The following is a 144,179-nucleotide window of genomic DNA, read 5'->3' as shown; positions in this document are numbered from 1 at the left end:
CTTTTCTTTTTTCTTGTCTTTTTAATGACTTTTTGCTTTCTCCCCGTATGATGACTTTGATGTCATCCCACAACTTGCCTGGTCTTTGGTCCTTAGTGTTAAATGCATCAAATCTATTCTTGAGATGATCTCTAAATTTAGGTGAGATATACTTAAGGTTGTGCTTTGGCTCTTGTGAACTTGTTTTAATTTTGAACTTGAACTTACAGATGAGCAATTGATGGTCTGTTCCATATTCAGCTCCTGGTCTTGTTCTGACTGACTATATTGAGCTTCTCCATCATCTCTTTCCACAGATGTAGTTGATTTGATTCCTGTGTCTTTCATCTGGTGAGGTCATCATATACAGTAACCATTTATGTTGTTGAAAAAAGGTATTTCCAATGAGTAGGTCATTGGTTTGGCAAAATTCTATCATGTGATATCCATTGTTGTTTCTATCACTGTCTTAGTTATCTAGTGCTGCTGTAACAGAAATACCACAAGTGGAGGGCTTCAACAAACAGAAATTTATTCTCTCACAGTCTAATAGGTTAGAAGTCCCAATTCGGGGTGTCAATTCTAGGGGTAGGATTTCTCTCTCTGTCAGCTCTGGAGGAAGGTCCTTGTTATCAATGTTCCCCTAGACTAGGAGCTTCTCTGCACAGGGTCCTCAGGTCCAAAGGATGTTCTATGCTCCCAGTGTTTTTTTTTTTTGGTGGTATGAGGTCCCCCTTTCTCTCTGCTTGCTTCTTTTATATCTCAAGAGATTGACTTGACACAATCTAATTTTGTAGACTGAGTTCTGCCTCATTAACACAACTGCCTCTAATCCTGCTTCATTAACGTCATAGAGGTAGGATTTACAACTCATAGAAAAATTACATCAGGTAGCAAAATGGTGGACAATCACACAATACTGGAAATTATGGCCTAGCCAAGTTGATACACATTTTGGGGGGACACCATTCAATCCATAACAATCACCTAGGCCGTATTTTCCAACTACAGATCCTTCTTCTTTGTTTCTAACTTTTGCCTTCCAATCACCAGTAATTATCAATGCATCTTGATTGCATGTTTGATCAATTTCAGACTGCAGAAGTTGGTAAAAATCTTTAATTTCTTCATCTTTGGCCTTAGTGGCTGGTGCATAAATTTGAATAATAATTGGATTAACTGGTCTTCCTTATAGGCCTGTGGATATTATCCTGTCACTGACAGTGTTGTACTTCAGTATTGACTATGTTTTTTTTTTTTTTTTAACATTTAATGCAACACCCTTCTGGTGCCATTTGTTATTCCCGGCATAGTAGACCATATGATTGTCCAATTCTAAATGGCTAACAGCAGTCCATTTCAGCTCATAAATGCCTAGGATATCAATTTTCAAGCGTTGCATTTCTTTCTTGACAACTTCCAATTTTCTACATTCATGCTTCGCACATTCCACGTTCCAATTATTAATAGATGTGTGCAGCTGTTTCTTCTTATTTTGAGTCATGCCACATCAGCAGATGAAGGCCCCGAAAGCTCAACTCCATCCACATCATTAAGGCCAACTCTACCTTGAGGAGGCAGCTCTTCCCGTCATATTCTGCGTGCCTTCCAACCTAAAGGGCTCATCTTTCAGCATATATCAGACAATGTTCTGCAGTTATTCATGAGGTTTTCACTGGCCAATTTTTTTTTTTTTTGAAAATAGACCTCCAGGTCCTTCTTCCTAGTTTGGAAGCTCCACTGAAATCTGTCCACCAAGGGAGACCCTGCTGGTATTTGAAATACTGGTGGCATAGCTTCCAGAATCACAGCAACACGCAATCCACCGCTGCACAATAAACTGACAGACGATTGGTGGTTTTTACTGTTAGGCACCATAAAACTGTCCCAGTCTTTACCCATTACCCAATTCCAAAACTGCTTCCACATTTTAGGTATCTGTTAGAGCAGCAGCCCAATCTTCCTGTAGAAAATTCTATCTTAGGTATCTAGTGCTCCTATAACAGAAATTCCACAAGTGGACAACTTTAACAAACAGAAATTTATTTTCTCACAGTTTAGGAGGCTGGAAGTCTGAATCCAGAGTGCCAGCTCTAGAGGTAGGCTTTCTCTCTCTGTCGACTCTGGGATTCCTTCCTTGTCTCTTCAGCTTCTGCTTCCTGGTTCCTTGGAGACCTCCATGTGTCTTGGCAGATATCTTACCCCATCTCTGCTCTTTTGCTCACTTGTTTAATTTCTTTTTATATCTCAAGACAGATTGACTCAAGACACACCTTACACTAATCCTGTCTCATTAACATAACAAGACAACCCATCCCCAAATGGTATTATAACCAAAACTGCTGCAAGATATTACCAAATGTCTCCTTGGGAGAAAAACTGTCCTGGATAACCACTGTTCTAGACTGTAAACTCATGAAGACAATGACAAAGTTTTGTCTTTAAATTCCTGCCACCTAGCACAAACTTTGCTCGATAATGGGCATTCATTCATTTGACCATTCACTCATTCATTCATTCATTCACTCACTTATCCATTCATTCATTTATTTAGTCCTTCAACAGATATGTATTCACTCAGTGTGGTATGTCAGGTGCTGTGGTAAGACCTGGCATTCAATGATGTGTGAGAAGGACAAAGTCCCTGCTTTCATAGAGTTCTGGTTGAGTGGGAAATGCAGATAGTAATCAAACAGATCAAAGTACAATTGTCACTGCAGCCAGTGCTCTAGCAAAGGCTGGGCAGACTTCCCTGAGGAAATCATGCTTCAGCCAAATTCTGAAGGACAAAGAGGAGTTCATGAGGCAGGATGTCAGGGTAAGAGAGGCAGCTTTAAGGAAGGTACTTATTTCCAGTACCCAACTTCAGAAACTCTCATTCAGAAGGTTTGAGGCAGGCCCAGAAAGGTATATTTCCTAAAAGCCTGCTTGAGCAACACTGCCATAGACTGCACCACCCTTACAGGAAGGAGGAGGAATGGCCACTGAATGGCTTAACCCATTGAGAAGGTGGCACAGGTGCTGAAGGCTGTAAACGTATCATCTGTGAAGATCAGGTGAAGAAAATGCAGTTGAGGAGAAGTCTGATGTGCTTTCCAACTTCAAAACTCTTCTTCCTAAACTGAAGGCCCAACGTTTTCTGAATCAGTTTGAGTTTTCCTCTTTTGAAGCCAATCCCCATTACATGACCATTTCTAACTCTCATCTCCTCCAGCTCAGGTCAGGGTTGCTGATGCTGGCTTCCAGTTTCTTTAAAACTCAACAAACCGTTCAGCCTCCCATTGGATGTTGGCAAAGTTTGTTTATCCTTATATCCGTTTTGCTACTTATCAGTGACTGTGTGAGGCCCTGGATCCCCTAAAACAGAGCCAGTTACTTCAGAGCCCTCGAGGTTGTAGAATTCGTTGGGAAAGTTTATCCCAGAGCAGGTGTTCCAGAGTTGTATTTAGTTACTTAGGAATGAGTGACTAAAAAGCAGGTTTGTGTTAAATGTTTTAATTTTTGTTTTTCCCTTGTGTGATTCCAACTTCAAATCCATCAGGATTGAATCCATAAGTGGTATGATGTTAGCAGAGATCAGAAAAGCTTCCCAGCATCCCCCAGTTAGGTCAGGGCCTATGTAACTGCTGTTGTTGTTAGATGCCATTGAGTTGGCCCCTGCTCATGGCGACTCACGCTCAATGGGATTGGACTGTTGTGATCCATAGGGTTGCATTGGCTAATTTTCTGAAGTAGATCACCAGACCCTTCTTCCTAGTCTGTCTTAGTCTGGAAGCTAAGCTGAAACCTGTTCAGCATCGTAACAATGTGCAAGACTCCACTAACAGACAGGTGGTGGCTGTGAATGAGGTACATTGGCCGGGAATCGAACCTAAGTCTCCCATGTGGAAGGTGAGAATTCTACCACTGAACCACCAATGTCCCCAGAACACGAGACCCAAATCAATAAACACCTGTTCAGCTGTCATTAGTGCACAAAGTTGCTATGCCTCATTCATAAATTATTTAATCATTTTTTTACTCTTATACATACCAGACTTAAATAAGTGCTAGCCAACCATAAGTTCCAGAGGCCCTAACTCTGAACTCGAGGGCTCCATGAAGTGCAGGAACCGGTGAGTCTGTTTTGTGGCATTGTGATAATCAGGGCCCTAGGAAAGGCTTTGATTGTGTGATGAAACTGGTGTCAAGAAGAAAATGTCAAAATACTCAAAACAGGCTGAAGTGAAAAAATGTGGTCTCCTAGGCCATCAGAAGTTTATTTGCTCCTCATGGAGGTGGTCTCACACCGTCAGATGGTAGTGGGAACAAAGCCACGTGAAAGCCATCAGGCAGCTACACGGGAAGTTCGAAAAACAGCCTCGTGAGTGAACAGGTAAGGAAGGGGCTGCCTGCCTCGAGGCCTGATTTTCCCCTGACAGAAATGATTCCAGAGTTTTTTACTTCTGTTAATGCCTAGTATAACGTACTGAGTAAGAGCAGGCCGGTTTAGATTCATTAACACATGTGGACCCAAGAGAGTATATAAAGAAATCTCCTTTCTAGCATTGTCGACATTGGTTCCTCAAATGGCCAACATTCCCTGCAGTTACTTCAGGGGTTTCATAAAACTGAAGCAGAGACTGAGGGGAAGGCAGTGGGGTCAGGGCCCTGGATCCTAGCTCTAGCTTCAACCAGGACTGTTACATTTTTATCTGTTACTTATATTGTTGTTGTTGCTGTGGTTGAGGGCCATCAGGTAGATTCTGACTCATGGCATCCCCATGTGTTACAGAGTAGAACTGCTCCATAAGGTTTTCTTGGTTGGAATTTTTATACAGGAGCCAGAGGTTAAGTGCTTGGCTGCTAACCAAAAGGCTGGCAGTTCGAACCCACCTGGCAATCTACTTCTGTAAAGATTAAAGCCTAGAAAACTCGATGGGGCAGTTTTACTCTGTCACATGGACTCACTATGAGTTGCAAATCAACTCAACAGCACCCAACGACAATAACAACAATCTTTATAAGAAGCAGGTCACCAGGCCTTTTCTTTTGTAATGCGCTGGGTAGGTTCAAACTGCCAACTTTTTGCTTACGAGCTGAGTACAAACCTACAAACCATTTTCACCACCCAGAGACCTTGTTATTTATATTAGGGTGCTGAACAAAGACCATTTGAAAAAAGCGTTTTACTGTTTTAAAAAGTTATTCACACCCCACAGCCATCATGAAGCACAACTGTACAGAAAAGCTGAGATTTGCCCGAGGCCACATAATTAGTTAGTGGCAAGTAGAACAGAATCTTGCCCTTCTACGGTTTGTAGATTTTGAAATCTCAGTCTAAAATTCAGATTTCAAAACTCTCTGGTGAATCTTTCACATGCTTCTTTGCAATATTGTATAAATTCATGTCGTGAGTCGACTGGAAAAAATTCAGTAAAATTTCACGTTGTTTTAATTCATTCTCAGCCAACAAATCCTTATAATTGCCAAGCTACTTGTGCTTATTTTCTTAAGCACAAAACCTTTGGGCACAGACCAAAATTAAATTCCTCAATTTTGAGTTCCCCAGAGCATTTTTATGTAATTTATTCCAGGGATGGAAACAAGACTTAATTTGCATACCGGTATGGATCCACTGTTAGTTACTGACTGAGAAGGATTCTGAGGCCACCACTAGCCACAGAGATAATGCAGACAGTGATTAGTAATGTCTGCCATGGATGTGGAAGGGGAGAGTGTTGCATGATTGCCTCATATTTGTTATCCTTGGCCTCTTCTAAGAACTATGCTTTGGCTCACAAATTATCTGGAATTTCCCAATCAGACTGTGAGTTTTCCGGTTTAGGCACTATGACTGAGATTCCAAGAAAATTGCTCTGTATATTGTTGTTGTTGTTGGGTGCCCTCAAGTCAATTTCTACTCACAACACCCCTATAGGACAGAGTAGAACTGCCTCATAGAGTTTTCTTGGCTGTAACTTTTATGGGATCAGATTGCCAGGTCTTTTCTCCTGCAGAGCCTCTGGTGGGTTTGAACTACCAACCTTTTGGTTAGCAGCCGAGTGCTTAACCATTGCCCCACCAGGGGCTCCTTTATATAAATGCATTGTTGTTTTTAGGTGCTGTTGAGTCAGTTTTGACTTATAGCAACCCTATGTACAACAGAATGAAACAATGCCCAGACCAGCGCCATCCGCACAATTGTTCTATACTCAAGCCCATTGTTGCAGCCACTGTGTCAAACCATTTCCTTAAGGGTCTTCCTCTTTTTTGCTAGTCCTCTATTTTACCTAGCATGATGTCCTTCTCCAGGAATTGATCCCTCCTGATAACATATCCAAAGTACATGAGATGTAGTCTTGCTATCCTGGCTTCTAAGGAGTATTCTGGCTATACTTCTTCCAAGACAGCTTTGTTCGTTCTTTGGCAGTCAATGAATACTCAATATTCATTGCCAACACCACAACTCAAAGGTGACAATTATTTTGTCTTCCTTGTTCATCATCTAGCTTCCGCATGCTTATGAGGAAATTGAAAACACCATTGCTGAAGTCAGGCACCTCTTAGTCTTCAAGGTGACATTTTCGCTTTTGAGCACTTTAGAGAGGTCTTTTGCAGCAGATTTGCCCAATGCAACGGGTCTTTTGACTTCTTGATTGCTGTTTCCATGTGTATTAATTGTAGATCCAAGCAAAATGAAATCCTTGCAACTTCAATCTTTTCCCCATTTATCCTGATCATGGTATCATTTATATTATATAAATTACATAAATGTAAATATTATATAAATGTAAGTGCTAATAAATATTTAGTAAGTGTGATGCAGTTGAGCTGAGTTGAACTGAATCAAATCAAGTTGAACCAAATTCAATCAAATGGTCTAGCTCCAAAGGAACACAAAGTAAACAATCTTGGCAGAGAATTCACATCTATTTAGGGGCCAAAAATGTTTTCAGCATTACTTTAAAATACAAACATACTCTAGATGTCATTTGAGAATGCTGCCCAAAAGCTTAATTCAAATTGGCACATTGTTTCCAATAAATTTTTGTCAAAACATAGGGCCTTGGAGCAAAATAAAATACATTAAATTAAATGTATTTTGTCATTTTGCTGTCCTTGGCCACTGAGTTACCAGGAGCCATGGAAAATGGCAAAGTAGATAATGGGAAAATAGACTTCTCAAAAAATTCATGTAAGGGTGATTAGAAACAGGAGTGAATTAGATCACAGGAAGGAATCAAATCCAGAGAGATTCGCCGGCATAAGGAGGATGGGGAGCTATCTTTCCATGATGTTATTTTTGAGTAAACTCTGCCTTCTTATAGAGCTTTTCCCTCAGCTTCGGCCAACAGTTTGCAGCTTGCAGCACAAGTCTGAGACTGCCGTGGCAGAAAGCAGACTGTGAGAAGAGAAGGGGCCCTGGAACAGATCTTCAGTCTAGTGGAAAAGGGTCCATCAGCAAAAGGGCACAGAGGAGAGGCCGAGAGGTGGCAGGGAAGCCAAGAGAAGGCAAGGATGCAGGGTCCTCCTCCTTCCCTCAGCAGTGGAAGGTCTGGGGTCTCTCCCTGGTCAATCCATTTTTTCAGGCCCTCCCTGTGCCCTCTCCCACCTGGTTGTGTTGAGGCTGAGCCTTGCCTGATTATTTTTGCTTATAGATGCATTGCATTTGCTACGTTTTTCTGCAGCATGCATTTCAAGTACAGAAAGTCCCTAGGAGGAAATCTTAGGTATACATAAAACCAGTTGCCAACAAGTCAACTCTGACTTGTGGCGACCCCACGCTTGTCAGAGTAAAACTGCGCTCCTTAGGGTGTTTAATGGCTGAGCTTTTCATAAGTAGATTGCCAAGCCTTTCTTCTGAGATGTCTCTGGCTGAACCACCCAGGCTCCTATTTATATATAAAAAATAGTGGACATAAATCTCAGTCCACTATTTGAAAAATATTCTTTACTTTGATTTTAAGCCCCATCCCCCACTCCACTGGGTGGCAAAAACTAAATGTCAGTTCATTTAACCCTCCTCTCCCCCTCCTTCTCTGGGATAGTGGCTGAGTTCTATGGGGTATATACTGTACCAAGGCATTGTGTGTGATGCTGTCTGTCCAAGCAGGCGTCTGGTGAGATCTCTGTCTTCCCACCAGACTGTGGTTATTTGTCCATACAGATCCCTGTCTGCCAGCCCATGTCTGACCCAGGGCCTCAGTGGTCACTTCTATACCTTGCCGTGGGGCACAGGGATGATTCTGCTGCCAGTGCTTGGAGACCACCATGCTTCTCTACCTGCCTGGACCTACCAGGCCCTCCCTGGGGTCTAGTCACTTGCCCAGGGCTCTGCCAGGCTCACCACCTAAATCTCTCTTTCAGATTCTTCAAATCTGCCCCAGCTTTTGCTGCCTTGCCGGGAGGCAGGTGCAGGACATCGTTATCCAGGGGTCGTTGTTGTTGTTAGCTGTTGTTGAGGTGGCCCCCAACTCATGGTGACTCGTGCACAATGGAACGAAGTGCTGCACAGTCCTGCACTGTCCCCATAATTGGTTGTGGATTGGGCCTTTGTGATCCATAGGGTTTTCATTGCCTGATTTTTAGAACCAGATCACCAGGCCTCTTTCCTAATCCATGTTAGTCTGGAAGTTTCGTGAAACCTGTTCAGCATCAGAGCAGCACACAAGCCTCCAATGATAGAGGGGTAGTCATTGCACGTGAGGTGCACTGGCCAGGAACCGGACCCGGGTCTCCTGCATTGAAAGGCAAGAATTCTACCACTGAACCACTGGAGAACAGGGAGCCATACTCCTCTCAAAACCCCTGCAGGCCCACATTTTGTTGATGCGAAACCCTCTTATTCCCTTCAATAGAAACTCTTGAAACAAAACCAGGAAGAGAATTATAGCCTCTCTGATTCACAGTTTATCATCAGAACTTAGAGCTGTGTCGGGCACATAGTTGGCACTCCATAAACATTTGCGGAATGGATTAGCACCTGAATAAATGAATGGACATCTACTTCTCAGTCCACCATATCTCTCTCCTGAGAGCATGAGCAAAGAAGAAGAGGCCACAACAATAGAGGGAAGAGAAAAGAAGGAGGAAAGTCTTGGAGGAGTGGAGGACTTAATACTCAATACTTTGACCTGAGTTTGTAAGGAATTCAAAGACAAACCTCTGCAATTTACGATCTACACTTTTCTAATAAATTAGGCCTTGCCTAGAAAACAGATTTAGCATTTGTTGGATTTGGAGTTATCCTCCATGTATCTACTGTGAAATATTGTGAGAAATATAGGAGAAAATGTTCAGTCTTTACTCCTAACCAGCTGTGTGAGCACTTTGGACCTCAGTTTCCTTATTTGTGAAATAGGACAGTTGCATTTTCCACTTGTTCATTCAACAAATATGGGTTGGGCTGGGCACAGGAAGACTGCCCAGAACAACAGACTCTGCCCTCCCAGAGCTTGGAACCTGGTGGGGGCATCAGACATTAAGCCAACATCTAGTTGGTAGAAACAACATCGGAAATTGTATGATAGAATTTTGAAATAAATACAACTTCTTCATTGCAAATACCTTTTTTCAACAACATAAATGTCAACTATGTAAGCGGACTTGGCCAGACGGGATCAAATCCACTACATCTATGGAAACAGATGATGGAGAAGCTCAATACCATTGGTCAAAACAAGGCCAGGGGCTGACTGTGGAACTAACCATCAGTTGCTTATATGCAAGTTCAAGTTGAAGCTGAAGAAAATTACAGAAAATCTACAGAGTCAAAATTTGAGCTTAAGTATATCCCACCTGAATTTAGAGACCATCTCAGGAAAAGATTTGACACATTGAAAACTGATGACTGAAAACCAGACAAGTTGTGCAAGGACATCACACATGAAGAAAGGAAAATGTCATTAAAAAGACAGGGAAGAAAAAAGAGACCAAAACGGATGCCAGAAGAGACTCTGAAACTTGCTCTTGAACATAGAGTAGCTAAAGTGAATGGAAGAGATGAGGAAGTAAAAGAACTGAACAGAAAATTTCAAGGGGTGGCTCAAGAAGACAAAGTATTATAATGACATATGCAAAGACCTGGAGTTAGAATACCAAAATGGAAGAACATGCTCAGCATTTTTCAAGCTGAAAGAACTGAAGAAAAAATTAAAGACTTGACTTGTAACATAGAAGGATTCTATTGAGAAAATATTGAACAATGCAGGAAACATCAAAAGAAGATGAAAGGAATATGTACGTAACTGTACCAAAAGAATTCAACAATTTCAGGAGGTAGCATATATTAAAGGAAGAAATCCAAGCTGCACTGAAGGGAATGATGAAAAACAAGGTTCCAGGAATTGACAAAATACCAACTGAGATATTTCAACAAACAAAAGCAGTGCTGGAGGTGCTCACTTGCCTATGTCAAGAAATTTGGAAGACAACTTCCTACCAGTTAGACTGGAAGAGATCCATATTTGTGCCCGTTCCAAAGAAAAGTGATCCAACAGAATATGGAAATTATCAAACAGTATCATTAATCTCACACAAGTAAAATTTTGCTAAAGATCATTTAAAATTGGTTACAGCAGTACAACAGGGAACTGCCAGAATTTCAAGCTGGATTCAGAAGAGAACTTGAATGGGGGAAATCGTTGCTGATGTCAGATGGATCTTGGCTGAAAGCAGAGAATACCAGAAAGATGTTTACCTATGTTTTATTGACTATGCAAAGGCATGAGACTGTGTGGATCATAATAAATTATGGATAACATTGTGAAGAATGCGAACTCCAGAACACTTAATTGCGCTCATGAGGAACTTGTACATAGACCAAGAGGAAATCTTTCAAACAGAAGAAGGGATACTGTGTGGTTTAAAGTCAGGAAATGTGTGTATCAGGGTTGTACCTTTTCACTGTATTTATTCAATCTGTTTGCTGAGCAAATAATCCGAGAACCTAGACTATATGAAGAAGAATGCAGCATCAGGATTGAAGGAAGACCCATTAATAACCTGCAGTATGCAGATGACACAACCTTGCTTGCTAAAAGTGAAGAGGGCTTGAAACACTTACTGAAAAAGATAAAAGACCACAGCCTTCAGTATAGATTGCACCTCAACATAAAGGAAAAAAAAAAAAAGAAATCCTCACAACTGGACCAGTAAGAATAAAAAAAGACATCAGGATAAATAGAAAAAATATTGAAGTTGTCAGGGATTTCATTTTACTTGGATCTACAATCAACCCCCAGGCAAGCAGCAGTCAAGAAATCAAAGAATGTATTACATTGGGCAAATCTGCTGCAAAAGACCTCTTTAAAGTGTTAAAAAGTAAAGATGTCACTTCAAGGACTAAAGCGAGCCTGACCCAAGCCATGGTATTTTCAATCACCTCATGTGCATTCGAAAGCTGGACAATGAATAAGGAAGACTAAAGAAAAATTGATGCCTTGAATTACGGTGTTAGTGAAGAATACTGAATATACCATGGACTGCCAGAAGAATGAATAAATCTGTCTTGGAAGAAGTACAGCCAGAATGCTCCTCAGAAGCAAAGATGGTGAGGCTTTGTTACAATTATTTTGGACATGTTATCAGGAGGGACCTGGAGAAGGACATCATGCTTGGTAAAGTAGAGGGTTAGCAAAAGAGAGGAAGACCCTCAATGAGATGGACTGACATAGTGGCTACAATGATGGGCTCAAGCATAACAACAATTGTGAGGATGGTACAGGAGCGGGCAGTGCTTTGTTCTTTTGTATAGAGGGTTGCTGTTAGTGGGAATCGACTTGAAGGCACCTAATAACTACAACAACATTTCAGGGAAGAGCTCAGCACACTGTGGACACTTTCTACAAAAAGCACACAAGCCATTCTCATCTACTAACAGATCCAAGTCAACTTTTACAGCTATACACACAACTCAGAGGGAATGAAAGCATCTCAGCGACCAGGACCCCTTTGCAACTCCTAGCAAGTGGCATGATACCAGTTTAGCACCAACATTCTTCTCCACCCCTGTAAACAGCAAGATGAGGGGCTTGGTGGCAGGACAGAACAGTTTCAGGAGCCATTTACTAGCTCTGAGATACTACAGGAGTTCTCAGCCTCTGCTGCCCTCTGCCTCCTCCATGCTTCACACTGGTGTTATCAGTCTCCTCTTCTGAAAATTACCATACCAAATCATTTGCCATCAAGTCGATTTTGACTCATGGAAACCCTATGTGCGGCAGATTAGAACTGTGTTCCATAGGGTTTTCAAGGCTGTGACTCTTCAGAAGTAGATAGCCAGGCCTTTTGTCTGAAGCACCTCTGGGTGGGTTTGAATGGCCAACCTTTCAGTTAGCAGCCAACTGCTTTAACCATTTGCATCAACCAGGGACACCTTAGAGGATTAAAAAAAAAAAATGAGACATTAAATCATCAGGGGATTAAATAAGGAGTGTATGTGGCAGAATCTGTTGCAAAATAGCTGTTAGATGTCTTCCCAAGAATCCCAGAACACTTACAAATGTGCCCACGTGCACCACATGGACAGAGCTGTGTGCAACATCAGTAATGGAGAAACACAGTTTTCCCCGCAATATTTTAACCTCTTTTCCCTCTTTCCTTGCCTTTTCCATCTTCTGCCTCCCAGGTCTGTAAGAAGATTCTCCATGCTTTGTTATATCTGAATTTTCTCCTCACTCCAAAAGATAAAAGGAACTTTAGAGTTGATGAGGTGTAAGATCTTTCTTGCAACACTGCATTGGGGAGGGCCATGTGTTCTACTTTGAGTGAAGCTGATGGGGGCCCTGGCATCTGGTCGCCAGAGAGGAGAAGGAGCAGTCATGGCTCTGGGACATTTCAAATATAAAGACCCTAATATAAAACAGAGACTGAGTTCTTAAAATCACCCCTTTTTCTTTAATAGGGCTTTCCACATTTCTCTCTGACAATTCAGCCTGGTCCTGCACCATCCACATAATTAGCTGTGGATCACACGGTTGTGATCCACAGGATTTACATTGGCTGATTCCTCGGAAGCAGATCGTTAGACCTTTGTTCCTAGTTAGTCTTAGCCTGGAAGCTCCACTGAAACTGTTCAGCATCATAGCAACACGCAAGCCTCCACTGACAGACAGGTAGTGGCTGTGCATGGGGTATATTGGCTGGGAATCAAACCTGGGTCTCCGGCATGGAAGGTGAGAATTCTACTTCTGAACCATCACTGCCCCATTCAGTATATATCATTGTTAGGTGCTGTTGAATCGGTTCTGACTCATAGTGACCCTATGTGCAACAGAAAGAAACACTGCCCGGTCCTGCACCATCTTCACGGTCGTTTCTATATTTCAACCCACTGTTGCAGCCACTGTGTCAATCCATCTCATTGAGGGTCTTCCTCTTTTTTGATGACCCATCACTCTACCAAGCATGATGTCCTTCTCCACGGACTGGTCCCCCCGATAACATGTCCAAAGTATGTGAGAAGAAGTTTTGCCATCCTCGCTTCTAAGGAGCATTTTGACTGTACTTCTTCCAAGACAGATTTTCTCCTTCTTCTGGCTGTGTATATATCAGCATATCTCAGTGCCTAGAAAATCATCAAAGTGCTCAGGCTCTGCTCCCTGCTGTGTTTACAAAGCTGCAAAGCAGGATACACGCAGTGCTTACTCAGGGAGCTTTTCCTCCAAAAGACATGGCACAGCCGGATTTTATGTTTTCAGTAGAACAGGCATGTATAGCTCTTCATAATTCCTAATTGTATTTTTATAAATTTATTCATGGAAATAAATAAAATTTCCATACTTTCAAACTTTATTTCCATAAATAGTTCAGAAATGTAATCAATCATTTCATGATGGTTGGAAAATTCAGATAGTTTTCTTTAAGGTTGTATCAGCAATATTTGATAAAACTTTGGAAAAGGTCTTCAAGGGCTTTGATTTTTTTGGGGAGGGGAGCACGGGGGGAAATGGATCCCGAGACGTTTGTTTTGCACCAGTTACCACAGAAGAAACTTCCTAAGTTCAGGCTTAATTCCTCAAAATACTGTGGGTAGTACCTGGGGGCTGTGGCCCCCAGTTGATAGCCAGAGAAGACAAACTTTTAAGAATCTTTCATAAGCAAAAGGCTGCCCATATTGGCCCAAATCAGAATCTACTGAAAATTACTGAGGTTTTCAGGGTTTCCAATGGAATTAACATTGTTAGCATTTCCCAGTTGCAAAACTGTGACTTTCCGCTTTTTTATTTTTTTGCAAGGAAAAGGGTCTTCTTGGCTCAGGCTGAATAGACTTTTAGTCTATTATCTATAACTGGACCATCAACATAAGGATCCAGTTTCTGTTAATAAGTGGACAGCATTCAAATTTGATGAGAAGGGGCTGCACAACACATTTGGGGTTTTAATCAGGCTCAAAGCAAAGGCACAATAGCTCCGTGCGATTGATGAGCTCCCAATGAGGCAGGGCCCCATCTGCTCCCACATGGTGAAGCGGCACAACCAACCTGAGCCTGTGGCTGGCCATCAGAGACAAAAATTGTTACAATATATTGAATATTTACCCCCCCAATTTTTTTTTTTTTAAGGCCAGTTACAAGCACTTTAAGCAGATTACCTCTTGTAGTCCTGGTGATGGTCCTATGAGCTAATTACCCTTTCTACTGAGGCCTGCAGTTCAAATCCACCAGCTGCTCCTTGGAAACCTTATGCGGCAGTTCTACTCGGTCCTATAGGTTCACTATGAGCCGGAATCTACTCCAGAGCAAAGGTTGGTAGTGTGTAAGTTTGGGAAAGTTACTTAACCTCTGTCTGTCTCAGATTTTATGAACTGGGGATAAAAACAGAGCCTATTTCATGAGATAGGGCACGCAAGGGCCTGGAACAGAGTTTAAGATTCACTCATTGAACTATGTGCTCGTCATGGTTCTGGGCCCCTGGGACACTTCAGTGAGCAAAACTGTCACAGACCCTTCCCTCAACAGTACCTGTTCCAGTGGGCAGAGACCCTGCCCTCATCGAGTGCCCATTTCAGTGCGCAGAGACTGACAATTAGCAGAAAACACAGTAAGTAAATAAATGGCATAGTGTGTTACAAGGTGGTAAGTGCTATAGGAAAAAACAAAAAACAAGTAAATTTCCATCAACAAACGAGTGGATAAACAAAATGTGATATATTCAGACAACGACTATTACTCAACCATAAAGAGAAATGAAATCCTGATACATGCTATGACATGAATGAACCTTTAAAAGATGATGCTGAGTGAAATAAGTCAGACACAAAAGGACAAATATTGTATGATCTCATTTGTATGAAATACCTAGAGAGCAAAGTTTATTAGTGGTAAATAGGGGTAGTGGGGAGAGAGGAACAGGAAATCATTGTTTAGGAAGCACTGGGTTTCTGTTTTTGGTGATGGAATATTTGGCAATGGAGATTGATGACGGTTGCATATGATTAATGTAACTAATGTCATTAAATCTTGAATTGGCAAATGTTGTATTATACAGTCATCCCTCAGTTTTGTAGGGGGTTCGTTTTAGGACCTCTGGATATCAAAATCCAAGATGCTCAAGACCGTTATATAGAATAGCATAGTTTTTTGTTTTTTTTTAAACAACGCAGGAATGAGCAGTGCTCAGTTTTGAAGTGGAATGGTGATGGTTAGGCTAGGTTAGGGCGGAAGCCGGAGGCACTGGGTCAAAGCAAGCACTTTTTAAGGACAGTTGCATCTGGCCTTCCTGGAAGGGCTGCCCTCCAATCCAGGGGTCCTTCAAGCAGTTGATCCTGGGTGACTTTGAATACCCAGAAGTACATGTTGCAGAGAGTGCTAGGTCCTGGCCTGCCAACTTTGTTCTTTCCATCCAGACAGAGATCTCTTCTGCAAACACGCTCCACCAGATCCTAGGTCACGTGACCTAATTCTTAGCATCCTCACTTGTCCAAATTATGTTGGGGTGCGGCTGCTTCCATCCCCCTGGGGGCTTCTTCCTTCACAGCCACATACCGGACTCTGTCTTGCCTTGTGCTGCCCTCCGCCCTCCGTGTTGCCCCCAGGCCCTGAGCTCTTTCTTCCCCCATCCCCCAATATTTTTGACCAGCAGTTGTTTGAATCCAGAGTTGCAGATAGGGAGGGCAGACTGCATCTATCTTGACAACAGTAGAAAAAGAAAGAAAGAAAGCATGGAATAGGTTACAGGATATACAGAGTACCAGGGAGGGGGCTGGGGTGGAGATTGCAATTTTAAACGTGATGGTTGGAGTAGGCCTCACGGAGAAGGAACGTTGGAGTAAGGACTAGAAGGAAGTGAGGCAATTAGCCCACAGATATCTGGGAGAAGACTGTTCCAGAAAAAGGGAGAGGCCAGTGCAAGGTAGAACTGACTTAATACCTGCATAAAACCCACTCTGGAGTCCCTGGGTGGTGCAAGTGGTTAACATGCTTGACTGCTGACTGAAAGGTTGGAGGTTTGGGTCCAGCCAGAGGCGGCTTCGAAGACAGTCCTGGTGATGACTTCCTAAAAACCAGCCACTGAAGCCTATGAAACAGAGTTCTGCTCTGACATATGTGGAGTCACCGTGAGCTGGAATCGACTTGATGGCAACTTTAACTTTAAGACCTACCCTGGGCTCCATTCTTTAGAAGGACCCATCTCTCTCTCTCTCACACACACACTCATGATAAATTTATCAAAACAACATGTGGGCGCCCCATCACTTGGAATCTCATGCTCAGAGCTGGTACAGTGCTGCCTAGGACCCTAAACATCTGTTCTTATGACCGACACTGGGCCCCAGGTAGGCACTACTCCATATCTCTTACTCGACGTTTTTGACCTAAAAGGTGACTGTTCAAGGGCCTAAAGGTGTGTAGGCTGTGCCAACAGCAAAGGCAAACAGTGCCTTGGAACAGCAGAGGCACTTAGGTAAAAGACAAATTAATTAACAAATTATCAAGTCCTCAGTATGAATGCCATAGATTCTTGCATAATGAGTTTTTTTTTTTTTTTTTTCCCCAGTGGTGCCATATTCTAATTCTTCATATACTAATTCTTGGTCTGGAAGAACTTAGAAATTAGTATAGTGTTTGCAACAGTAGCACATGGAGGCTGAAGAATGTTTTTCAATTTTAAATAATTCACCCAACTCTTAAATTTGCGTGTAAGTAGGTCTAAACAAAACTGGCTTGAAGTGCTGTACCACTTTTTACATTGTCAGCTAAATGGGCTTTGAATGTTAGAATTGAAAAGTAGTTGAATTTTTATTAATTTTATTTAATATTGTTTAATTAAAATTCCAAAACATGAAGTCTAAAACTTTTGACTTTATATAAATAGTATTTATTTTAAGTTGTGATACTTTTTAATCATATTTCTTATTTTTATCTTATAATTTTAATAGATAATGCTGAATAATTAAAAGAAAAATAACTCTTGGGTGATGGTAAAATCTTAGTTCGGCTTTCGAAGCCCTAGCTGCACTGCTTTGGTTCTGTCCTGCGCATGTGCAGTTTGGAGGTGAGTTCTGGACTTCTGTTGGTTCAGACAGAAATAGGGAATCTCCTTCTCCAGCATTTGCTTGTCTAGGGTTTCTCACATATTCTCCAGGCCGTGAGGCCTGCACAGCATAGTATAATTCCATTTTTTAAGGAAATATTTGGAATTGAAACCACACACTGCTAAATAACTCGTGGATCAAAGAGAATATCAAAAGGAAATTTTAAAAATGTTATAAATTAAATTAAAATTCAACTTATCAAAATTTGTGAGATGTGACTAAAGCAGTGTTTAGAGGAAAATTTATCAAATTAAAATGTTCCTACTAAAAGGAAAAATGTCTCAAGTAAGTGATTTAAGCTTTCACCTTAAGATATTGGAACAAGAGGAATGAATTAAACCTGAAGCAAAAAGAAATAATAAAGAGCAGAAATCAATGAAATGTATAGCATAAAAAGAATACAGAAAATGAGAGCAAAATCTGGTGCTTTGAAAAAATCAATCAAATTAATAAGCATCTAGCTGGACTCACCAAGAGAAAAAGAGAGAAGGCAAAAATTACCCATGTCAAAAATGAATGAAGAGAGGGCGGAGCCAAGATGGCGGACTAGGCAGACGCTACCTCGGATCCCTCTTACAACAAAGACACGGAAAAACAAGTGAATCGATCACATACATAACAATCTACGAACCCTGAACAACAAACACAGATTTAGAGACGGAGAACGAACTAATACGGGGAAGCAACGATTGTTTCCAGAGCCTGGAGCCAGCGTACCAGTCAGGTACAGCACAAGCACAGAGAGCGGCTCCACCCCCCTGAACTAACCCCGGGAGGGGGACCAGCTGGTTCCACGGGCGGCGTGAGATGCAGCCGGTAGGAGAAGTCCCCGGGAGGCAGTGACTGGTCTTGGAGCAGAAAGAGCAGCGTCCGAGCCGGGGAACCGTCCCGCAGGGATTTGGACTGGACGCAGGCGGCTTCATTAACATCTGAATAGCCTGAGCCAGAGGGCGAACTCTGATAGGGATCTGACTGCATTTTTTTTTACCGGATTTTCTGGAAAAACTAGTTTCCCAGTGATGGCTCGGAGACAACAATCCATATCAAACCACTTAAAGAAGCAGACCATGACAGCTTCTCCAACCCCCCAAACAAAAGAATCAAAATCTTTCCCAAATGAAGATACAATCCTGGAATTATCAGATACAGAATATAAAAAACTAATTTACAGAATGCTTAATGATATCACAAATGAAATTAGGATAACTGCAGAAAAAGCCAAGGAACACACTGATAAAACTGTTGAAGAACTCAAAAAGATTATTCAAGAACATAGTGGAAAAATTAATAAGTTGCAAGAATCCATACAGAGACAACATGTAGAAATCCAAAAGATTAACAATAAAATAACAGAATTAGACAACGCACTAGGAAGTCAGAGGAGCAGACTCGAGCAATTAGAATGCAGACTGGGACATCTGGAGGACCAGGGAATCGACACCAACATAGCTGGAAAAAAATCAGATAAAGAATTAAAAAAAATGAAGAAACCCTAAGAATTATGTGGGACTCTATCAAGAAGGATAACCTGCGGGTGATTGGAGTCCCAGAACAGGGAGGGGGGACAGAAAACACAGAGAAAATAGTTGAAGAACTCCTGACACAAAACTTCCCTGACGTTATGAAAGACGAAAGGATATCTATCCAAGATGCTCATCGAACCCCATTTAAGATTGATCCAAAAAGAAAAACACCAAGACATATTATCATCAAACTCACCAAAACCAAAGATAAACAGAAAATTTTAAAAGCAGCCAGGGAGAAAAGAAAGGTTTCCTTCAAGGGAGAATCAGTAAGAATATGTTCTGACTACTCAGCAGAAACCATGCAGGCAAGAAGGGAATGGGACGACATATACAGAACACTGAAGGAGAAAAACTGCCAGCCAAGGATCATATATCCAGCAAAACTCTCTCTGAAATATGAAGGCGAAATTAAGATATTTACAGACAAACACAAGTTTAGAGAATTTGCAAAAATCAAACCAAAGCTACAAGAAATACTAAAGGATATTGTTTGGTCAGAGAACCAATAATATCAGATATCAGCACAACACAAGGTCACAAAACAGAACGTCCTGATATCAACTCAAATAGGGAAATCACAAAAATAAACAAATTAAGATTAATTAAAAAAAAATACACATAACAGGGGATCATGGAAGTCAATAGGTAAAAGATCACAATAATCAAAAAGAGGGACTAAATACAGGAGGCACTGAACTGCCATATGGAGAGTGATACAAGGCGATATAGAACAATACAAGTTAGGTTTTTACTTAGAAAAATAGGGGTAAATAATAAGGTAACCACAAAAAGGTATAACAACTCTATAACTCAAGATAAAAACCAAGAAAAACGTAACGACTCAACTAACATAAAGTCAAGCACTATGAAAATGAGGATCTCACAATTTACTAAGAAAAACGCCTCAGCACAAAAAAGTAAGTGGAAAAATGAAATTGTCAACAACACACATAAAAAGGCATCAAAATGACAGCACTAAAAACTGATTTATCTATAATTACCCTGAATGTAAATGGACTAAATGCACCAATAAAGAGACAGAGAGTCACAGACTGGATAAAGAAACACGATCCATCTATATGCTGCCTACAAGAGACACACCTTAGACTTAGAGACACAAACAAACTAAAACTCAAAGGATGGAAAAAAGTATATCAAGCAAACAATAAGCGAAAAAGAAGAGGAGTAGCAATATTAATTTCTGACAAAATAGACTTTAGACTTAAATCCACCACGAAGGATAAAGAAGGACACTATATAATGATAAAAGGGACAATTGATCAGGAAGACATAACCATATTAAATATTTATGCACCCAATGACAGGGCTGCAAGATACATAAATCAAATTTTAACAGAATTGAAAAGCGAGATAGATACCTCCACAATTCTAGTAGGAGACTTCAACACACCACTTTCGGAGAAGGACAGGACATCCAGTAAGAAGCTCAACAGAGACACGGAAGATCTAAATACAACAATCAACCAACTTGACCTCATTGACTTCTACAGAACTCTCCACCCAACTGCTGCAAAATATACTTTTTTTTCTAGCGCACATGGAACATTCTCTAGAATAGACCACATATTAGGTCATAAAACAAACCTTTGCAGAGTCCAAAACATCGAAATATTACAAAGCATCTTCTCAGACCACAAGGCAATAAAACTAGAGATCAATAACAGAAAAACTGGGGAAAAGAAATCAAATACTTGGAAAATGAACAACACCCTTCTGAAAAAAGACTGGGTTATAGAAGACATTAAGGAGGGAATAAGGAAATTCATAGAAAGCAACGAGAATGAAAATACTTCCTATCAAAACCTCTGGGACACAGCAAAAGCAGTGCTCAGAGGCCAGTTTATATCAATAAATGCACACATACAAAAAGAAGAAAGAGCCAAAAGCAGAGAACTGTCCCTACAACTTGAACAAATAGAAAGTGAGCAACAAAAGAATCCATCAGGCACCAGAAGAAAACAAATAATAAAAATTAGAGCTGAACTAAATGAATTAGAGAACAGAAAAACAATTGAAAGAATTAACAAAGCCAAAAGCTGGTTCTTTGAAAAAATTAACAAAATTGATAAACCATTGGCTAGACTGACTAAAGAAATACAGGAAAGGAAACAAATAACCCGAATAAGAAATGAGAAGGACCACATCACAACAGAACCAAATGAAATTAAAAGAATCATTTCAGATTATTATGAAAAATTGTACTCTAACAAATTTGAAAACCTAGAAGAAATGGATGAATTCCTGGAAAAACACTACCTACCTAAACTAACACATTCAGAAGTAGAGCAACTAAATAGACCCATAACAAAAAAAGAGATTGAAACGGAAATAAAAAAACTCCCAACAAAAAAAAGCCCTGGCCCGGACGGCTTCACTGCAGAGTTCTACCAAACTTTCAGAGAAGAGTTAACACCACTACTACTAAAGGTATTCCAAAGCATAGAAAATGACGGAATACTACCCAACTCATTCTATGAAGCCACCATCTCCCTGATACCAAACCCAGGTAAAGACATTACAAAAAAAGAAAATTACAGACCTATATCCCTCATGAACATAGATGCAAAAATCCTCAACAAAATTCTAGCCAATAGAATCCAACAACACATCAAAAAAATAATTCACCCTGATCAAGTGGGATTTATACCAGGTATGCAAGGCTGGTTTAATATCAGAAAAACCATTAATGTAATCCATCATATAAATAAAACAAAAGACAAAAACCACATGATCTTATCAATTGATGCAGAAAAGGCATTTGACAAAGTCTAACACCCATTTATGATAAAAACTCTTACCAAAATAGGAATTGAAGGAAAATTCCTCAACATAATAAAGGGCATCTATGCAAAGCCAACAGCCAATATCACTCTAAATGGAGAGAACCTGAAAGCATTTCCCTTGAGAACGGGAACCAGACAAGGATGCCCTTTATCACCGCTCTTATTCAACATCGTGTTGGAAGTCTTAGCCAGGGCAATTAGGCTAGACAAAGAAATAAAAGGTATCTGGATTGGCAAGGAAGAAGTAAAGTTCTCACTATTTGCAGATGACATGATTATATACACAGAAAACCCTAAGGAATCCTCCAGAAAACTACTGAAACTAATAGAAGAGTTTGGCAGAGTCTCAGGTTATAAAATAAACATACAAAAATCACTTGGATTCCTCTACATCAACAAAAAGAACACCGAAGAGGAAATAACCAAATCAATACCATTCACAGTAGCCCCCAAGAAGATAAGATACTTAGGAATAAATCTTACCAAGGAGGTAAAAGACCTATACAAAGAAAACTACAAAGCTCTACTACAAGAAATTCAAAAGGACATACTTAAGTGGAAAAACATACCCTGCTCATGGATAGGAAGACTTAACATAGTAAAAATGTCTATTCTACCAAAAGCCATCTACACATTTAACGCACTTCCGATCCAAATTCCAATGTCATATTTTAAGGGGATAGAGAAACAAATCACCAATTTCATATGGAAGGGAAAGAAGCCCCGGATAAGCAAAGCACTACTGAAAAAGAAGAAGAAAGTGGGAGGCCTCACCTTACCTGACTTCAGAACCTACTATACAGCCACAGTAGTCAAAACAGCCTGGTATTGGTACAACAACAGACACATAGACCAATGGAACAGAATTGAGAACCCAGACATAGATCCATTCACGTATGAGCAGCTGATATTTGACAAAGGACCAGTGTCAATTAACTGGGGAAAAGATAGCCTTTTTAACAAATGGTGCTGGCATAACTGGATATCCCTTTGCAAAAAAATGAAACAGGACCCATACCTCACACCATGCACAAAAACTAACTCCAAGTGGATCAAAGACCTAAACATAAAGACTAAAAGGATAAAGATCCTGGAAGAAAAAATTGGGACAACCCTAGGAGCCCTAATACAATGTATAAACAGAATACAAAACATTACCAAAAATGATGAAGAGAAACCCGATAACTGGGAGCTCCTAAAAATCAAACACCTTTGCTCATCTAAAAACTTCACCAAAAGAGTAAAAAGACCACCTACAGACTGGGGAAGAATATTCAGCTATGACATCTCCGACCAGCGCCTGATCTCTAAAATCTACATGATTCTGTCAAAACTCAACCACAAAAAGACAAACAACCCAATCAAGAAGTGGGCAAAGGATATGAACACACATTTCACTAAAGAAGATATTCAGGCAGCCAACAGATACATGAGAAAATGCTCTCGATCATTAGCCATTAGAGAAATGCAAATTAAAACTACGATGAGATTCCATCTCACACCAGCAAGGCTGGCATTAATCCAAAAAACACAAAATAATAAATGTTGGAGAGGGTGCGGAGAGATTGGAACTCTCATACACTGCTGGTGGGAATGTAAAATGGTACAACCACTTTGGAAATCTATCTGGCGTTATCTTAAACAGTTAGAAATAGAACTACCATACAACCCAGAAATCCCACTCCTAGGAATATACCCTAGAGATACAAGAGCCTTCATAAAAACAGATACATGCACACCCATGTTTATTGCAGCTCTGTTTACAATAGCAAAAAGTTGGAAGCAACCAAGGTGTCCATCAACGGATGAATGGGTAAATAAATTGTGGTATATTCACACAATGGAACACTACGCATCGATAAAGAACAGTGACGAATCTGTGAAACATTTCATAACATGGAGGAACCTGGAAGGCATTATGCTGAGTGAAATGAGTCAGAGGCAAAAGGACAAATATTGTATAAGACCACTGTTATAAGATCTTGAGAAATAGTAAACCTGAGAAGAACACATACTTTTGTGGTTACGAGGCGGGGAGGGAGGGAGGGTGGGAGAGGGTTTTTTATTGATTAATCAGTAGATAAGAACTGCTTTAGGTGAAGGGAAAGGCAACACTCAATACATGGAAGGTCAGCTCAATTGGACTGGACCAAAAGCAAAGAAGTTTCTGGGATAAAATGAATGCTTCAAAGGTCAGCGGAGCAAGTGCGGGGGTCTGGGGAACATGGTTTGAGGGGACTTCTAAGTCAATTGGCAAAATAATTCTATTATGAAATCATTCTGCATCCCACTTTGAAATGTGGCGTCTGGGGTCTTAAATGCTAACAAGCGGCCATCTAAGATGCAGCAATTGGTCTCAACCCACCTGGAGCAAAGGAAAATGAAGAACACCATGGCCACACGACAACTAAGAGCCCAAGAGACAGAAAGGGCCACATGAACCAGAGACCTACATCATCCTGAGACCAGAAGAACTAGTTGGTGCCCGGCCACAATCGATGACTGCCCTGACAGGGAGCACAGCAGAGGACCCCTGAGGGAGCAGGAGATCAGTGGGATGCAGACCCCAAATTCTCATAAAAAGGCCAAACTTAATGGTCTGACTGAGACTGGAGGAATCCCTGCAGCCATGCTCCCCAGACCTTCAGTTGACATAGGACAGGAACCATCCCCAAAGACAACTCATCAGAAATGAAAGGGACTGGTCAGCAGGTGGGAGAGAGACGCTGATGAAGAGTGAGCTAATTATATCAGGTGGACACTTGAGATTGTGTTGGCAACTCTTGTCTGGAGGGGGGATGGGAGGATAGAGAGAGAGGGAAGCCGGCAAAATTGTCAAGAAAGGAGAGACTGAAAGGGCGGACTCAAGAGGGGGAGAGCAAGTGGGAGTAGGGAGTTAGATGTATGTAAACTTACATGTGACAGACTGATTGGATTTGTAAACGTTCACTTGAAGCTTAATAAAAGTTATTAAAAAATAAATAAATAAATAATGAAAAAAAATGAATGAAGAGACATCGCTACAGACAATACAGGTATTTAAAATGATAACAAGGGAATATTAAGAAAACTTTTATGCTATAAATTCAACATCTTAGATGAAATGAACTGATTTTTTGTTTTTAAAACACAAACTACCAAAGCTTATGTAAGAAGAAATAGATTGAATAGCCCAATAGCTATAAAAGACATTGAATATGTAAAGACATCTCAGCAAAGAAAACTCTAGATCTAAACGACTTCACTGGGGAATTCTACCAAACATTTAAAGAAAAAGAAAGTAACAATTCTACACAAATTCTTCAAGAAAATAGAAGAAAAGGCAATGCTTTCCAACTCATTTTATAAGGTTAGAATTACTATGATACCAAAAGAAAACTAGAGTCCATTATTCCTCGTGAATGTATATGCAAGAATGCTCAACAAAATATTAGCAAATTAAAGTAAGCAGTGTGTTAAAATATAACAGTACACCATGGCAAATGAGGTTTATTCTGGGAAAGCAAGACTGGTTCTATATTTGAAAATCTAATGATATAATTCACCCTATCAATAAAAAAAAAAAAATTTTTTATCAATAGAAAAACTACATAACTACATAACTACATAACTATCTCAATATATTCAGAAAAAAGTGACAAAATTCAATATCAACTAGTAATAAAAACTTTCAGGAAATTAAGAATAGAAGGGAGCATCATTAAGCTGATAAAGGGCACCTACCAAAAAAAAAAATCTTATAGCTAACATTATACTTAGCAGTAAGAAACTGAATTGTTTTCCCCTGAGATTAAGAACTAAGCAAAAACATCTGTTTTTACCATTCCTCTCAATATCATACTCCAGGTCCAAGCCATTAGTGATAGGCAAGAAAAAGAAATAAGATGCATATTTTAAAAAATGCACATATATAAGGAAGGAAGAAATAGAGCTGTCTCTACTCACAGATGACAGGATCATCTAGGTAGAAAGTCCCAAGATGTCACCAAAACATTTCCTAAAACTAATAAATGAGTTTAGCAAGGTTGAGGGCCCAAGGTCAACATACAAAACTAATAGTAATTCTATATACTAGCAAAAAAAAATTGAATATGAAAAAATTGAAAAAGAGCCATTTACAGTAGCACCAAAAAAGGCATGAACTATTTAGACACAATGCCAACAAAATGCATGCAGAATTTGTATCCCAGAAACTATAAACATTAATGAAAGAACAAAGAGCAAAACAAATGGAAAGATGTGCCATATTCATGGGCTGAAACACTAAATATTGTTAAGATATGAATTCTTTCCAAATTTATCTGTAGTTTCAATGCATTGTCAGTCAATATCCCAGCAGGGATTTTTTTGAAGAAATTAACAGACTGATTCTAAAATTTATATAGAAAGGCAAACTTTTATAGTTAGGTGCCATCGAGCAGGTTCTGACTCATAGTGACCCTATGTACAACAGAATGAAACACTGCCCGGTAAAGCACCATGCTCACAATCGTTACCCTTAAGCCCATTGTTGCAGCCACTGAGTCAGTCCATCTCATTGAGGGTCATCCTCTTTTTCACTGACCTTCTACTTTACCAAACATGATGTCCTTCTCCAGGTACTGATCCCTTCTGACAACATGTCCAAAGTATGTGAGACGAAGTCTCGCCATCCTTGCTTCCAAAGAGCATTCTGGTTGTACTTCCTCCAAGACAGATTTGTTCCTTCCTTTGCCAGTCCATGGTATATTCAATATTCTCTCCAACACCATAATTCAAAGGAGTCAATTCTTCATCAGTCTTCCTTATTCATTGCCCAGTTTCACATGCATAAGAGGTGACTGAAGACACCATGGCTTGGGTGAGGCACACCTCAGTCCTTAAAGTGACATCTTTGCTTTTCAATGCTTTAAAGAGGTCTTTTGCAGCAGATTTGCTAAATGCAACTCATCTTTTGATTTCTCAGCTACTGCTTCCAGGGACGTTGATTGTGGATCCAAATAAAAGAAAATCCTTGACGACTTCAATCCTTTCTCCATTTATCATGATGTTGGTTATTGGTCCAGTTGTGAGGATTTTTGTTTTCTTTATGGTGAGGTGTAATCCATACTGAAGGCTGTGGTCTTTGATCTTCATCAGTAAGTGCTTCAAGTCCTTTTCACTTTCAGCAAGCAAGGTTGTGTCATCTGCATAACGCAGGTTGTTAATGAGTCTTCCTCCCATCCTGATGCCCCGTTCATCTTCATAGAGTCCAGCTTCTCGGGTTGTTTGCTCAGCATACAGATTGAATAGATATGGTAAAAGGATACAATCCTGACGTGCACTTTTCCTGACTTTAAACCACACAGTATCCGCTTGTTATGTTTGCACAACTGCCTCTTGATCTATGTACAGGCACCTCATGAGCACAATTAAGCATTCCAGAATTCCCATTCTTCAAAACGTTATCTAAAATTTGTTATGATCCACACCGTTGAATGCCTTTGCATAGTTGATAAACCACAGGTACTCATCTTTCTGGTATTCTTTGCTTTCAGCCAGGATCCTTCTGACATCAGCAATGATATCCCTGGTTCCACAACGTCTTCTGAATCCGGCTTGAATTTCTGGCAGTTCCCTGTCAATATACTGCTGCAGCAGCTTTTGAATGATCTTCAGCAAAATTTTACTTGTGTGTGATGTTTAATGATATTGTTCAATAATTTCCACATTCGGTAGGATCACCTTTCTTGGGAATAGGCATAAATGTAGATCTCTTCCAGTCGGTTGACCAGGTAGCTGTCTTCCAAATTTCTTGGCATAGATGAGTGAGTACTTCCAGCACTATATCCGTTTGTTGAAACATCTCAATTGGTATTCTGTCAATTCCTGGAGCCTTGTTTTGCACCAATGCCTTCAGTGCAGCTTGGACTTCTTCCTTCAGTACCATCAATTCTTGATCATATGCCACCTCCTGAAATGGTTGAATGTTGACCAATTCTTTTTGGTGTAGTGCCTCTGTGTATTCCTTCTATCTTCTTTTGGTGCTTCCTGTACCATTTAATATTTTCTCTGTAGACCCCTTAAATATTGTCTTTTGTCATAACAGAAATGAAAAATCAGAACCACAATGACATACCACTTCACATCTATTAGAATGACTTTAAAAAAATAGACAGACCCAGGTGCTAGCAAAGATGCAGAGCAACTGAAACTCTCATATATTACTGATGGGAAGCAATATGGTACAGCCACTGTGGAAAACAATTTGGTAGTTTCTGACAAAGTTAACGTACATATACTTACCATAGGACTCAGCAATTCCACTCGGGTATTTCAACTGATTGGTTGATCATATCACGGAAAGTGATTACATTGTATTATGGAAGAGCACCTAGTCCAGTGTCTCCCTAACCACTGAGAACCATAGCCTAGCCAAGCTGACACATACCATCAGCCATCACAACTTGGATCAACATCAATCCCCATAAAAGCAGCAGTCAAGAAATCGAATGATACACTGCTTTGGGCAAATTTGCTGCAAAAGACCTCTTAGAAAGAAAAGATGTCGTTTTGATGACTGTAGTACCCTGACTCAAATAGTGATCTTTTCAATCACTTCATATGCATGCAAATGCTGGACAATGAAAAAGGAAGATGGAAGGAGAATTGACACATTTGAATTGTGATGTTGGTGAAGAATTTTGAATATACCATGGACTGCCAGAAGAAGGAACAAATATGTCTCGGAGGAAGTAAGGCTAGAATGCTCCTTAGAAGTGAGGATGGTGAGACTTTGTCTTGCTTACTTTGGACACCTCATCAGGAAAGACTAGTCATTAGAAAAGGACATCATGTTTGGTAAAATAGATGGTCAGCGAAAATGAGGGAAAACCCTCCAAGAGGTGGATTGACATAATATGAGGCAACAATGGACTCAAATATAATAATAATCATGAAGATGGTGTAGGACCAAGTTCTGTTCTACAAAAAATCACCTAAAGTCAGAGCCGACTCATCAAGAACTAATAACAGCATATACAACAACATGTATGAATCTCAAATGCATCATGCTTAGTCAGAATGAAGGCAGACTCAGAAGGCTACATAGTATATGATTCTTTTGACATGACATTCTGCACAAAGCAAAATTATAGGCAGAAAACAGACGAGGAATCAACAGGCCTGGGAATGGGGGAAGAGGAATTTTGGGAGTGGCAGAGCTCTTCTCTATTTTAATTATAGTGGTGGTTGCATGACTATGCATTTGTCAAAACTCACAGACATGTTCACTAAAAAGAGTGCACATACATGTTTAAAAAGTGAATCAAAACAAAGAATGAATCTGCATTTAGAAGAGTTCCTGGCACTTGGTAAACCCTTATCAAAATTAGCTGCTGTTATATATATATATATATGTATATATATATATATACACATATATATATACATATATATATACATATACATATATACATATATATGAATAATATTTACTTCTGTTCGAACTGTGAGCCTGAATAGAGGCTATTTTCCAACTTGGTGGTTACAAATCAATTCAGAAACATTCTGACCACAGATAAGGCCCTGAATTTATACCAAGTAAACCTTCTGGACTGGTCTACTAGTTTTGTACCTCTCTGACCACCATTTGTTTCTCATTAGCTAGAGCATTCCCAATGGATAAACAGCATTTTCCAACTCAGCATCAAAACAGAAAGGAGCTGTGGTCACCAAATAAATATTTCCTATACAACATGGAAACCCAGAAATGTTACAAATGGAATTTAGAGAGTCTCACAGCAGCTGTGCTTCGCATGCAGCTAGAACAAATAGAGATGACAGCACACAGAGAAACAAAAATTATCCAACACTTAGGTATAATTTTCCCAATCTTAAAAAAAGTTCCAACTTTTCTAGTATTGGTTAAGTGTTAACTCTGAACTCTGAGATGGGCATGAACTGTGTATTTAGATTCACTCAGAGTAGCTGGTATTCAATATTTGTTGAATCAAAGAAAGGATGAATAAATGGCAAAAACGGGAAGCCGGACATTGCTTCTAAAATCGTAGCCTGCTGAGGACACAAGTGTTGTTGCCACCACCCTATCCACATCTCTCCTAACTCTGAAACTGGAGCCCACCAAGACCCAAGAGCGTGTGAGCACGTAGAGCATGTAGGGCAGCCGTCCCCACTTCCTGTGAGTTCCTCATCACACACATTCACCCTGAATGGACCTGGGGCTTCAGTGGAGGAGGACTAACTTCCACATAGAACATTCAAGACCCGTCTTTGAATTCTCCCACTGAATTACCCTAGTTTGTCATCCAGAGGCAAATCCATATGTTTCTAAACTGCCCAGGTGGAGGTGGCAGGGTGGGCTCTTTGGGGTCTGGTGAGGGTGGGTGGACTCTATGCTATGCTTCTATGGGACCAGGTCGGGTGGCTGTGGAAAGAATGTGCATCGCTCCCACCAAGATGCAGAAGAGGGGCTGCAAAGCTTCCCTGGAATCTGGTGGCAGGAACTGACTGCAGAAGGCGGTTGGGAGGTAGTAACCACAGGGTCAGCCTAGGCAGGAGAGGAATGGTGTGGATGTCTTTCCCCTGAACTCGATTAAGCTCCCTGAGGGCAACAAACACACCTTCTCTCCTTTGATCCTCACCAGCAGCTGGCACAGTGCTGAGTACACTGTAAAAACCTAACAAAAACTTAATGAATTGAATTAAGTAAGAATTTAGTTCTGAGGGAAGCCAAATTTGTCAGCTTATATGAAAAATATTGAATGCCTGTTGGGTGGAAAACATTAATGTAATTAAAAACTATAATTTATCTTCTTTTCTGATCACATATCGTGGGATCTTGAGAGTATCAGTTGTCATTGAGTGGGGTCTGGCTCATGGCGATCCCGTGTGTGTCAGAGCAGAACTGTGCGCCATAGGGGTTTTCTTTCAATGGCTGATTTTTCAAAAGTAGGTCACCAGTCCTTTCTTCCAAGGTGAATCTGGGTGGACTCAAACCTCCAATCTTTGTTAGCAGCAGGCTTGTTAACATTTTGCACCACCCAGGGACTCTTAGTTCTTGTAAGGAATCAAAAATAAGAGAGGTTTACAATGAATAAGCAGCATGGTGCAAGATGGTAGATATATTTGAACTTGACTGCTGGCCCTATTCAGTGGAGAGTAGCTGCAGAGGGTTCACTGTCCACAGTGATGCTGTAGTCAAATGTAGATTTCTTTATTGACTAGTGATGTCTGTCACAGGCCAAGGAAAGAAGAGTGTGGCCCACTTCTCATATTTGCCATCCCTGCTAGTGGGAAGAGCAGGAGCCCAAAGTCATAGTTCCCAATCTACAACCAGTTATGTAACCTTGGCAGATGATTTCAGCTCTCTGAGTCTCAGTTTCCTTAACTAAAATGACTGGCTAAATGACCTTTAAAGTCTTTAGAGTCTAAATTATCTCTAGGAGGAGCAGGGAGTTGGAGGGTCATTTCTTTTTACATAAGCTTGCTAAAATTTATCCTGAACTCATATGTGCTAGTGATATTATGTGTTCCCTCCAGAGCTGCCTCAGGCCACATGGTCCCTTAGCTGAGGATACCACTGCTCTGAAAGTGGATGTCTCTATCCATCACCCCTGGTGGTGCTAGTTTGTCATACTGTGATGGCTTGCATGTTGCTATGATGCTGGAAGCTATGCCACCATTATTTCAAATACCAGCAGGTTCACCCGTGGTGGACTGGCTTCAGTGGAGCTTCCAGACTAAGACATAGTAGGCAGAAAGGCCTGGTGACCTACTTCTGGAAATCAGCCGTTGAAAACCTTGTGGATCACAAGAGAACATTGTCTGACTTGCTTGCTTTGGACACTTCACCAGGAAGGGTTAATTACTAGAGGAGGTCACTGTGTTTGGTGAAATAAAGGTTCAGAAGGGCAAGGGAGACCCTCTGTAAGATGGATTGTCACAATAGCTGCAATGATGGACTCAAACATGAAAAAGATCATGAAGATGGGGCAGAACTAGGCGGCTTTTCTTTATGTTGTACATAAGGTTGCCATTAGTTGGAGCTGACACCATGCAACTAACAACAACTTAATATGGAATTGTTTTCAGATACTTTACTATCTTAAATGCCACTTTCTTGCCATCTCTCTGACAATGGCGATCCTAAAATGTGACTTCCAGAATTTATACAGTGCTGGAAATTTGATGTGGTTACTGTAGACAAATTTGAGCTACCGCAATATTTTTACACAAATAATGCATATGTTATATGTTTTTTTGCCAACTGTGCAACCCCCCTCACGCATTATCTTCCTAGGTGTGCTATGTGCATTATGTGTGTGGCCACGTTATTTGCATGGGTATGTTATTTGCAAAAAAATACGGTACTTAACCCAATTTGGACATAATGTTGGTAATAATATTACCTAAGTTTAGATTCAGTTTTTTGTTTGTGTTTTTGCTTTGGTGGCTGTTTCATCTGAGGACTGTATTAATTTTCATCTGAAGCTGCAAACATTTATTTTTAATAAAAGTTCAGAATTCTGTGATGAAAGACAGTGTAAAGATTACAAGCTGGATTCAAAAGCCATTGCATGACTGGTTGTTTATATTTCCATGAAGTGAGCACAAAATCCTTTGGAGGGAACCATGCCCTGTAGCATATGAAGTGAGCATAAAATCCTTCAGAGGGAAACATGTCCCTTAGTACCTGAAAAGTGTGAGTCATACGGAGAGACTGGCTGCACTTCTATGCAGAGCCCTAATCACCATTTCTTCCAAAGGCAGCCACTTTCCCAAAACAGGCCCGTAGGGCAGACCAAACGGCTCTTCACATGTACACGCTAACAAATTCTTTATATCCGAGGAATGTTTTCAGGAAACATGCTATCTGCTGGTGTTCTCCCGCAAAGGGCATCAGTCTGGCATCTTTCTGGCTCTCCAATAGCAGCCTAGGGGATGCTGACAATAAACAGAAATTTCGGGGTGGCGGGGAGGGGTTGGGGGGAGGAAATAAAAGAAGCAAGTTACTACTTATTGAGAAATCTTTGGCTTGGCATGGTGAGGCACATTTGAATGTTAACCAGTGTGTGAAATATAAGGTTTTTTTTAAAAGACATTCTTTTTAATAATCCCCTTTCATGTACCAAACTAAACCCGTTGCTGTTGAGTCAATTCTGATTCTTAGTGACCCTATAGGACTCAACGGTGATTTTTTTTTTTAATAGGACAGAGTAGAACTGCCCCATAGGGTTTCCAAGGAGTGGCTGATGGATTCGAAACTGCCAACCATTCAGTTAGTGGCCAAACGCTCAACCGCCATGCCACCAGGGCCCCATTTTCATGTACAAGAACCTCAAAAGCTAATTGAAAGATCCTACCCCATTTTGCCCCTACGTGTCTGTCAGTTTGTCATATTGTGGGGGCTTGTGTGTTCCTGTGATGCTGGAAGCTATGCCACCAGTATTCAGATACCAGCAGGGCCACCCATGGAGGACAGGTTTCAGCTGAGCTTCCAGACTAAGACAGGCTAGGAAGAAAGACCCGGCACTCTACTTCTGAAAAGCATTAGCCAGTGAAAACCTTATGAATAGCAGTGGAACATTGTCTGATATAGTGCTGGAAGATGAGCCTCCCAGGCTGGAAGGCACTCAAGAGATGACTGGGGAAGAGCTGCCTCCTCAAAGTAGAGTCAACCTTAATGACATGGATGGAGTAAAGCTTTTGGGACCTTCATTTGCTGATGCGGCATGACTCAAAATGAGAGGAAACAGCTGCAAACAAACATCCATTAATAATAGGAACCTGGAATGTACGAAGTATGAATCAAGGAAAATTGGAAATCGTCAAAAATGAAATGGAACACATAAACATCAATATCCTAGGCATTAGTGAGCTGAAATGGACTGGTATTGGCCATTTTGAATCAGGCAATCATATAGTCTACTATGCTGGGAATGACAACTCGAAGAGGAATGGTGTTGCATTCATTGTCAAAAAGAACATTTCAAGATCTATCCTGCAGTACAACGCTGTCAGTGATAGGATAATATCCATATGCCTACAAGGAAGACCAGTTAATATGACTATTATTCAAATTTACGCACCAACCACTAGGGCCAAAGATGAAGAAAAAGAAGATTTTTATCAGCTGCTGCAGTCTGAAATTGATCAAACATGCAATCAAGATGCATTGATAATTACTGGTGATTGGAATGCAAAAGTTGGAAACAAAGAAGAAGGATCTGTAGTTGGAAAATATGGCCTTGGTGATAGAAACAATGCCGGAGATAGAATGATAGAATTTTGCAAGACCAATGACTTCTTCATTGCAAATACCTTCTTTCACCAACATAAACGACGACTATACACATGGACCTCGCCAGATGGAACACACAGAAATCAAATTGACTACATCTGTGGAAAGAGACCATGGAAAAGCTCAATATCATCAGTCAGAACAAGGCCGGGGCCGACTGTGGAAAAGACCACAAATTGCTCACATGCAAGTTCAAGCTGACACTGAAGAAAATCAGAGCAAGTCCATGAGAGCCAAAATATGACCTTGAGTATATCCCACCTGAATTTAGAGACCATCTCAAGAATAGATTTGATGCATTGAACACTAGTGACCGCAGACCAGACAAGTTGTGGAATGACATCAAGGACATCATCCTTGAAGAAAGCAAGAGGTCACTGAAAAGACAGGAAAGAAAGAAAAGACCAAGATGGATGTCAGAGGAGACTCCGAAACTCACTCTTGAGTGTCGAGCAGCTAAAGCAAAAGGAAGGATTGATGAAGTAAAAGAACTGAACAGAAGATTTCAAAGGGCCTCTTGAGAAGACAAAGTAAAGTATTATAATGACATGTGCAAAAAGCTAGGGGTGGAAAACCAAAAGGGAAGAACACACTCGGCATTTCTCAAGCTGAAAAAACTGAAGAAAAAATTCAAGCCTTGAGCTGCAATAGTGAAGGATTCCATGGGGAAAATATTAAACGACACAGGAAGCATCAAAAGAAGATAGAAAAAATACACAGAGTCATTATACCAAAAAGAATTAGTCGATATTCAACCATTTCTAGAGGTGGCATATGATCAGGAACTGATGGTACTGAAGGAAGAAGTCCAAGCTGTTCTGAAGGCACTGGTGAAAAACAAGGCTCCAGGAATTGATGGAATATCATTTGAGCTGTTTCAACAAACAGATGCAGCACTGGAGGTGCTCACTCGTCTATGCCAGGAAATATGGAAGACAGCTTCCTGGCCAACTGACTGGAAGAGATCCATATTTATGCCTATTCCCAAGAAAGGTGATCCAACCAAATGTGGAAATTATAGAACAATATCATTAACATCACATGCAAGCAAAATTTTGCTGAAGATCATTCAAAAACGGCTGCAGCAGTATATCGATAGGGAACTGTCAGAAATTCAGGCTGGTTTCAGAAGAGGATGTGGAACCAGGAATATCATTGCTGATGTCAGATGGATCCCGGCCGAAAGCAGAGAATACCAGAAGGATGTTTACCTGTGTTTTATTGACTATGCAAAGGCATTTGACTGTGTGGATCATAACAAACTATGGATAACACTGTGAAGAATGGGAATTCCAGAACACTTAATTGTGCTCAGGAGGAGCCTTTACATAGATCAAGAGGCAGTTGTTCGGACAGAATGAAGGGATACTGATTGGTTTAAATTCAGGAAAGGTGTGTGTCAGGTTTGTATTCTTTCACCATACCTATTCAATCTGTATGCTGAACAAATAATCCAAGAAGCTGGACTATATGAAGAAGAATGGGGCATCAGGATTGGAGGAAGACTCATTAACAACCTGCATTATGCAGATGACACAACCTTGTTTGCTAAAAGTGAAGAGGACTTGAAGCACTTACTAATGAAGATCAAAGATCACAGCCTTCAGTATGGATTACACCTCAATATAAAGAAAACAAAAATCCTCGCAAGTGGACCAATGAGCAACATCATGATAAACGGAGAAAAGATTGAAGTTGTCAAGGATTTCATTCTACTTGGATCCGCAATCAACAGCCATGGAAGCAGCAGTCAAGAAATCAAAAGATGCATTGCACTGGGCAAATCTGCTACAAAGGACCTCTTCAAAGTGTTGAAGAGCAAAGATGTCACCCTGAAGACTAAGGTGCGCCTGACCCAAGCCGTGGTATTTTCAATCACATCATATGCGTGTGAAAGCTGGACAACGAATAAGGAAGACCGAAGAATTGACGCCTTTGAATTATGGTGTTGGAGAAGAATACTGAATACACCATGGACTGCCAAAAGAACGAACAAATCTGTCTTGGAAGAAGTGCCGCCAGAATGCCACTTAGAGGCAAAGATGGCGAGGCTGCATCTTACATACTTTGGACATGTCGTCAGGAGGGATCAGTCCCTGGAGAAAGACTTCATGCTTGGCAGAGTACAGGGTCAGCGGAAAATAGGAAGACCCTCAACGAGGTGGGTTGACACAGTGACTGCAACAATGAGCTCAAGCATAACAATGATTGTAAGGATGGCACAAGACCAGGCAGTGTTTCGTTCTGTTGTGCATAGGGTCACTATGAGTCGGAATCGAATCAATGGCACCTAACAACAACAACAACCCTATTTTGCAAACTAAAGTGTGAGTAACACATGAGCTGGGTAACTAATCTGTCCCCTTAAGGAATTCTGGTACTTTCCCAGGCTGTCAGAATGCTTTCATTTTCTTCACTGTGGTCTCTTGTACAAGTGGGATTGTGGAATGTGAAGAAAATGTGAAACGTAACAGCACCATCACAAAAACACTGCAGTTACTTGTTTCCTGGTAAGCTTTACCTACAAACTGACTGGATACATCAGCTTTTGCCTCAGTGGAGGCTACAGAGGCCCCAAATGGGCAGTGCTGCTTCTGAAAATACTTTCCTTTTTTTTTTTTTTTTAAGTTTTATTGTGCTTTAAGTGAAAGTTTATAAATCAAATCAGTCTCTCACAAAAAAACTTACATACGCCTTGCTACATACTCCCAATTGCTCTCCCCCTAATGAGACAGCCCATTCCCTCCCTCCTCTCTCTCTTTTCATGTTCATTTCTCCAGCTTCTAACCCCCTCTAACCTCTCATCTCCTCTCCAGGCAGGAGATGCCAACATAGTCTCATGTGTTCACCTGATCCAAGAAGCTCACTCCTTGCCAGCATCCCTCTCCAACCCATTGTCCAGTCCAATCCCTGTCTGAAGAGTTGGCTTTGGGAACAGGTCCTGTCCCGGGCCAATAGAAGGTCTGGGGGCCATGGCCACCAGGGTCCATCCAGCCTCAGTAAGACCATTAAGTCTGGTCTTTTTATGAGAATTTGGGGTCTACATCCCACTGCTCTCCTGCTCCCTCAGGGGTTCTCTGTTGTGTTCCCTATCAGGGAAGTCATCAGATGTAGCCAGGCACCATCTAGTTCTGGTCTCAGGATGATGTAGTCACTGGTTCATGTGGCCCTTTCTGTCTCTTGGGCTCGTAATCACCTTGTGTTCTTAGTATTCCTCATTCTCCTTTGATCCAAGTGGGTTGAGACCAATTGATGCATCTTAGATGGCCACTTGCTAGTGTTTAAGACCATGGACGCCACTCTCCCAAGTGGGATGCAGAATGTTTTCTTAATAGATTTTATCATGCCAATTGATTTAGATGTCCTCTAAAACCATGGTCCCCAAACTGCTGCCCCTGCTACACTGGCCTTCAAAGCATTCAGTTTATTCAGAAAACTTCTCTGTTTTTGGTTTAGTCCAGTTGTTCTGACCTCCCATGTATTGTGTGTTATCTTTCTAGTCACCTGAAGTAGTTCTTATCTACTAATTAGTAAATACCCCTCTTCCACCCCCTCCCTCCCCCCCCATAACCGTCAGAGAATATTTTCTTCTCTGTTTAAACTATTTCTCGAGTTCTTATAATAGCGGTCTTATACAATACTTCTCCTTTTGCAACCAATTTCACTCAGCATAATGCCTTCCAGATTCCTCCATGTTATGAAATGTTTCAGATTCATCACTGTTCTTTATCAATGTGTAGTATTTCACTGTATGAATATACCATAATTTATTTATCCATTCATCCATTGATGGGCACCTTGGTTGCTTCCATCTTTTTGCTATTGTAAACAGTACTGCAGTAAACATGGGTGTGCATATATCTGTTCGTGTAAAGGTTCTTATTTCTCTAGGATATATTCCAAGGAGTGGGACTGCTGGATCCTATGGCAGTTCTATTTCTAGCTTTTTAAGGAAGCGCCAAATCAATTTCCAAAGTGGTTGTACCATTTTACATTCCCACCAGCAGTGTATAAGTGTTCCAATCTCTCCACAGGTTCTCCAACATTTATTATTTTGTGTCTTTTGGATTAATGCCAGCCTTGTTGGGGTGAGACAAAATCTCATTGTAGTTGTGATTTGCGTTTCCCTAATGGCTAATGATCATAAGCATTTCCTCATGTATCTATTAGCTACCTGAATGTCTTCTTTAGTAAAGTGCCTGTTCATATCTTTTGCCCATTTTTTAATTGGGTTATTTGTCTTTTTGTAGTTGAGTTTTTGAAGTATCATATAGATTTTAGAGGTCAGGCACTGATCAGAAATGTCATAGCTAAAAACTTTTTCCCAGTCTGTAGGTAATCTTTTTACTCTTTTGGTGAAGTCTTTGGATGAGCATAGGTGTTTGATTTTAGGAGCTCCCAGTGAAAATATTTTCCTTCAGCAGCCTGGGCTGCATTCTGCCATAAATCGCTTATGTAGTGGTGCAGCTCTCAAGCTGAAAAAAGAAAAGGAGTTGCCTCTAGCTCGTTTCCACCAGGCTTCTCTTACAGTGAAAACTTTATGAAAGAAGACAAAACCTTTCATTCCACAGAGCAGCCTTAGGGAAATGAATAAGCAAAGCTCACAGAAAGTACTTCATGTTTTAAAAATAATTAAAGTGTCTTTAAATAAACCCTCTCACGTTGCAGTACAGAGAGGTGAGATGCTTGTATTTCAAGGAGTAAATACTAAGATAGGAAGGAAAACAAAAAGATTTTTTTAAAAACTGGATTTTTAGTTAATAAGGAAACCTAAAATCTTAATATAGAAACATAGTTGTGAGGTGTGGAATCCTCTTGCGTTAAACATTTTGGCCTTTGGTCCTGGTTCCTGAGAGCTGCACCACATCTGAGGCCAATGAGTAGGGTCTAACCAGACCACAAGAGACCAGCTGGGGGCCCAACACTGACTAAGGCTCGGGAGACATGACGTCATTGATTATATCCATGTGCGGAAGCCAATAAAGGCTCAGAGTGTGAACATCTGCTTTCAGGAGGGCAAGCATATCCCCTGTGGACATGAAACCTTTGTTAAAAGAACCCTCCTGGACCTTGCCCTATGTGTTTATATCCTTTTTTCTGCTAGATTAGACATAGTCCTTTCTCTGGAATTTGTGAGTTGTTCCACCGGATTATCAGATCTAAGAAACAGAGAAGGGGCTGGTGTCCAGTGATTTGGCCCCAGGTGAATGGGGATGAGAGAGAGGAGTCAGTGCCTGCTAACCTGGCTCCAGGTGAATGGCAGTGGGAGAGAAAAGGCTGTGTGGAGCAGCTGGGGTCTGGACTGACCAGAGAAGGGAGGCTGAAATTTCCACAGGACACAGTTGGTGTGTGGAGCAAGATTTATTATCCACCATACTTTTTGTGTCAGAGATGGAAGATCTCACCCTCCCTGGACTGATTTGATACAACTAGTGACAAAGGTGGGACCTGTTTGAGTGGCCCTGACTTTGCACAATTTGTGCCGTGAGCAGGGTTAGCTGGAGAGAATCCTGACTGCTCAATAGTGGATATATGCCCCTAGAAGGATAGTGCATTTTTCACGTGAGTGTGAAAGGATTGTCTCCTTAAGTAGGAAGCACTCACTTTGCAGTGATGGCTGGTACAGGTCAGGTACCAAACATTGCTAATATCTTGGTATGCCAGTAACTCTCATAGCCCAGTAGCACTCACAGGAGGAACACACAGCTTTCCGCTTCGGTTATATTAAGTACAGTATATATTCCCTGGACCCTTCTAAAAGATGCTAATAAACAGCACCTTTGTTCCAAAAACTTTCACACACATTCATCTAGTGAACAAGTACAAACGTAGCAATTTTAATTAATATTCTTGCAGACAAGTATGTATATGTATATGCATATATACATATATATCAAAATTAAGAATTTACAAATAAGATTTGATATACTTAGTCTAGCAGTGAGTAAGTCCATAGGATAAATCTTAAGTGGGATATGGTTGCTTTGGTGGTGTTTTTAGTAACTCAGTTCTACTGCAAATGAAGACGTCTGAAGCATACACTCAGCTAGCTTTGGAGGAATCCAAGGAAACAGCACAGCATGCTCATGCTGTTGCTTGGAGATACAGAAATGTCTGAGTTTTGCACCTAAAAAGTTTGAAAATTGCTGTGAAGCAGCGGCATCCCCGGTAGCTGCTGGTGTCTGTTGTCTCCGGGGATGTGCTATCATAAACAAAAAATGTAGAGAAGCAATGTAAGCATGGCAGTTGAATCCTGTTTGTAGTCCAGGCATGAAGTGAGACAGAGCTCCAGACGGGAGATAAGCAGAATGCCCAGTATCATCATCTGCTCTTCTGGACACCTGAGACGGTAGAGCTGGGACATTGTCTTTATCTTCCTCTCTAGACCACGTGCTCACAGGCCCTAGTGCAAGTTCGTCCATGAGGCCGGTCAGGGTAACTCAGCATGACTGTCCTGTGGCTACCACTTTCCTGGGATGGAGACCCCACACTCGTACCAGCCCACATAGTAGTAGGGGGTTCCGAAACCAATACGACCAAATCTGACTGGTTCCTGGCGATACTGGCGATAGTAGCCTGGAAGGTAAAAGGAAAGAGATGGAAGAAAATTAATCAAAAGCACCTGAACCAACAGGGAGACAGCCTCATCCTTCAACCTCCTTTCAGACAGAAAACCTCTAATAAGTTGTTCTTATGACAACTGTTACTGCCAGATAGACATAAGCATTTTTGTGTAATGATCCATCAGCCTATTAGATTCTTTTCAGGAATGATTTGGGGGATAATCTGGCCCCCATGCGTTTGACATAGGTAGGAAAGTGTTCGTTGGTGCACTCTCTCCAGAAAAGATAATTTGATGCAATTGCTACTGCGCACTCAGGGCCCTGGTGTCACAGTGGTTAAGCACTCAGCTGCTAACCAAAAGCTTGGTGGTTTGAACCCAGCAGCTGCTCTGTGGGAGAAGGATGTGGCAGTCTGCTTCTGTAAAGATTACAGCCTTGGAAACCCTATGGGGCAGTTCTATTCCACCCTATAGGGTTGCTAGGAGTAGAAATCAACTCAACAGCAATGGGTTTGGTTTGATACTGAACACTCACTGTGGGGCAGGCTCTGAGCTGGGATGACAACAGTAAGCAGGCTCTGAGATGGGATGACAACCTGGTCCTCACAGAACGTAGGACCTCCCAACCCTTCACACTTGCCTAGAATGCAATCCTCTAATGTTTAATTCTTAGAATCTGTGATAGACTTCTAGATCTTTCAGGCAAATCTCTCAAAGTAAAGAAGTGCTGCAACATTTCCAGCCATTTCTTGGTCGAAGTAGGATTCCTCAACTTCTTCAAAAAAGTTTTGGCAACAACAACCGCTCTCACTTCTTTGGCCCTGACTACACTTGCCAGATAAAGGGGTATTCTGGAACCCTGGTGGCACAGTAGTTAAGATTTTGGCTGCTAACCAAAAGGTCAGCATTTCAAATCCATCTGCTGCTCCTTGGAAACCCTGTGGGGCAGTTCTACTCTGTCTTACAAGGTCACTATGAGTCGGAATCAATTCGACGGCAACAGGTTTGGTTTTTTTGGTTTGGCATTCTACCAGTGTGTGCGCTTGGTTAACCAGCACCTCTGTTCAGAGCGAAAACAATGGCAGTTACAGACACACAGTGAAACACAGATAATAGCAACACTGGGGTATTGCAAGATCCTGGAAAAACTTAGAAATTTTGTATGTTTATTTTACCGTTCATGTATTTTAATTCTTTGAAATTGGTCATGTGTGTCCCAGCCTATGGTATTTTTTCCCAAACTAAAAAATTTGGCAGATCAGAGCACCTCCTGTCCTGAAAATACCAGATCAGCAAGAGCTAAGTGCCTAATGAAAAAGTGCCGGACTTCATCCAGCTGCTCTGTTTATTCATCCAGTTGCTTGGGTGAGTTGGTAACATATTACAAGTTGTTAACCTTTGAGGTTAGTGTATTTGTCCTTGCCTTATCATTCCAAAATCAAATAGTTGCTACACCATCTCTTGAAGTATCTTATGGTCAGTGTGCATGTTTATCTTTACCTTCTCTGGACTTTGACTCATGACATCTTCTACCTGGAAGGCCTTCCAATCTTTGTGTGTCCAGCCAGTCTTTAAGACTCAGTCCAGACTGTACCTCTTCTGAAAACCTTCCTCAACAGCCTCAAGTGGCCTCCTCCTTTGAATTTACATAGTGGCTATAAGCTGCACAATTAACTAACAATATGGCAGCTATATGACATAACTCGTCATTATCTGTACTTTAAGCCATTCACTCTTATTTTTCACATATTGATTTTTTATTCCCAGCCACAGAGTATGTTCCTGAGAGCAGGGATGAGATCTTTTGCTTCTTGGTAACCGTCTCTCCAAGGCCCACCCTAAGTCCAGTGCATAGCAGGAATATTCTGTTGGTTCGTTTTTTTAGATTTAGGATCCAAAATGCCACCAACATCCATCTTCAAATGGTAAATGGAAGGCAGAGCTACAGTGAATTTCCTCCTCACATTTAGCCCTCTTCTCCTACTCCCAGTGGAATATATTGGGCATCTGTTCACATTACCTGGAATGGGAGGTAGGGCTTCTACGTAGGACTGAGGCCCTGTTCTTCCATCAAGGTGTGAATCCACAAACTGGCAATGGTCTTCACCTCTTCCCCAGCTGTCCCCGATGCCGTAGAATGTATCTGCACAAAGGAACATAAAGGGCCAGTAAATAGCCAAAGAATGGCATACGGTTTAGGAGTTTGCATGCACTTTGGAGACCATTTGGACTGGGCACATTACCTAAACTCTGTGTGCCACACTTACAGAAAATGAAAAATGGTGACAATGGCACCAAGTTCATAAATGTCGCATGGATTCAGTGAGATCCTGTATGTTAAATACTTAACAAGTGTTCAATAAACGGACATTACCACAGACAGTGTCAGCCTTTTTTATTCCTTAGTTTTTTAGTAAAAAAAGAATTGGGTAAATCATAGTCAGAGATACATTATGAAATGATTGTGAAAGATATTATGAAACGGTCTATAAAAATGGAAGAACCTATTTTCATACACAACTAGAAGAAGAGGGGTGTGTCTGTGGGACAGGACGCTGTCCGTGGTGCTGAACCACCCCTACCCAGTAGGTCAAAGTTGCTTCTCCCAACTCTGGGATGTTGGAGATGGCTGTGCAATCTCTCCTAGGAATACCGATTCAGGAGAGGAAAATGGTGGTAGTGGGAGAAACGTGAAAGGGCAGAGAGAGACAAATAGAGAGCAGATGTTGGGGGACGCATAAATGCTAAGAAACTGGCAGTATAGGGCTGGGAAAGAATGCTCGAACTAGCAAGAAAATATATATAAATAAATAAAACTCACCAGTGACAAAATATAGAATACCTATGGAAAAGTTTAATAACTGTATGTACTAAAAAATTAAAAGTTTGTTAAGTTTTGAACTTAAAAAAAAAATTTGCGCAGATGGGTGGATCAAACGCCAGCTGGGTAGAAACGGCATGGTTAAAGTGTTAGTCATTCAAAGTGCTCGTGTTATTTTTTGTTTTAATTGCCTAGCACATTGAAAACAATACAATTCTTATTCTGAGGCAGAATATATCTCACCATCTACATCTTTTTCTGTAAAGTTGTGCTGGTGGTGGGGGTGGGAGGGGAAATTTAGCCTCAATATTTTCAGCTTATATTATGATTTAATTAATGGCAAAGAAAATAGTCTTTACTTAGCAGTTCTTTGGACTTTATGGCTAAAAAGTAGTGGATTTTTAAGAAATATATTTGGATGCCCATGTAAAAACTAGTATGTCTGAAGTGGAGACAACTGAGCTGGTTTGTATTTGAGCCAGTTAGGCATAGTAGGTCCAGGTCTCGAATAGTAGGTCCAGGTCTCGAATACGTTCTGATGCACCTCCTTAGTCAAATAAGCACCTTTACGAAATGAAAATTTTCCATACCTTCCCAAAGACCTACCTTTGAGGTTGTCACTGAGGTAGATCTTATACCTCAGGGAGTTACAGAGAACGACGCCCACAAACTTCTTGTACCACGTCCGCTTCACGTATTGCCGGCCGTGGCAGTCTGTGTAGCCAGGGTCGTGTTTGAAAGTAAACGGAATCCAGATGGGCTCACCACCTTGACAACACAAAACACAGCGTCTAAGTCCTGGTGCTTTGCAGTGTTTAATCCTACACAGAGTGTCAGGAAATTTAGCTTATTCATTGACCTTTGCCTCCTTGCAGGGCTTTTCTGAGCAAAGAATGCCCGATGTGTTCCCAACTCTTGAATTAGCACCTTCATCCTCTTTCCCTTTTTTTCTTAGTACTAAAGTGTAATTGGGGAGTTCCTTTCACCTGAACATGTTTAAGGTATTGACATTTCAATAAGGAATTCTTCGTGTTCACAAAAAGCCCTTAAACCTCAAGGGAAATAAGGGGTAATGGCGGATGTGACATTATGGCGCACATCCTCTTGTCTCTCAGCATAGGCTCCTGAACCTAAGCCACAGGGCTTTATCAGTTTGTTTGAAAACAAAGTAAAATATGTTGTACACAATGCATTTTGCTATCTTTTGGGCAAATGAAGACCTTAAAGGGACTATATAAACAAATGTATCTACTTTGAAACTATTGGCTACCCTATAACGGTTTTTCATAGATATTGACCGCTATGGCCCTACCAAAAAACTCCCAGCTCATTCTCTTCCCTAGATCAAGAAGCAACCAAACCACAGAAGTTGTCAGAAAATTCTAAAAATGAAAAAAAAAAAAGGTCCAGCATTTATATTTGTGGGTAATTGTAGCAATCTCATATTCAGTATTGAACTTGATTACGAGAATGTCAAGATTACCATGGAGAGAAACTTACCTGGCGGCCTCACCACAAGCAGAGGATTGTCTGCAGAATAAAAAGGAGATCACTGGTATCACTATCACATTTCACAAACACGCCAAGGCTCAAATGTTTATTGTACAGCAAATTGTTAAGCAAATTGGAATAGATTTGTAAAAATAACATTTATTTGATATGATCCAAAGGTTTTCCTTAGTTTTTATTTTCCAAGCATTGCCTCTTGAGAAATTTTCTTTTCTAGTCATACGGCCTTGCTGTTTATACAGATACTGTAGGTCCCTGAAAATAATAAGATTTTAACATCGGGTAGTACAAAATAATTCAACAGATTCACTATTTTAAAAAACGTCTATCTTTGGTGAGAGATTTTCTTGGTGGAAAATAGAAGAAAGCTGTCTTATCCAAACTTTGCATTTCAGCCCCCAGAAAAATACGTTTTTATCACTTCCTACTCTCTCAGGTAGATTTCAGACCTGAACTTATTGGTATATCTAAGTTTGAATGATCTGGTTTTCTACAGACCTTTTATCATGTTAATTCTGATAGCTGCCAAAGGCCCACTTTATTTTTGAAAACTGCAGCCATAAACAGAGATATTCCTCACTTTAGCAAAGTAACCACTGGTGACGGTTGTCCCTTGCTCTTTCTCAGTTACTAGTGAGAAACACGCTTCTTAAATGTAATAGGTAAAAGCACCCTTGAGGTCTTCTGCCTACAGTTTCAGTATAATATTTTCACAAAAGATTTTATTTTTCCCACATATTTGGATTCAGATTTGGAATCATTACACTTAACACCTCCCTATGGCAAATCTTCCAGGCTTAGGCTATATTTGCGGAATAATCGAATGAAGTGGAAAATAGAGCCGTGTTTGTTACAGAGTTGGCTCAGCTGGGCTCTCAAAGTGAGTCTGGCTCAGAGCCACAGGTTAGTCTGAACCTTCCAGATGGTTTGCTGTACAAAAAAGTCACTAACCCAAGAGTAGTCACAGTGGGTCAGCTGTCTCAGACCATGGACCCTAGGAACATATTATAGAAGGACCTAATGTGCAGCTATCACTCATCTGTCCCTGGAAGCTTGGGTGTTGCTGTGATCCTGAACAGGTTTCAGTGGAGCTTCCAGACTAAGACAGACTAGGAAAAAAGGCCTGATCAATCTACTTCTGAAAATCAGCCAGTGAAAACCTATGGATTACGATGGTTCGATCCCCAGCTGATCATGGAGATGGTGCAGAACCGTGCAGGTTTCCTTTTGCTGTGCCTGGGGTCACCCTGAGTTGGGGGCCGACTCAATGGCTGCTAACAACAAGATTTCTGTACACCAGCATCCACAAATGCAGGGAGTCCTCTAAGGAAAAACTACATTTTTTCCTTTCACTGGAGTTTAACGTTTCCCCAACCTGGGCAGCTCCAATGAAGACGACTTTTAATTTTATTATCCAAGTTTTAACACAGGAGAAAGGAAACGATGTGTATTTTGTAAAGAGAGATACAACTGGACCTGATTAAATAGAAAAGTAAGGCTTTTACTTCTTTAGTTTTTACTCTATGGTAGTCATTGTTCTCGATTATTCATTTCGTTTCTAAGAAAGCAAACAAGAGCGTGAACTCATCCATACCTGATTCCGTAACAAATGAGACTGAAGGGCTGACAGGCCCATAGCCATGAGGATTTTGGGCTTGGACTTTAAAATAATACCTGAAACCAGAAGAAAACATTTTCTGAAAGAGAGATTTTTTTTTTTTAATTTTCACGTAATGAGATAGATTCCAAAACTATTCAGCAAATACTTTGTCACAGGGTTTGAGTGTGTATATATATATATATATATATATATATATATATATATATATATATAGGGTTTTTATATATATATATATATATGGTTTTTATATATATTTACAATGCAATGCGATGCGTCTTTTGATTTGCATTGGGCAAATCTGCTGCAAAGGACCTCTTCAAAGTGTCGAAGAGCAAAGATGTCACCCTGAAGACTAAGATGCGCCTGACCCAAGCCATGGTATTTTCAATCACATCATATGCATGTAAAAGCTGGACAATGAATAAGGAAGACCGAAGAAGAATTGATGCTTTTGAATTGTGGTGTTGGCGAAGAATATTGAATATACCATGGACTGCCAAAAGAATAAACAAATCTGTCTTGGAAGAAGTGCGACCAGAATGCCCCTTAGAGGCAACGATGGCAAAACTGCGTCTTACATACTTTGGACATGTTGTCAGGAGGGATCAGTCCCTGGAGAAGGACATCATGCTTGGCAGAGTACAGGGTCAGCGGAAAAGAGGAAGACCCTCAACGAGGTGGATTGATACAGTGGCTGCAACAATGAGCTCAAGCATAACAACGATTGTAAGGATCGCACAGGACCGGGCAGTGTTTCGTTCTGTTGTGCATAGGGTCGCTATGAGTCGGAACCAACTCGACGGCACCTAACAACAACAACAATATATTTACATACATATATATGATTTATAAATGCATATATCACTGGTGTTTTTTCATATTTTTTTCTGAACTTTTTTGTTTTGGGATAACTTCTCAAAATAATACAATTAACGTAATAGCATGGATACGTGGCTCATGGGAACAGAGGGTGCGTATTTGGCAAGTAGATCGCGCAGCAAGCCTGCATTACGTACAGCATAAGAGTTGTTACTGCCCAGGTGGCTCTTTCTAGTTTCATCTCTGATGAGATGCTCACTCTGACCCCACCCTTGTGAGCCTTGGGTTCTCTCTTGAGCTCCACAGCCCATGGGGAGAACGTGGAGCAGCAAAACTCTACAAAGTACAATTCAAATCTTAACCCAATTCTTATCACTCCAGCCCATGGAAGACAGCAGGATATCTGACCCAGTTATGATGCAACTCTGTTGTTGGCAGAGAGAGGGAGAGCAAGCCCAGGGCGACCTTCTCACAGTAGAACTAACATGACAAAGATGTCCTGGGGACATGACAAGTATAACATTAGCCCTGGAGCCAGGACTGGGTGGCCTTAAAAGTGGCTGAGTTAACACAGTCCAGCTTCTGTGCTCAAAGGGAAATGAGGCAAGTCCAGGAAAAGGAAGTGGAGAAGGCCTGGAAAAGGAGGCTTTGCTGAGGATTAGACTTTGGCTTGGAACAGAGAATGTGTGAGACAGCTCTCCAGAGGCAGACTGATGGCCAAGGAGGCGGGGAGTCTCAAAGCACTCTACTTCTCACTCTTATGAGCTAACGACAAAAAGTGGATAGAAAAAGACTGGAGACCAACACCACAGTTGTGACCCACTATGTCTATTCTTACTTCTGTGTTTCCTTCACCTCTGGGATCCCAGATACTATATGTGCTCTCTTAGCTACTTAAAACCCAACCCACTGCCCTCAAGTGGATTTTGGTGCATAGTGGCCCCACAGGGTTTCCAAGGCTGTAAATCTCTATGGAAGCAGACTGCCACATCATTCTCTCATGAGCTGCTGGTGGTTTTGAACTGCCAATCTTTTGGTTAGCAGTCAAGAGCTTCAACCACTGCGCCACTAGGGCTCCTTCTTAGCTACTTGCAGGTGGAAAAACCCAAAAACAAATCCAATGCCACTGAGTTCACTCTGACTCATGGCAACCCCATGTGTTATAGAGTAGAGCTGCCCCATGGGGTTTTCTTGACTGTAATTTTTATGGAAGCAGACCACCAGGCCTTTCTTCCATGGCATTTATGGGGTAAAAATCCCTGTGCTTGGTGGCCCTCTGCCATTTTACAGAGCTCATCAAGAGCCTTTTCCTATGGCTTGTGGCCAGCAAGAATGTTGTAATTCCAGTGTTATGCTCGGTTGGCTGTATTTGTGGTTAATAACATATTGTAGGAAATGCTAGTGAAATTCCTGGTAAGTTTGGAAAGTTAAGTGATTGAAATACTTTATTTGATCAAGTCTGGCGTACAGATTAGATATGCTAATTAAAATGTCCTGAATTTTTAAAAGGTGAATTATTTATAATCAGAGATCAAAGGCATAGATGCCTGTTGGGGCAACTCTCCTGGTGCCAGGCCTCTGAGCATCACCAAAGGGGTCTCTGGCCTCCCCGTATAGAGATGTTTTACTTTGGGTTTCATTAAACAGAAACAAACAAAAAAAAAGCTTATTTGGTAAAATTAGTCTTGTTTTAAGCCTTTCAGGGAAGTCACTCACATCTCATTTAGGAGAATTTTTAAAAAATTATTTTTTTAGAAAATGATATGCATAATTGAGAACATCTGAGTTTCCAAATCTCAATTCACTCAGCAGTTTCTGTTCTCCCAATTATGCAGACTTCTATTCCGTGGTTGTGGAGTTATTTAAGGCGAAACTCTACAGCCAGTTCAAGCACTGGAGTTGGCCTATGTCAACAACACTGGTCAACCTCTACAGAGAATTTTTTTTTTTCCTTAACGAAAAAAGGAATCAAAACACAAGGAATGACACTTGTATTCAGAGGCTCCATGTGGCATTTCTGCTGAATAGTTTCCTTAGCCAGAGTTGGAGTCATTCTGATACCACTTCCCCAAGCTCCCAGAAGGAACCCTCACCATGTAATTAAGGAGATGGCAAAAATTGACCAAGGGGCTGAGACGATTCCGATTTCTGTATCGGTTTTGTTTTACCACTGAAACCTTAGTACCCTCCACATTGACCTTCCCTGTCTACACAATGACTCTGGTCCACCATAGAGACCCACATGCCCCAAGCCCAAAGACAGATTTCTATCTGAATTCCACCTAAAGTGTCAATGCAAATTTAAATTTGCTGAGCTCATAAGCAAAGTGGCGTTAGGAAAAAAAAGTAAAATTGCCATTTACAAAAACCACATTAAACTGTTTCTACGGACTAAAATGTACATGTTGTACTCTGAAGTCTTTGCCTCACGTAGACACAATTCATGCCTCGCCCTCTCAGACAAGCTGCTGGCACCTTCTTTTGAATAGTCTCAATTGTAACAAATCTTTGTACTCTGAGTATGGATTTGAAATTCGCAGACTCCAGAAATGATTTGGGAAATGCCTGTTTAAAGTAAAAACCGGGCTTCGATTATAAAAAACCAAGCCTGAGTTTTACACTCTGGCTCCTCTTTAGGGTCAACTGACTCCTTGTGTCCCCTACACTGACTATGAAGTCAGTTTCCTAAGTCCTGAGGACTGTGTTGAACAGTGGGAAGGGTGGCCTCGGTGAAGTAAGTACACAGATGGCCAAAAAGAGTCCATCGCAGTCCGCGTTAGGATAACGCAGGAGTAAAAGAGGCCCTCACCTCTTTAAAGTGTTCAAAAGCAAAGATGTCACTTTGAGGACTGAAGTGTGCCTGACCCAAGCCATGATCTTTTCAGTCACCTCATATGCATGTCAAAGATGAACAATGAATACAGAAGACAAAAGAAGAATTGATGCCTTTGAATTATGGTGTTGGTGAAGGATACTGAATATATCATGGACTGCCAGAAGAACGAATAAGTCTGTTTTGGAAGAAGTACAGCCAGAGTGCTCCTTGGAAGCGAGGAGGGAGAGACTTTGTCTCGTGTACTTTGGTCATGTTATCAGGAGGAACCAGTTCCTGAAGGATGTCTTGCTTGGAAAAGCAGAGGATAAGCAAAAAAGAGGAAGGCCCTCAAGGACATGGACCAACACAGTGGCTGCAACAATTGGCTCAAGCATAGCAATGACTGTAAGGATGGCACAGGACCAGGCAACGTTTTGTTCTGTTGTACATAGGGTCAGTATGAGTTGGAACTGACTAAATGGCACCTAAGAACAGCAACCAGCCAGCCACTGCCCAGTGTAGGAAGACACGCCTGTAACCTTTATTAAGGTGTAAGATGCATCTTTCTTGAATGGTATGAAAATCTACATCATGGAGTTTGAGTCTCTCTATTAATTAGAATGTTTAGCAATTGTTATTCCATTAATGCCACAGAGGAAAGTGACACTGCCTAATGCCACTACCTGGGTGACTAAAAATGTGTTCCCTTTCAACACGTTGAAGATTTCTTTCCCCAAGGGTACGTAGTGTTTGGTTTCTGGAAAACATAGAACAAAATATAAACAAAATGACCTAACCATTACAATACCAAAACCAAACCAAATCCACTGTCGTCAAGTTGATTCCGACTCATGGCGACACTGTAGGAGAGTGCAGAATGCCCTGTAGGGTTTCCAAGGCTGTAAATCTTTATGGATGCAGACTTCTTTCTCCCAACCAAAGTGCAGCCAAGCACTTTAACCACTGCACCACCAGGGATCCTCAAGCATTACAACACATATAGTAATTTTCTCCTAGGAAAAAACACTTGACATATGGTAAGCATTCTTTGACATTCTGTGAAAACTAAACAGAACTCAAAAGAAGTCCTAAATACATTTTGAGCAATCTTCTCATTTTCAATCTAAGGTCAATCTGTGGCCATGCAAACAACGTCTCGTTTTTGGTTTCTAAATGACTGACACCTCATACCTTGTATTTGGCTTCAGGTTCTCAATGGGCAAATGAGTTACCGATGAAGCTTGAGCAGACCACTTGTTCCTGATGAAGTCTTCATAGGATGCACTGTAGACCAAGTAACCTGCAAATGGAAGTAAAGAACCCAATGGGCATCAAGGAGCCAAATCCCAGAAGAAGTATAACCCAGGGAAGAATGGCGGGGATGAGGCAGCGCCAGGGACATAGCTCCATGGGAGAGGCTCAGGAAGAGGACCTATGACCAAGCCTTAAGAAATTCCAACTCGAATGCTGAGGTCAAAGAGGGTGAGCCTGCAACAGAGATTGAAAGATTACGAGAAGTGGATCATACAAGTCAAGAAGGAGGAAACCATCAATAAGATCAAATGCATCTAAGAGGTAAACTAGGTAAATGATTTAGCAACATGTAGTCATTGTTACCGTATCAAGAGCCATTTTAGTGATACAAGAAGAGTGTAAGCTAGATCAGGGGACACACAGCCAACAAATGGGCAAGCTGGGAACAGAAGCCAGGCAGATGTGGCTCTGAAGCCCTTTCCACACAGCTCCCTTGAGGAGATTCATTCTTTTTGTTTTTCAACAGATATTTAGTGAGAACCTGTGACATGTGCTATCTCCATAAGATTCCCTCCCACCTTTGATGACAGTGAAGCCATAATGCTGGGTAGTAACATTGTATATAACAATGACACACACACATAGTGCTGTGTCCAGGCTCATAAGTGTGCCATATAAATCCCACCTTTGGGGGGATTGTCACAGCTCATACCCTTTGACCTCAAGGTTCTATCAGGTAATCCCTGTTTCTCTGATTGTGGTGCACAGGTTTTTCTGCTTATCCTTGTATCCGGGTTTTGAGGGCTCTGAGGGTTTTTTTTTTTTTTTTCCCTTCAATTTTTTTACTGTCTTACCCTTCACCAAAGTTACCACTTATCTATTGTGTATTTAGTATTTTTCCATCCTACCCCTCCCCTCCCTTGTAACCTTCAAAGATTTTTTCTTTCTCTGTGTAAACCTTTTCATGAGTCTTTATAGTAGTGGTCTTGTATAATATTTGTCCTTTTGTGATTGACTTATTTCACTCATCATAATGCCTTCCAGATTCATCCATGTGGTGAGATGCTTCACAGATTCATCATTGCTCTTTATCGTTGTGTAGTACTCCATTGTGTGTATGTACCCTTAGTTTATCCGTTTATCTGTTGTTGATGGACACCTAGGTTGTTTTCATCCTTCTGGTATCGTGAACAATGCTGCAATGAACATGGATGTGCATATGTCTATTCATGTGATGGCTCTTATTGCTCTAGGATATATTCGTAGGAGTGGGATTGCTGGATCATATGGTATTTCTATTTACAGCTCTCTAAGGAAGTACCATATCATTTCCCAAAACGGTTGTACCATTTTGTATTCCCACCAGCAGTGCGTAAGAGTTCCAGTCTCCCCACAGCCTCTCCAACATTTGTTATTTTCTGCTTTTTTGATTCGTGCTAATGATGTTGGGGGAGGACTCCAAAGTTTTGACAATGTACTCAGCACAGAGTAACTCTTTGACTTCTCTGTTGTTCTTATCAAAATGAAAAGCAACCGCCTGCAGGCATATTTGCTCTCCAGGAATTCCATATTGTCTGGATTCCACCTTGTTATACATTGACTTGACTGCTTGGGAAAGAAAGAACAACAAATGAAAATTAGGACAGCACTGGACATCTCCCATAGCCACCAGAATCCAAGCGCCCTGCTGGTGGATCCAGATAATGAGAACTTCTGTTTAGGTTCAGGGTGCACCACCCGTCAGTAGAGGTTTGTGTGTTGCTACAGTGCTGAACAGATTTCCATGGAGCTTCTAGACTAAGACAGACTAAGAAAAAAGGCCTGGTGATCTACTTCCGAAAACCAGCCAATGAAAGCCCTATGAATCACAACAGTCCAATCCTGTTGTGCGTGGGATCATCATGAGCTGGAGGTCGAGGATGGCAGCTAACAACAACACATATGTCCATTTGGCTTCTTCTCAGCAGAGAAGAGAGTCAGGGTTGCTGCACTCACTCACTATCTTCTCCTATCATCTTTTGAGGTCTGCTTGGTGTTTTCCACACTGTAGCTGACATGCGCTGGAATGTTCCACAGTAATCAGCTTGACAGGAGCTGGCAGAATTTTAGATGGGAGTGCCCAAATCCCTATAAATACCTCATCTATGATATTTATGCAAGTGGTGTCAGCACTCATGATTAATGCGCTGGGGTTTGGCTTCAGGTTAGGGTATAGGGTATATGATGGATATGATGACACCGAGGTCTCTGGGAGTGCTGGAAGCCTCGGAACGCCTGACTGATTGCAAAGTTTACAAGAGCACCAGTGTTCCAGAAGCACGACCTCTACAGGATGATACAGGGATTGTGTCTGAATTAAGTTCCAGAGACACTGATTAGGAGTCACGTTCTCTGATGATTCTGTTCTCACTGCACAGACAATTGAGGCTCCTCGGTGCAGCCAGCGGGGAGGAGGGGTCCTCTGCTTAGCCAGTGTTTTCTGAAAGCCCCAGGGATCACAGTGCAGTGGTGTATTTATGTTAAGTAGTATCTATTATGCAGGAGATCAAAAGCCTATTATGTTAATAATTAAGGCTTTCAATTATTTTTTCTGTGTGCTTATTTGCTGGCTTGCTTTGAAAACCTATCATTTATAAAAAGCATATTCAATTAATAGTTTGTTTTTTTGTTTTTTTTTTTTTTTTTTTTTGGCTGATTGATTTGTTTGCTTTCTATTCGGAACATACTAGACTTCAGAGAAATGGGCCCATGCAGCACATACTCTGCAGTGACCAGCACTTTTTATTTCCACCAAAGACTCAAATTTAGCCCTTTAACCTCAATCTGCAGAATACCTACGGGTATCCTTTCCTTTGTGTCTAATCCTGCCTTGTAGGCAGCTCTGCAAACTCCGTAAGAGAGGTTGCTCTTTGGATGTTCTTCGAATTTTTTCTCATTTGAAGAGATAATATTCGGGACATAAAATAAAAGCACCAGAAATCCTGAATTATATTAATCACACTAGAATAAGAGTGACAGATAACACGTCAAGCCCTGTCCTTATACACCCACCATAACTGCCCTCAGTCCCAAGACACACACAGTCATACACATGCCCCTTCCTCTTATACAATAAACAGGAAGGGACTAGTCAAAGAAAATATCAAATCTCTTTCTGCAAGATCCCATTTCAACACATTTATCCTCAAATATAGGAGACCCTGGGTGGTGCAAACGGTCAAGCACTCAGTTACTAGCTGAAGGGTTGGCAGTTCGAACCCATGCAGAGGCTCCTCAGGAGACAGGCCTGGTGATCTGCTTCTGAAAGGTCATAGCCTTGAAAACCCTATGGAGCAGTTCTACTTTGCACACAGGGGGTTGCCGTGAGTTGGAAATGGCTTAACAGCAAGTAACAACAACATCCTCAAGTATATCCTTGGCAGAGCTGGATGAACTCATGAACATCTCATAGGCCAAGACCTAGCTCATACACTCATTAGCTCAAGATCCTTGGGCATTTTCCTATCATGTTCAATTCCCATATACAGAATTCAGAAGCACCCCAATTGGTTTTGGAACCAGTAGGCACGGGAAAAGAGGAAGAGGCTGAGTCCCAATTCTGGGACTCAGTAGAAGCCCTTTCATCACTCCTGCCACAGGATCTGATCTTACATGTGGCTACTTATACTCTCTGATAATTTGCAAGATTATAAAATGTTAGAGATGTAGCAATCTTTTACACGTAAGGAAAGACAAAGTAGCTAGCTCAAAGTCACATAAACCAGTCAGGGCTAGGATTCAGCTCTTCTGATTTCCATCCAGTGCTCTTTTTACCACCCCACAAAGCTTCTTTTGTTGCCTATATTTCATCCAGTTGAAAGAAGACATCTGCATTTATCCATTCAATCCATCAATCCAACTACTCAACCATCCATCCACACTCATCCATCAATCCATCCATCCATTCACTCACCCATCCGCACATTCACCCAACCATTCATCCATCCATGTATCCTGCGTCCATCCAGTCATCCACTCATCTATCCCTTCACTCATCCATCCATCCTCCTATTCATCTATCCACTCACTTATCCATTCACTCATCCATAAACCTATTCATCCATCTACTCAGGCATCCATTCATTCATCCATCAATCCATCCATCCATTACTGTCTGTATTTCTCACCTACAGATCAATGGGAACTCAGAGCATCTGCCTAGAACACACCTGTCACCACATCTCCTGGGGCGGCTTTGTCCCAGTCCACGATGACAAATGAGTGGCAGCCTTCCACAGCAACCACGGTGATGTTGCGGGGAGTATGCTGAGGGGGTAGATCACTCTTCTTCAGTTCATTTGGAATGATTTCATCCAGGCTGTCCACTTGGAAGTGATCTAGGGCATCGGTCAGGGAGCATGGAGCTGACGAGTCCTTATTTAGGTACGTCACATAAGGAGCTGGAAAAAAACAGTGACACCCAATCAGATTGCTGAAGGCTTTCTCTGGAGGCAGGAACATAATATCTGCTCCATGAAGTCATACCTGCCATTCAGTCTCTCCCTGATAGACACAGGTTCCAGCACCACTGGCCCAGACCCGAATTTCAAAAGCACCTCCCCAGCTCTCCTTAATGATTTACCTTTCAATCTCGTGGCTTCAGAAGATCCTGCTGCCCCATCGGCACCAATGATCACGTCCTCAAAGTGATCATGAAAGATCCCCCAAACTATAATTCAATGTAACATAGCTTACAGTGTCTTGCCACCCTATTCCCAAACATTTGAAAAAGGGTGAGTCAGACCCAGAGGACACTTAACTAGAGTTCTCTCCACCCAGTTCATTCCTAGATGGTCTTGGAGCCAGAAAAAGACATACACCAATCAAAATGTGCAGCCTGTAGCTGACCACCCCTCGGCCCTGGATGGCCTCTCCTGAGGGTTCACAACTTCCCACAACCACCTGGTGTATCTGTGCACAAAACCAGATCTGAATAACCTTCTATAAGAGCGCTATGCAGTACAATAATAGCTGCTTACATTCATAGACAAGGTCAGGCTTTTTCTACACCCATTACTTCAGTCTGTACAAGAGCCCTGTCAGTAAGGCAGGAGGACATGGATTGTCAGCCTCATGTTCCACCAAGACTGCTGATGCTGAGAGGGTACCCACAAAGCAAGGGTCAGGCAGGAGACTCTTTAACTGCTGTCCACAGTTCTTTTTAGTCTACCTTTTTCTTTAAGAAGTAAGAAATGCCAGGAGATCGAGGTTGGGGCATGACACATGCAAGACTCTCAAGTAACAATTTCTGGTAATTTCTAAACATTCCATTTCATCTTTTGGCACTGGGTTCTCATTCCCAGTGGCTGAACTGAATGCAATTTTTAGCTCCTCTCTGTTCCAATAATTGGTATAAAATTAGGCCTTTCAGGCTTGCCCATGGATCTCATCAGGGAGCTTTGGGGAGCAGCCCTATTATGCTTTATAAAGCTATAAAACATATGAAAATAGCCAGACAATAGTCAGCCTTTCAGGCCATAGACGCGTTCTTTGGAAAGGCTAATAATAGCACTGAAAGCGGTTCACTTTCTGCCATGGAACAGTAGAGAGGAAAGTCAGAGTCTTTGGTAAACTCAGCCAGGCTGCTGCCTTGTGTGGAACAGCATTAAAATGGGCCTCGGGAATGCTACCTCTAGTTAATATTCTTGTTCTTCAAGTACGTGTGGTTTAGCTCTCCATGACCACATCTTGGCTGGCAAGAGTTGTTCTCTGCTCATGGCAGGACATTTGTTTTGGAAAGAGAAATGCATGATTCTAGTTTAAGCTGATTCTTGTCTCCATTTCATCATCTATAAATCCAGCTGCCTCATTAGTGAAGTTCATTAAGGGCATGGGAAAGGGAGGCCCACCAAGGGGATAAAACGCATTTTAGTGAAACCCAATTTCCTACTTGAAATTGTTTTAGTAACTGAGAGAGAAGAGCAAAATAATCTCTGGATCCTGAGTCCTTGAGGAGAATGAAAATTGTAGGACATAACTGAAGGAAAACAGCTCTGGCTTTGGGATATTATAATAATCACTCATGGCGACCCTATAGGACAGGGTAGAACTGCCCCATAGGGTTTCCAAGGCTGTAATCTTTATGGAAGCAGACTGCCACATCTTTCTCCTGTGGGGCAACTGGTGGGTTTAAACAGCTGACCTTTTGGTTAGCAGCTGAGTGCTTAACCACTGTGCCACCAGGGCTCCTTATCTATTCAGTCAACTGCAAATCTTCTAGGATAAAGTTAACAAACAACATGTGGACAATGCCAGTGGTAAGTCTTGTTTAAGAACAGCTGACTACATTAAGAATGCTCATCTTCCCTGGTCTAGATGACTTTTTAAAAATGTTCCTTGCTTAGTCTAAACAAGGCAAACTTTTCTAAACTCTACTCTGTCAAAGATATCAAAAGTCCTCCTGCATTCCCTCCTCTTTGACTGTGGAAGAAGGCAAATTAACCTGCATCTAAACAGCATTGGCTCACAGAGCCACCCCATGGAAACTTCACTCTGGGAAAACTTGCTCTCAAAACTCTAGGCCAAGAAATTAGTTATGCTCTTCTTTTTCAAAGCACCAAAGAGCAAACCTTAACAACCCATGTTTCTCTTATTAAGGACGCTATAGTTACCAACAAATCGTTTCTTTCCAGCCAGATCAAATTCTTCCTCAGGGAAAGAGCTGATTGACCCTTCTGGTGAAATGACACTCGGTGTGGCCACAGTCGTTGAGGGCTTGGTGGTGGCTGTTGGCCTCACAGTCTCAAATTCATAATCTGAAAATTATATGAAAGTTTTATTATTGGGCACCTCTAGAAAAGCAGCACAATTTTCAATCAAAAGACACCTTTGTAAGATTCAATTCTAGATTTGAAGAATAAAAGTAAAATAAATGCCATGCCTTCACACAATTTGTTTCTAATAAAATATTTTTCCTCATTTCAGGTCCCTCAGAAGAGCAGCTGCAAATGAGACAGAGGAAGTGAAAAAAGAAACTCATAGGACCAGAAAAATTAGGCACTGGGATCAGAGCTGGAGGTTTTAGCATTCACCCAGCCTAAAGCACTCATGTCAATAATCCAAGGCCGTCTACCTGAAAAAAATCTTTTCTTTTAGAATCATAAAAGATTCGCCTCAGAAAAGAGCCTTGAATATTTGTTCTTGCCCTGTCTTCTGTGTGTGGCCTTTGTTCAGGGAGAGGCTGGGTTAATCCTGGTGAGACAGTGAATCTTTTAACATCTAAGAAAGAGATCTTTGCTCCCCTTTCAAGAGCTCAAAGATAATTTTAAAAGTGCTTAGTATTTTCAAGAAACGGGGATGGCGAGACTTCAACTTGCTTACTTTGTACTCGTCATTGGGAAAGACCAGTCACTAAAAAAGGACATCATGTTTGATCAGCAAGACAGGGGAAACTCTCCATGAGATGGGCTGACACAGTGATCACAACAATGGGCTCAAATATACATACGTGATCTAAAGAAAAACAGCTGTTTGATATGCATCGATCATGAAGATGGTGCAGGACTGGGCAATGTTTCATTCTGTTAAACATAAGGTCTCCATGAGTCCAAGCTGACTCAATGACAGCTAACATCAAGAAACCTCCTTTTGACCCTGACGGAGCAGGAGAAAAGTGTGAAACAGAACTCGAATTCCTGTAAAAAGACCAGACTTAATGGTCTGACTGAGACTGGAGGAACCCCCAAAGCCATGGCCCCCAGATGCTGTTAACCCAGAACTAAAACCATTCCCGAAGCCCACTCTTCAGACAAAGATTAGACTGGACTATAAAACATAAAATAATGCTTGTGAAGAGTGTGCTTATTAGTTCAAGCAGATACATGAGACCAATGGGCGGCTCCCGTCCAGAGGCGGTATGAGAAGGCAGGAAGGGATAGGAGCTGGTTGGATGGACATAGGAAACCCGGGGTGGAAAGGGGGAGTGTGCTGTCGCATTGTAAGGATTGCAGGTAGTGTCACATAACAATATGTGTATAAAATTTTGTATGAGAAATTAACTTGAGCTGGAAACTTTCACCTAAAGTACAATTACAAAAAAAAGAAAAAGAAACCTTCTTTTGCTTTCTGACTCCTGCTGTTTGGGGATTAAACCCTTGAGATTAAACCACCAGCTCAAACTTTGCTATGACTGCAGCAAGTGTGGCATTATCTGTACCTTTGTAATTTAAGACAACGGAGGAGTAGACAACAGCAGGCAAGGTAAATCCCACAAGCGAGAACAGCGAAGTCCCAAGGATCAGAGGCCAGCACTGGGCTGGAGACAAGATTCGTACGTGGACTTCTTCCACTGCAGAGTCAACTTATAAAACACAGAAACTGAAAAAATGAGCGGATTGGAAGCACAGTAACGGCACACCCGTTGCTGTAGAATTCACTCCGGCTCGCAGCAACCCCATTCTTGTCGGAGTACAGCTGCACTCCACAGGGTTTTCAATGGCTGATTTTTCGGAAGTTGGTCACCAGGCCCTTCTGCTGAGGCATCTCTGGGTGGACTCAAACCTCAGATCTTTTGGTTAGCAGCTAAGGGAGTTAACTGTTGGCACCACCCAGGGACATACGATACCACTTATTGAATGACTGGTCCAGAGACTGTTTAAGACATTTTATGTTCTTAATCTTATAAATTGACTCTTACTTGAAAAGACGTTGTGTAAGAAACCAATACATCTCCAGCATCATCCTTTTTATGTAATTAGAGAAGGGGAGAAACGGAATGAGTGAGAAAGAGAAGAGACACAGAAGCAGCTGAGGAATTGGTTAAACAAAGAATTTTCACAGAGAGAGGTAGCAGGGTCAGCTCAGAGGGTCAAGGCCCCAGAATTCTCTGAGAGGAGGGCTTAGGAGGGAGAAAACGGGGACACAAGGAGGAAGGCTGGTTTGGAAGCTGCATTTGCATATCAAACAGCTGTTTTTCTTTAGATCACAAATGTATTTGCAGTAACTCCAAAGAGTAGGGGGACAGCCACCCTTCCCCTTGCCTCAGCCCGCCCTTAGCCAGACCTGGGGTTTGGAAGGAAACAGCAATCAAGACCACCCATTGCATAATTGAAATAAGATCCTCTGATCAGCAAAGAAATTGTTCAAAGTGGTGTTTAAAAATCAGTACCTTCATCATAGACAACGTAGGCTTCCTCTGTGGGTATCACCGTGTCACTCTCCAGTCCAGAGAACTCATCTGTGGAAGGAAGAGAGAAGGCAGGATCACCAACTGCTTCTGTTTCCCCTCAGTATCTCAGAATCACTCGCTCAGGGCCTAACAACCCATTCATCATAATCATCCATGGGAACAAGTCACCAAGGCCAGGGTCTCTTCAGCCTTTTCAGAGGAAGATAATGACAACTAGGATTCTCTCTCCTTTGTGCCCAGAAAAGTGCTATCAATATGCTCTCCTGGAGTCACAGGGGAGCTGGTCTGACCTCCCTCCCACCACCTCACTCCTCACACCTCACCTGCCCTTGTGCCCTCTGGACCCCAAGAGGGGTCCCCAGGGTCCTCACTTCACAAGCCTGAAAGCAGAGCCAGAGGGGAGGACAAGAGGGAGATGGAGGCAGGCGCTCACTACAGTGACAGCAATCCCTTCACCTGGGAATGCCTCTGTTTATTCCACCTTCATTCTCTGATCTGCCTCAATCTTGCAGCTGTAGAGAGTATTCTAGAACCAGCATGATCCCTGCCTCTCCTACATTCTAACTCTGCTGAAGCACACCAGTTGGGAGTGCCTTGTACTTCGATTCTCTCCCCTAACCTCCCATCCTCTCTCAGCAACTCGGGATAAATCTGTACTCTTTGATTTAATTTTCATATGAAGTTTGGAAATAATATTCCAATAATTATACATTTCTCTTTACAGATAGATTGGGCTTTACTGACAGAACCACTAAATTTATTACCATTACAGAATTACACTTTAAAAGCAATTTACAGAATTTTAGGTGTGATACCTTGCCATTCTCCAGGAAACCTTCATGATAATAACTATTACTAAAAGTTCTGTGGTGCCTGAACTGATATTATGAGCTTGGGTAACACGCGGTCAAGGAAGGTGAATGATTTAAACCAAAAAAGGCATATTTGCCTCAATTATATGGGAAGTTTAAGCAGACATCTTTGTAAGAAGGTGTGATGAAATCAATGACGTTATTTTTCTACTTGGGGGAGAAAGCTGAAGCTGTAAAATGGAGAATATCACTGTGTAGTTGAAAAACTCTTGAGGCAAAGATTTTCTGACTCAAAAATTTCAGGGAAATCCCTTCTCTCCTGACCTGAGGCCTATAGCAATCATAGAGAACTCTAAACTCAATGTACCCTTAAAGGGAGAAGTAACTAAGATTTATTGAATGCCTTCTGTACATCAGAACTTTTATGTATACGTTGTTAGAGTTAACCCTCACAACAGGCCTGTGAGAGATGTCAGGTTACACATATACCAACTTTTCAGCAAGAACACCAAGGCTCAGAGAAGATTCACAGTGTGCCTAGAGGCACAGAGCTGGGAAATGACAAAGCTAAACGGAATTTAAACTTCAAATCCTCTGGCTCCTAAGACTGTGTACTGTAGCTTTCATAAAGCTGCTTCCCCTTTCTACAAGTTGAATTAACCCATCGAATGATTTGTAATACTTCGGGAGTTCTATTAAAATCATCAGTCCAGTGTAATGAAGGGAAAATTGAAGCAGAAAGTGTATAAACTCTCTCCAATAAAAAAATTATAGGCACCCATTCTGAAATTTTTTACCATTAGGAAACTATCACTCCCCAGAAACACCCCAATATAGTAATCCTTCCAGCCTTTTAAAGCCTAGTTTGAATAACATCATGCAAGTTACAGTGCCAAAACACCAGCAAGGACACAGTCAACCTCATGCTGCCTGTCTGCCCCTCTGCATTTTACAGTGGGAAGCCCCACCCCCATTCACAGGCCTTGTGAGACATCCCAGCACCTGCTGCACCCATGAGGTGCTGACCTGGGTGTTCTGATGGGGACAAGGAATGTTAACAAGAGAAGTTGTAAATTATCCACCCTTTAGGGGCGAGCAGAGTCATTGCATGTAAAACTATTAAACACAATTTTTCCTTAGGTCATTCCAGTGTAAATATGCCTGGAGTGAAGAGGAATTACTTCTGGGCTGGGTCAATCAGACGTTTTCAGATTCATATTACCTAAAGTTTGGGGTTATCTTGCCATTGTTTCCTGGGCTATTATTTTCTTTTCCCTGTCAATTAACTTTAGGAATATAGTCTTGTTTTCCCTCTTTATTTGTCCAGATTCATTTCACTGGGTCTGTTATTTTTAGCAGAGTCCTAGGTCATGTAAATGGTTAACATGCTCAGCTGCTAACCCAAAGGTTGGAGGTGCAAGGCCACCCAGAGGCACCTTGAAAGAAAGACCTGGTGATCTACTTCCGAAAAATCAGCCACTGAAAACCCTATGGAGCACAGTTCTACTCTGACACACGGGGGGTCACCATGAGTCACAGTAACCTTGACAGGAATTGGTTTTATTATTTTTAGCCAGGTCAAAAGTGAATAAATTGTACTGTTTTTGTATCCCAGACTGCATATGAAGGTGGAAGGTATATTTGTCTCCTTTGCGGATTTTTGGTGTTGAGTGCAATTTCTTGAGGTGCTGAAATATTCTGGGCATGCAGTAGGCCACAGGAATGATGCCTTTTATCTGCAAACTGGGTTCGTGTCTCGAGATGGATGGAGCTAACTCATCTGGCATAAATAAGCATCCTACTGAATGATCCAGTGCTCTTTTTCTAATGTCAAATGAAGTCAGGTGTAATTTTTCTAGAATAGTGCCATCTTGAATCCAAGCAGAAGTGACTTCCAGAAGTAACAGAATGTATTTACGAACAAGTTTTTTGAGGTGACCAAGAGAATTAGCCACACCTGAATGCCATTCTCAACCATTTGGAATGATGCAAAACTTCAACCTCTTCACATAAGAGTAGCTCCCAGCCATTAGCCATGGTGGTGTGGTTTGTTTCCAGTAGTTTTAGACAGAGAAGATAAGTGATAACCATTTAAAAATCCAGAATATTTGCAAATTGCATGGCTGGTCCAGATTAACTGAATTTTCAATAATCCCCTTTGTACTTTCTGTCTCAAGAAAATGCTGTGGCAGACTGAGCTTTTTTCAGTAACAACTGATGTTTTTCTGAAACATGCAACGAGGTCATGTTACAAATCCTTGAAGATGTTCAGCTGGCTTATAACATTTCCAAATACACGTAATATCGTCAGATCTGCTGTAGATAAGGAACCTGAAAAACAAGGATCACTGGCTTTTACCAACTTCTAAATTAGAAAATGTAGACTACCTATAGCTTAAGGTATTGTTAAGATATCTAATAATGCATACATAATTAAGTACCAAGAGAAAACAGAAATGAAGTAGAAGGCATTGTCTCAAATGCAAAGAGTTTACTGTCTAATGGGAAAGTCAGATCAAGCAAAAATATATATATATATGCACATACATATGAATATATATATGGATATATACCTTTTTTAAAAATATATATAGAGAGAGAGAGAGAGAGCCCTGGTGGTGCAGTGGTTAAAAGCTTGGCTGCTAACCAAAAGGTTGGCAGTTTGAATCCACCAGCAATGGGTTTGGTGTATATATATATATACGGCTTCTCTCTGTGTGTGTACATATATATACATACACATACACACATACATATATACACACACACATAGAGAGGGAAGACAGAGATGGGGGAGGGAGAGATCCAGAACAGCACAGAGACAGAGGGAAAAAGAAAGAGTTGTAAATGCGACAACACATCAAAAACAAGCATATAAATAAGCATTCATGTCTACGGCAATAAACATACAAGTATGCCATCCACAACAAATGAAATACTGGTTGAATTACTGTAATGACTGAATGACTCAAGATTATTCCTAGGGCATGATTTTAAAGCAGTGTTTTAAAGGAAAAGAGGAGCATGATTTGACCAGGGGAGCCAAAACTTCGAGATTTGAAATATAATTTTAAAAAATGGAGGGCTATGCACCCTGCCCATCTCCTGCCAGAAAGACCACTTGCACACCCCTCTGCTGAACACCCATCCCTTCCCAGCTAAAGAGAGCGCCTTCACACCCTGGCCACTTGCCCCACCCCTTCCCCACCAGAGAGAGCCCATGCGTGACCCCTGGTCTCCCGCCCTGCCCCACCACCACTGAAGAAAGTGCCTGCATGACTCCTGGCCTCCCATCCCACCTTACCCTCAACCAGAGAGAACATCTATATGATCCCCAGTCTCCCACTAAACCCCCACTAGGGAAAGTACATGCTTGAGCCCCAGTCATCTGCTCTACCCCTCCCCCAGCAAAGGGAGTGCCTGTGCACCCCCTGACCGACTGCACTGCCCCTCTCCCGATGAGGAGAACACCTGCATGTCCCCTGGCTGAGCACCCCACCTACCCCAATGGAGGGAGTGCCTCAGTGCTCCCTGGATATCTGCCTTGCTCTTTGCCCATCCCCCACCCACCTAGTGAGTGGCTATGAGCATTCCTGTACTGCCAGATAGCACCTGCCCAGTATGCCCTCAGCCTTCACACATGTACAGTGAACAGCGACAAGGGCTCGCCCAACACACCATTGCCCTGTCCAACCGGGAACAGGAAGTGCACACCCCCATGCCACCAAATGAGTGATCACCAAAGCACACCCAATCTGCCCACATTACAAACCAAAAACAAATCATAAATAAATAAAACAACACCTTAATGCCTTGGAGACAGCAGACAATATCAAATAATATAAAGAAACAAGAAAAAATGACTCAACAAAATTACAAAAATAAAGGGGTAGAAAACCTTCCGGAGGAAGAGATATTAATGGAACTGCCTGATAAGGAATTCAAAAGGCTTATATATAGGATCATCAGAGGGATCAAGAAAAACACAGACAAAACCCTAAAGAATGTTTTCCTGAATGGAAAACAATATAAGAACAAAAAAGACAAATTAAACAGATGACTAGAAATCATACAAAAACAGCAGCTAGAAATCCAGAAAATTAAGAATAAAATATCAGAAAGAGTTAACTCAATGGAAGGACACAGAGACAGAATTGAAACAAAGGAAAAAAGAATTATTGAAATAGAGGACAAATCCCTTGATAACAATTTGTTTGAGGAACAATCAGAAAAAAAGAATGACGAAAACCTAAGAGTTATGTGGGACACAATAAAGAGAAATAATTTAGAGGTGCTGGGAATCCAGAACATGAGAAGACAAAAAAAAAAAAAAAAAGCACAGAGGAGAGAATTTTTGAAGATTTTCTGGGGAAAAAAAAAAAATTCCCAATATCATGAAAGATGAGAAGATTTCCATCTAAGAAGCTCAACAAACCCCATACAGGATAGACTCCAGATGTCACCAAGACATATCATAATCAAACTTTCCAAGCCCAAAGACAAAGATAAAATTCTGAGAGCAGCTTGGGAAAAATGAAATATCACCTACAAAGAGACTCAATAACACCAAGCTCTGTTTTCTCAGCAGAGGCCATGCAGGCGTGAAGGCAATGGGATGACATATATAAAACCCTGAAAGAAAAGAATCACCAACCAAGAATTATATACCCAGCAAAAGTGTCTCTCAAATATGATGGTGAAATCAGGACATTCCCAGATAAAGAGAAATTGAGGGAATTTGTAAAAACCAGACTATCCTTACAATTAATATTAAAGGGAGTCCTTTGGATACAGAACCAATGACAGTAGACAACAACTGAGATTAAGACACATAACAGTATCATCCAGATGTCAACCCAGATAAAGAGTTCTCACAAGTAAAGTAAAGCTACAGAACCAAAAACAGGGAACCAGACATATCAATCAGAAATTGACAACTTCAAAACAAAAAGGGGGAATAAATGGTGTAGTTACAGAACTTCCATGTGGAGAGAAAGTCAAGATGGTATCTAAAAATAACAGACTGTTTTAAACATAGGATGAAAAAGTAAACCTCACAGTAATGACAAAGAAAATTAACAAACCTAAAACCGTGGTGGCATAAGAGCTATGGCTGCTAACCAAAAGGTCAGCAGTTCAAATCCACCAAGCACTCCTTGGAAACTCTATGGGGCAGTTTTACTCCGTTCTATAGTGTTGCTATGGGTCAGAATCAACTCAATGGCAACAGGTTTTTTGTTTTGTTTTACCCAGCAAAATGAAAAAGACTCATTAAACACAAAATTGACAAAAATGAAGTAAATGAAAAGACAATCCATGAAAAAAAGAAAGTACAGAAAATTAAGCAAGACAAAGAAACTGTCAGCAACACACACACACACACACACACACACACAAAGCATAACAAGACGACAGCAGTAAATTCATATCTATCAATAATCTCACTGAATATAAATAGGTTAAACACACCAGTCAAGAGACACATAGTGGCAGAATGGATTAAGAAATATGACCCATCAATATGCTGCCTAGAAGATACATACCTTACACACAAAGACATTAAAAGGTTAAAAATCAAAGAATGGAAAAAATGCAAACAGCAACCAAAAGAGAGCAGGAGTGGCAATGTTAATCTCTGATAACATAGACTTTAAATCAAATTCCATCATAAGAGAGAAGGAAGGACATTATATAATGATTAAGAGATCAATCCACTAAGAGGACATAACCATGATAAATATCTATGCACCAAACGACAGAGCTCCAAAATACATTTAAAAAACGCCAACGAAAATGAAAAGAGAAATATGCTATTCTAAAATAACAGTAGGAGACTTTAACACACCACTTTCAACGATGGACAGAGCAACTAGAGAAACTCAACAAAGATACAGAAGATTTAAATAACACAATGATCCAACTTGACCTCATAGACATATACAGAGCACTCTACCCAAGAGCAGCACAGGACACATTCTCCTCAGTGCACATGGATTGTTCTCTAAAATAGACCATATCCTAGGTCACAAAGCAAACCTGAATAAATTTAAAAATGTGAAAATAATACAAAGCATCTTCTTAGATCACAATGCTATAAAATTAGAAATCAATAACAGGAAGAACAAGGAAAAAAAAGTCAAATACTAGGAAAGTGAACAACACCATGCTTTAAAACTACTGGGTATTAGGAAAAATTAAGAATGAAATTAAAAAACCCCTAGAATCAAATGAGGATGAAAATACAACATACCAAAACCTTCGGGACACAGCAAAAGCCATGCTCAGGGGCCAATTTTTATAGCAATAAATGCACACATCAAAAAGAAGGCCCAAAATCAATACCTTAAACCCACAACTTGAACAAATAGAAAAAGAGCAGCAAAAGAAGCTCAAAGAGAGTGGCAGAATGGATTAAAAAACATGACCCATCAGTACACTGCCTAGAAAAGACACAACTTAGACACAAAGACATAAAGAGCTTAAAAATGAAAGGACAGAAAAAATTTATCAAGCAAACACTAACCAAGAAAAAGGAAATGATAAAGATGAGAGCAGAAATAAATGAAAGATAAAAACAATTGAAACAACCAACAAGACTAGAAGCTGGTTCTTTGAAAGGATCAATAAAATAAATCAACAAACCACTGGCCAAATGGACAAAAGAAAGATAGAAGAAGCAATAACCCAAATAAGAAACGAGATGGACGATATCACAACAGAATCAACTGAAATGAAAAGGACCATAACAGAATACTCTGAAAAATTATACTCCAACAAATTTGAAAACCTAGAGAAAGTGGACAATTTCCTAGAAACACACTACCTACCTAAACTAACACAAACTGAGGTAGAAAATCTGTTCTATGGATCTTGGCTGAAAGCAGAGTGTATCAGAAAGATGCTTACCTGTGTTTTATTGATGATGCAAGGGCATTCAATTGTGTGGATCATAATAAATTATGGATAACATTGCGAAGAATGGGAATTCCAGAACACTTAATCACGCTCATGAGGAGCCTGTACATAGACCAAGAGGCAGATGTTTGAACTAAAAAGGGGATGCTGAGTGGGTTAAAGTCAGGAAAGGTGTGCTTCAGGGTTGTATCCTTTTACCATTCTTATTCCATCTGTATGCTGAGCAAATAATTCAAGAAGCTGGACTATATGAAGAAGAACAGGGCATCAGGATTGGAGGAAGGCTCATTAACAACTTGCAATATGTAGATGACACAACCTTGTTTGCTGAAAGCGAAGACTTTTGAAGCACTAACTGATGAAGATCAAAGACCACAGCCTTCAGTATGGATTACATCCCAACATAAAGAAAACAAAAATCCATACAAATGGACCAGTAAGTACCATCAAGATAAATGGAGAAAATATTGAAGTTGTCAAGGATTTCATTTTACTTGGATCCATAATCAACACCCATGGAAGCGGCAGTCAGGAAATCAAAAGACCCATTGCACTGGGCAAATCTACTGCAAAAGGCCTCTTTAAAGTGTTGAAAAGCAAAGATGTCAGTTTAAGGACTAAGGTGTGCCTGACTCAAGCCATGGTGTTTTAAATCACCTGATATGCATGGGAAAGCTGGACAATGAACAAGGAATACCTAAGAAGAATTGATGCCTTTGAGTTGTGGTGCTGGCGAAGAATACTGAACATACCACAGACTGCCAGATGAACAAACAAATCTGTCTTGGAAGAAGTAATGCCAGAATGCTCCTTAGGAAGCAACGGTGGCGAGACTTCGTCTCACATACTTTAGACATTAAATCAGGAGGGACTAGTCCCTGCAGAAGGACACACGGAGAAGGAGAGTCAGCAAAAAAGAGGAAGATGATCAAGGAAATGGATTGACACAGTGACTGTAACAATGGGCTCAAGCATAACAATGATTGTGAGGATGGAACAGGACCAGGCAGTATTTCGTTGTTTTGTACACAGAGTCTCTATGGGTTGGAATCAACTCAAGGGCAACTAACAACGACAACAACAGGGACATAAAAGACCTATACAAAGAAATCTACAAAACCCTACTGCGAGAAACTAGAAGAGACCTACATAAATGGAAAAACATACCATGCTCAAGGATAGGAAAACTTAACATTGTAAGGATGTCAATGCTACCTAAAACAATCTATAGATACAATGCAATCCCAATGCAAATTCCAACAACATTCTTTAACAAGATGGCAAAAGTAATCACCCACTTTATATGGAAAAGAACAAGTCCCTGAATAAGTGAAACATTACTGAAAAAGAAGAACAAAGTAGGAGGCCTCACACTACCAGATCTCAGAACAAACTATATAGCTACGGTAGCCAAAACAGCCTGTTACTGGTACAAAAACAGACACATAGACCAATGGAACAAAATTGAGAATCCAGAAATAAATCCATCCACCTGATCTTCAACAAACAGTCGAAGTCCATTAAATTGAGAATAGTTAGTTTCTTCAAATGGTGCTGGCAAAACTGGATAACCATTTGCAGAAAATGAAACAGGATCCACACCTCACTCCATACACAAAAACTAACTCAAATGGATCAAAGACCTAAATGTAAAACCTAAAATTATAAAGTTCATGAAAGAAAACACAGGGACAATGCTAGGGGCCCTAATTTACAGCATAAATAGAATATCAAGCATAACTAAAAATGCACAAGCTCCAGAAAGTAAACTGGTTAACTGGGACCTCTTGAAAATTAAATACTTATGCTCATCGAAATACTTTTCCATGAGAGTAGAAGAACCTGCAGACTGGGAAAAAAATCTTTGGCAATGACATATCTGACAAAGGTTTAATCCCTAAAATATACAGAAAACTTCAACAACTCAACAATAAAAAGACAAGCAACCCAATCACGAAATGGACAAAGGATATTACAGACACTTCATCAAGGAAGACGTGCCGGGGGCCGACAAATACATGAAAAGATGCTTGCCATAATTAGCTATTACCAAAACCAACCAAACCCATTGCCATCGAGTCAATTCCAACCCAGAGTGAATCAATGGGTCACTATGATTAAACCATGATTAGATACCATCTCACCCCTGCAAGAATGGACTGATGAAAAATTCAGAAAACAATAAATGCTGGGGAGGTTGTGTGGAGACTGGAATGTTCATACACCGCTGGTGGGAATGTAAAATGGTACAACCACTATGGAAAATGACTCAGCGCTTCCTTAAAAACCTAGAAATAGAAATGCCATACGATCCCTCTATCCCACTCCGAGGAACATATCCTAGAGAAATAAGAGCCGTCACATGAATAGGCATGTGTACACCCTAAGTATCCATCAACAGATGGATGGATAAACAGACTGTGGTACATACACATAATAAAGAACACAAAATATCTCACATAGATGCACAAAACATCTCACAACATGGATGAAACTGGAGGGCATTATGCCGAGTAAAATAAGTAAATCACAAAAGGGAAGATATTATATAAGACCACTATTATAAAAACTCAAGAAAAGGTTTACACACAGAAAGAAACAATCTTTCATGGTTACCAGAGAGGGGCGGGGTTGGGAGGGAAAATCACTGACTAGATTGTAGACAAGTGTTAACTTTGGTGAAGGGAAAGACAATGCACAATATAGGAGAAGTTGGCACAACCTGACCAAGGCAAAGGAAGGCATTTAGAGGAACACAAAACCCATTAGACAAAACCTGTTGCCGTCAAGTCGATTCTGACTCACAGGGACTCTATAGGTCAGAGTAGAACTGCCCTATAGCATTTCCAAGGAGTGGCTGGTGGATTAGAAGTGGCGACCTTTTTGGTTAGCAGCTGTAGCTCGCCATAGCTTTTAACCACTGCGCCACCAGGGCTCCAGAGGAACACAAGGTGGAGAAGGGGCAACCACTGTAAATACTATAGCATATACAACCCTACAACAACAGTAAAAGTAAATAATAACTTATAAGCAGACACATAGGCAGATACATATGCTAAATAGGGAAAGGAGGGCATATAGGAGTATACCCATGTACACATATAACCAAGAAAACCCAAAACCCATTGCCTTCAAGTCGATTCTGACTCATAGTGCCCTACAGGACACAGCAGAACTGTCCCAAGGGTTTCCAGGGAGTGCCTGGTGGATTCGAACTACCGACCTTTTGGTTAGCAGCCAAGCTATTAGCCACTGCACCACCAGGGCTTCATATATAGGTTAGGCTGTGGGTATCTTTACATATATATTTCTGAGTATAGTGTGTACATTCATATATATAATAGAGTACAAAGGAGGCACAGTCATATAAGCTTCCTAGACACATTCAAACACCTTGAGGGACTGAGTTACTGGGGTTGAGGGCTGAGAACCATAGTCTCGGGGGACATCTAGGTCAACAGGCATAACACAATTAATAAAGAAAACGTTCTACATCCAACTTTGGTGAGTAGTGTCTGGGGTCTTAAAAGCTTGCAAGTGGCCATCTAAGATACATCTATTGGTCCCATCCTGTCCAGAGCAAAGCAGAATTAAAAAAAAAAAAACCAAAGACATAAGGAAAATATTAGTTCAAAGGGCTTATGGACCACATGAACCACAGCCTCCACCAGCCTGAGCCCAGAAGAACTAGATGGTGCCCATTTATCACCATCAACAGCTCTGACAGGGGTCACAATAGAGGGTCTGAGACAGAGGGGGAGAAAAACATAAGACAAAGTTCAAATCCATAAAAAGGACCAGGCTTACTGGTCTCACAGAGTCTGGAGAAACCCCTGAGACTATGGCCCCCTGACACCCTTCTCACTCAGAACTGAAGGCACTCCCCAAAGTTTACCTTTCACCCAAAGACTAGACAGGCCTATAAAACAAACATAACACACAGGAAGAATGTGCTGCTTACATCAATCAAGTATACTAGGCCAAATGGGTAACACCTGCCCAAAAGTAAAGATGAGAAGGCAGGAAGGGACAGGAAAAGTAGACAAATGCCGCAGGCACCATTTCAGCTCAGTAATGAAGTCACTCCTGAAGTTCACCTTTCAGCCAAAGATTGAACAGGCCCATAAAATAAAACGAGACTAAAGGGGCACACTAGCCCTGGGGAAAGGACTAGAAGGCAGGTGGAAACAGGAAAGCTGGTACTGTGGAACCCAAGGCTGAGAAGGGAGAGTGTTGACATGTCGTGGGGCTGTTAACCAATGTCATAAAATAATATGTGTACTAACTGTTTAATGAGAAACTAGTTTGTTCTGTAAACCTTCATCTAAAGTACAATAATAAAACAAAAAAAAAAACTAGACACAGGGAACCCAGGGTGGAAAGGGGGAAAGTGCTGACACATTGCTGGAATGGCAACCAATGTCTCGGAACAATTCGTGTATAAATTTTTGAATGATAAACTAATTTGCTCTCTAGACTTTCACCTAACGCTCAATATAAAAAAAAAAAAGGCAAGACACCAGTCTTTTGAACCAGGGTTTCAAACAAGTTCATTCGGTTTGAACCCTTGCTGAGAATTCGCATTTGTAACAAGTTCCCAGGCGATGCTAAAAAACAAAAAACTGGAGGGCTATAAACACCATTTTAGGATTTTGCACATTGTGTAATAGAAGTGGTGGACAGGGTAGGGTGAGGAGAGGGGGGCTTGGCAGGGCAGGTACTGACTCATTGATCACTATTCCAGGTTCTAAAGCACAATCACTACACAGTAAACATCTCAGGCTTCTGAGCTGAAAAGTGCCACATCCAAAAGCTGCTGAGCAAAGGCTGAGTGTGTATATGTGCAGCCCAACATGTTTTATTATAAATTATGTACCAAACTATACTTAAAGCAAAAGAGAGCAAGCACAGGAGAAACGCACACCTGAGAGCGACAGAAGAGGAGAGACTCGCGGTTCAGGGTGGGCCTGCCGGATTGTGAGTGAGGAGACCAGGGGCGTCCCCTCTGCAGGGCTCAGAGCAGCTCTTACTGCAAGCATCTCTGCTCTGAGTACCATCATGCAGTCTGCACATGGAGGCCACAAAAAGACTTCACAAGGTCCCTGCATGGCGCAAACAGTTTGCACACATCTTCTAACGTATGTATCGCTTTTAAAGATGATCCATTTGGCTTTCTAACAAAAGGGTAACTGTTTTCAATCTCCTGTCATTTCAGATAGATTGTAAGCACCTTCAGGGGCAGCACCGTGTCACCCACTTTTCTGTATCTCCTGCAGGACCCAGTTTATGTGCGGTAAGTGATCAATGATCATCTGCTGATTTTATTTTACAAGATTTGAATGAAGCTGGAAAAACAAAAATGAGAGATACTCCACCCTCTTTAAATTACCACATGGGTTTTCTCAAAATGAAACCACTGTCCCAATGAAAACATTAATCAGTATTTATCAAATGAATATATTCAGTTCTAAATAAGGGTTTATCTGGACACAAAAATTGACCACGCTCACTTTCACTTTCAGAACTCATTAAAAAAAAAAAAAACACTTGTTGCAGTCGAATAGATTCCATCTCAAAGCAACCCTATAGGGACAGGGTAGAACTGCCCCATAGGGTTTCCAAGGAGCAGCTGGTGGATTTGAACTGCTAACCTTTTGGTTAGCAGCCGAACTCTTAACCACTGCACCACCAGGGCTCCATAAAGAGAAGTATAAAAGGTAACTATGTCAATATCATTAATCATCATGGAAATGCAAATCAAAACCACAACGAGATACCACTTCACACCCAGGATGGTTATAATCAAAAAGATGGAAAATAACTGCTGGTGAGAATGTGGAGAAATTGGAACTTTCGTGCATTGCTGGTAGAAATAAATGTAAATGGCACAGGTGATGTGGTAAACAGTTTGTTGTTTCCTCAAAAAGTTAACCAGAGAGGTTCCACGAGAGCCAGGAATTCCATTCCTAGGAATATACCCAAGAGAACTGAAGACCCATGTCCACACAAAACCTGTACACACATGTTCAGCTGATGAACGGATAAACCAAATGTGGTCTATCCATGCAGGGGAGTGTTATTTGGCCACAAAAAAGGAATAAAGTCCTGATATATGCTACAACGCGGACAAACCTTGAGAACATCACATAAAGTGAAAGAAGCCAGTCACAAAAGGCCACCTACTGTGTGATTCCATTTATAGGAAATGACCAGAACAGGCAAATTCATAGAGACAGAGAGTGATTAGCAGTTTCCAGGGGGTGGGGAAAGGGGGGAAAGAGGAATAACTGTTAAGGGATATGGAGTTTCTTTTGGGGGCAATGAGAATGTTCTGGAGATTTTCACATCTCTGTGAATATAATAAAAAACCACTCAATTGTACACTTTAAGAGGGTGAACTTTATGGTATGTGAATTATATCTCAATAAAGCTGTTATAAAAAATAAAAATAGCTCTGATTAGAATTAATAGAGTGAAGAAAATGTTTTTAAAAGTTAGTGAAGCAGCAGAAACTTTTAAAAAGTAAGATAGGCCACACAGAAGGATTTTTTACATACTGAACTATAGTACATTATAATACCATATGAGGATACATTTCCCTGCCAAATGTTATTCAACCCCCAAGGCTCTGTATTGATTTGTACTTATTTTCAAATTACAGACAAATTATAATAAATACCTAAATATTTCTTTGGCTTAGACTAGGGAATCAGAAAAATGGACAAGTAAAAAATACACACACAGAGAGAGAGAGAGAGAGAGATACACCCGTTGCTGTCAAGTCAGTTCCGACTCATAGCACCCCTACAGGATAGAGTAGAACTGCCCCATAGAGTTTCCAAGGAGCACCTGGTGGATTCGAACTGCAGACCTTTTGGTTAGTAGCCGTAGCATCTACCCACTATGTCATCAGGGTTTCCGAGAGAGATATATACATATGTATACCATGATTTGCTAAAAACAGAAGAAACAAAAAGAAAAATACTAATTTCCATGCCAAATAAAGTCCAAAAATACAAATGAAAACAACATGCTACAAGGCCTATCTAAAAGCAGACAAAATAAAATGGAAAACAATAATAATAGCAATAAAACCAAATCCAAAATAGTTACTCTTCTGTTTACAACCAATTATTAAGTAATTATCTGTTTTCATTATACTTCAGTTTCTAAAAACATAAATTAATGTATGCAGAAGTAAGAGGTCAAGGAAAGTAACACAATATTTTAACATCAGCAACTCAAAGGCAAATTCGCATTTGTACTCACCGGGTAAATCGATCGTGTGAGAATTTTCCTCGCAATGGTCGTCTTCCTCAGTGTGCGTGATCCTTGTTCTTTGGTGTGAATTTTTAGATATGTCAAGTTTTCCTGTTTATTTGGAATTTTTCCATGGAAAGATTAACTTCAAATAAAACTCTCATTTTAGATACAACATTCAAGTTCAAATTGATTGGGCTTATCACAGTGAACAATGCTGTGTAAAGATTCAAGGATGCAAATAACTCCTGAAATGAAGGGTCTTCACTCTGTCTGAGCTTAAAAAAGACAAGTCTCACATTCTACTGCACGTCAGCCTGGAGGAAAGAAGATGAATTTGTCTCCTCCAGGCAGTTTCCACTGGGGACTGGGCAGAAAAGAAGATAACTCCGCTCCACCAGGACCCGGGGAATGTGATCTAGCTTCCATAGGACGAGTGTGCACGTAGCTCTCGTAGGAAGACAGATGTCTCAGGCAGTAGGCTAGCCCTGCTTTGGTGTCCCAAAGCAGGAAACGTTGCACTCTTACCCAGTGTACAGCCCACGCTCCCAAGAGAAGCCCTGCCATGTGGAGGTTCACATTTTCCTGAGGAGGAGCTGTGGAACACCACCTTTCCTTGTCTACGTTGGTCAGAAATGCCTTCACCTGCCAAGTGTTCTTGGGAAACATGATTTTTCTTGGAGACTCACAATGATGCTATTCAACGATTTGAGCAGTCCAACAGTAAAATCGTCAGTCACAGAATCTTATTTAATATAACAACTACTAATCTACCAATATTCCATGGAACACACTTCAGGAAATGCTAGTTCAAACTAACAATGTACCGTGTTTCAGCTCAGTATTTGACCTGGACTGTGACAAGGGCTGCCGGATATAACACAGGACATACAGTGAAATTTGAATTTTAGATAAACAACAAATGCTTTTTTAGTGTAAGTATATCCCATGCGATATCTTTATTTGCTCAATCTGGCGATCCTGGTCGTAGCCCACGATTGTCAAAGATAAACCTTTGGGGTTGTAAGTGCTCCCGTTGTCATTTTGCTGGCCCAGTCCTTATTCCTTACATGCAGCCTTTGAAATCCTGCTCTGGAATGCAGAATGCTGGGTAAATGGGGTACCATTACAATGAAGACGGCTTACCTTCTTCAGGGTAGCACTCAGGGATCCCATTGGAGCCCATTATCCAGTTGCCATTTTCGTCAAGCTGTTCCACAGTGCCAGGGGGACAGGTGGGGACTGGGGTGGTGGGCTCAGGGGTGGTGGTGGTGGTCTGTGTGGTGGTCCGGATTGTTGTCCTTGGGCGTGTGGTGGTGGTCATCCGGCGGGTGGTAGTGGTTGTCCGCCGGGTGGTGGTCGTCGTGGGTCGTGGGGTTGTAGTAGTAGGCAGAGGGGTGGTAGTAGTGGTGGGCCGCACAGTTGTGGAGGGGGCACGGGTGGTTGTTTTGACAACCTCCAGGCCCACTAGGGGCTTCCCTCCAAGGCTTAAAATGGGCTTCTCTGGGGCACTGGCCACAGGTTTGCCATGCCGCCCCTGCCCAAAGAGGGGGAGGCCATCAGGGCTCACCACAGGGGTCCCTTCCAGATCTGGGGAAAAAAAAAAAAAAAAAACCTATGCAACACAGGAGATAATTCAGGAAATGAAAAACAAGTGGGAAGTGTCTTCTCAAAGCATATGTGTTAGCATGTTTTAATCAGTCAAAGGCAAAGAAATAATCAAAAGGATATCAGCTGAGATAGCAATATCCACTGCTTCCAGAAACTTCTGGGTTTATTATATTGTCCATTACTCTATATTACCTTATATAAGTATATGAATATTTCATCTGCATGCCCCATTACCCCAAGAAAACTCACAGTCTCCCGTTGTTGTTGTGTGCCCTCTAACCTATTCTGACTCCTAGTGACCCTTATAGGACAGAGCAGAACCGCCCCATAGGGTATCCTAGGCTGTAATCTTTATGGGAGCGGATCACCAGGTCTTTTCTCCCACGATGTGTTTGAACTGCCAGTCTTTCAGCTAGTAGTGAAGCGCTTAACCATTGCACCACCCAGGGACTTCCAGTCTCAGTTAGGGAATGTAATTCTTTCCTGTTCCCTCCTCCAACACCTAAGGAGGAAAAACGTTACTTCAGAGCAGGGATGGGAAACTTTTTCCGTAAAGGGCCTGAGAGTAAATATTTTAGGACCAGATGATCTCCGTTATAACTATTCAACCTACATCTATAGTGCTTAAGAAGCTATTAACAATAAATACGTCAACAAGGGTTTCTATGTCTCAGTAGAACTTTATTTTTGTATACTAAAATTTGAATTCCATAAAATTTTCAGGTGTCACAAAATACTATTTTTTTTTCCAATTTTTCCCCCAATCATTTAAAAATGTAAAAACTATCCTTAGCTCATGGGCCATACAAAGACGGCAGGCCAGATTTGGTCTGTAGCCTTTAGTTTGCTGACCCCTGCCCTAGGCTGCTTGATTTCAAGAACATAAGAGAAAGTCACATGTTTTACAGAGTGCAATCTGTAGGAAGAATATACCTAAAGTCATATCAGGGCAAACACTAAGTTCTGCCTCTCTTGAGGCACTCCTCTCCATAGGGCTAAAAGTTATGGGACAAAGGCAACCGTTAAGAGAGGAAGAAGAGGAAAAGGAGGAAGAGGAGGGGAAACAAGAAGAAGGGAGAGAAGGAGAAGGAAGTGGGGTGAAAGGAGGAGGAGGGGGAGAAGGAGAAGAAGGAGGAAGAGGGAGGGAATTCTTATTCTACAGCTAATTCAATACATTTTTGTTACTTGAAAACCGTTCTAACTTACCCACAATGGTCCGTCCATCTCCTCCTAGTTTAACCCGAAGAGGATTCCCCTGTGAGTCTTGGAGGTACCTTCCTTCTGCATTTAGCACTAACCCACGATCAAGGTCCACGACCTAGATCCACGGCAGAGATTAAAGAACATATTGGGCATCATTAATCCACCTACCTACACATGTGCGTGACGCTTCCACAGAAGGAAACCGTCGTGTGAGTAGTAACACTTGTGTTACTGCCCTTCATAATGTTTAAAAATAATAAAGTACAAAATAATCATATTTCGTATTATAATTTCTTAACCCATACAACATGGAGATTGTTTTAAGTTCTCAGATATATGAAGGATGTTCAAAATATTTTTTTTGACCATTTTGTGCATTGTGTCTTATGCTGAAATTAGGAAATGGCCTATCAGCTGGGGGAACAGTTTAAATAAATATGGTACATTCACACAATAGACACGCAGACAAAAAAAGGGGTGCGGAAATCCCACAGAGTGGCATGTACTGACATGCTGAAGAGAAAACTTAGATTATAAGAATGATATTTTTCAAAAATAAAATCTATCCATTTTGTACATAAACTTAAAACTGCAGAGAAAGAACAGTCCAGGAGGATATACCCCAAACCACTGACAGCGGTTACCTCTGAGAAGTGGTTTGGGGTCAGGGATGCTTATTTTCTTTTTTATATGTTTCTGAATTGCTTTAACTTCTTGCCATGAACATGTACAATCGCTATTATATTAAAAACATGAAATGTTTCCACTTTGCTGTGAATGTTAAAATTCAAAGTGGCTGTAACATAAACAATTTAATTTTTAATTAAATGGAGCCCTGATGGTACACTGATTAAAGACCTAAAGCTGCTAACCAAAAGGTCTGTGGTTCGAATCCACCAGCTGCTCCTTGGAAGTCCTATGGAGCAGTTCTAGTCTGTCCTATAGGGTTGCTATGAGTCAGAATCGACTCAGCGGCAACGGGTTTTAATATAGTAAATATAGTACGCATGCAAAAATTTCATACTCTTTGGAATTATAAGCTTGAAGAGACCTATTATTATTTCTGGTATCTGAGGAACCCCTTCAAGCAGGCCACTTTGCTAAGTGCTAGGTTCGTGATTAAAATAAAATTTATTTATATAAACTCCGCTTTTGAAATCCACTCTCATACTGAATCAATTCAAAATTATTTACTGTGACATTTTGCTTTAGTATGTATTCTTCCTATTATAAATTTCTGATCCTTTGAAAAGTACATTAAAGGACTTCATGAAGTTTTCAGATTACCTGTGCTACAGGGTCGCTGTGAGTCAGAGCCCACTTGATGTCACACAACAACAATACCTGAAAATTTCGTGAAAATCTTTACTATCCTAAACCATACTCACATAAATGAGACATTTTGACTGGAAATTCTACCATTAATCATTTTTTGGCTCTTTGAAAAAAATATTTTAAATCCATGAAAGTTGTAAAGCTACGTGTTTTGCTCGTTACCCTCAACCCAACAAAAATCTCAAAACATTTATCTTAACCTCAGGTAAAGTTGTTTAGTTTAAACACAAAGTACTAATACATGTTTTTTATTTTAGTCCAACAACAGCTGTTGGAAGATTCAAAAGGTGATCGGATCAAAATTGCCTATTAGATTCAGGGTTGGTTGGTTTTCATCCTGCTTCCTTTCACAGGGGATTTGAGCCAATTTACAGAAAATATTTCAGATTAAAATTTAATCAAACAATAACCAAAAAATAAAAACAAAACAAAGCTATCAGCACCAGGAAGATATAAGGTCTCTCGTGAGGCCTTTTATCAGGTTCTCCGTAATTGCTCTGGTTGGCCCACAAATTTGTTTGAACCTCCTAGCAGATAAGGTAAAGAGGAATCAGGCCCAGGCCTTCTCTCATTAGCTCTTAGAAGAAAACACACTAGTTACACAAGAGAACCAAATAATTTTCTGGGGACCGAAAGAAATGAAATACAAGGATCTTCACATAGGAGTGGTTAAGACTAGAGGGGGAAAAAAAAGAAGAAGAAAGACCACTTTATTCATTGTTACACAGTGTCCACCATTTTTCTCTTTCCAACAGCATCAAGCCAATGGTATGCATAAAGAAGTTTACCCTACCCACTTTGTTCCTTGAGGGCCATTGATAATTCTTTGTCCACTTAGTTTTCCATTGCTACCAGGAAGAACGTTCCCATCTATGCTTGGTCTGCCATTATAACCTACGCAGAACAAAAAAATAATAGAGCCTGGTGAATTCAGCATTCCTGGGGAGTCGGCTTCCTACCAAAATATAAGCAGTGACACATCATTTCAAATGGACACGTTAAAGAGAGTTTTAAACCAACAGTTCACATATATTACGTAACGACAGTCTTAAATTGAGACTTCTACATGGCAAGCATGAATGGCTTTTAAAAGTACAGTAAAGTCATAGCTTCCTGATAATACTGAGGCAATGAGATTGATCCGTGTAAGTAAATTTTCCAGGTAAGTTTTAAGACCCTAGTAGCTGCAGCTTTATTTTAGCCAGTTGAAAGTTGGAGGGAGGGAGGGTTGGAAGGATGGAGAAAACCCCCTCTAAAATGTCCTGGATGCTTTTCTGCTCTTCTTAGCAGATGACAGTAAACACAACAATTATTTCTAGCTGTCTGAGGTCACAACCATCAATCATCCTGTGTAAATGAACAGTGGATATCAAAGCTCACTGACCTCTGTGTGGCTGCTTGAGAAGTGTTTGCTAAGAGGAACGGTTTGCCCTTGACTACTAACCTGAAGGTTGGCAGTTTGTACCCACCCAGCAGTGCCTCCGAAGAAAGGCCCAGTGATCATCTATAAAGATTACACCCAAGAAAACCCTACGGAGCAGCTCTACTTTGTAACACATGAGGTCACCGTGAGTCGGGGTCGATCTGACAGCAAAGGGTTTCGTTTGGTTTGGTTAGCAAGTAAACAGGTCCAGTCCACTATCCTTTCAGCTGTTCTGATTCTGTCTCCTTCACTTGCCTTTCTCTTCACCTCCTGCCATTTCTGATCAGCTACAGTTGGTGGTCTCAGCTGGGAGGTCTCTAAGGTCCAGCCTTGCCCACTGGATAGGGTGCTTCAGCTTTCTGACAACTATTTGCAGGTCAGAGACTTATTTCTCTCACTCATTCTTTTATTCATTAAATATTTACCAAGCTCCTACCAAATACAAGGGACTGTGAGTTTTACATCTGTTATTAAGGTCTTAGTTTTCCCTGAGTGTTGCATACAGTTAACATTCTCAGTTAACTGAAATGTTGGAGGTTCGAGTCTACTCAAGTGCCTTGGAAGAAAGGCCTGGCAATCTACTTCCAAAAAATCAGTCATTGAAAACCCTACAGAGCTCGATTCTACTCTGACACACATGGGTTTGCCGTGACTCTGAATCAACTCCATGGCAGCTGGTTAGGTTTGCTTAAATATGTTAATGGAGAACCAACCTCCACATGAGGCATTGGTCTATACATCTGTAAAAATGTACACTGGGATAAAATAATACACCGCACAGATCAACACATGCTAATACTTTCATTTGGGAATGTGTTACTAAGCATCAGTACATGCAAGGAGAGTGCAAGGTGCCACTTAACTAAATGCAGATCTAAGATAAGTACCTTAGCCCCTGCTCTGGGGTCCACATAGACACCAGTTCATAGCTGCCTACTTTCTGTCTGTTCTCTGTTACAGAAATGTAAGTGAGGCACAGGTCTGCTTGTCACTCCTCCTTGTGACTCATCTTTCACATGTATTTTTCTGGTTTTAATCAGCATTCACTGATTGCAATGTCTAAGCAATTCATGCCCAAGACGGTAGTCTGTCCCAGAGTTTGCTCAGCTGAGGGTTTTCATGCAGAATCAGCAAGAACAGGACGGAGCCTCAAGATCTAATCAATGACTGTAAAAAAAAATTCCTTAAATACAGGCTGGCTGGCTCCTGAACAACTAACTAAAATGACAGAGACACAGAAATCTGTGAACTAAAAATAGCCTGAGATACAAAAACCTGAGTTTGGCATAGTGGCTGTGACACATTTTCAGAGATTAAGAACACATGTTAAGGAGCTCTGGTAGTACATCAGTTAAGCGCTCAGCCGCTAACCGAAAGGTCAGCAGTTTGAACCCACCAGCCACTCGGGCAGGAGAAAGACCTGGCAATCTGTTCTAGAGATTACAGCCTAGGAAACCCTAGGGGGCAGTTCTGCTCTGTCATACGGGGTCACTATGAGTTGGAATCGACTGGATGGCACCTGACAACGCCACAAGAACATCTGTTAAGGAATTCAGTGAGGCAGTGTGGGACTGTGCAATGATCAGGGCTGTGGATTTAGACGTTGGGGACTGGAATTGCAGCTCAGCTCCTGCAGAGCTGTCTGACTTCCGGCAAGCCACTCAAATCTCTGCACCCTCGCTTCCTCATCTGAAAACCAGGAAAAACGGTGCAAACCCTACGAGATGGGTAAGCGGATGAAATAACGTTACATTTGTAAAACTCAACGCAGTGCTTGGATCCTCAATCAAATCAAATCCTCTCAGTAACTGTTAAGAACACTACTGAACACGTTACAAAAAGGAAAGTAAAAAAAGAGCCAAGTAAGCATTTGCGAACCCCAGTGACCTTGTCTGTAGGTGGGTCTGGCCGGCGGGCGCTGCAGAGGGTTCCGGAACCTGGCCTGCATCATGCGCTGGCGCAGGGACAGCATGGGGGTGGTCTCGGTGTAGGTGGGCGGCGCGCGCGTGGGGGGCGGTGGGCGCGCAGTGGTGCCGGGCCCGGGCCCAGGGGTGGCCGGGCTGCGCGGGGCGGACGTGGGCGGCGCGGGGGAGGCTCGGGCCGGGAGCGGCCGCCTGCGGGGAGCCTCCTTCTCTGGCCGAGGGCCCGCCCGGGCCGGGGGGAGCGCGAGCGCAGGCCCCCGCTTGTCCTCGGCGAGGTTGCCCTCCGCGTGTTTGGCGCCCGTGAAGACCGAGGAGGAGGGCCACTTGGGAACTGGGGCCCGAGGGGCGTCGTCCTTTCCTCCTTTGGGAAGGCCAGCATCCTCCTCCTCCTCCGCGGAGACCGACTGCGGAGACTTGGGCGGCAGAGGCCTTTTGGGCAGAGGCTGGAGTTTCCCCGGCGCGGCCTGGACGGCGCCGTTCTTCTCCCCCGCCTGCGGCCCCGCGCGGCCGGGGACCCGGGTGCGGGGCGCGGGGCGGGCGCCGCCGGGCCTCAGGACCCAGCCTGGGCCTCGGGGGGCCGCGTGTCGGCCGCGGGCTTTCTCGTCGGTGAGGCCGGCCCCAGCCTCCACCTGGCGGTGCTTGGAGAGGGCCGCGGCGGCCTCCGGGGCCTGGGCCGAGCGCGTGGGAAGCCGCACGTCCTGGGCCGCTGCTTCCAAGCTGTCCTCTGGGTTGTCGTCGTGCCTCCTATCGGTGTCCTCGTCCTGACCCTGCAGGGAGGCCGAGAAAGAGGGCTGGGGGGCCCGTGGGTGTTGAGGTGCTGGAGACGCGGCCTGGGACCCTCCAGACTGAGGATGCTCTTGACTGGGTCTGGAGAATGCGTGCCCTGGGTCCTTGTCCTGGTGTCCCCGAGGCTGGTGCTGGGACACAGGGCGGTGTGGCCAAGGATGCTTCTCTGAGGCGGCAGCTCTGGCGCCCAGACCTTGGCCAGGGGCTGTCCTTCTCGGAACACTGGACCCAGGGTGGGGCTGTGACCGCGCAGGTGACAGTCTCGCCGGGGAGGGCTGGCGCCCTGGGGACACTGGCTGTGTTTGGGAAGCATCGCCCTCCTTGTCTGAGCTCTTTTGGACATCCTGTGCCTTGGAGAGCGGTGCCGCGGACTTGCCCTGCGAAGGCACTTCTGCCGACTCTGATGGAGAAGTCACCGCGGATTTGAGGTTTCCTGAGAGGGGGTCCTTTCTTTGCACACTGGGCGCTCTCTGAAGGACCCTTCTGAGGTGGTCCATCCCCCGGGAGGCAGGCTGCCTGGAGGAGGAGGGTACAAGGTCATTGATAACGGTGGCAGGAAGCGGCTGTTCGTCCTCCGCGTTCCTCTCCTCGTCATCTCCATGGATACCTGTGCCAAGCCTGTGACTGGAGGTTGGGTGAGAGTTAACCCTGGATGGCACTCGGGAGGACACAGTGGACTGGGGGACCCCAGATGGCTGGAGCCGCAACCCTCGGCCATTGCCAAACCTGCTTGGATATCGACCGTTGGCACCAAACGGCCTGTTTCTAAAAAAACTGAGATGTCCAGAGACAGGCCGACTGGCTGGCAGCCGGGCCCGAAGTGTGGGGGCAGCGGCCTCTGTCTGCCTGCCTCTGTATTCTGCGTCATTGTCACTGTCGCCATTGCCATCAGAGACCTGTGTCCTCCAGGGGAGACGGGAAGAGGCTGGGGAAGACACAGTAAACCGTGATGGTGTATTGGAGTGGGTGGCCCCCATGAGGTGGCCGTTTTTCAGCCCCCTGGAGAGTGGAGAGCCAGCATGTGGTTCAGATGGCAGCAACCTAGATGAGGCCCTGGATAGAGAAAGTCTTGAGGATAGGCCTGGAATGTCCAGATTTTCCTCCAGGCCCTCAGAATGGGGCGTCCTCTGCTCAGGGTGCACTTGGCTTCTCTCCCGCACAGTGCTGGAAGCTGACTGCTGGCTGCTTGGCATGGCTGGCCTAGAATGTGCTGGCGTTCTAGAAGGCAGTTTCTTAGAGGACTTGGGTTGGGGGACATGGGCAGCACGCTCTTCCTTGTCATCTTCTTCATCAATGGAGTCGTTGTCGGCGCTATTGGCAGGCAAGCTTGCAGAGGGTCCTGTGGAAGGACGCCTTGAGCTGCCCTGTCTCAGGTGCCCTGTTTCAGCATCGGTGTAGGTGTGGTGTGCAGATGAGGTGGATGTTGAGGGAGAGGCCTCCGGAGCAGGGTGAGAGGACCATGAGGAGCCATGCTTGTCTATGGCTTCCTTTCGGGGCAACATTGGCATCTGGGCTCGAACTGGAGTCCTCCCAGGAATTAGAGCAGCAGGCAAAGACCTACTCGGAGGTGATGGCCTCAGGGTTTGCTTTCGTTCTTGGGTCTCAGAGGACAACGTGTGTGAGTCTATGCGGGACTCCAGCTCCTCCTCGGTGACTTCAGTTGACTGGAGGTCCAAATCTTCAGTCTTTTTACTGTGGAGCTGGGGCCTTCTGAGTGCCCCACCATTAGCCAATATTTTGTTCTTCAAGTCAAGAAGATGGTTCTTGGCATTTCTACTGTGGGGAGAAACAGGCAACTGAATATGTCTTGAGGAAGCTGGGACTCTTGGAGAAGAGGACGAAGGCTCGGGTTTTGCAGGTTTCAAATCATCCGCCACATCTGCTTTCAGCTCAATATTTGAGTCACCGGTACTGGCTGTAATAGATTTGAAAGAATTTACCATCAGAGAAGAAATTCAGGAGCTATACAACACAAAGCAAGTACAGCCGTGCATCGCTTAACGTCCACGATATGTTCTGTGCAATAGGACATTATGTGAATTGGACGCTGAGTGAACACGAGATTGGATGCTGCTGCCTACGGGTCAAAGCATGCACTGTTGTCTGTTAAACCTTTTATTTGTAAGTAGGGAAAGTTCACATTAAAATAAGGATAGAAAGTGCAGTACAGTACCTACATAAGCTAGTAACATAGGCATTTATTATGACTGTCAGGACATATGTATTATAGGTTATACATGTACTTACTCCACCATTGTATACCTGGTAGCGCAGCTGCTTTGTATACAAGAGACCTGAGATACATGTACTGCATGCAGGAAGCCGTTTCATCTGCTGCATCCAGTTACATCTGCTACGTCTCGTTCTCTGATTGGGATTTCTGAACTCTATTATGACCTTATGGGACCACAGACATGTATGCAGTCGGACGTTGCCCAAACAGACATTATGCGACACATGACTGTATTTCTGATGGCAGCGTGAGAAAAGGTGAAAATTGCTCTTTGTAAATGATAGCTTTTAACCCCTTAGAACACTGGACACTTATTTTCCCAATTATCACGATTTCTTTGAAAGTTATATTTTGTTCTGGAGTCTTATTTTGCTCTAAGTAATACATATATTCGTAGAAAATAAGTGGAAATTGAATCTCTATAAATTGAATTAAGTTCAGGTAACAACTCTGAAGGAATTCTGAAATGAGTACTTTGAAATAATTTATGATTTTGTAAATGCACAATTTGAGGTAGGTTTTTCTTAATATAATTAATTGTCGGTAGATTACAAATGAATTGTAGCCATTCTTAACAAGGTAGGCAAGAAGTACGCATAAGCCTGGTACACAGTGTGAGTGATCTGTGCTCTGTTGAGGATGCACTCCCTCTGCCTTTCAAGTGATTGGGTGATTTCAAATTCATAATTTCTGAGACATTACAAAGAGTTCTCTATCCCCTAATATGTCCTGACTTGCTTCCTGCCTCTTAATTAAAATTCCTTTACTAATGAACAGATTTGTAATTCCACCATAAGACTTAAAAAGCCTCCTTGGATAGGCAAAACATTAAACCCACAACATACCCTACCCACAGTTTACTCTTTCTTGAGAGCAGATTGACTGAGGGAAGGGGACTGGAGGGTGTAAGGTGAGGGGAATTTACATAGCGATGGGGGATTCAGATGGAGCAAGCTTCATGTATTTCTCAGTTTTTTTCAGGACACAGCTGTTTAATATTGCAGTAGACGGTGGGTCCACACAGCACACAACAGGGGGAAGAGCTGGTGATCATTCGTGGTAAATGTGAAGAAACAGAAAGGAAAACATAATCCAAAAAGAAACCTCCCCCCTCCCCGCCCTTTTGGATCTCTGTCGACATCTTGGATTTTGAAACTGACCAGATAAACTAGATAACTGAGAATTCTTCTAGGCAAAGCTGCAATCCAAAATACTGGAATGCAAACTAAAAATTGTAAATGCTGTTTAGACGTTGAAGAGAGCATATTAAGCATGGTAACAATTTAAAATGTCACATTACACTTCTAAAAATGGTCCTTCCCTGTTGCAATGAACTCCAAATTGAACAGTGGTATGAGATTGTACATATAGCGTTGCTATGAGTCGGAACTGACTCGATGGCACCTAACAACAACAACCACCATATGAGATTGCTATTAGTGATCAATAACACTTTTAGTTTTGTGGGAGACTAATTTATAATTTTAAAAATCCATGTACAAATATTTTTTAAATCCGTATCAAAACTTAGTCCTAAAAATCATTGATGGAGCAGGTCTAAACCGAAGACCGTGATTCAAAGAAACAGAAAACAAATAGCAAAATGAGAAGGAGAGAAGAGAAACACAAGATGCTTACTTGTTGGCATAGTGACAACGAAGGCTTTGGACTGAGGACCCTGTCCTCTCCTGTTTGAGGCCCGGATTTTGAAAAGATACCGTACCCCAGGCTGCAGACCATCCACTATGGCAGAAGTAGTCTCTCCAGGGTAGGTGAGGGACTTTGCTCCAAATGGTTTGAGAGCCGGGGCGTATGAAAGAATGTATTCTGAAATGATTTGGCAGACGGTTGGAAGGAGGAAACTGAAAACAGTCCTGTGTCCAGCAGACAGACTGTATGGGCAGGATGAATTAGAACGTGCATTACTACAATTAATACACCAGCCATGCACGCCAGGTCAGCAGCTGGAGCAAAAAGACAGCAGAAGGCGAACCAACATTCATTCAGGCTCCTAGACTGGCCCTGCTAGTCTAGTTAATTAGCTATTAGCTGACATCTTATACTTCAAGAAAATAAAACATATGGAATCCAGGAGGCCAGTCTTCATACAATTGACCAAAAATATTTACACTGTGTTTTGTTCAATTTAGGCCCCCTCCCACCCACCCACCCCCCCACCCCCCCACCCCACGCCCCACTCCACCACCATTGTAAACACAATTTGCTAATTTTCTGTGGTGGAAACAATACATCCTGAATAGAAGAAACCAAAGAAAAAGAAGTTGACAACTGCTAGGAGTTCCTCCTGAATAGCTGCTGACATATTCAATGGTTTCATTTTTTTAAGCTAGGGTTATTTTTGTTAGAATATTTAGCTATACAAATTCCATGTTCGGAATATAACTTCACTTTTTTTTTTTTTTTAGGAATTATGAAAATTCTTACTCAGTATATGTTGATAGGTATATATTCGCAGCATTTAAAACTGTGAGGAAAAGTTGCTAAGTAATAGATTTATGTGATGTCTAGTGCTTCCATCTTTAACTGGCTGCGTCTATAAGCGTAAGAAGGCCTTGAGGTTTGAAAGCCATGGGTACTTCAGTCTAAGGAACTAAAATGTTTCTGTGCTTACATGGAAATACTGCAACACAAGAAAGTCATATTTTAAAGCATAATCTTCACTTTTCACCTAAAACTCTTAATGCCTATTCTCCTTTCAGTGAACTCAAGATTTATCAAACTTATCAGATCCAAATACTTTGAACTATAGAAACTTCAAGCAATTTGTCATGTTTCCTAGGACAGGATGGAAGATATTTTCCTTTTTCCCAAACGTCTAACCTTGAGAAAATACGTTAATTTAAAAACTTTCAACCAAAAATGCTTTTCCAGCATCAGTCTGGAGAAGCGCAGCATTCTTTTCTCATTGAAAATGAACAAACCAGTCATTTGTGGTGGACAAAAGTATTAAGAGTATCCACCCTCTACAAAATTTTGCAATTCAGATTCTTTTTATAGATTCAATTGATCTGGAAAAAAACTTGACTATGTTCTATATTTCCCATACCAGAAAACGCTCCAGTGCAATTATGAATTTTGAATCTCACAATTATATCTTTGTGAGAGCTTCCTAAGTAGGCAGCAGATACGTGACTTCTTTTGGCCATAAAAACGCAGTAGCGCCTAATATCTCTAGCAGTACTTAATGGACTACTAGGGCACATCTTGAACCAAAGAGTTCTAAATACTGACTAAGATGTGGGAAAGGGAAAGAATATAAATAAGTGGTATGTAATAAAGTCACTAGAGAAGCAATAATGGACTTTTTTTTAACTAAAAAAAAAAAAAAAAAAAGCCAGCCAAAAAAATGTCTTTATTCAATCCCAGATGCTTTGTCAGCACCACAATATGGAGGGAGTCAATGTTTCAATTGTTGTAAAAAGGATGATTAAAAAGGACGAACTAAATCTTTAATCTCTTCATTTGTTTCTGATTTATTCTGGTGGGGAAAAAGAGCAAAATAATAGAATATTCTTAAAAAACTATTAAATGGTAAAATATTGTTTCAAAACACCATCCCACCTCCACCTTGCCTAACTTCGACTGCTCCATGAAAAGACATCCACAGGTCAGAAAAGATAACTTATGACTTGAGAATACTAATTAAAATACAACTGTTTTTAATGTAAAAAGCACTCAAGAACATTTCAGGGTCTGTTTGGAGGCATTTTCAAGGGCTATATTGGGATTGTTTCCCTGGCGTTGTCTTCACAAAGGCATCCTAAGGGTAGGAAGAAATGGAGATTTTATGAAGGTCAAACACAAAAAAGAACCACTTAAGCTTTTTAAATTAAGAAATTATCAAAGGAGGTTAGTGATAATTTTCTGTATTTTGCAAAGTTTACACAAACTTTTTCAAGGTTTCTGGATGTATTGGACTTACAGCTGTCTTTTAAAAACAAGTAACAATAAAATGTATTCCTTTCTTGAATAAAATCTGCATTTCTTCTTACCCTTAGGATACCTTTGTGTAGGCAATGCCAGGGAAACAATCCCAGTATAGCCCTTGAAAGTACCTCCAAACAGACACTGAAATGTTCTTGAATGCTTTTACATGAAAAACAGTTGTACTTTTATCGAATATTCTCAACAGACTATATTTTTAAACTTAACTACCTGTGAATATTCTGTTTTTTGTTTAATCTACAGTATTTTTTGTTTATTTGTTTTCAGGTGTGTTTTCCTCAACCACCACCCCTCCCCCCCCCCCGGAAAAGGGAAAGGCTGACAAATAGAGCATAAATCCATTTTCTAGCAACTATTACTTGAATTTTTCAAACCCATAAAGATATATATGGTCTCATTGAAAATATTGATGGTCCCATTTAGGGACCATAGGAATTGGGTTTCTGCCAATTCCTATTGTCTGTGATCTTACTGGAACAATGAAAAGACACATGGCATGAAAACAAAGGTGTGATTTGGATGGGCAAAGGCTATGATGTCACATCCATGAAATTAGAAACATTCTTCTCGATGGCAGCACCAAAAAGCCTGCCTGTAGAGAACATGAAAAGAATAGCAGTGGTCATTTTGACTACCTGGACATTACTACATTGAAACCACTGCATGAAATATCCTTTCCCTAGGATTGGCACCTCATATACATATGTTGTATCCTTATGTCTTTTTCTGTCACTGGATCTGTGATTAGAAGCACAGGTTTATTAGAGTAAATTTGTGCATCTCTATTTTTTTTTTTAATTTGGAGTATGTCACTTCCAGGTGGTTGCGTATTATACTTCAAGTAATGAGATTCCTACCTTTCACTTTCCCCTCCGTCTCGGGAAGTAGATCCCAAGATGCAGTGACGGCTGTTGCTTTGCCATTGACTGGCCAGACATTTAAATTTTCAGGAGCTGTGGTAGGAGCTACAACAGGACAAGGAATCAAACAACATTTAAAAATGCCCTAATGGATATTCTAAAAGTGGCATATGTCTCCTGAGCATGCAATTTTTTACTGAAGAACTGCTGTGCTAATTTTTATTATACGTGAGAGAAAATTCTAAACTTGCTCTTGAATAATACAGTGACTTACATCACTTGTACCCACTCAGATGTGAGTTTAGACATATCCAGGGAAATGCTTTCAGGGATTCAGAATTTCTCTCACTGCTGAATATTGAAAAATTACAAAGATGATTAAAATCCAGTTCCAACTCCATTTTAATAAAGCTTTTAAAGATAGCATTGAAAAGAAAATAATTGTCATCTTGGATACAGAGCAAAATTTCCCCCGAGAACTAAACAGAATCTCAGCCTTAGGGAAAAATGGTCTCTTCTACTCTCAAGAGACATGCATTACCCAGGGGGCATCCATGCATACGTGGTGATTTATGTATACTGCACACTAGGATTTAATGTGTTCCACATGTCAGAAGAATACCATGCTAATGAAAAGTCCACGTAGGATACTGCATGCACCCAAGGAAACAGCTCCTTAACTTCTTTGTGTTTATACATAGAAACACTACCAATATGTGGCTAAAAAGAATACCCAGGATGGCCTTTGACACTACTGGCTTCTTAAATGGTCTCTACTTCTTATTTTAGGGAGAATTCCCAGATTGAAAATTCAAAAGCCATTTTAAATACAGACCAGATTCTGGTGTTCTTTGGAAGACAGACGTGCTCCACTTGCCATCTCTTTCACCCTGTGAAATACGGACTGCAAATTCATACATGGTGTCTGGAATCAGGTTCTCAACCAGCACACGTCTGTTGGAGGTCTGCTTGTAATCCCACCTTGCTGACTCCCCCTTTTCTCGGTAGCGCACTGCGTACTGTCTATAAGAAAATGCAATCCAACGTTGCGCCCAGTTAGTCAAATTCTCTGGAACTGAGTACTGGATTCCTTGCTATTTTTCCTTCTGCACAAGTGATGACTTTTGCAGATAAGTAAGGGAATCAAAGAGGAGAAAAATCTAAACTATTGGCTCAAATAATCTACTTAATTTCCGGGCTGACGTGTCTAAAACAGGTCAGGAAAGATGGAGTTTAGTATCTTTTCAAGACTAAAAAGTCTTATTACTCAAAAGATGAACTAGCAATCACACAGGGACAAGAGGAGAACCGGTTACATGCGGCATGTGCCTCACCAAGGGTATAGCTGTGTGAGTTTGTGTGTGTGTGTTTGTGTCTATATGTGCTGTAGAAATGGGTGGTGTTAAAGACTGGAGTCAAGGTATTTTGGCTATTCAGAAAAGAGAGACAAAAAAGACTCGTCTTGTGCACAATCAATCTGATCCAAGCATATTTTCAATAGGTTCAGTTGGAAAGGGAACATGTGGTTTTGAGCAGACTTATTACCATGAAAAGGAACAAAATACGTAGCAAATAGAGCAGGATAGGACAGCTCATGAAAGGAACTCTAGTGTGTGATTAACAGAGAGACAGAGAGAGACGGCGTTACCAAACATGGTAATACCCCACAGTCCCACACAGCACCAGTATCCCCAACACACCAAGAGTCACAGCGCTATTTACTGGATTCCTTTTCCAAGAAATTTCCTTTGTGGCCTCTTTGTAGTAGAAAGGATTTGATGAATTCAAAAATGTGCTATTCGTTATGATATTTAATAAGGAGAAGAGTTTAGTGGAAGACATGGCACACCAATTAACACAGCAGTTCTGCTAAGAAAACTCAAGCCTTCTTCAAGATGTTGGAAATCAGAGTTCAATGGTAATCAGGGGCACTTCGTGTTCAGGGAAGGCTATGTGGCTAAGAAGATAATCACTATGAATCTTTTGAGGTCTTTCAAAAGAAGCAAAAAATAAAACAAAACAAAACCACATGCCATTAAGTTGATTCTGACTCATAGAAACCCTATAGGATGGAGTAGAACTGCCCCATAGGGTTGCCAAGTCTATAAATCTTTACAGAAGCAGACTGCCACATCTTTCTCCTGTGGAGCAGCTTGTGGGTTTGAACTGCTGACCTTTCAGTTAGCAGCCAAGCATTTAACCACTGCGCCACCAGGGCTCCACAAAAGAAGCAGATGTCTTTTTTTTTTTTTTTTTTACTAGCAGACAGTTGAGGAAACTACATATCTGATAGGAATAGCATTATATATATTTCTCAGCATTATGTTCTATTCATTTTAAAGTGTTTTTCTTTGCTTGTTGCAGATAGGTTCAAAAGTTAACAAACAATGACCGGGCGACCAAATTTCTGGCTTTCCCTTGGCTATATAAATTATTCAGTCACTCTCAAGTAAAATGTTGGTGGCTATTTGACTCTACTACTAACTGTGGTGTTCACCAGTGGCCAAACTTGTTTTAATCTTATGATTGTTTTTTCTTCTGTTGCTATTGCAAACAAATATTAAGACCAGAATAGTATAATGTCGTGGCTTAAGAGAAGAGAAGGTGTACTTTGTTACGTACAAAAGAGCAGGACATGAACCAATCTAGCGTTTGATGAATGTTTAATGAGGAACTGCTATGAGCAAGGAGTCCCTGGGTGGTGCAAGTGGTTGGAGGTTTGAGTCTACCCAGAGGCACCTCAGAAGAAAGCCTGGCAGTCTACTTTCGAAAAATCAGTCTTTGAAAACCCTGGGGAGCACATTTCTACTCTGACACACATGGGGTTGCAGGAGTCTGAGTCCACACCAGGGTAACTGGTTTACCTGGCACTATGAGCAAGGCATTAGACAGATGCCCACCATTCTACATAATGATCCTTCCTACAGAGAGTATAGCCCCTGGACGCCCTTTTAGCTCAGTACTGACGTCACTCCTGAGGTTCACCCTTCAGCCAAAGTTTAGACAGGCCCATAAAACAAACAATAATACATGTAGCTCAACCACTTATATGAGACTAAATGGCATACCAAACCAGAGGCAAGGACGAGAAGGCAGGAGGGGACAGGAAAGCTGGGCAAATGGAAATGGGAAACCCAAGGTCAAGAAAGGGAGAGTGTTGACATATCAAGGGGCTGGTAACCAATGTCACAAACAATATGTGTATTAATTGTTTAATGAGAAACTAATTTGCTCTGTATACCTTCATTTAAGGCACAACTTAAAAAAAAAAAAAAAAAAACCTTCCTGCAGTGAGTCTTTTAGGATGAGATTCCTCCCAAAAACATTCCCACATCCTCCAGGCATGAACAGAATGTTCATGAGATAAAGCAAAACACAAACAAGCTTAAAGAAATAAATAGAATCTATTAAATTTCCAGACAAAATAAAATTCAGGGCAAGTGTGAATTGAGCCCTGTTGTATATTATGGAGCCCTGGTGGCACAGGGGTTAAGAGCTATGGCTGCTACCCAAAAGGTCACCAGTTCAAATCTACCAGCCACTCCTTGAAAACTCTATGGTGCAGTTCTACTCTGTTCTATGGGGTCACTATGAGTCAAAATCAACCTGATGGCAACAGGTAATGGGTGTGTATTACGTTCAAGACTCTGGAAGCATCAGTTTGTGGGAAATGTGTGAACACAGGATTAACTAGATTGCTGTAGAATATTCAACCATTCAGTTCAAAAATAGTCCAGTCCACTTAAACCAGAGACTACACCAGTCTGAGACCAGAGGAACTAGATGGTGCCCAGCCACAACTAATGACTCCCCTGACAGGGAACACAACAGAGAACCCCTGAGGGAGCAGGAGAGCAGTGGGATGCAGACTCCAAATTCTCATAAAAAGACCAGACTTAATGGTCAGAATGGGACTAGAAAGACCCCAGAGGCCATGTCCCCAGACCTTCTGTAAGCCCAAAACAGGAACCATTCCCAGAGCCAACTCTTCAGATAGGGATTGGACTGGATTATAGGATGGAGAATGATACTGGTGAGGAATGAGCTTCTTGGATCAAGTGGACAAATGAGACTGTGTTGGCATCTCCTGTCTGGAGGGGAGATGGGAGGGCAGAGGGGGCCAGAAGCTGCCTGAATGGACAGGAGGAGAGAAAGTGGAGGGAAGGAGTATGCTGTTTCATAAGGGGGAGAGCAATTAGGAGTGTATAGCAAGGTATACATAAATTTCTTTATGAGAGACTGACTTGATTTGTAGACTTTCACTTAAAGCCCAATAAAAATTAATTTAAAAAAAAACAGTTCAGCATTCATATACATCAGAAAATAAAATCAGTTAATTCAGTGGATCCTTGTTATTCACAGATTCCGTATCTGCTAATTCACCTGTTGTTGATAGTTGCTGTCAAGTCGACTCTGACTCGTGGTGACCTTTTGTACAACAGAATGAAATGTTGCCCAGTCCTTCGCCATCTTCACAATTGTTAGTATGTTTGAATCCTACCCCCTACAATTTACTTGTAACCCCAAAGTCAGTATGAGGCACTGTCACAGTCATTTGGGGATATGGAGTATGGAGAGGAATCCTACAATGCACAAAGCTGGTTTGGTATCGATGAATTCAGTGTCCCCAGGGACTTGACAGAACGTAAATACTGTGACTAGCAAGAATGGACTATGTGGGTCCCCTCAGGGCCAGAGAAATCACATCTCTCTGACATAAAATAAAGGCAAAGAAGTAAAAGAAAGTACCTTGATGCAACAACCTTCTTCTGTTTTTCCAAGGCAGGGTCCACCCAGGCTACGAGCACAGACTGGGATGACATCACACGGACGCTGATGTCCTTGGGCACATCCAGCTCATCCGCTTCTGAAATGACAAGGGAGCACAGAGAAAGCTGCCTCTTAGGAAAGACTTCATCCTGAGCGCCTGTGGCCTTCAGAGTCTACTCTCCGCCCTTGCAATTCTTACATTGCTCGTGCTTGAGGTAGATAAAATGGAACGAAGAGAAAGCTTAGCAATGATTTGGCTGGTCAGGGTAAAAAGGCCAAACTTTCTACTTTTTTAAAACCCAGCCTAAGAAATGGGCAGTTCAATTTAAAAACTGCCCAACCCAATCAGCCATAAAGAACACTACAAAAGAGGGTGTTTCCTTGGTCAAGGATATTACAGGTAACTCACTGTTTTCTCAACACATGTGGGAACCTTCTGGGAACTGATAAGATCTTTGGGGGAAGCTGACGTTTAGGGGGAGAAAGACTCAATGCAGAGCATGTCTTTGGTGATTATGGCATGAAGTGACAGTTCTGGTTTAACTCATGCTGAAAAAATCGTATCAGGACCAATGTCCTCACATTTTAGAATTTGACACTAAAAGACAGATTAAGAGCTATATTCAGATATGAAATCATTTTAATTGGACAGCTTCTTAAGAGGTTTATCTTTGTCATCTATGGTGTACATCACAGTCACAACACTTGCTACGTGTGTGCAACCTCTAGCATAAATTAAGACTCACAAAATGTCTTCAGTCTTGCTTTTTGGTGTCTTAGGTTTGTTGGTTTGTTTTGTTTTTTCATTTCATCTTTCAGGAAACATGTTTCAAAAGAACATGGATTTTGCTACATGTAGAGGAGGTGAGACTATTTCACCTGTTAGAAAGGTGATATGGGGACTTTTTCTACAGCAGCAATTAAAGTGACACTTGATACATGTGGAACATCTGTCTTGCCATATAGAAAACTGTAATAAATTTCATTTTACATTGTGAATTCATGGAAATACAGTAATTACGTTGCAGGTTACCTCTTTAAATTAAGGCACATGAGCCGGAAAAGGTATAATACATTGTTAATATGTGAGTAATATGAAAAAAAAAAATCTGTGAACGGGTGTGGGAAAAATTATTCCTTAATAAAAAACCTGTTGAATTAAACCCGTTGACATCGAGTTGTTTCTGACTCATAGCGACCATATAGGACAGAGTAGAACCACTCCATAGGGTTTCCAAGGAGCGCCTGGTAGATTCAAACTACTAACCTTTTGGTTAGTAGCCATAGCTCTTCACCACTACGTCACCAGGGTTTCCATTCTTTAATAAGTGACCATTAATCAGGCTATCAGTAAACCCTATTATGTCTTTCCCCACTCAATGCCACTGTATAGAATTTTAACTGAGATAACGTTCAATTACGTATCTTGTGTGCTGTTCCCTTCATGCCTGTTCCTCTGCCTCTCACTGTTCACAGGGTATCACCAAGGGCAATTTACGTGCAATCGGATCATGCCTGTAGGTGGGATAAATGAGTGGCTGCTCCTATCATGGCAAACCTACAGCCCAGTGACACCACTGGAAACATACAGTGAAATATCTTTCCAGGGGGGAGATTCATCACAAGAGCACTCCATCCTCTGAGTTAAAAGAAACACACTTGGACTCAACATATGATCAGGTTTCCCCTGCTGTGTTCTTGACAGGAAAGGAAATTCATATCCTTCGTCACACAGCCAGCAAGCATCCTATGAACACTGCATTCGTACTAGACCATGGTTTGGCCAAACACATTCTTAGCAACATACCTGCAATTTTCCGCGTTGTCAAGGCTGCCCTGTAGACTGGCTGGCTCCGGCCCTGGGAGTTCACAGACTGCAGGGAGACCACGTACACCGACTCAGAGGCTGTGTACAGACCAGAGAGAAAAAGGGACCAAAGAGAATGAGAGTCAGCACCTTGGTTTTTTAAGGAGCACATATCATTTGATTGTCTGAGTGTCCCTCTTCTCTTCCCTACTTTCCGTTCTATCTTGCTGGGCAACTTCCCACTTCTTAGTGTCCCTGAGTGATGCAAATGGTTAATGTGCTCAGCTGCTAACTGAAAGGTTGACAGTTTGAGTCCACCCAGAGGCACCTTGGAAGAAAGTCCTGGCAATCTACTTGCAAAAAATCAGCCATTGAAAATCCTATGGGGCACAGTTCTACTCCGACACACATGGAGTCACCATGAGTCAAAGTTGACTCCATGGCAAGTAGTTTTTATGTTACAAGTAAGGATATAAAGCCAGAAAAATTGGGTGCCTTGTCCCAGGCCACACCCCTAAGAAGCACTCTGTAATCTTCCCTGAATCCAGAATTGCTAATGCCTGACTCCAGGTTCCATTAACCATCCTTCTTATAGCAGCGTTCATCAATTAAAGAATCAAAATGAGGCAACCTGATACATTTCAAGTGCAGATAGTTGTATCATCAGGTAATACCATAGATGGGTCAATGAACAGAGGTGACACCAACATCCTAAATAAAATTTTTAATGCCGGGATTCTTCCTTCACACCTTGGTGAACTTTCAGATGACAGCAGGAAAATATGCCTTTTGTTTTTACAAAAATCATATCGAGTTAAAAATTAAAACAGGCCTGTGCTCAAAAACCTCACAGAGAGATACCTACTTGCGTAAAGTGAACCGAGAGATTTCAAGGAAAGGGGTAATATGTGACAACCTGCTCTGATACAACCAGGCCAGGGAAGCTCAAGCCATGACATGTGCAAATTATTTAGTCTTAGTCTACCAGAGACTTTTGAAATGCATTTTTTATCAAAGGGAGGAATCGCTTTTGTCACACTTGGATTCACAGAATAACCAACTGAGCTAACAGAAGAGTAACTTCAGATCGAGTTGTGCCTTGGTGCTATTGACGATGGAAGCATGCCAAGAACAAACACAAAGATCTGCCATTCAACTTCGAAACCTTACAGCAAGCGTACAGAACTAAATGTGAGAAGCTGTGCCCCATCATTTATCAAGCACCATGAAGAAATGAAAATTTCCCACAAGTGAAATTTCTATGTATCTGTAAAGTGTTTATTTAAGCTCTTACTTTTTTTTTTTGGATGCCCAGATTCTTGATTTCCTGAGCTCTCAAAATTAAGTTATGGGAGTTATATGAAGAACATGGCATCAGGATTGGAGGAAAACTCAATAACAACCTACGTTATGCACATGACACAACCTTGCTTGCTAAAAGTGAAGAGGACTTGAAGCACTTACTGATGAAAAACAAAGACTACACCCTTCAGTATGGATTACAGCTCAGTGTAAAGAAAACAAAAATCCTCATGACTGGGCCAATAAGGAGCATCATCATAAAGGGAGAAAAGATTGAAGTTGTCAAGGATTTTATTTTGCTTGGATCCACAGTCAACACCCATTGAAGCAGCAGTCAAGAAATCAAATGACGTATTGCATTGGGCAAATATGCTGCAAAAGACCTCTTTAAGGGGTTAAAAAGCTAAGATGTCACTTTGAGGACTAAGGTGCACCTGACCCAAGCCATATTTTCAAATGCCTCATATGCATGCAAAAGATGGGCAATGAATAAAGAAGAGTAGAGAAGAATTGATGTTTTTGAATTATGTTGTTAAAGAAGAATATAGAATATACATCAGACTGACAGAAGAACAAACAAATCTGTCTTAGAAGTACAACCAGAATGTCCCTTAGAAGCAAGGCTGACAAGGCTTTGTCTCATGTACTTTGGACATGTTATCAGGAGGAACTAGTCCCTGGAGAAGGACATCATGCTTGGTCAAGTAGAAAAAAACCAAAACCAAACCCAGTGCTGTCGAGCCGATTCCGACTCATAGCGACCCTATAGAACAGAGTAGAACCACCCCATAGAGTTTCCAAGGAGCGCCTGGCGGATTTGAACTGCCAAACCTTTGGTTCACAATGGTAGCACTTAACCACTACACCACCAGGGTTTCCGGTCAAGTAGAAGGTCAGTGAAAAAGAGGAAGACCCTCAATGAGATGGATTGACACATGGGCTGCAACAATGGGCTCAAGCATAACAATAAGTGTGAGGATGGTGCAGGACTGAGCAGTGGTTTGTTCTGTTGCACAAAGGGTCACTGAGTCAGAACTGACTTGAAGATACCTAACAACAATAATAAAACTAAGCTTGGCTCAAGATGATCATTATGGAAAAGTTCTATACTACAGTAAACCATAATAATAGTTCTCATGTAATGGGTAAGTCCCCACTTGGTGTTAAGCATTTCAAAAGCAATTGTTCATCAAGTCTTGACATACCACGAGGAAGCTATTATGATTGTCTCCATCTCACAGATGAGGAAGCAGGCTCAGAAATGGGAAGTGACTAGCCCAAGGTCATGGCCAGTAAGTGGCAAGCCAGATCTCAAATCCAGGTCTGTGTGGGTCCAAAGCCCGTGCTCTTAATATAGGTGAGGAAGCTGCAGGGTCCCAGCTAAGTGAGGACCTGGGAATCCACATTCTGAGAAAGTCCCACAAAGCTGGACCTCCAGTATCTATTTTTTCACAGAGATATAATGAAGACTATGCAATGGTGTAAAAATGTACCTCTTTCTGTACTCCTGATTATTGAATAAAGGCTGGGATTAAAATTTCCAAATTGATCCCCTCACCACCAGCCCAGTGACCCCAGGTACCCCATCAGAGCCAACATGCTGTCTCCAACATGCTCTCTCATGAGACTTACCTCAGGTATGTGATACACCCTGAAGTCTCAACTTTTAAAGGCTGGTCGTAACCTCCTGAGGACTTCAAACCTCCTGATTCCTGATCACAACCCCCTTCCACCTCAGGTCCTGGAACTTGTTGTTTCCTTGACCAGGAGCACTCTCCTTTAATACCCCATGTTCACTCCCTCACCTCTGCAGGTCTTTGCTCAAATGTCACCTTTCCTGTGGGGCCTTCTTTGACCATTCACACCCCTGGCTGCTTTACTGTCTCCAGGCCACTTGTCACAATCTAAAAGATGAACATTCTACTCACTGTTCATTTATTGTCTGTCTCTGTGAGGGACTGCCTGGACGCCAGCACCTGGCATCAGGCCTGACCTAGAAGACGTCCAGGAAGACGTGTTTATGGATAACTTAGGGGTCGGGATTTCTGCTGACAGAACAGTAGGCCAGTTTTCTCCAAGTTTCCTTAGTGATGGACCATTCTTTGCAGTAACATATTTTCAGTGGTATCTCCATGTTATATAATGAATTAAAGGCTATGCCTCCGTGCTATCAGATTAGAATGCAATGGAAGGGCTCCTGGAAGGCGACCCCTGTCCTGCCACAGCCTAAAGGTTAAAATGATGGGAGGATGGGACTAAGAGTTGAACAGAGAGTACAAGTTTTAATAATGGTTGTCATGGATTGAATTGTGTCACCAAAAATATGTGTCAATTTGACTAGATCATGATTCCTAGTCTTGTGTGATTGTCCACAATTTTGTCATCTGATGTGATTATCCCATGTGTTGTAAATCCTACCTCTATGATGTTAATGACGCAGGATTAGAGGTAGTTATGTTAATGAGGCAGGACTCAATCTACAAGATTAGGTTGTGTCTTAAACCAATTTCTTTCAAGATATAAAACAGAGAAGTGAGCAGAGAGACATGGGGACCTCATTACCACCAAGCAAGAAAAACCAGGAGTGGGTGTCCTTTGGACCAGGGGTCCCTGCACTGAGAAGCTCCATGACCAGGAGAAGATTGATGGTAAGGACTTTTCCCAGAGCCAACAGAAAGTGAAAGGCTTCCTCTAGAGCCAGCACCCTGAATTTGGACTTCTAGCCTCCTAAAAAAAAAAAAAAAAAATTTTTTTTTCTCCTAAACACTGAGAAAATAAATTTCTGTTTGTTAAAGACATCCACTTGTGGTATTTCTGTTACAGCAGGAGTAGATAACTGAGACAAGGGAAATACCCCAAAAATGAAAATTACATCTCAAATATAATGTTCTATAGGAGAAGCTTCTAAATATTGAAATGATCACAAAAATCATCAAGATGTCGAATGGCAATTACAATTAAACTCACCGAGCTTTTTAATTTCGTGCGTTCGCTCATCTCTTGTCAATGGGACATAATTCATCTTTCGGCCACTTTCCCCATAGCCCAGAAGAAAACCTCGTGATCTGCGGGGACTCTTGGCTCCGGACAGGCGTGGGGCTTTCCACTGAACAGACAGCTTGTCATCTGAAGACCGGATGCGCATACGCAAGGGCTTGTTGGGCACTTCCTTTTCTTAAAAAGGACAGGACACAGATACCATCAAACAGCATACCACCTAGAATTTACCATGATGTACATAAAGTCTGTCCACAGACTGAGCCTTAGCAATTAGCAGCTTGGCTTAAAACACCAATTTTTGGTAACTAGTTCAGGTAAGAACAATTTTCCCCCCAAGGATATCAACCCCCTATCCACATTTTCTTCCCCATATTTCATACCAAGAGGTCTCAGGAACTTAAAATGAAAACATACCATGTTGTGAGACTGCCGGCTAGAAATCTTGGATGTTTTATAATGTTCCTTTTCATCTACTTCCTTTTGCACCCTTAAGGCCAAAACTATATATTCTCTGGCAAGAATTAAAGGTCATTGTAAAAATATAGCAGACACTTATTATGTGCTATTTATAACTGTCGCCCAGAAATCTTTTTTATTGTAATGTTGAAAAGATGGCTTTTCTTGCTTTTACAACGAACCACTAAGAGCTAAATACAAACTGATTTCTGTTTTGGATCTTAATTTTTTTTATATGTCTAATTCTTGCCCTTGCAGACAAACCCTGGTCATGTCAGATCATTGCTGCCATTCTCAGTCTCTGTTCTGTTGTTTTCTTCTTGCTTAATTAATCAGTTTCAAGAAATCCTCTGGCTAAACTGATTGATGTCAAGAAACACTAACTTTCTCAAAGCAATGCATCTGGTGGCCAATGCTTCATGTTTAAAGTTTTGCTTTTACGTTAATTAAGAACTGATATGTTTGGGAACAAAGATTACAAACCATGTAATTACCACACTGTCCATTTCTAACAGAATTTTCTAATGTTCCAGCACTTATTTGAGGATCGAATTAGGCTAATGAGTGTCTCTCTGAAGTTATTTCCCAGTCATTCTTCCTCCACTATATACACTAACCCCATCATCGACAGTAATTTAATTAGACTAGAAAATTCCCAGCTAAACTAACATTTCAACACTAAGACTTAAAAACAAAAACAAATGTATTGAGTTAATGTAAGCTTCAATAGCACAATCAATAAGTAGCCATTTGAAATGGTTATTCTGAAGGCCAGATGCCCAGTTCCAACTTTCTGAATCTAACCAAGAGGAATATCCATTTGTAGATGGAGTTACCTAATCATTCACTGGGATCCCCATTCTTAAATGACTACTAAGAGAACACCGTGTACATGGTTAAGCAAATACTCTTCCCAGATATACAGTGTAGTAATTATTCAAATTATTAGTTTTTAATCCAATGGACTAACTATGCAAAACTTTGCCTTGCATCGTGGTGTCGTGAGTATGATCACTTTGACTGGGGTTTTACTAATCTGATACAATCGCATTCCAAGTTAAGAGGTGGACTCTCACTATCCAAGTCTAGCCTGTATACAAATTGGGAGTTTCCAAGTGATTATGGAAACAACAAATACACTCATTTACAAATTTCAAAAGAAAATAATTTGTAGAAAACGTTTGGTACTAATAGTTGAATCATTAATGGTGCAGCAGCTCAGTTGATTAATCAGATGGGTTCCCATTTGGGATCCCTTACTTCATATTCATAACAATGTGATATCCAATGTGTCTAGAAAGATCCGGGCTGCCAAATCTTGTCATGTGTTTGAGTTATCCATGGTGACTATGTCACAGAAGTGGACATGAAGGTGTGTGACTGTTGAACAGAACTTGCATGCTGCTAGAGTAAGACTGCTTTTTAAAAATATACTAGGGAAAGTGCCTTGTCAAGAATATTTTATGACAAAGCAAAATTTGGACAAAGAGCAGCATGTTTAGTCTCATTTAACAACAATAAAGTTTGTTTGTTTTAAGTGAGCAGATATTTGAAAGAGGTTCATCAGAACAAAATACCTAACAAGTTTAATTTTTCAGGAATAGTGTTCGTGTCATTTTCATGTTTTTGGAACATTACAAAATAAATGCCACCTGCCATGTGCCTGGAGTTGGAGGCCTGGAGAGAAATTTTTAAAAGAAGCAAAAAACTTAGCTTTGTCTTCTCTTCCAATCTTCTAAGTCATTTTTTTCTCTCTGTGTGCCTCCAATACAAACTAATTATCACCACACACACGGCAAAAAAAATCAATTTTAACAAAAGACTGTTCTCATGAGCAATGTTTGAAACTACCAGCCACAGACCACCTGTGGCCCTGAGGGCCAACCATCTGAAGGTGAGATTTAACTTCATGGGGTGACCAGCTTTGGGCAAGGGTCATAGCTATGAAAAAAAAAAAAAAAAAGCAAATAAGGTAAATTTATGTCCACCAATCATATTTGATGTTTATTTTACTTTTATGAAAAGCTGCTACCTCTTCAAGGGCTGGGAAATGACCCCTGCTCAGGCTTCCACAGATCACGCTAAACGATTTCAGATAGAACCAACAGGTTTACCACCCAACACCACGCTGCCACAGCCTACTTCCCCAGGGGCAGCAGAGAATGGGATAGATGCTCACAGTGCTGCCACTGCCTTCACTGGTCTCAGTGTCACCCCACGGCCCCCTCCCCTTCATGACAGGAAACAACATATCAACCTAAGGGGTTCTGGGATGATCTCTAGCAAAATGGGCAAATCTACTTAAAACACATATGAGCCTTACGTGAGTCTGGTAGAAAGTAAGTTATTGAGCAGAGGAGATAGCATTCTCTGCCCAAGGTCCTGCTCCAGTCCTGCGGCCCCTCCAACTCCACATCCTAGAGCAGGAATAGCGTGCCTGGGATCCCAGTGTCAACGCTGGTGACAAACAGATTCTGACTTTGGTAACCCTTGATATTAAACAGTAAAATGCTGGGAAAAAAAGTAATAAAGAAAAAGACCATTGGGATTTCCTAGAGCCATGGTCCCTGAGGAGAGGAAGGGATGAAATTCCAAGGACAAGAAGCTGAAGTCACTAAAGGCACAAGGAGTTTATCGCCTGAGGTGCCCAACCCATGGCGCTGTCCCAACAGAGGCCACCCAGGCCCACACAATCCAATGGCAGGGGCAATAGCCACCCCGTCAGACTGCACAGGCTCCCCCGAGGCTCTGGCACTGCTCTCTAACCTCCACTGCCTGGGAGTTCAAGAATGTGGCCAGGCCTGCCCATCAAGCAACAGGGAACACGGCTGAGGCTAGCTTCTACAGTCAATCCATCACATGGCCAGTTTTACATAAAACCTACAGTTGGTAATAAGCTCTCACATGGTTTACTTTAATTATCCTTATAACAGCTCTGAGGTAAGTAGGATAGATATTATCTTCCCCATGAGTTAACTGAGGTTCAAAGAGGTTAAGTAACTTACCCAAGGTCACACAGCTGGCCACTGCCAAACAGGAAGCTAAATTCAATCATTCTGATTCCAAATTTCATTCTCTTTTAACCATGTCACTTCCCACCGTCTCACCAACTACCCAGCCACTTCTGCTAATCCATGTGGAACAAGCATTTGAGCTTGATGGCCCCCTTCAGAGTGTGAACACAATGCTTTGCCCCGTAGGTACTTAAACAATGTTCTGAAATGCATCGACAGTATACTACTCAGCAGGTAGCTGAGCCTAGCTGGAGTCTCCCAAAGACTGCCCTGTGAGAGGTGTCCCAATAGTAAATGGAGTCCCCATCTCCAGAAAAACCAGAAAGAAGTGAGAACGTCATCACCCTGAGCACAGTAGTCTATCTTTCAAATCTTTGGGTTTAGGAAAGTCAACCACATTTTTTTTCAAATATCTTGAAAACTTTCTTTTTAACATTCTGGGTTTTATACGCCATCAAACATCTTTTACAAGCCATCTTGTAATCCTCTTTTAAGCTGATGCATACATTAAGAAAAAATATCCATATGCTTCAAATTTGTTGGCAATTAAATTAAGTGTTTTTTCTAAGCCCTGTATCATAGTCTCACCAAAGACTTCTGGAATTTTCTAATAAATCTGTGTAAGCCTTTTATCTCGAAAACAGAAAGTCACAAGTGCCAAGAGGAGGATTAACCAGGAAGTACAGTATGCACCAGCTTACATTGAGCAAGGTACCCTCGAGCTTAAGCTTGTTACTTGCTAATCTGTGGTGAGCAATTTCACATGGGATTCACCACATCTTTGCTGTGGTGGGGGACAGGTGAAATTGTGCACTGCAAACTGGTGGGCAGGCACAATCAGGCCTGTGCGTACCTTGCTTATTGGGTTATCTGGCCCTGGCCAAGAGTTATCAAGTTCACATTCACAAGTGTTGAGAGTATCTTGAACTTGGCAGAATACATTCCCTCAATCCCTCTTGATACAAGATAATCAGGTAAGTCTTACTCAGAACTGGTTGATAACAGAAGACCTACAGCAATCAATTACACGCCGGCTGCTTGGCAAACCGGCTGGGTAAAATAGTTACCATCTACATTGTATTAGACATCAGAAAGTCAAATGGGATTAGACCATTTCTACTGATTGGTACCACCAGCCACGCAAACTGACAAATGTTCTAAATTATTTTGTACGGAATAACTGGATGTCGTACAGAATCCAAATGTGTTCTTTTCACAAAGAAAAGAATATCCAAATTCAACACGAGGCTTTGCCCATTTAAAGTTAAATGCCATTATAATGTGGTAGCTTCTGAATTGCACTCGCACAGTCCCTAGATAAGAGTCACTTGAATCTGAGTCTGTTACTTACTAGCTATGTGACTTTTAGAATCCTCCCTGAGTTTCTGCTGTAAAACAGTGCGCAGCATATTGGGCTTTGTAATATAATCCGTGCAAAACATTTTATGCAGTACCTGGCATATATTAAGCGGTCATTAATTGTTAGTTAAGGAGCCTTGGTGGCACAACAGTTTAAGTGCCCGGCTGCTAACCGAAAGGTTGGCGGTTCTAACCCACCAGCCCCTCCGTGGGAGAAAAGACCTGGCGATCTGTTCCTGTAAAGATTACAGCCTAGAAAGCCCTGTGGGGCAGCTCTACTCTGTTACATGGGGTCGCTATGAGTCAAAATTAACTTGACAGCACCTAACAGCAATTGTTAGTTGTGGGTGTGATAAAAATGAAAGGCATCGTTCATTAGACTCAGGAAAGTAGTAGCCATGAGTGCATCACAGGACTTACCACAATGCCCTGCATGCAGAGGGCACTAAAAAACTTGTTTCAATGGACCAGATATGAGCAAATGAGAAGAACTTATTGATAAAGACTCTGTATTGGAAACACTTTCAAATATGAAAAAAAAAAAAAATGAGGTTGTCTATATCCAGCTGACTTATTTTACACCACAAACTGAAAGCATTACTCATCATCCTTATCAACATCAACATGGAACCATTAGCAACCACTCTAAGTCTCTACTCTGTTGTCATAAAAAAGGATATGAAAGCTGCTGTCTGGCAACCAACTCTCTCTTGGTGCAGGTCTTAGTCAGCAGGACTTTCTGGTTTTTTGGCAGAACGTGGGGCATCACTCAATCTACAGCTTTGTAGAAGAGGTGGTTTACCCACTGTCCAACTTAATGTCCCACTGCCCAGTATAACATCCCACCCCCAAAATAATGTCCCACCGGGCAACTTAATTTCCTACCACCCAACGTAATATCCCATTGCCCAACTTAGCGTTCCACTGCCCAATATAACGTCCCACTGCCCAACTTAACATTCCACTGCCCAACTCAGTGTTTCACTGCCCAACTTAAAGTCCCACTGCCCAACTTAATGTCCACTGCCCAACATAACGTCCCACTGCCCAACTTAATGTTCCAGTGCCCAACATAATGTCCTACTGCCCAACTTAAAGTCCCACTGCCCAATTTAACGTCCCACTGTTCAACTTAATGTCTCACAGCCCAACTTAATGTCCCACTGCCCAACTTAATGTCCCACTGCTCAACTTAATATCCCATTGACCAACTTAACATCCCACTGACCAACTTAACTTCCCACTCCCCCAGCTCCCAAGCTTCACAAAGATGGTACTTAATCCCCATCACCATGAGCTGGAAGAACAGCTTTCTGTAGGCCTATGCTACTCCCCAGACACACCCTTGTCTCCTACCTCCATGAGGACCCAGTAAGATGCCAGGGCTTGGACACTTTTGTTGGTTAAGCATGGTAAGGAAGAGATGAAGAAGCGTGAGGGGAAGAAGACAGATGGGGTGGGAAAAGAAGAGTGAATACGTGTTAGAGAGAGGTAAAGGGGAACAGAGGATAGCCAGAGATGGAGATGGAACATCAGCTTTGCCAGCTGCACCTTGGTTTGAAGTCCCTGATCCCTGACATTGTGCTGACCAGTGTCTGCCCAGGAAGATTAGCCATAACAAGCACCTCACCAGCCTCTATCCACCAAAGGCGCATTCTTCCTGGGTGATCCCTGACACATAATCCTCCTGAAACATCTTTTAATTGATTCACACAACTCTTCTGCACACCCTCTAGCTGTGGTAAGTACCCCGAAGTCCCCTTTAATGTCACATTTTCCTGTCCAATAAACAACTTTAATACTTTTAACTACTTACTAAATGAATTCTCTTGTGATATTCGGATAGGCCCAGCTATTTAACAATAAGAAAAAGATGGGGGAAATTCAAGCCAGATTCAGAAGAGGACATGGAACAAGGGATATCATTGTCAATGCCAGATGGATCTTGGCTGAAAGCAGAGAATAACTGAAAGATGTTTATCTATGTCTAATTGATTAAGCAAAGACATTCAATTGTGTGGTGAATCATAACAAATTATGGATAACATTGCAGGGAATAAGAATTGCAAAACATTTAATCATGCCCATGCAGAACCTGTACATAGACCCAGAGGCAGTCGTTTGAACAGAACAAGGGGATGCTGCGTGGTTTAAGATCAGGAAAGGTGCGTGTCAGGGCTGTATCCTTTCACCATACTTACTCAAACTGTATGCTGAGCAAATAATTGGAGAAGCTGGACTATATGAAGAAGTTGGCATTAGGACTGGAGGAAGACTCATTAAACCTGTGATATGCAGATGACACAACCTTGCTTGCTGAAAGTAAAGAGGACTTAAAGCACTTACTGATGAAGATCAAAGACCACAGCCTTCAATATGGATTGCACCTGAACATAAAGAAAACCAGTATGGGCCAATAAGCAACATCAGGATAAATGGAGAAAAGATTGAAGTTGTCAAGGATTTCATTTTACTTGGATCCACAATCAATGTCCATGGAAGGAGCAGTCAAGAAATCAAACGATGTATTGCATTGGGCAAATCTGCTGCAAAAGACCTCTTTCAAATGTTAAAAAGTGATGACATCACTTTGAGGAGACTAAAGTGCATCTGCCCCAAACCATGGTATTTTCTATCACCTCATATGCATGTGGAAGTTGGACAATGAATAAGGAAGACCAAAGAAGAACTGATGTCTTTGAATTCTGGTGTTGGTGAAGAATATTGAGTATAACAAAGACTACCAAAAGAACGAACAAATCTCTCTTGGATGAAATACAGCCAGTATACTCCTTAGAAGTGAGGATGGCTAGACTTCATCTCATGTACTTTGGGCATGTTATCAGGAAGGACCAGTACCTGGAGAAAGACATTATGCTTGGTAAAGCAGAAGGTCAGTAAAAAAGAGGAAGACCCTCGGTGAGATGGATTGACACAGTGACTGCAATAATGGGCTCAAACAGAGCAACGATTGCGAGGATGGCACAGGACAGGGCAGTGTTTTTTTCTGTTGTACACAGGGTCACCATGAGTTGGAACCAATTTAATGGAATCTAATAACAACAATAACAAGGAAAAAGGGACACTTATTCCTTTAATTTGAAATGGGATCTGTCAGGGTGTTATCAACAGCTAATTGGAGCCCTACCAGATGTAAGACATTTACAAACATCTTCACGATAAGCCAGTAACATCCATTTACAGACAGAGAAACAGAGGCTCAGAAAGGTTAAGGAAAGTTTTCAGACAGCAGTAGGCAGTAAGCTGGACCTGGTGCCCGTTCTGTCAGACCCAGAGTCCTGGTTCTGCCCCCTTGAGTTCAGTAGCTGTTGATCGGAAGGTCACAGCAGTTAGTTGCAGAGTTGCTGCCGGTAGTCAAGTGCCATACACAAGGCACCTGCTCTGGGAAACCATCCCCCTTGGTACCTCACATGCACCTTTTGTGAAGATCTGGCTTGCAACACTGGGACTCGCTGTCCATGGCTTTCAGGCCATGATTCCACATATCTCCAGAAAATGTCAGCAAAGTTCCCTAGGGCCTGGGAGCTTTCCAGGGGAGGTCAGTGCCATTTGTCCCATCAGGATCCACTCACTGCACCTTTCCCCTTAATGTGCATAAAGGTCCTGAGTGCTCTGAGGAAAGAACACCTGATGAAGAAACAAGTACTGGTCTACCGCACCAACGGATGGCTGCATGACCTACACCATGAAGAAGGCAAGATGCTGAGGAGAGAATTGGCACAGCATGCCCGCATCCCTCCAGCCTCCGGAGATGCACAAACAGCTCCTCTTCACCAGTGCCCGGAGGCAGTGAATCCTTGCTGCATCTTCAGGGATTGGGAGAAGAGAAAAAAATTTTTAAAGAAAAAGAACCTAGATCTTCCCTCAAGATAATCAATGCTAATTATTAATAATGCTACTAAGTGTGGAAGCCCAAAGAGACTCCATAAAGCGATTAAAACAAACCTAAAAAATAATAAAAAGCCTAAGTAGCTTCATTTCAAATTTTTTGCTGCCCACTGGAACTGAGCAAGTGTCTACTCTTCAGAAACCCCGTTTTCTAGAATCATGTGGCAGATGAGGAAGCCCCAGGAGTCCTACCCGACTGGAGTATAAAAAGAGATTATGTGGTCAGAGGCTACTCCCACAGGCTGGCTCAGACAGCCACCATTTGTGGCTCACACATGGCCCTCAGATCCCAACGTGACTGCCTCAGGAGTGAAGAATATGTTTCCTGGAACCATTCAAGTTCTTGTTTGTTTGTTTCACACAAAAGGCACTGGCTCACTTTGTCATGTAACAGAGATCCTCCAACTTTTCACTTAAGTTTACCTAAGAGCAAAGAAAACTCAATCCCCCAAAGCCTGGAGCACAATTTATTTATAATGCTAGTTTTTCTCAAAATCATATTTGATTTTTGTTGTCCGTTCCATAGTATTTTGGTGTTTGTTTTAAATTAAAAATAATATTTTAAATGACTTATTGCTCTGCTGCTAACCAAAAGGACAGCAGTTCAAATACACCAGCTGCTCCTTGGAAACCCTATGGGGCAGTTCTACTCTGTTCTATAGGGTCACTATGAGTTGGCATCAACTCGATGGCAATGGGTTTTGCTAAGAAAAAATTTGCAGTTGGATGTGACTGGTTTATCATATGCCTTCCAGGGCTTCTGGCAGCACCATGTTCTCCCACCTTCTAGAACCCTAAGTGAGGAAACCCAGAGACTCCCTGGTGCGTCAGCAGCTCTGGCTGCCATCCAAACTGTCAAGCAATAATTGACTGAGTCACTGACCCCAGCATAGAGCTATGAATGTCAACAAAAACTATTCATGCCTCCGATTTCACCTTTTAGGACTGGGGCTGTGCTGGCTTCAAACTGCCAGAGGGCCCTGCCACGGAGATAACTTGTCCCATTAATGAAACCTGAGAACTCTGCACAGGTTGGCAATGGAGCCACCTACTCTGTGAAGCCCTGGCAACTCAATGAAGCCCAGCCACTCAGTGGAGCCCTGGCCATGACTGCAAGAAGTAAGAGGCTCCACAGCTGCTTTTATGGATGCGTCTATCAAGGCCGACACACTATACGCCTCTCAAGATGCTCTGCCCTCCTGATGAGCTGACAGTCTTATTTTACCACTAGGCAGAGTCCCTGGTGGGGCAAACGGTTAACTGGCTCAGCTGCTAACTGAGAGGTTAGAGAGTCGAGTCCGTCTGGGATCATCTCAGAGGAAAGGCCTGGTGATCTGCTTCCAAAAAATCAGCCTTTGAAAACCCTGTGGAGGCCACAGTCAATGGACCCAGACAGAATAGGAGGAAAATGTGGACCAGAATCTCAAATTCCTAAACAACAAACAAACAAAACCAGACCTACCAGACTGGTTGAGAGTAGGAGACTCCACAAGACTATTGCCCTGAGATATTCTTCAAACCTTGAACTAACCCCTGGGGACGCCTTGTAGCTAAATAACAAATTGGCTCAAAAAATAACAAATATCACCCGTAAGTACTGTGCTCCTTTAAAAAAATCACCTATAGGAGACCAGCCAACAATTACTTTAAAACAAAAATGAGGATGTAACGGGGCAGGGAAACTAAATTAATGGAAACAAAACCAGAAGGAAATAATGAGAATGTTCATGCGTTGTGAAGAATGTAACCAATGTCACTGAACAATAGAAATTGTTGAATGGAAACCTAAACTGCTGTGTGAACCTTCCCTGAAAACACCACAAAATACTGTCCAAAAAAAAGAAAGAAAACCCTATGAAGCAGAGTTCTACTCTGACACACATAGGGTCGCCATGAGTCGGAGTGAGCTGCACGGCAGCTGGACTGGAACCACTGTGGAGGCAGGTCTTGGTGTCCTGCGTCATCAGTCAGCCTGGAAGACCAGCACCAGTGCGATGTCTTCGGCCATCTCACGTTTCTGACACAGACTTCACTGTGGTGCCTGTAACAGGGGTTTGGGATGAGCCCTTCTCTGCTCACTCACTGCTCACCCCTCATCCGGGCCCCACGGGAGCCATGTGGGAGGATCAGGTCACCAGCTGGGAAAGCTCCCTCTGTTTTCCATTCCAGGAGTGAGGGTTGCAGAGTCACCAGAAGCATTATTCTAAACCCACCTGCTGGCGCTGTGCTTCTCAGCTACACTTCCTGAGCATTCCTGAGGGCCACAGCTGGCAAAGTAAGTAAATATTCTTCTCTGATCTCCAGGACGGCTGAAATGAGGACATCTGGAATTTCTGTACCCGACCCCACCCCACCCCATCCCAAGTATACCACAGACTCACCTCATCGATGGTGAAAGCTGAGAGGGGGGAGTGTTAAATACTGCAGGAAAATCACGTACCAATTAGAAAGGATTTTTTGGTTCCGTTTTTAATTTTACTTTGAGTTTGTTTTAGTCTCTAAAGTTCTGCCTTTGTTTCATTCGAAAGTGGAAGGGTAAGTAACGCACAGTTGTTTTCTGTTACTAAAAGATCTTGTTTTGTTGAAGGGATTTTTGGTTACCTTGTTTTAAATATTTTATCTTCTTGCTGTTATCCAGCTTATGGCTTAAAATGAAAGATCCAACTGCAATATATGGGCAGTTTGGTGGCTTAAAAAAGAAAGCACTTTCTTCCATGACTTCTGTAAGAATTTGGATGGATCCTGTACGAGAAGCCACATGCCCTTTAGAGGCGCCACAGCTCCCCTCCGCCCCCTTTTTCTCTCAGACTTTTAAGAAAAGCCCCCATGGACATACAGTCAGAAAGTGGTAACTGGTCCCCAAGATGCTGACCTGGTCCAAGGTGTTTTTTTGTTTCGTTAAGTGCCGTCGAGTCAGTTCCGACTCACAGCGACCCTATGCACAACAGAACGAAACTCTGCCTGGTCCTGCGCCAGCCTTACAATTGTTGTTATGCTTGAGCTCATTGTTGCAGCCACTGTGTCAATCCACCTCGTTGAGGGTCTTCCTCTTTTCTGCTGACCCTGTACTCTGCCAAGCATGATGTCCTTCTCCAGGGACTCATCCCTCCTGACAACATGTCCAAAGTGTATAAGACACAGCCTTGCCATCTTTGCCTCTAAGGAGCATTTTGGCCACACTTCTTCCAAGACAGATTTGTTCATTCTTTTGGCAGTCCATGGTATATTCAATATTCTTCGCCAACACCACAATTCAAAGCTGTCAATTCGTCTTCGGTCTTCCTTATTCATTGTCCAGCTTTCTCATCCATATGATGTGATTGAAAATACCACGGTTTGGGTCAGGCGCACCTTAGTCTTCAGGGTGACGTCTTTGCTCTTCAACACTTTGAAGAGGTCCTTTGCAGCAGATTTGCCCAATGCAATGCGTCTTTTGATTTCTTGACTGCTGCTTCCATGGCTGTTGATTGTGGATCCAAGTAAAATGAAATCCTTGACAACTTCAACCTTTTCTCCATTTATCATGATGTTGCTCATTGGTCCACTTGTGAGAATTTTTGTTTTCTTTATGTTGAGGTGTAATCCATACTGAAGGCTGTGATCTTTGATCCTCGTTAGTAAGTGCTTCAAGTCCTCTTCACTTTCAGCAAGCAAGGTTGTGTCATCTGCATAACGCAGGTTGTTAATGAGTCTTCCTCCAATCCTGATGCCCCGTACTTCTTCATATAGTCCAGCTTCTCAGATTATTTGTTCAGCATACAGATTAAATAGGTATGGTGAAAGGATACAACCCTGACACACACCTTTCCTGGCTTTAAACCAGTCAGTATCCCGTTCTTCTGTCCGAACAATTGCCTCTCAATCTATGTAAAGGTTCCTCATGAGCACAATTAAGTGTTCTGGAATTCCCATTCTTCGCAGTGTTATCCATAGTTTGTTATGATCCACACAGTTGAATGCCTTTGCATAGTCAATAAAACACAGGTAAACATCCTTCTGGTATTCTCTGCTTTCAGCCAGGATCCATCTGACATCAGCAATGATATCCCTGGCTCCACTTCCTCTTCTGAAACCAGCCTGAATTTCTGGCAGTTCCCTGTCGATATATTGCTGCATCCATTTTTGAATGATCTTCAGCAAAATTTTGCTTGTGTGTGATATTAAAGATATTGTTCTATAATTTGCACATTCGCTTGGATCACCTTTCTTGGGAATAGGCATAAATATGGATCTCTTCCAGTCAGTTGGCCAGGAAGCTCTTCCATATTTCTTGGCATAGACAAGTGAGCACCTCCAGCGCTGCATCTGTTTGTTGAAACATCTCAATTGATATTTCATCAATTCCTGGAGCCTTGTTTTTCACCAATGCCTTCAGAGCAGCTTGGACTTCTTCCTTCAGTACCGTCAGTTCCTGATCATATGCCACCTCTTGAAATGGTTGAATATCGACTAATTCTTTTTGGAATAATGACTCTGTGTATTCTTTCCATCTTCTTTTGATGCTTCCTGCAACGTTTAATATTTTCCCCATGGAATCCTTCACTATTGCAACTCGAGGCTTGAATTTTTTCTTCAGTTCTTTCAGCTTGAGAAACGCCGAGCGTGTTCTTCCCTTTTGGTTTTCCGTCTCCAGCTCTTTGCACACGTCATTATAATACTTTGTCTTCTCGAGAAGCCCTTTGAAATCTTCTGTTCAGTTCTTTTACTTCATCAATTCTTCCTTTTGCTTTAGCTGCTCAACACTCAAGAGCAAGTTTCAGAGTCTCCACTGACATCCATCTTGGTCTTTTCTTTCTTTCCTGTCTTTTCAGTGACCTCTTTCTTCATGGATGATGTCCTTGATGTCATTGCACAACTCGTCTGGTCTTCGGTCACTTGTGTTCATTGCATCAAATCTATTCTTGAGATGGTCTCTAAATTCAGGTGGGATATACTCAAGGTCATATTTTGGCTCTCGTGGACTTCCTCTGATTTTCTTCCGTTTCACCTTGAACTTGCATATGAGCAATTGATGGTCTGTTTCACAGTCGGCCCCGGCCTTGTTCTGACTGATGATATTGAGCTTTTCCTTCGTCTCTTTCCACAGATGTAGTCAATTTGATTTCTGTGTGTTCCATCTGGCGAGGTCCATGTGTATAGTCACTGTTTATGTTAGTGAAAGAAGGTATTTGCAATGAAGAAGTCGTTGGTCTTGCAAAACTCTATCATTCGATCTCCGGCATTGTTTCTATCACCAAGGCCATATTTTCCAATTACTGATCCTTCTTCTTTGTTTCCAGCTTTCGCATTCCAATCACCAGCAATTATCAATGCATCTTGATTGCATGTTCGATCAATTTCAGGCTGCAGCAGCTGATAAATATCTTCTATTTCTTCATCTTTGGCCCTAGTGATTAGTGCGTAAATTTGAATAATAGTCGTGTTAACTGGTCTTCCTTGTAGGCATATGGATATTATCCTATCACTGACAGATTTGTACTTCAGGATAGATCTTGAAACATTCTTTTTGGCAATGAATGCAACACCATTCCTCTTCGAGTTGTCATTCCCAGCATAGTAGACTATATGATTGTCTGATTCGAAATGGCCAATACCAGTCCATTTCAGCTCATTAATGCCTAGGATATCGATGTTTATGCGTTCCATTTCATTTTTGACGATTTCCAGTTTTCCTAGATTCATACTACGTACGTTCCAGGTTCCGATTATTAACAGATGCTTGCAGCTGTTTCTGCTCATTTTGAGTCATGCCACATCAGCAAATGAAGGTCCCGAAAGCTTACTCCATCCACATCATTAAGGTCAACTCTACTTTGAGGAGGCAGCTCTTCCTCAGTCATCTTTTGAGTGCCTTCCAACCTGGGGGCTCATCTTCTGGCACTATATCAGACAATGTTCTGCTGCTATTCATAAGGTTTTCACTGGCTAATGCCTTTCAGAAGTAGACTGCCGGGTCCTTCTTCCTAGTCTGTCTTAGTCTGGAAGCTCAGCTGAAACCTGTCCTCCATGGGTGACCCTGCTGGTATGCGAACACTGGTGGCATAGCTTCCAGCATCACAGCAACACACAAGCCCCCACAGTACGACAAACTGACTGACACATTAGGTTTTATTAAACTATTGTAGGCTCTTTCAGTACTTGGAGACAAAGTCAACAGAGGACTTCCTGTATTTGCCACACATTGTTAGGGACTGTGGAGTCAGTTCTGACTCATAGTGACCCTACGTAAAACAGAACAACATACTGCCCAGTTTTGCACCATCCTCAAGGTCATTGTTATACTTCAGCCCATTATTGCAGCCACTGTGTCAATCCACCTTATTGAGGGTCTTCCTCTTTTTTGCTGCGGGTCCTTCTCTCTGGACCAGTCCCTCCTGATAACATGTCCAAAGTATGTGAGATGAAGTCTCACCATCCTCACTTCTAAGGAGCATTCTGGCTGTACTTCTTCTAAGACAGATTTGTTGGGTTTTTTGGCAGTCTGTGGTATATTCAATATTCTTCACCATCGCCATAATTCAAAGGTATCAATTCTTCTTTTGTCTTCCTTATTCATTATCCAGCTTTCACATGTATATGAGGTGACTGAAAACACCATGGCTTGGGTCAGACGCACTTTAGTCTTCAAGGTGACATCTTTGCTTTTTAACACCTTAAAGAGTTCTTTTGCAGCAGATTTGCCCAATGCAATGTGTCATCTGCTTTCTTGACTGCTGCTTTCATGGGTATTGATTGTGAATCCAAGTAAAATGAAGTCCTTGACAACTTCAATCTTTTCTCTGAGGTCTTCAACACTCCTTGCCCCACCACCTGGAGGAGCAGCTCTGAGGGAAGCCCACACATGGGCATCAGAAAAAGGATCCCACTGTCAACTGCATGGCTTCCTCAGGGTTTACTGAAGGAAAAACCTGTGACCATATATTTACATATACAGATATAGAATGTAATGGGCTGCTGTGATGAAATCCCACAAAACACCTCAAAAGGCTGATTTAAAGCCTGGTGGCAGAGAAAGCTGCTAACAAAGCTTCTGTTCCCAGTCAGCTTGGTCATTACTGACTTCTTTCCATGGCATTTTGAAGGGGTCTGGGGGCTGGAACTCCTGAGTTCTCTCCTACTATCCAAGAACATTGGGTTAAGTAAAGTTATACAGCTCCCACCCAAGCTTCTATCATCTACTTCTTTTTCATTAACAAATGGACTCTAAGGTTGGTGTACTCTATATCCAAATGTCAGAGAATGTTTTGAACCAGATGCTCAGATAAAGAGATCTGGGGACCTCGGCAAAGGCTCCAGTTAACCCCACAGTGCCTCTGTGGAGAGGCATTTGGGAAACCACAGACCAGCCATCTTCGAGGAATTCCAATTTACAAGTGCATGAGATGCCATTCTTCACCCAAGCCTCGCAAAATATCAGGAGGCACGAATTAGGATACACGAGCCACAGACAGAGAGAAAATATTTGCAAAACACATATCTGATAAAGAACTTGTATCCAAGATATACAAAGAATTGTCAAAACTCAACAGTAAGAAAACAAACAACCCAATTACAAAATAGGCAAAAGATCTGAACAGACACCTCACCAAAGAAGATATACAGATGGCAAATAAACATATAAAAAGATGCTCAACAGCACATGCCATTAAGGAATCACAAATTAAAACAACAATAAGATACCACCGCAAATCAATTAGAGTGGCTAACATCCAAAGCCCAGAAAACTCCAAATGCTGGTGAGGACGTGAGGCAACAGAGACTCTCATTCATTGCAGGTAGGAATGCAAAATGGTGCAGCCACTTTGGAAGATAGTCGGGCAGTTTCTTACAAAGCTAAACAGACCTACCATATGATCTAGCAATCACACTCCTAGGTATTCACCCAAATGAATATGTTCATACAAAAAACCTGCACATGAGTGTTTATAGCAGTGTTATTCATAATTGCCAAAAATTAGAAGCAACCAAGATGTTTTTCAACAGGTGAATGGATAAACAAACTGTAGTACTTCCATGCAATGGAGCATTATTCATCAATAAAACGAAATGAGCTATCAAGCCATGAAAAGATATGAAGAAACCTTAAGTGCCTATTGCTAAGTGGAAGAAGCCAATCTAAAAAAACTACATTACTATATGATTCTATCCATATGACATTCTGGAAAAGGCAAAACTATAAAGACAGTGAAAGTGCTTCCAGGGACTCAGGGGAAGAGAGGAGGGATGAATGAGTGAAGCACAGGGCACTTCTAGGGCAGTGAAACTATGATACTATAAAGGTGGATTCATGATATGCATTTGGAAAATGTTGTGTAGTTGTGACTATACAACACAAAGAGTGAACCCTAAACTATGGACTTTAGTTAATAATAATGCATCAGTCTCAGCCCATCAAATATAAAAAATGTACCACATAAATGCAAGGTGTTAATGATGGAGAAACTGTGCAAGGAGGAGAGGGGATATATGGGAAGTCTCTGTATTTCCAGCACAATTTTTCTGTAAACCTGAAACTGCTATAGAAAAAAAAAAAAAAAGACTATTAGAAAAAGATGATAGTCTGACTCATATTAAATTCATAAAAAATTTGAATGAAGTTTAAGCACAAGTGAGGCACGCAGGAGCCTGTGGTCTTGTCTCCAGGGTTACTCGGTGAAGCCCCTAAAGCAGCAGTGTTGTTCATGGATTCACCGATTGGGTCGCTGTGCTGGCACTTTTTGCCAAAGTGACATTGACATACATCAGTTTAACACACAGTCTCCATTGGCTCCTTTGGCAGAACTCCCTCCAATGCAAATACAGAAGGGACACAGTGCACAGACGGGGCCCCTGGGAGAGGCATTTACTCCTTTATCATTGGACGTGAGTCCTTATTCAGTGCACCTTATGTGTGTTCAGACACATACCCAACACACAGAAACTACGACTCAGTGTTTTTTCTTCCCCTGGTGGCACAGTGGTTAAGAGCTCGGCTGTTAACCAAAAAGTTGGCAGTTTGAATCCACCAGCCGCTCCTTGGAAATCCTATGGGGCAGTTCTACTCTGTCCTGTAGGGTTGCTATGAGTCAGAATCAACTTGATGGCAACAGGTTTGGTTTTGCTGGGTTTGAAATATGATTTTTTAATTTGCTGACATAAAACATCCAAAATAGGGTGAAGAAACAGGTATATAACCATTTTTCAGTAATACAAGTGGTTCCCAATTGCTCATGAAGCTTGGGATCACTCATGAAAAGAAGTGGCATTAGTTCACTTAGTGTCACAGGTTCATGAAACTTCTAAGCTGAAAGAAACCTTAGAAAACTTCTTGTCGGGTACCATCATTTTACAGCTGAGGCATCTAACAGGCAGAGAAGAGAGGAGCTTGCTCATTCCTGAGCTGAGCATCAGGGTCTCAGTCCCAAGCCCGAGCCAGGCATTCAGGTGTGAACAGTGTATATGATTATGGTTGGGTGGATCAATTGTTATTAAAAATATGTATGATCATATACAGAGCTAAAATTAACCAGAATCCAACACTTATTTTCCAGATGGGGGACTTAGAGAAAGTAGAGTAACTGGCCTAGCCGAGTCCCTGGGCTGTTTGGCAGCAGAGTTGGATTGAGTCCATCTGTCCTGACTCCTCCCAGCATCTGCCTATGTCTGTCCACTACCATATAACCCCAAATACAGTCCCAGAAAAGACCTAAACAACTGGGAAAAGGAAGTCTTCAGAGAAGCTAAATAACAGTGTTCAAACACGTGAATGAGGGTATGTCTTCCCTGGAAGAGAACATGGCGCTATGGACTTACATCCCAACAGGAGGGACTGTACATTAAATATAAAAAAAAACTTTCTAAGACTTATGAAATGGGCTATTCACAGAGGAAGCCAAAACATCTGCCCAGAAGTCGCATTTTTGCTTAGTCCCATCAATTTCTGATTCCTAATGTTTCATATTTGGATGAGCGACCCATCTGAGAATTTCTAACGCTTCACCCACCTCCAGGGCTACCTCGTATGCCCTCCCCTTCCTCTCGTGGCTTTACCCCAATGTAGGGCTTCAGTCTGCTGCCACCATTTATCTTATCAGCGCCTCCCAGGCTCCCAAACTCCCAGTTCCCTCACCCTGCTTATTCTGTATCACAGTGCCTTGTTTATTTTCCAAATAATTTATGATACCATGCATTAATTTTTGTTTATTCATCTATTGCCTTTCTTTCCCACTAGAACACAAACATCATTAAGAAGAGCCCTTGTCTTTTTTTTTTTTTTTTCTTGTCTATCTTGTTCACCTAGAACTGTGCCTGGAAGATCACAGACTTCTTGAATGAATTAAGAGCTAAAGTCCTATTTTTAGGTAAAGACGATGTGTTTCAGAGGTCTAAGCCAGCAAAAGGGGGCTTTCTGGAATTTAAACTAAGTCACTGTTTCTAGAGGAATAAATGAATGGGTTTTCCCCCAGTACAAATAAAACACTAGAAGAACATTCTTCTTGGCAAAGATGTTGTCGAAGCACTAAGCCCCTTTGGACCTTACTCCAGGTGCCAGTGCCAATGTCTCCATTTTGAGGACAGATTTCTTCTTTTGAATGAAGACACGTGGAATTCAGAATCCTTCTTTTGTTTGGCAGGATTATCATATACTTAACCATCTCTCAGAATAATATCATAGTCTACTCTCCAAGCCTTATAAAAAAAGATATAGATGCATGTGGATCACATATTGATAATTTTTCATAAATTATTCATAATTTCTTCCGGAATTCTAGAACCAACTCTATTCATTCTGGATATCCTTTTTTTTGTTTGTTTTGTTTTCTGTTTTTTTTAAGTTCTACATTGTACCATATGCTGCAAACATTTTCAGCTAGCAATTTCTTCTGGTATCTTTTTTTAACATAATGTATGACAAATGTAATATCATGTAGTATAGCAAGAACTCTGTCCAACCAGGGCCCACAAAGGCTTCTGCAGAGAGAAGTTATATTAGTACAAATATTTACAATGTATAAAACCAAAAGCAAGTTGGAGCATAATTGTCTCCAATCTCTGATTCCCAGGATTTCTGTGACATATGGTTAGTCATAAAGGTGAGAAACATACTCCTTAGTGTTTCTATTTAAGAACTCGTAAGAAATTAATTACTTAAGACACCCAACCCAAAAGCTCGTGACTCCTAAATCCATGTCTAATCTTTTACTTCTCTTTTCCAACTTTCGATCCCAATCACCTACATTTCCATTATAATGCTCCACAATCATCTTACAGCGTGCATATTTGAACAAAAACATCTCATCTTTTCTCACAAACCACTTTCCTTTTCTGTTTTGTTCTTCCACCTCCTTTTCATATAAAAAGGACTTTGAAAACCCATCAAATCTGATCTGAGAACAGATTATAGTAATTGGCTTCACCATACTCACCTTCCTCTCAACAATAACTCCAGACTTATTTATTTAAAAACACTGTACACAAAAATAAAACATAGCTCTTTGAAATATTACCCAGCCACACTCTAAAATAACTGTATTCATTTTGCATTACCTTTTCAACACGAATTAAACAGATTCAAGAAACACACAAGAAAATGTCAACACTCCCCTCAATAAGTAAAATAATATGACCAAATGACATCAAAATGATAAAACATACATACAAATATGAGGCGGAGATGGAAGGCAAGTTATCTAGTGTATCACAAAATACCCCAAGGATTTAAGAAAACAGAACAAGACTTGGTGTAACGTATTTGCCCATAAAAGCCACTGTTTGGTAGGTCACATTCACTGATGCCATTCACAAGTGAAAAAAAAAAAAAAAGGAGGTATTAAATATCCTAATCAGGCCAGTACTGCCATCTCAACCACCATATTTGCCTGTTACCAGGGCAACAGCATCCAAGATTACAAATAAAGAGATGCAGACAAGACATTCCCCAACACCAGACCATGAAAGAACAGTGAGAGATGAGCAACACTGGCTGCATTCTGGTACAGCAGGTGCAGGACAGCTGACAAGACTGTGTGGCACGTGTGTTAGTGTAGCGATGGGAACTCCATGAAGGTTTGTAAGAACACGTGTGGGAAAGAAGCACAGCCCTCTCAACAGACTGTGCTTCAGTGAAGACATGAACCAAATGAGCAAAGAGTACCTGTGACGGTTTCATTAAGTGGTGCTGGACCCTTAATGGGAAAACCATCAATCTTGATCCATTCACCTCCTAAATTAGGAAAATGCAACTCGATAGTTAGAAACAAGGGCTATTGGATTTTCCACATGTCAGCACATCCCTAATGTACATTTAAATGATCTTTTCAATAGTCATCAGAAGGGTCTGTCCAGGCCATATGAGTGACTGGGCACCTAAGCTGGACAATAGTTTGGTCTTTTGCACATTGCTTTGTCTAGTGAATACTTAAAATTTTCAGACAAAATGCTAATAACCTACATTAAAATTGCCTTAAAAGAAGGGGTCAGTCTCTCTAGTTTCTATCTTTTGACTTTTTAGACAAGTATAAAAACTTCTTGTTTGGGAATTCTTTAATAATTGACAATTGGTATTGAGCTGAAGAAGCAAGAAGGGATGTCTAGTCCAATCCAAGTAACAAAAGCATAGCCTCTAGTTCTAGATAAGACTTACCAGGTGGACTTTCAGCTCTGTAAACTGGACGGCTCACTCCACTGTGATTTTCTGCAGTAACCAGCACAAAGTACACTACCCCCGGCTCTGAAATATATGGTTCATATCAAGCTACCATTTCACATCGCCAAGAATGACATAGTTTGATTCACTAGCCATCTTCCTTATACCAGTTATAACAAAATGTAAAAACTTGAATTAATTGACAAACCTAACTATAGCTTTGGCTCTCTCTCTTTTCTCTCTTTCATCAAAAATCACTCATATTCCTCTTATTCACGAAAATACACCTGACCCAAAGAAAACAAAATTTATTAGGTACAAAGTACATGGTATGTGTAATAAATCTGGATTCATGAGCAGTCAACGTTAAAAGCTTTTTAATGTGAAATCAAAGTAAAGAATAGGAATGCACTGTCCACTAAATAGCAGTTTTAACAGACAGTGTCAGTAACTATAAATAATATTCCCCCATAGAAGTTCCAAATAGAAATCTCCAGAAAATAATAAGAAAATGTCAACATAACTATGGGCTTAGCACACAGGATGCAATACCTAATAAATTCAATACATAATGATTCATGAAATTTTCTCCTTTGCAAAATAACATGTCCCCCTTATTATGTCTACACATTTTCTTTGACCATGTCAAGAAAAAGTTGGCAAAATATTTCACGGAATCTTGGACATGCTAACTCAAAAAGATTGGACTTCACTTTTTGAATTGCATCTAGAGGTCGAGGTCAAATGGTAGCAATCTCTGGCTGAACTCCTGAAGTTGTCAGGATGCGAAAGGAAACCAAGATGCAATATTACAAAGCGAGCGCACCCTGCACTTGCAACTTCTAAAATCAAAACTCTATAGTGCTGGTTTTCCTCAAAATCAGTTAGCGTCTTGTGAAAGGTAAGTGGAGATGTCAATTCCTTGAAGAGAAGAAAGTCTATGGGCATTGGAGGGGATGGAGGGTTGGAGAGGTAAGAGTTAGTTCTGTCAAAGGCAGTCATGTCCATTACCTTCCTCAGAGTGAGAAGCATTCCTTCAACAGAATTTCCCTCCTTAAGCCAGAGGCCCAGGAACAGCGACCTAGCTGACACCATCTTGGATGCCTACTGCTCTCAAAGCTGGTCTAATTTCTGCCTGACGATGGCAGGGCTGGTGGCATTTAGGGTTTGGCATGATCTGCCAGACTAATTGGGAAATGCTCTGGGTTCAGATAAACTGCAGAATCATGCTCCGTCAGGCACTTTCTCTGTTCGCTCTGAGATTACTTGTATTTCAAAGAAATGTAATCCACATGTCTCTGATTCCTGTAGAGTTACCTGTTGCTGTCAAGTCGATTCTGACTCATAGTGACCCTATAGAACTGAGTAGAACTGCCCCATAGAGTTTCCAGGGAGCAACTGCTGGATATGAACTGCCATCCTTTTGGTTGGCAGCCACTGCTCTTAACCACTAAGCCAGCAGGGCTCCCATGTTGCTTGGGAGACACTCTGTTTTTCAGTGAGCTCTGCAGCTCTCTTCACACGTGTGTTTCTTCTCTGTAGCAATCATAACAGCCTAAGGTTCGAGCAAGCAAATATGACTTTCAGCCTGACAGAATCTCCAGTGAACCTCAGAGCTGGAAGGTGGGGGGCACAGTGATAAGAGCTTCCAAGATACGTACTTTTGCTTGAAACCATGAGGAAGGGAATCTGGCCTCCTTGATCTCCCTGTCTGCATTTCCTGCTGTCACCCAGAGAGTACCGGCCGTATCACAAACAGGGGGCAGAGAAGGAAGGGTGTGATAATCTGTGATCAGGGGAGCAGAGCTTAGGAGCCACAAGCTGGTTACGAACCACTGAAAGAAGGTGGCAAGATGCTAACTTGGCACGGGGTGGGGGTGGACATAGTGTTCATAGGTGCTGACTTCTGTTACCTCCTATGATCCATCTTAAGGCTGGACCACAAGAAGGTGGTAAAATAAATGGAGTTCGAGGCTGCTGGGATCAAAAAAGCAGAAGATAGAGGATCCAGAGGAAACAGCTCAACGCCTAGGTTTAAGACCACCTACATCTGCACTTACAAGATATTTAGGCAAAATTCAGAAGATTCTACACTTCCAGAAGTAAATGTAATGGGGGGCGGGGGGGTGGGAATTACACCTTTGAACCAGATATGGCTAAGGATGACATATCACACACACCTTTCAGGGACGTATTACTTGAGTACTCCCTAATGGTTTTATAAATTACAAATTCCAACATTAGGTTATAAGTTATCCAATAGTCAAGTTCCTATGAGATAAAAAGGATCAACACATTGCCAAAGCCCATTCAGAAACTAAAAATTGTTTCCAACATCAATTTGGAGAGAGAGAGAGCCGGGGATACTGAAGAATTAAAATGCATGACGGGAAAGCCCAGAGGCTAAGGTGAAGGACTTTAAACAACAGCACCCATGAGGAGCCTCTCTGGACTTGGCTGCCTGTTCCCCAACAACCACTAGGTGCTCTGAGGCAAGACCACAAACAGCTATCCCAAGAATGTAACTGAGAATGTTGGTTGACAGCTCATCCTGCTAGGAACAAGGTCACACGTCACTTACCCACATCCTCGATAAGGAAGGAGGATGTCTCCGCATTCACCTTGATGTAGCTAAGGCTTTTCAGTGACTTCCCATAGGCAATGTTGTAATGCTCCACGGGTCTACTGGCAGCATCTTTGGGTGGCTCCCACGTGACTTTCAGGCCCATTTTAGTGGACAGCAGCCTCACATTCCTTGGCTTCAGAGGGCGATCAACTAAGCAAACAGCGCAACTATCAACCGACGGCAATGGCACATTGGGAAAACGAATTTTTTCCAATATTGTCTGATACCATTAGCAAAAAAGTAAATATTTTCTAATCTGTTTGATCCTCAAGACTTTAAGTACAGTCATATTTGGACATCAGTACTCTATAACAGGAAAACAAACATACCAAACCCACAAGCTTTTATGTATTTTGGATAACTGTGGGTGGTAAATTTAAATCAAAAATGAAATTACACTCTAGGCATTCTCTCCCTTGATTATGTTGCCTCATTGTTGCAAGAATAGCAAACTAATAACCTGACATATTCTTTAGAGGCATTCATGTAGTGAATATATTTTGTATGGTACAGTTGGACAATATCTTTAAAATACCTCCGAGAAGAATAGCATAAAGCTATCACAGTTGAGAAGTAATATTCACTGTATTCAAAGTGAGCCAACCGAATTATTCACTTCCATGGGGAAAACAAATCAAGGTTATTAACAGTTTAAAAGGGAGGTAAACCCTGGTTTTATCCACATACACATAATTTAAATGTTTTGATATTTTGGGCCGAAAGAAGAAAAACAAGTGATTAAGAAGCACAATTACTTTTTTATCTTAAGTCTTGGGGTCCAAAAAAAAACCTCCTGATTTTCAAAAATAATCAAAATGAAGCGTGACATGTAGTAAACCAGATCTCTCAGCTCCCTATGTAACTGATGTTGTAAAGTAACATTACGTAAATATATGCTAAATATTCGTGCCACATTTCAATAAACTTTGGGCAAGCTTGAGTCTGAAAAGACTATTCAATGTACAAAGCACTCTCAGGAAAGGAAAAAAAGGTAACCTAAATAAAACAAAAATCTTTAAATTTAGTAACATTAACAGAAATGAACTTGTAAACTCATGGAAGAAAGAAGGGCAGGGACTGTGTTTCATGAAGGCACATACATGGTTAGTATGTGATTTTAAGACTGAATGAAAATCCTGAGCAGAGTACGTACAGATGGCTCTAGAATACATCAATAGTTCCTCCCCAAACCACCCCTCTGCTCTGGAGGAAAACGGGTTAGCAGAGAAGACAACTCCTGAGACCCTGCTTGGAGAAATTCCAGGGATGGAAAAAAGAGCGTGAATGTGATGGTTTTCAAAGCATTAGAGAAAGAGTGTCCATATCAGAACCAAAGCCACGATGGTAGAGTATGGTCTCAGCCAAAACCCACAAAGCACTCCCTCCTCAGCTTCACAGGTGAGGAGCCTGAACCCCAGGACAGGGGACGTCAGGGTAAGAAATGCCCTCTGGGGAAATCTGAGTTGCAAATGAGCTTACAGAAGCCCGCCTGTTTTGGGGTTGCTAAGGTGAAAATATGAAGATAGCAAACCTGTGACTTTCTGCGCCTTTAAAATGAGCAGTAATGGCTACTCTTCAATAATTTTCATATATCTTTCCTTTCCAGGGTTTTCTTTGCCGAAGGATTGGGGTTCATTTCCCTCAGTTTCCCTTATTACTCCCAAAGCCTCACTGCAAAAACCTCTCCTCCTTCTCTCCATCTGCCCAACTCCCTTCTTCTAGTTGCAGTCCCTAATTCTCTCAGCACAGAAATCATTCCCAGGAACCAAATATCTCACACTGAGGTGCACAGAAGCAAAGCAAGGTATCCGGAAATGTGGCGAAGGGAGGTTTGTGGTTGGGTGTTTCTCCGAGTGAAGAAAACTAATGAATATGAAAATAGCGCTTTACCTCACAGTTCAATTCCACATCTTTTTAAAGGATAGTTAGATCTTGAACAGGCATCCTGAAATGTGAAACATGGAAAATCCAAACACTGTCATTTGTCACACTCCTATTAAGCACCAGTGATTCAATCAGAACACAGCTACCTATGCCAGACAACGATTTCCTTTTATCACTGATCGCGGAAAAGAACAACAGCTTAAACACATGCTGTTCTTCCCCGATACGCCTCACATTTATCTTTGGACACAGCATAGAACAATTTCCAAGTTACAGCTGAATTCAGATTCAAATGGCCGCACCAGCCCAGCAGAAGGAGAGCCAACTCAAAACCATCAAGGACTCTGATAAGATGGACAAAGTAATTAAGGGCAAAGGGGCAAGACCTCCGAAGTCCCTGGGTTGCCCAAATCTAGTGAATATCTTTCACTCTGCCTGCTCAAATCAGACTTCCCAAGTGTGTCCACGTGTGAGTTTGTTTTTCTCCTCTAGCCACTGATCCAGTACCGTTACGCCGTGTGGCTCCACACCATCACTGCCTTGCCAAGACTTGGATGTTGAGAAAAAGGGAAGATGCTGTACATCTACTCGAAAACACATAGACACGGGAAAGCAAATGGACAGAAAAGGAGGTTTACTGAGGGTCCAGCATATGTCTCCTGCTGCACTAAGCCCTTAAATTCATGCCATTGCATGAGGTGCCCATAACACAAGCCATGGGAGAAATCATTTACCTCCCCCCATATTACAAATAGGACCCCTGGTGGCACAGTGATTAAGCACTCAGGGGCTAACTGAAAGGTTGGCCATTTGAACCCACCAGCCACTCCATGGGAGAAAGATGTGGCAGTCTGCTTCCATAAAGATTTCAGCCTTGGAAACCCTATGGGCCAGTTCTTCTCTGTCCTATAGGGTCTGTATGAGTCAAATTGACTCGGTGGCAATGGGTTTTGTTTTACATTATAGATAAGGAAACCATGGCCTGGAACAGAGTCAAAAGGCCACCTCAGTGCTGGAGTCAAATACTAACTCAGCTTTATCTGACTCTTCCCACAGCCCATGGACCCTCAGAATCTATTCCTGGTCATCAATGATCAATAAATCCATTGAAAGCTAGTTAGTTTAGGTAGTGACTACTGTCACAAAACCAACTATGAGGCTGCCACAGTTAGTGTTTGCTACCACCACCTCCCCCCACCACCCATTTTCTCTCTGGGGGCGCTCGGGCCCCACCTGCAGTCCCTTCACCCTGCGCTGGGTGCCTCCTCTCTGGAAGGTGTGGAATAAGTGAAGGATGTGCCGTCTCGTGGGGGTGTTTGCATTCTTGCCACAAAACTGTAAACCAAACGAATGACTGTCTGATAGTGACATTTAGGTCTGGGAGAGGTACCTGATGAAGGTCATTTTTGAGCATAAAGCCACTGGGGGTCCCTGAAATCATACCATAGAGGCAGCCTTGCAGTTCAACTTCTTGTAAAATCAGTCCTCAGTTTAAGTTTCTGCAAAAGCCTTAGGCCAATATAGCAGTATCTCCTTTGCCCACCTCCCCAGACACACACACACACACACAGATTGGCTCAGATAAAGAAAATACTACAGTGACTTGATTAGGACTTGATTTTCATCCCCTGCCACTGCCATCAACTTTGGTATTAATTGGTGTCATTTTTTATATTTCTTAGTGAACATCAACCATAACCAGCTCAAAAAGAATTAGATGAAAATAAGAACAGGAAGTCTAGAAAAAAGACACTCTTCTCTGTTTTTCTGTTCTTCCCATTGAGCCCCCCTTGCCTTTAGCTCTGAGTGAATGCACTAAGCCGACAGCTATCCACGGAACAATCATTCCAGGCAGGGGCAAGGCAAGGGTGCGTGAGCTTAGATTATGCCGCAGTAACATAGAAACATGACAGTTTGTTCTATCCCTGATCATCTTTTTGAGGGTCTTGATGACCTCATTCCTTAAATGTAAAATAAAGGCACAAGGGGTGTGATTGGGATTTCAGTGTCTTTGGGCTGCCCTCTAGGTTCTGCGTTGTGGGACCTGTGTTATGGTAGCTCAAAGATGAAATATGGCAAAGTGGTTCCTTATTTATTTGTAAGTGTTTTTAGAAGCTTAAAGGAGAGACTGTCCTCTCTGCTATTTAAAGTACATAATCTTTTGTGATAGTTTGTAATTTTTTCATCTAAAGAAGAAGGATACTAGGTACCTCTTTTAAGCTTTAAGCCACCAGTTGCCTTCGAGTGGATTCCAACAGAGTTGAACAGTGTTCCATAGGGTTTTCAATGGCTGGTTTTCCAGAAGTAAATCGCCGGGGCTTTCTTCCAAACCAAAAAAAACAAACCCATTGCCATCGAGTTGATTCCAACTCATAGCAACCCTATAGGACAGAGCAGAACTTCCCCATAGGGTTTCCAAGAAGAGACTGGTGGATCTGAACTTCTGACCTTTTGGTTAGCAGCCAAGCTCTTTAACCACTATGCCCTGGTGTGCCTCTAAATACCTCAAAAACTGTCTTGCTCGAGAGAAAAGGACAAATCCAAACTTAGCACAAAAAGAATTGTGTACCCTAACCAAGGTGACACAGAGAGGGGAGGTGACTTCCCAGGACTGAAGCATGCATGGCAGGTGAGGTTTGGACACGCAATTTTTTTCTTTCATTTCCACAGGATGCAAAATGAGGACAAAAGCTTGCACTGCAGACTAAGGGATTTTAGGTTAAATGAAAAGAATTTCCTGTCTGTGTCCTGCCCATCTCCACCCATGCAAGGCTGCCTTTGTGAACACAGACAGATGGTAAGATGCTCCAGACAGATGGAGGAAGCCAGTGAGCTTGTGCTATGACAAGGAATTTTATACCACGAGTCATTTTCATAGTTCATACCAGTAACCTCTGTCCAGATTCAAGAATATTTTGTCAGGTACCTGGTGACAAAAACGGTATTTTGGTGATCTTTTAGGCATCCAGCCAAAGCTATTCCTAGGCAATTGCCAGGCTGGACATTTCTGGGTCATAGCTCCCACAAGACCTCTATTGGTATGTCTGGGAATGAAAAAAAGGGCACAGTCAACTCCTATATTTCTTACTTTGATCTGACTCCAAACTCCAGGTTTTATCCAAGAAGGTCCCAGGAAGCCAATTCGCTTAAGGGTCAATGTATGTATGAGGGTCTGCTCAAGCAAGGATGCATACCAAGATTACAGTGGATCTGCAGTGCCTGCCCTTAGAGGGTCTTCAACTTCCCCAGGATGGCCTCAAGGATTCCTAGAGCTGATGAACCTCCTCGCAGAGCCTGAGTCCAGAGCAAAGTTCTCAGGGCCAGCCTGGCTTGACCAATGTCTCCAGAGCCCAAGCATCACAGTGGATGTACATGACACCTGAACTGCCTAGCCTCACCTGGCATCTCTCTTGGCACACAGGCCTGACCGCATACTAGGTGCTCACGTAAACGGCTGATTGATTGTGGGAAAAGATGTCAGGAGGACTTAGACTAATGAGGTCAACCCAGGGGTCTCAAACCCAAAAGCCTACAAGGACCAGGAAGATCAAGCAAATAGATGAAGACATACTATGGCAAAAAGAAGGGAGTACATTCCATTTAAAGCCACAGTTTCATTTCAGATACCTGTTGAAAAAAGGAATTCAAGCCCAATATCATCAGATATTCTGACTTTTTTTTCCTAAGAAATAGAAATCACGACTTTTGAGTTAAATCTTCTAATTTTTATATTGATTGATGATTCATTAAACTTTCAAAAAAACATCATGTGAGGAAAGGCACACACACCCAAACACACACATGTACATACATACACACACCCATACATACACAGTGCACACATGCACACACATGCATATATGTATGAGTGCACACACACATACATTGTACATACACACACATGTGCATGCACGCATACACACGTGTGCACGCATGCCACATTCAATCCATCAGCTGCTGTTGGTGGCCTCTCCTATGACTTTAGGAGAAACTCTTTAGTTGTTGATTGAGACAACCTCCTGAAGTCCTATTTCAATTCCGAGACCCCTATTGAGTCTTGGTCCATGAGGAAGATCTATGAATCAAAACTAAACTGAAAGTATGAAGAAGAACTAGAACCATCCCAGTCCTTCAAGGCTTTAGGTACAAAGCTGTCCAAGGAATCATATCAATCTCCAGACCTTCCTTTTTCCCCTGAGAATCAAAGTCTCTGAAGAAGCTGGCCTGGCCCCCAAAGACGGAAGGAGGACCCATCCCAAGGCTTCTTTGGGGTGGCGGGTGTGGGATGGTACACAGGCTTCCACTAGTAACGGTACAGAGGACTTCCACTTGTCTATCTGTGGCCTAACCATTCCAGACCAATATTCCTGACTGCACATTCACTAGCCCCATGTGAGTTTCAAACTGAACTTGTTCAAGATTAAACTCAATGCCTTACTGCTCAATATCTTGGTTCAGACATCATGACCACCCATTCAAGCGTCCAAATTAGGTGTTCAGAGTCATCACTAAGTGGACAGGCATATTCACAAAGGACAAAAATAAATATGTTTCCTAGAAAGGGCACTTTGTTAAGGGCTATTTCTCAGAATAAAGAGAAAGAAAGCTCAGAATCAGTTGATCAGATGGATTAATGGTAAAACTAATCCAATCATGATACAATTCATGGAGAAAACCTGCTTCGGAGACTGGGATTCAAAATAGTAACTGAATCTTCCTGGACCCAAAGTCGGGTTTCTGGTTTTTGTTTGTTGATTGTTGTTGTTTCTTTGTTTTATTTTACTTTGTTTTCAATGACATATGATTACTTCATTAAGTTTCCCAGGCAGGTAAACGTAGGAAGGAAGAGAAATGGATGGTAAAAGCCCAGAAGAGTGTAAGAGAACTACCAGCCCAGGAGAGAAAAAGGAAAGAACTGTCTCCCACTTGGCACGCTTCCTTTGTATTTGCTCCATTATAACTTCTGAAGTTGACCAATTTTAGGCAACTGTGCTCCACCGCTACAGGGCTGGGGGCTTAGTCATCATTGAATAAATATCAGATGAATGAATGAATATTTTAAGTTAGATTTATAGTCAATCTACCATCTTGAAATAAAACCACAGTTGATAAGCATGTTTAGAGCTTTTAATGGCTGTGCTGTACTGATACAGAGCCATCATACACGTAATTACATAAAAAAGCTAAAACCCATAGCTGAGACAGATAAATCCATCCAAAAAATATTGAATTCACACAGCCAAATATTTTCTGATTTGTAATTTCCTGATGCAATACAGTAGCTGCAAGAAAAACAAGTACTCTTTCTTTTTTAAGTTTTTTTAACCAAATATTTATTGGTGAACATTATTCAAATAACCAAAAAACAGCTTGAGTTGATTTAAAAATCAGGTTCGAAAACTAGATTTGAGTTACTCTTTCGATCTCAAAATTCATGGTCATACACAACCTTAGAACCCATATGTCTATCTTAAACAGCAAATGGAATATATTTGGGCAAGTAATAAAAAAAGGCCTATATGTTTCTACTGCTCTGATAAATAACAAATACCATGTTGATTCTATTTGACCTGACTAAATGTATGAAGGAGCTTTTACTGAACTTGAAGCAGGTGGGGCACAAAAGTCCTTGTTACGCACATTTGAGTTCAAAACCAATTTGAGTTCAAAATCTACTTGAGAAAATAGATAACAGGTCAGATGAAATGAAAATATCAGGTTTGTCACTGAAAAGGAATCAGACTTTATTATGAATAAAGTCATCGGTTTGGAGAATGTGGCTCTAACATGAGATCACCATCATGCTTCCTCCTTCCCCTACTTCCTACGGTCCAATTCTGGGCCTTCAGGTGAACACAGAAGAGAGAGCTGAACCTACAGATTAGACCACCCAGACACCTGCCTCACAGGGTGGGAACAGACAGCAACAGGCCTGACCATGAATCCAGGGTGCAGACTCATGGAAGCAGGAGTGGAGCAAAAGGGATCCTTCCTACAGGAATGCAGACCCCAAGAGGAAACTCACATGCCCGTGGCTTCTAATCCACTACCACCGCCAGGTAGAGGAAGTGGACCAGTGGAGGTCAGACTCTCACACACCCGCAATGGATACAGCTCACAGCATGAGTGGAGGGAATGGGACAAGGAAAGAGGCTGGACGGGCCACTCTGGCAACTTCCCCTTGATACCCAAGGAGGGGAAATGGAAGTCTCCCTTACCATTCCCCAGTGGGCTGTTCTTTGACCCCACGGGGCATGCCCATCAAACCTGTGGTCAAGCTGTGGCTGCCAACCCAGGGTGATCACCAGGACCACTTGCCCACCTTCAGGAGCCTCCCCAGTACCAACCACTGTCCCATCACATGTCTTCCTGGGTTACAGGCAGGGAGTCCTCTCTCTCCTTCTCTGAAATGAGTAGGATAAATTTTTTAAGTACAAGCTGAACTCTAGGCTGAAAATCCACAATTCCACTGCCAGCCTATTCTATTCCAGTGCCCCATTTTGCCCAGCTCGTGTTGTCCAAAATAGCTCACCAGAATTTAAACCACAAGATTAAATGACAAAAGGAATTCAGATCTATCTGAAATTCTCATAATACAATACCAGCAATCTAAAAATGTCCCAGTTTTAATATAAATCTCTCCCACTACAAAATTCACAGGGAAATTTAAAGTTCAGAAGTGAAGACTCCTTTCTCTTATAACAAAATCTAAAGAAATTAAAATCTAAATACCTTTCCTCTCTTATGTCTTACCCTGTTTAGCCTCCACCATTCAAACGCCTAGAAGAGGTCAGGGCTCCCTTAGTAGCTGCAGCCTCCACCATCTTTCTCTGAAATTGGTGTAGAGTCTTCGGAACTCACTGAAGTAAAGATAATTGAAACCAAAGTGTCCCACTTGTCTAAATTTTTAAAGAGTTCCAAGACCCAAAAATCTCTATCAGGCAGAGACTCCAAAATGTACTATATAAAGGACGTAGGTTATTTCTGTCTACCCACCAAAGCTCCTCAACCCTCCCTGGAGTCCCTGGGTGGTGGAAATGGTCAGAGCGCTTGGCTGCTAACGAAAGGTTCAAGTCTACCCAGGGGCACCTCAGAAGAACGTCCTGGTGATCTGCTTCCAGAAAATCAGTCATTAAAAACCCTACGGAGCACGGTTCTACTCTGACACACACGGGGTCGCCATGAGTCAGGATCGACTAGAAGGCACCTGGTTTTGGTTAATCCTCCCTGTAACAGACAATATGGCTCCAGCCAGCCCGGGAGGCTTTCACTTGAATTGCTTTAGCTGGAGCTGGACCAGAGGTGCTGCCAGGGCTTTCTGGTCATAAGGCTGTGAAGGTGGAGTCCTGGAATGTCTGGTGACCAGGGCTCCAGTCGTAACCCAGAGAAGGGACCAGAGAGGAAGAGAGAGTCTGCATGATGTTCAGAGCCCTGGTTCTCGGCATGTTTGTGCCAGCTCACCCCAGCCCTTCCCATGGTACGGCTCATGAGCCAGTGGTTCTGGGACTTGAATTAGTTCAAGCTGGGTTTTTGCCATTTGCAGTCAGAGTCTGGTGGATTAGTAGACTATTCATCAAGATAAACAGTCAAAATAAAGATCAAAGTCAAAAATAACTTTTCGAAGCTACCCCGGCAGCCAGTGCATTTGGCAACAGAAGCTGCCAGTGTAGACACATCCACAGACGTGGAGGTACATACCAGCTGGGCCAGCCTGCCATTGCTGGCTGCCTGCTCGCTGCAGCCCAACCAGCTTGGCAGTTGATGGAGGAGGAGCAGGTAAGGACAATGTCGGTTATGAAGAAAACACCCAAAGGAATTTCAGGTGCTTTTGAAATTGGCTAGTCCCTTAAGACCCAAAGAAATGCTAAAATTATTTAAGTATACCAATGACTGCTCTCTAATGCAACAAAATCTTCATGTTTATGTCAGTTGTTCTCCTTTGTCTTTGTTTGAAATTCAAGCTTTACTTTCCACTGGAAACTGCCAAGTACCTCACAGACTCTGAGACGAAGAAAACCGGACCTCAGTGTAGCCACTAGTCTTGAACTAAAAACCCAAGAGATAGGCCAGAAAAAGTCAAGACAGACTTAGAGGTCAGTGTAGCTTGGGGGCGAGAATAAATGTGATATACAACTTTGCGACAACTTGAGGAAAAGTGAAAAGCTTCAGCCAATGTCCACATGAACCCAGAGAGCACAAACAGATTCAGAAATTTCAGAAACTTCCAGGTGGTTGGCAACATCTGAGCAAAACACTGAGACAACGGGCTGAATTTTAAATAATTATTCAAACGGACGTTGGAATTGTATTTGCCAAATAATTATGACCAATGAACAAAAAGAAATTACCAGAAACAATGAAATCATAAGTTGTTTTGCAGCTGTGTGACATAAAGTGGTTCTAGCAAAATTGACAGATGGCTGATTGAAGGCTCCACCTAGGAGGCTGGTGTTGGGTGGACACAGCCCACGCGCTAAAAGAATAGCCCAGCTCCTCTTCCGACATCTCGCTATATACATGCGGTTCAATAAAAATGTTTTCCACCACTTGCATTGGTTCTTTAGGGATAAAAAATCCAGTTGACATCAAGTCAGCTCTAATTCATGGCAACCCCATGTGTGCCAGAGTAGAACTGTGCTCCATACAGTTTTCAGTGGCTGATTTTTTCAGAAGTAGATTGCCAGGCCATTCTTCTGAGGTACATCTGGGTGGACTTGAATCTCCAAGCTTTCAGCTAGCAGCCGAGAGTGTTAACCATCTGTACCACCCAGGGACTCCTCTTTAGGAATAAACCAAACCCAACTTGTTGCCATCAAGTCGATTATGACTCATGGCGACCCCATCCATGTGTTACAGAATAGAGCTCCTCCATAGGGTTTTCTTGGCTGTAATCTTTATGGATGTAGATTTCCAGGCCTTGCTTCCATAGCATCGCTGGGTGGGTTTGAATTGCCAACCTTTAAGTTAGTAGTTGAGCACAAACTGTTTGTGCCACCCAGGGACCTTTAGGTCTTTAAGGATAAAATCCAAAAAGCCACACCCGTTGCTGTCAAGTCAATTCCAACTCATAGTGACCTTATAGGACAGAGTAGAACTGCCCTGTAGTGTTCCCAAGAAGCAGCTGGTGGGTTCAAACTGCCAACTTTTTGGTTAGCAGCCAAGCTTTTAAGCACTGCGCCTCCAGCGCCATATAAAAAGGTGAAATTAAACTTTAGGTCTTCAGTATTTTTAAGCTTACGAAACACCCCAGAGAGCTGAAAGTGCTTCAGAAACATAACCTCTGCCCCCACCACAGGGAAGCCACATAGTGCAACCCTCACATCTCAGAGAAGGCACCAAGACAAGCAGATGTCAGGGTCCCGCGGAGATCAAGGGCAGTACAGGAAACAGATGTCAGCTCTCCAGATTTCATTTCCTGGTCCACATTCCTCAAAACCTAATCAATGCCCCATAGGACAGTGGTGTACTGGTTTCTACCCATGCCCCCCCAGTGTCCCTCTTGTTCATATTCACGCGGTGAAGATGTGTGTGCACAACTGAGTGTGAAGCTAGAGAGAATCAGCATGTCTTGGGGCTCTGCTGTGAGTAAGGCACGTCCCATTGTGCTGCGTCAGTGCTTCCTGGTGGCGGGGGTGCCAGCTGGGCTCCTGGGCACCCCTGCACTCCTGAAGCTCCTCTCCCAAGCCTGCAGAGGGGCCTCAGCCAGACCTGAATCCCCTGCCACCATCCATGGCCCCTCTGGCATTTCCCAGTGTTTTCATAACAACAAAGCATCGTTTGATTCATTCGCATGCACACATGCCAATGTGCATGTAAGGGCGCAGAGTGGTCACTGAGGACAATTGTGAATCACATTTTTGCTTCATCAGCTCAAAGGAGGCAAACGGTGAAGCCAGTCTACTCTGGGAATAGGACCACTGCAGATCTTTAAGGAGAGTCGTCAGAGTCTGTTCCATTGTCCTCTTCGACTGCCAGGCCACTGCCATCTTCACCAGTCTCTCTGCAAAGCATTGTCCACCTGAGGTGAGTTTCAAGAGGTGGTCTTCACACTTGGGCTTCAGTGAACTGCACCCAAAATCCTCATGTTGCCAGCTCCACCTGGGAGCCACATGTGGGTGGACACACAGGAAGTTGCTGGGCTCTCCCGCCAGCACACGGAGCTCCCCAAGGAAAGCGCCTGCATCAGCCACTTTCTCCTCAGGACTCAGCCTAACGTCCCCCAAGGCTGCTGGGCCCTGAGTGCAGCCATAGACCTGTGGAGCTGGGGAACACAGGTACCCTACACTGTGCTCTCCTTCCCTCAAGGGTTAATGCCCCTGTGACAGAGTTCACTGAGAAGGCTTGAGATTCTAGGCTGTGTGCGGGTTTGTATTTAAGGGAAAACTGGGGTGAAGAGAAAAAGAATATTCGTGAATACAGTTTACCTCACATTATTCTCCTTCGTGAGCTTCCTACTTTCGCCCCTCCTTGCGCCATCTCAGACTCAGGAAAGATGTGCAAAGCAGGATAACACAAAACAGAACAATAAGATGATGCACTGAGGAGTTCTGCTCCTAGACAAACAGCAAGTGGCAAAACTAAAAACCTCAGGCCAGCAGAGGACACTTTAAAGGAGTCCGCCTCCTCCTTCATGATGTTTTCTGAGACATTTTAAGCTGGATTTCCATTGGTCCCATTCCAGTCAAGTTTCCCAACTATTTTAAAATAGTTTAGTAGCTTGCATCAAATCCAGCAACTGTGGATTAGCTATCCAGGAGTCAGCTTCTTCCGTCTGCCTTCCCTCTTCTACTATGGAGGCTGGAATGCTAGAAATGAATCTTCTGCATCTCTTGCAGCAAGGGGTGGCCACATGATCGACCCTAGACAATGAGATATGCAAGGAAGTGACCAATTGCCAATTCCAGGAAAGCATTTTAAAGGGGTCAGGCTCAGCTGTGGTGTGCTTTTAGACTTTTGTCCCTTTCTCCTTTACTTCTTTATTTATTTATTTTTGTCTGGGATGTCGGCATGATAACTGGAGACTCAGCAGCCATCTTGGGACATGAGGTGACAAGCCTGAGAATGATGAGCTAGCCAGGGATGGCTGAGTGGTGGGAAAATGGAAAGACTCTGGGTCCCTGATAGTTTCTGCAAACCACTGTCTCTCTTTTCCCAAGTTTATTGGTGAAAGAGATAAACAATCAATTACTGCGTTATAGCAATCCCAATCCATTGGCGCCTGATAGTACTCTGCTGGACCCGTAAAATCAAAACAGTTTTTCGCTTGATTTTTAAATGAAATTTGCTTCATTTTAACTTTAATCTCTTGCTGTTTGGTTTTTTAGGGGATCTACTCTGGGAATTAATCTTTGACAATGGCACTGCTTTATCTGTCACTCTGCCATCAACTTGAGTGAGGACATCTGTCCAGAAAATGATGCTGCCAGAAACCAGAGCCCACTTAGCAGCAGGGCTGGCAGCATTTGGCCATTAGGGTTTGGGTTGTAAAGCCCTTGGCCATTTTATTCAGGAACCCATAGAAGCTAGTATTCCAGAGGAAAAACAAGATCATTTCCCCCATCTAGACCAGCAGCCCTTCCCGAGTGGTTTAGGGAGATGGAATTGGAGGGGCTCCGTGGGTATATCTATTCCCAACGATGATAAAAACAAGGCACCCCAAGAAGCTGATGCTCACAGACGGGAAGGTGATACAGAACTCACCCTGCTGTTGAGGGGTCAGAGCCCAGCCAGGAAACAGCGTTTTCCAGGTTTTTGTGGGATCTTTTGCACATTCTTCAAATTCAGTTCGCAACTGAGAAATAGTTTCTTAAAGAATTGCCATTGTTTGTTGGTCCAGCTTAAACCCAGCCTACTATAAACTGCTTGGCATGCCAGCCAAAAAAAACTCCCCAAAAGTTCATTCCTTTTCCCCAAATGTGAAAGTCATTGTCTAACTATGCTAAACACTCAGGCATTACCGGCCCTGAAATCACCACTTGTCTTACTCAGAAAGCTCCCGAAAAATATCCTTAAAAGAGAGGCCAAGCAAATGTTGTGGAGAGGTAGGTATAAAACCAAGTAAACGAATCAGGCCAGACCAGAAGGAGACCACAATGTGGGCTCCACGTCAACCCAGATTGCTAATGAACCATTTTTTAATGTTTCAGGCAATCATTTATTGGTTATAAATGGGCATAGGCTAATAATATTTCAGAAAAGAGGGAAAAATACACAAGATACCTAATGAGCAAAGAGTAAGTTTTTACAGTGGGTCCCTTTGGGATTAGGAAAGGCTGTAAGGAAGTAAAGGAGAAGAAAGATATTTGTTGAAGAAAGCCATTTCATTCATTTATCCAACAGGTATTTATTGAATACTTACTACGTGTCAGGAGTCCCTGAGTGACACAAAAGGTTAAGTCCTGGGCTACTAACTAAAAGGTTGGCAGTTCGAACCCACCCAGAGGTGCCTTGAAAGAAAGGCCTGGCAATCTGCTTTTGAAAGGTCACAGCCCATGAAAACCCCGTGGAGCAGTTCTACTCTGCACACATGGGGTCTCCATGAGTTGGAGTCAGGATTGACTCGATGGCAGCTGGTTTGGTTATTTTGGCCAGAATCAACTTGACGGCAATGGGTTTGGTTTGGTTTGGTTTGGTTTGGTTTGGTTTGGTTTGGTTTGGTTTGGTTTGGTTTGGTTTGGTTTGGTTTGGTTTGGTTTGGTTTGGTTTGGTTTGGTTTGGTTTGGTTTTTTTATGTGTCAGATTCTGAACTGGGCACTGGGGATACAGAGGTGATTAAGAGCTCTGCGTGACCATTACTATTATCTCTTTAATCTCCATAATAACCCTGTGAGCTAGGCTTGGTCACCTCCAGTTTTACAAGTGAGGAAATTGAGTCTTAGAGAGAGAAGTGACTTGCCCAAGGGCACAGAGCTAGTAAATGACAGTGGTCAGTCCCAGACCTGAGGCCGCAGGCCACGCTCTTTCTCCTACACTCTGCTGCTTCTCAGCCCTAATTACAGCTCAGAGCAATACATGTAGGCCTGGAGAGAAATCAGAACCAAAGGTTGAAGGTTGGAAGTCACCAGTGGCAGCTGAACTCACGGGGCTACCTGAGCTCACTGCACTGAATGAGCTCTTGTGAATGGCAAGAAGACTCTGTTGCCAAATTCTCGTCTCTCAGTCCTAGACTTGCTCTGCTTCCAACAACAGCTGACTGCGTCTTCTCCTGGAAACACCTCTTCTTTTGTCTTCCTACACTCTCCCGGTTTCTCCTCCAGGCCTTTGGCTGGTCCTTCTTAGTCTCCTTTGCCAGCTCCTCCTCCTTTATCAAAATGTTAGAGTGCTTCAGAGCCCACCTCCTGGCACTCCCTGCCTTCTCTCCCTTGGTCAGCACATCGAGTCCTAGGATTGCAAATATCTACATGCTGCTGACTCACGAATTCTTAATTCCAACCCTGGCTTTTCCTCTGAGTTCTAGGGTGTCCGTCTAACTCAACATCCCAGTGGGACCCAAAAAACTCAGCTGACTGAGGATGACTGGAGAAGAGGACATATTTTCAATCCAAAATACAGTGAAACCTGTGAGAGCCAGAACTCAATGACTGCCTTGTGTTTCCAGGACTTGAAAGTTTTCTGCCGTTGCCAGGGTGCTATCTTACCACTCTTCCATTGATCGTTTTCGTGGAAAATATTTGAGTTTTCCTTCTCCGACAGGTTTCCACCTTACACAGGTCCTGGCTTTCGCAGGTTTTACTGTATCAGTGAGACAGAGAAGAGGAGAAGGAGAAAACAAGCCCCAATGTGGAAGCCAGAGAGGAGAGATTTTCAGGAAGAAGGGAAAAGCCATTAGTGTCAATCAAGTGAAGGCTGAAAAGAGCCTGGTTTCCTCCTTGCAATTAGGAGAGCGTGTACCCCCATGCACAGCCCCAAACTACACAGATAAACCAAGAAATTTCTCTCTACAAGTATCAAGCTTAATTAGATCCTTTTCTATAAATAGAGCTAACAGCTGCCCTACCTACCCCATAGGACTGATTTAAGACTGAAATGTGAAAGGAAATCAAAGCATGTAGCAAACTTGAGATAATACAGGACTAGGAAGACCAGCCAGAGAACTGCTGATACCACCAATTAAAACTCAGTAGGAAATGGCCTGGTGTGGTTCCCAGGATCTAGGCTACCAGCCAGCCCTCTCCCCTTACACAGTGGGAGTAGTCTTGGCTCCTCATTCTCCTCAATCTTGGGAAAAATATACTTCAAATTATAATTTTAAAATCTTGGGAGTTGGTAGGAACCAGATACTCTGACCCAGACTTCCCTCTTCGATCTACCTATCAATTGTGCCCAGAAGGGTCTTTAATAGTTTCCACGATGAAGCAGTTACACCCAAATTCCAACATGTTTCTCCCAACGTCCAAGATAAACATCTATGAATAAGTTATTCATTTGGGTCACTTAGAGTTCCTAATCAGATGCTTCCCTGGAGATGGCAGTGAATTAATTCAAAGATATATAAGAAAGGCTGTGGTCTTCCGTCCACTGAGGGAAGCGTTATATTGACGCGTGAAAAGAAGACTAAGGGTATCAGATATCTAATATCAGCTGAGTGCTAACCAACGAAACCAGCTACTGTCGGGTCCGTAACGAAGCACGGTAACCATATGCGTGTCCGAGTAGAACTGTGCTCCGTAGGGTTTTCAATGGCTGATTTTTTAGAAGTGTATCACCAGACCTTTCTTCCAAGGTGCCTCAGAACCACCAACCTTTCATTTAGCAGCCAAGCTGTTTGCACAACCCAGGGACTCCCAGCTAAGTGCCACTAATGGTAAACATGACCAAGATCCAGAGGGGCAGGGAAAGCAGTCTCACCCAGCTGAGATGACCAGAGAACAAAGCATGGCACTGGTGGGATCCAAGGAGACTTTACTGGTGATATTCCCATGTGCAGAAGCACTGGTCACTGCTTCCCATGTCCAAATTCTAAGAGGTCATTTAGTCAAGGCCTCTCTCTGACTCTAACCCAGCCTTCCTTCACTCCCCAGAACACTCTGAATTGCTTCCTGTAACTAGAACTCATTACACTGCCAGCATCCATGGACCCCCTGGGACTTGTCCTACAGACCTCATAAGGTGAGGCGTGCAATCTGCTCAGACCTGATCGTGTGTTTCCCTCCCCAGACCTCTCCCTCCCTAGGTGTTGGAGTCACAGATGTAGTCATGATACAGCTGTGAAAATGAGGTCAGTCCCAGGTCTTAGGGATGTCAAGGAGCTTAGTATTCTCTGCCTCTCCTTTCTCTCCCCTGTGGGTATGGTGGTCTCCTTGCGTATCTGTAGGTACATATGCAGATCCTGAATGTTTTTTAACCACAAGATGCTTGAATTCTCCCAGTCTATCAAAAAAGAGTAAAACGAAATTGTTAGGTGGGGTAGAAAACGGCATTAAAAACCAGAGCGTGGCCAGGGCATGTGTTATAGAAGAAAGAATACAGCTGTTTTCAAAGCTACAGGAAAGCGAAACATGTCAAATGAAATCAAAAGGAATGTCAAAGGGAGTCACAGCCATGGCCCATGGATATTTATGGGAGAACAAAGCTGCCCTCAGTTCATCTTCTAGAAGATTCCAAATAGAGAATGCAATCTAGACAAAATAAAGACAATGGCACCTCCCAAAGCTGACTAAATAGGAAGCAAGATTGTGTCAACACCACAGTTCACTTAACCAGGCAAAGTCCTCAGGCAGTGTTGGTGGTTTCTCTTGCTGGTCTCATAGTTCACTGTGCATCCAGGTAAAAACGTCATGAACTTAACAACGCATCTGACAAGCAGAGCTGATCAGAAAGTACTAGATGATCCTGCACTGCTACACTTATCACATTCAATTGTCATTATTTTTTGCCACCAAAAAAAAAAAAAAAAAAACCTGTTGCCGTTAAGTCAATTCTGACTCATAGTGACTCTATAGGACAGAGTAGAACTGCCCCATAGAGTTTCCAAGGAGCATCTGGTACGCTCAAACTGCCAACCTTTTGGTTAGCAGCCATAGCTCTTAACCGCTATGCCACCAGGGTTTCACATCCACCTCCTATTCTTTTACTATCAAATCTTTGTAGTCCATGCCCAAGAACCTAGCACAGCCACTGGCTCACAGAACCTCTGAATTGATTACTTAATTACTTCATTTAAGAATGAAGGATCTGTCAGGCTTGACCTAAGAATGAGGCCCACATGAATGCCAGTAGGTCTTGGAACTCTAGGTGGACAATCAGCACACACGATATAACGTGTACGACTTAGGTCCTCCAACAACTTAACTGTGTTCTGGTATTGAAAGCCACGTGGACTCTTTCAACCCTATCACCTGACTGAACAGGAGTCATGTTGGTAGGTGCTGTGGATTGAATTGTGTCCCCCAAAGAGATATGTTGAAGACCAGACTTGAGCACTTGAA

The 144,179-nt window shown here is 42.0% G+C and overlaps 1 protein-coding gene across 1 annotated transcript; it reads right to left on the bottom strand.

Annotated features, from left to right (window-relative positions):
• Positions 1-40,038: 40,038 nt before the first annotated feature.
• FNDC1 (fibronectin type III domain containing 1) lies at positions 40,039-125,986 on the bottom strand. The gene is made up of 22 exons (XM_049904806.1): positions 125,824-125,986; positions 123,240-123,326; positions 122,751-122,819; positions 101,847-102,053; positions 97,578-97,676; positions 95,750-95,867; positions 91,836-92,023; positions 90,998-91,105; positions 87,813-88,001; positions 83,121-85,856; positions 80,604-80,704; positions 78,479-78,590; positions 76,808-77,251; positions 60,654-60,722; positions 58,159-58,302; positions 55,717-55,947; positions 51,446-51,554; positions 46,594-46,673; positions 44,991-45,020; positions 44,097-44,258; positions 42,690-42,812; positions 40,039-40,683 (listed from the first exon to the last, which is right to left on the bottom strand). The coding sequence occupies exons 1-22, from the start codon at positions 125,969-125,971 to the stop codon at positions 40,568-40,570; spliced, it is 5,670 nt and encodes a 1,889-aa protein (XP_049760763.1). The 5' UTR covers positions 125,972-125,986; the 3' UTR covers positions 40,039-40,567.
• Positions 125,987-144,179: the final 18,193 nt, after the last annotated feature.

This window comes from Elephas maximus, chromosome 1 (assembly GCF_024166365.1).
Source record: "Elephas maximus indicus isolate mEleMax1 chromosome 1, mEleMax1 primary haplotype, whole genome shotgun sequence".
NCBI classification, from domain to species: Eukaryota; Metazoa; Chordata; class Mammalia; order Proboscidea; family Elephantidae; genus Elephas; species Elephas maximus.
Note: the sequence above shows the minus strand (reverse complement) of the source record. Positions and strands in the feature narration are given on the sequence as shown.

Excerpts from the sequence above, each read along its gene's own strand:
- FNDC1 (XM_049904806.1), bottom strand. The coding sequence starts at position 125,971 with ATGGGCCTGAAAGTCACGTGGGAGCCACCCAAAGATGCTGCCAGTAGA. Across the intron at positions 95,868-97,577 it reads GACAACGCGGAAAATTGCAG|AAGCGGATGAGCTGGATGTG; the intron begins GTATGTTGCTAA and ends TTGTCATTTCAG. Across the intron at positions 78,591-80,603 it reads GCCCTCAAGGAACAAAGTGG|GTCGTGGACCTTGATCGTGG; the intron begins GTAGGGTAAACT and ends CCGTGGATCTAG.